Source organism: Pan paniscus, chromosome 3 (assembly GCF_029289425.2).
Source record: "Pan paniscus chromosome 3, NHGRI_mPanPan1-v2.0_pri, whole genome shotgun sequence".
In the NCBI taxonomy this organism is placed as follows: Eukaryota; Metazoa; Chordata; class Mammalia; order Primates; family Hominidae; genus Pan; species Pan paniscus.
The window spans coordinates 31,515,119-31,659,297 of NC_073252.2; positions in this window are offsets into that span (position 1 = coordinate 31,515,119).

A 144,179-nucleotide genomic window follows, 5' to 3' on the forward strand; every position below is an offset into this window, starting at 1 on the left:
TTAATGTACAGAAATTAGTAGTGTACAGAAATTAATGTACATAAATTTCTGCACATCAATAATGACTCAGCTGAGGACCAAATCACAAAGGGAATCCCATTTACAATAGCTACAAAAAAACCTAGAAATATATTTAACCAAGGAATGAAAGATCTTTACAAAAAGAACTACAAAACACTGATGAAAGAAATTGTAGATGACACAAATGGAATATCATCCCATGCTCATGGATTGAAGAAACAATATCACTAAAATGATCACACTGCTCAAAGCAGTCTACAGATTTAACTCAATCTCTATCAAATTACCAACATTATTTCTCACAGAATTAGAAAATACAATCCTAAAATTTATGTGCAACCCAAAATAGACCAAATATCCAAAGCAATCCTAAGCCACAAAACAAAACAAAACAAACCCAAAGCTGGAAGCATCACATTACCTGATCTCAAATTTTACTTCAAAGCTATAGTAAATAAAGCAGCATGGTAGTAGTATAAAAGTAGACACATAGATCAATGAAACTGAATAGAAAACTCCAAAATAAAGCCACATACCTACAACCAACTGATCTTTCACAAACTCAGTGAAAATATATACTGGGGAAAGAACACCCTATTCAATAAATTGTGCTGGGAAAATTGGACAGTCACATGCAGAAGAACAAAACTGTACTTATACCACTCGCATATACAAAAATTAACTCAAGATGGACTAAATGCTTAAATGTACAACCTAAAACTATAAAAATCTGAGAAGAGAACCTAGAAATAACTATTCTGTACATTTGCCTAGGCAAAAAAATTATCAAATTCTCAAAAGCAAACACAACACAAAACAAAAATAGACAAATGGGTGTTTATTAAACTATAAATTTGCTGTGCAACAAAAGAAACAATCAACAGTGTAAACAGACAACCTACAGGATGTGAAAAAATATTTGCAATATATGCATCTGACAAAGGGCTAATATCTAGAATCTACAAGGAACTCAAACAACTCAACAAGAAAAAAAAATAAAAAGATGGAAGCAGATAACCCTATTATGAAGTGGACAAATGACATAAACAAACATTTTTTCAAAAGAAGACATACAAGTGACCCAAAAAAAAATCAATAAATGTTCAACATCACTAATCATCAGAGGAATGTAAATTAAAATCACAGTAGGACATCATCTTCTATCTATCAGAATGGCTATTATTAAAATGTCAAAAAACAACAAATGCCGGTGAGGGTATGGAGAAAAGGGAATGCTTATACACTGTTGGTGGGAATATAAATTAGTACCGTCTTTATAGAAAACAGTATGGAGATTTCTCAAAGAACTAAAAATAGAATTACCATTCTATCCAGCGATTCCACTATTGGGTGTATACACAAAAGGAAATAAATAAATAAGTATATAAAACAATACCTGCACTCATATGCTTATCGCAGCACTACTCACAATAGCAAAGATATGGAATCAACTTACGTGTACACCAATGGAGGATTGGAAAAAGAAAATGAGGTATATGTATACACACATACATGCATAAACACACACATACATGCACACACACACACCATGGAACACTACTCAGCCATATAAAAAGCATAAAATTTTGTCTTTGGCAGTAACATGGATAGAAGTGGAGACCATTTTCCTAAGTGAAATAACTCAGAAACTTAACTGGGAGTGGTGGAGTGTGCCTGTAATCCCAGCTACTCAGTAAAATCTAATAACACATTCTCACTTAGAAGTGAGAGCTAAACAATGTGTACACGTGGACATACAAAGTGGAATAATAGATATTGGAGACTCCAAAAGGTGGGAAGGTAGAAGGAGGTTGATGGTTGAAAAATTACCTGTTGAGTACAATATGTTCACTATTCAGGAGATGGGTGCACTCAAAGCAATAAATACATGTAAGAAATATGCACTTGTACACTCTAAATCTATAACCACAATAAAATGAAAATTTGAAATAAAAAGTTAAAAGCAAAGCCAAAAAGAAAGAAGTAGACAAAATCATTACAATATGAGAAGAATAATGAAGTAAATACAGAAAAGGTCACCTGGCAGAGGGCATCTACTATAGATAGATCATCAGGAAAAAGAAGAAGAAACAGTATTGATGTTGAGTTCTGAGAGATGTAGAGAGATTAGCTAGGCAAAAAGTAGAACAACCCCCCAGGCAGACAGCATAGCATATGCAAAGGTCCTGACACAGGAGGTAATTTAGTATATTTGAGAAAGGGAAAGATTTAACATAGCTGGAACCAGGACAAAACTGAAGTTGGACAGAAAGACAAATCAATGCATACAGCACAATTTGTTGATTCCTCTAGCAGATATCATGAGGTCAGATTGAGCCTGGGACTTTCTTGGCTTCTTCCCATTTTCTACCTTGTTTCTTCTATACCTTTACTAGTTTTTCCTGAGATTATTTCCCCAATAAACCATTTACACCTAAATCTTTGCATCAAAGTCAGTATTTGGGAATGTAACAAATCAAGCTCTAAATCCACTGCATAAAATATAGAGATAAATAGAATGCAATATTGTTTTTGAGATATTATTAAGGGTCAGAGAACATTATATAATTAATAAATCATAGACTTCTTAACACAAAGTCCATGGTGAGCTGGCAAAAGTCGTAGAGTCATAGAATTTTACAGCTGAGAGAAGCGCCTTTGAAATCATCTAATGCAAGCTTCTCATTTTACCAATGAACTGAGGCTTGAGCAATTTGGGAATTCTTATCAAGAGCTTTTCAGAAAGGTCATACTTTATGACCCTGTAATCCTTTCTTTATGGAACATAGCCTAGGTAAGTAGTCATAAACTCAAAGATTTATGTATAGAGATTTTCATCTGACTATTATATAGAATAGTAAAATATTTGGAAGCCATCTAAATGTCCAAAATACGAGAAAGGGTAAACACATTACAGACTGTGTATTGGCATATTTATTCGTATAATAAAAAGGATACTCCAAGAGAATATTTAAGAGATGTGAAAAGGCTCAAAATTTGAAGTGGAAAAAGCATTAAAACAGGACCATTCATTAGAAGAAATGAAAGGAAGGTATATATCAAATTATTAATACTGGTTATCTCTGGGTACTTGATTTATATTTCCTTTTTATACCATCATATATTTCCAAAACTTTCCAGAGTAAGCACATGCATTACTTTTATTAGCTTTATATTTTAAAACATTATAAAAAAATGCAAATTGACTATTACAGAAAAAATATGACATATTCCAAGGTCAAACTGACACATCACTCAGGGTTGGAACTTCATTTGGGAATCCTAATGTTTAATCTTGGTCTCTATTTTCCCATAATAAAATGAGTTTTTATTAGTGGAGCAGAGAATTTCAAAAGTGAATTGTTTGGTTAAAAATTATTTAGTAACTTCCTGGCATAGGTGGAGGTAGAATTAAGGGTCTAATATTTCAGGTCTTCCATTTTTGTCTTTCTCCATCTCTTCTTTTCCTTTTGTTTCTTATTTCTTGCCTCAGTTTCTTTCACTGATCTTCTATTTCAATCTGCTTTGAGCAGCAGAATTCTCCTCAGTTTTTTTTAATGGAATATTATCATCAGTACTTTTTCTACCTATGAGGCTGCTTGTAGTTATTTTGAAAAATAAATAGAACCTTTTTCACTAAACAGTAGCTTAAAGAGCTTGACTTACTCAAGTAAATATCCATTGCTTGGTAGGAATGTACAAGGAGGAACAATGCGTTTGTTTCTTCCAAAGTATTTTTTCAACATAGTCCTTTGGAAAAAGGTAATATATTTACACAGGAGTCAAGAAGCTAATGAAAATAAATTAAAAATTTTCCAATAAATTATGATTATTTCAACCAAATTTTCATTTAATATTTGTGAATGTCAGAGTAAAAAGTACAAATGGAGGCCAAATAGCATATGTCTTAATGCTTACAGGTTATAAAGCATGACAACAAATCTGAAACCTTGACAAATACATCTTTAGAGTGACTTGGAAAGACAGGTTTGAACTTAGAATTTTTGTGACCATGTGGAGTGAGCTAACCCACAGAGCCATCTCTTCCCCCTTCTAACTGCAGCTCCAGTGCTCACTGGTTAGGATCTCGTGCACACACAGTAGACAACAGGACAAGTATTTAAGTTTCATCCATACCTGCTCTAATAGCCTGATGTGGTTTGGCTCTGTGTCCCCACCCAAATCTTATCTCGAATTGTAATCTCCATAGTCCCCATGTGTTGAGGGAAGGACCTGGTAGGAGGAGACTGGATTCATGGGGTCATTTCCACCATGCTTTTCTTGTGATACTGAGTGAGTTCCCATGAGATCTGATGGTTTTATAAGGGGCTCTTCCCCCTGTGCTCTTGCTCTTCTCTGTCCTGCCACCTTCTAAAGAAGGTGCTGGCTTCCCCTTCACCTTCCACCATGATTGTAAGTTTCCTGAGGTCTCCCCAGCCATGTGAAACTGTGAGCCAATTAAACCTCTTTCCTTTATAAATTACCCAGTCTCTGGTATTTCTTTATGACAGTATGAAAAAGGACTAATACATAGTATTTCCTTGGTCCTTTCATAGTTCTAGGTTTTTGAACAGGACTAGCATAATCTGCTGTTTTGAGGATGGACTCAAAGAGGAGGTCCCTGAAGGCCTTGGAAGTTCGGGCTGTTTGGGAAGTGATTTCTGGGGTCTCAAGTATCCATACAATGTCCATGTCTTCTTGGCCCTATGAATTCCTTGATTCATGGGTGGCATGTGGCCAGAAGAGTACCAACGTGAGTTCCTCTAATGTGTGGAGCTCAGGGCTGAGCAGTTTTGCATGAGCTTAAAATTTTGTATTTCAGGAAAATTCTCAGTATCATTTACCATCTGGGTCCAATGGACACCCACCCTCTTTTTTGAGTTTTTTTTTTTCCTCCAACGATAACATTATTCAAATCCATATTACAATATAATGAGTAGGATATGGATATTGACGTGATGCACTGATCTCATAGAAATTTTCTTAATTTTACTTACATTTGTGCATGTGAATTTAGTTCAATCACTTTTATACTACATGCATCAATCTTCTATGACTGCCATAGCAAAATGTCACAGACTGGGTAGTTTAAACAATAGAAATTTATTTTCTCACAGTTCTGGAGGCCATTAGTTCAAGGTCAGGGTGCCAGGCTTCAGATGGCTGCCTTTTTGCTGTGTTCTCACATGGCCTTTTCTCTGTGTGTGCACAGGGAGAGAGAGAGAGCGCTGATTTTGGTGTCTCCTCTTCTTTGTATAAGGACACCAATCCTATTGGATTAGGGCCCCATACTTATAACCTCATTTAACCTGATTACCTGCTTAAAGCCTCTATCTCTAAGCACCGTCATGTTGGGGGATAGGGCTTCAACATATGAATTTTAGGGGGACCCAATTCCATCTATAACAAATGTAGTTTCCACAACATACACCACCATCCTTGTCAAAATATTGAACAGTCTGCCTCTCAATGTAACTACCCATTTTCTACTGTCATTCATGACCCTGGATCATATCTTATAAATACTGATTCCTTATTTCAAGTACATCTCAAATGAGTACCAGCTTATCATTACTTCTGCTGCTTCCTATACTTGCATCATTAAAACAAAATAGCTGACATATATTTTGAAACCTTTGACAGCTGCTAATTTTGTGGCAAAGAACACACTATCTTCCTTACGCCATAATTGAAAAACATTTTAATTTATAGATTTATAAACATAATTTAGAATGACTTAACCGATTAATAAATTCATTTGGACTATTTCCTGCTACTCTGTATATTCATCTGTCTTTAGCGTTTGTCTGCTTATAAACTCTATCAGGAGCATTTTGGCACTTGAACATTTTTTAAAATGAAATACTGCCCCAGTTTCTTTCAGCAAAATGGGATGATCCAGGTGTTTGTCACAAAACACTAACGACGAAGTCCTTCCTGTTGACTGGGTATTTGGATGAGAATGACATAATTTATTTTTGTCCTTATAAACATGTAATTCACACATTAAATGCTGGGTTTGAGCAAATTCATTCATGATATTATTGTTTAAAGACACATCATCTGGAATTTTACTTATATAAGATCAGTTTCACCATTTTTAGAGTTTGGACTCAGCGCTGCTATTTTTTTACATTTATGTTTTGTTGATTATAGTGAGATGTCTTCTGATAATTTTCTTCTCTTTACCTTTAAGAGCAGAAAAGAATAAATTGTGAACTTGATCTCTGTTCAATGAAAGCTGGAAAGCCAAATGCAAAAATGGTGCTTCTGGTCTTATTTTACAGTTTCTTGAAAGCTGATGCAATACTTTAGCCTATGTAATAAGAATACTTCAAAAGTTTGCATTAGTGACGATGTATTGCACTGTTGATTCAATTAGAGTGGTTAGTGTATTTATCACCACAGGTATCCATTTCACTCTTTGAAGAGAGTACATCATTCTTCTGTTTTCTTATTATTTTAGTCTATTCTAATGCAGTGTGAATAATTCATGAGTAATGGTTAAATAGCAACAGTATGGATTAATACTGATGATTAGCAGCTTAGGTAGCAAATAAGGTGGAAATTTTTTTAAAAAAGTTTCAAGATATAGAAAGATATCATTCAAATCTGATAATGTATCTTAGATTTACATAAGGTACAATGAAACGTTAGGGTAATTGTAAGTAGAATTAAATTTCATTCCATTAAAAATAAGTATTTTTTCTTTCAAAAAATCTCTAAGAAAGAATAAAATTCATGAAATATCTATTACTACATAAAGAACTGCTCAGAAAAGGAACAGAAAATTTTAAATTGGGCCTAACGGAGCTTGTTGTTATCTGGAGGGTTTATGGAGATAGGATTTCAATCGATCTGCAGTTGCAGAATAAGATACAGAGGACGCCAGGCTGGGCGGGGTGGCTCACGCCTGTAATCCCAGCACTTTGGGAGGCCGAGGTGGGCAGATCACCTGAGGACAGGAGTTCAAGACCATCCTGGCTAGCACGGTGAAACCCCGTCTCTACTAAAAATAAAAAAAATTAGCCAGGCGAGGTGGTGCGTGCCTTTAATCCCAGCTACTTGGGAGGCTGAGACAGGAGAATTGCTTGAACACAGGAGTCATAGGTTGCAGTGGGCCAGGATTGTGCCATTTTACTCCAGCCTGGGCAACAAGAGCGAGACTCCGTCTCAAAAAAAAAAAAAAAAAAAAAAAAAAAAAAGATACAGAGGACTCCAAAAGGAAAATTTAACATGACAGATGGGGGTCTATAAATGATTATCTGAATTTAAGTCTAAATTCTAAATTTAGACTAATAGTCTTCAAACTTTTTTGTAAAGTTTGAGAAACTATGTAATCTCCACGAGCGTTTTAAAATTGACATACATATTTTAAATCATGCAGTGACGTAATGTTTATAATATAGTAAATATTGATATTTTCAAATAAAACTGTGTCATCATTTTTCAATTCTAGCCAATGGAATATAAATGATTTAGGGTTTCAGTTTCTACTCTATCCTTTTAGAAACATAAGGAAAATTTCTTCCTTGGAGCTGGGAAGTGTTACTTCTTCCTCTTTTCTCCTTTAATTGGTATTTCCCATCAATTTCCTCACAAAACTTTGTCTTAATGTTTTCTTTAAAGATCATTTGTTAATCATCCTTTTATGCTTCTTTACAACTGTGAGTATATGTAATTAAATTTATTTTCATAGTAGTTACCATTGTCTCTATTATTTTATTCTTTCTAGAGTACATCTAAAAGAATTATTACTAATAGTTGATTAAAACATGATAAATATATTGCAGAATTTCTCTCATTTTTAAAATATTATTTATTTATTTTCTAATTGACACACTGTAATTCGATGATTTGATAAATATCTATGTTGTACAATGATTTAATTAGAATAGTTAGTGTATCAATCACCATATGCATTTATCATTTCTTTGTTGTGAGAACATTCAAAAGCCTCATTTCTACACGATATTAATAGACATTGTTTTACTGTTAACCATTGTCACCCTATTGTGCAAAAGAACACTAAAATTTATTCCTGTCACCTAATTGTAATTTCATACCCATTTACCAACATTTCCCTACCCCCCCAAATCTACCCTCCCCTCCCATATCTTTGATAACCTCTGTTCTACTCTCTGCTTCTATTATATCAATTTTTTTTTAAAGATTCCACATCTGAGTGAGATCATGCAGGATTTGTCTTTCTGTGTTTGGCTTGTTTCATTTAATATAATGACCCCTAGGTACATCCATGTTGTCACATGTGACAGGGTTCTATTACTTTTTATGGCCGAATAGTATTTAATTATACATATATATCACATTTTCTTTATTTATTCATTTATTGTTGAACACATAGTTTGATTCTGTATCTTGGGTTTTGTAAATAGTGCTATGATAAACGTGAGAGTTCAAGTATCTCTTTGACACGTTGATTTTTATTTTCTTTGAATATATCCCCAAAGCTGGATTGTTGGATCATATGGTACTTCTATTTTTAATTTTTTGAGGAACCTCCTTACTGTATTTTTATAATAGCTGCACTAGTTTACAATCTCACCAGCAGTGATAAGCATCTGTTTTCTTTGCATCCTTGTCAATATTCGTTTTCATTTTTTGGGTAATACCCATTCTAAATTGAGTGAAGTTATATCTCATTCTGGTTTTGATTCACATTTCTCTGATGATTAGTGATATTCAGCATTTTTTATACAACTATTGGCCATTAGTATATCTTCTTTTCTGAAATGTCTGTTAAGGTATTCTACCCATTTTTACATACCAGGCTTTATTTTTGCTGTTTAGTTGTTTAAATTTCTCACATGTTTGGGACATCGACCCTTTGTCAGATATATAGTTTGCAAATATTTTCTCCCGTTCTGTATGCTATCTCTTCACAACCTTTCACAAATTTTCTTTGCCATATGAAAGCTTTTGAGGTTGATGTAATCTCATTTATCCATTTTTGCTTTTGCTGCCTGTGCTTCTGAGGTCTTATTTTAAAAATCCTTGCCCAGCCTAATGTCATGAAGCATTTTTCTTAAATTTTCTTCTAGTAGTTTCATAGATTTGTGTTTTACATTTAAACCTTTGATCCATTTTAATTTTTTTTTCTGTATATGGTAATAGGTAGAGTTCTAGTGTTGTTCTTCCTTATGTAGATATTCCATTTTTCCAGCACCATTTATTGAAGACACTCTCTTTTCTCCAAAGTGTGTTCTTGACACCTTTGTTCAAAATCAGTATGCTGTAAATATGTGGATATTTTTCTGGGGTCTTTGCTGTTCCATAGGTCTATGTGCCTGTTTTTATGCCAGTACCATGATGTTTTGGTTACTATAGCTTTGCAATATATTTTGAAGTCAGATAGTAATGCCTCCAGGCATCAGGATTGCTTTGAATATTTGGTGTCCTTTGTGGTTTCATATGTATTTTATGATTCCTTTTTCTATCTTTGTGAAGAATGTCATTGATATTTTGATAGATATAGCATTAAATCTATACATTGCTTTGTGTAGTGTGGCCATTTTAGCAGTTTTAATTTTTCATTCCATGAACATGTGGTATGTTTTCATATATTTGTGTCCTCTTCAATTTCTTTCATTAAAGTTTTACAGTTTTTAGTGTAGAGATCTTTCACCTCCTTGGTTAGGTTTATTACTGGGTAACTGTTTTTGGTAACTATTGTAAATCGTTAGGGACAAGCTACCCCAGGAACCTCCCACCCCACACACTTCAATGCAGCTGATCCTTACCCTGAATACTCTGCAGCTGCATTCCTGAACCCTTATCTAGGCACTACAGCAAGGTCACCAGACTTGCTTACAGCCCTCCAGGTGGCTTGGGGGAGGTCACGAGAAACTTAGATAAACTTAAGTTACACTCTCTTGTAAATTCCTATATTGTAAGCCGGTCACGAGATGATATGTGGTAAAGTTAACTGACAAGCAACCCCAGGGTCTCTCTCCCCCATATAAAGCCCTCATTTTGTAAGCTCAGGGCTGCCTCCTCTGACTGGTGGAGCAGCCCAGCAGGTTAATAAACTCACTTGCCTGACCTTGAGTCTCTGTCTCTCGTCCTTTCTCTCCGCTAACTTTATATAAATGACATTGTTTTAGTTCATGTTTAGCATGTAGAAACACTACTGATTTTTGTATGTTGACTTTGTATCCTGTAACTTTACTACATTTGTTTGTTCATTCTAATTGTTTTGTTTGTTTGTTTTGATGGGGTCTTTAGGGTTTCTCTATATAAGATCATGTCATGTGCAAACAGAGACAATTTCACTTCCTCTTTTACAGTTTGAATGCCATTTATTTCTCTCATTTGTCTAATTGCTCTGGCTACAACTTCCATTATTATGTTAAGAGAGGTGGTGAAAGGCATGTGCCTTATCCTTAAGCAAAAGCTTTCAGCATATCTTCATGAAGTATTATGTTATCTGTCAGTTTTGTTATATATGGCCTTTATTGTTCTGAGAAAGATACATGGTATGTTTAGTTTGCTGAGAATTTTTGTCATGAAGTGATGTTGAATTTTATCCAATTTTTTCCCCACATCTATTGAGATAATCATATGGTTTTTGTCTTTCTGTTAACGTGGTGTGTCACATTTATTGAGTGGAATATGTTAAAACATCATTACATCCCTGGGATGAATACCACTTGATGATAGTGAATGATCTCTTTAATGTGCTCTTGGATTCAGTTTGCTACTATTTCATTGAGAAATTTTTAATTTTTGTTCATCAGTAATATTGGTTTGTGGTTTTATATTTTTTGTTTTGTTTTGTCTTTGTTTGGTTTTGGACTCAGAATAATGCTGGCTTTGTAAAATAGGTTTAGAAATATTCCCTCCTTTTTGGTTTTCTGGAATATTCTGAGGAAAATTTAAAGTTTATCTTTAAATGATTGGTAGAATTCGACAGTGAAGCCATCAAGTCCTGGGCTTTTCTTTGATGAAAGACTTTTTATTAACAACTCAATGTTTTCACTTCCTATTGGTCTGTTCAGATTTTCTATTTCTTCATAATTTAATCTTAGCAGGTTGTATGTGTCCAGAAATGTATCTGTTTCTTCTATATTATCAAGTGTGTTGGTGTGTAGTTGTTTATAATAGTCTCTTGTGATCCTTTGTATTTCTGTGGTATCAGATGTAATGTCTCTCCTTTCATCTCTGATCTGATTTCTTTGGCTCTTCTCTCTTTTTTTACTTAGTCTAGCTAAAGGCTTGTTATTGTCTTTTCAAAAACAACTCTTTGTTTTGCTCTTTTAAATGTTTTTGTCTCTATTTCATTTATTTCTTCTCTGTGCTTTATTATTTCCTTTCTTCTACTAATTTTGGATTTATTCTTATTTTTCTAGTTCCCTGATACAAATCATTAGGTTGTTTATTAAAATTCTTTCTTCTTTTTTGACATGGGAATTTATTACCATTATATAAACTTTTTTCTTAAAACTGCTTTTCCTATGGCTTATGGATTTTGGTACGACGTGTTTTCATTCTCATTTATTTCTAGCATAGTTTTAATTTTTCTTTTAATTTCTCTTTTGACCCATTGTTGAAGAATATGTTGTTTAATGTCCATGTATTTGTAATGTTTCCTGAGTTTTTCTTATTGTTGATTTCTAATTTTATAGTATTATGGTAAAAGATACTTGATGTGATCTCTGTCTTCTTAAATTTGTTAAGGCTTGTTTTGTATCCTAATGTGATTTAGTCTAAAAAATGTTTCAGATGCAGTTGAGAAGAAGAATGTGTGTTCTGCAGCAATTGGAAGGATTATTCTGTAAATATATACTAGGTCTATTTGGTCTACAGTCCAGTGTTTCTTTGTCAATGTTTTTCTCCAGATGGTCTGTCCAATGTGGAAAGTGGGGTGTTAATGCACCCTACTATTATTGTATTGCAGTCTATCTCTCCTTTTAAGTCTGAATAGTATAAATACTTGTAAAATATTACCAAAACTTAATTGATTAAAACATATATTGCACATTTTAAAACCATAAAAGTAGCATTAGTTTTTTCTCATGTTGACTCTGTTAATGATATAAATGGATTTGGAATTTATTTTTACCTTGATTTAAATTGTAGTGATTATTTTTTGTTGGGCAAAGAGAGTTTGAATTTATGCACTTTCCAAATATGCCCTGGAAATAGCAGTTCCATTATTTGGGACATGAAAGAAAGAGTGATCATTTGTATGCCGAGTCCTGAAATAGTCAGAGCTGTGCCTTCTAAAGTTGATTTAATAAATATAATAAAGTGTCTTATGTTACCTCCTTAATACCAATCACCTTCTGTAGAGAAAATAATATTTATTTGTAGTTCAATTTATATTTGTTATGTGGAGAACTACAATAAACCAAAGTTTATAACATGAATATTACATAGTATATATATAAAGACATTGGCAGATCTACCTTAAATGTATACAATTATAATATTAATGGACTAAAATACGTTTCCAAAAATATGGACAGTAGGCTATTAACTTTATTGAAATATTCACAATTATTCATATTTTTGCTTCCATATCCACATTACAATTTTAATGGTATAATTATTTAATATGTTACTAATTTCCTTTGTAAATGTAGATAAAGGAAATAAATTATTTTTATTAGAATTCAGGTTTTTAAAAGTTGATCAATTTGACAATCCTTATAATTTCCAGTGAGAAAGGAAATGGAAAAATCAGCTGCCAGCTATGTCTAAATGATTTTTAATAAGAATGTTTATTATTTTTTAAGGTACTAAGTATGCAAGGTATTCGGTTTGTTTTATTTGGACTCAATTTCTCTAAGGTATTCAATTTTCATTTAAAATAAAGCCTGTTTGTTGTAATATTAAATTTTAATTTAATTTTCTAAGTGACAATCTAAGGTAAATGTATGCATGCCTAATTTTTTTTTTTTTTTTTTTTTTTTTTAGATGGAGTTTCGCTCCTGTTGCCCAGGCTGGAGTACAATGGCACTCACCACAACCTCCACTTCCTGGGTTCAAGCAATTCTCCTGCCTCAGTCTCCCAAGTAGCTGGGATTACAGGCATGCGCCACTGCCCCCAGTTAATTTTGTATTTTTAGTACAGACAGGGTTTCTCCATGTTGGTCAGGCTGGTCTCCAACTCCCGACCTCAGGTCATCTGCCCACCTCAGATTCCCAAAGTGCTGGGATTACAGGCATAAGCCATTGAGCCTGGCTGCATGCCTAAATTTCTACATCTTTCTTTACTTTCTTGAGTATCTACATTGATGCTGAAAATTTAGAATAAAACTTTATTTTATCATTTTAAATGTAATAGTCATTAAGCAAATGCCATAACTAATTATAGTAAGCAGAATAAAGACTCTAATCCCTGGGACATTTAAGTATGATACCATGTGTGGCCAAAGGGACTTTGCAGGTGTAATTATAGTTACAGACTTTGAGATTGAGAAATTACCCTAGATTATCCAGGTGAGCCTACAATGAATTAAACATAGCCTGTGCATTAGTTTTCTGAAGCTGCAGCAACAAAGTATCACAAACTTTGTGACATAAACAATGGAAATTTATTGTCTAGTAGAGTTGGCTCCTTCTAAGAGCTGTGAGGGAAAAATCTGTGCCATATCTCTCTCCTGGCTTCTGGTAGCCTCAGGCATTTCTTTATTTGTAGATTATGTTCCCTCTGTGTTTTCACATTATCTTCCCTCACGTGTCTGTCTCTGTGTCCAAATTTTCTCTTTTCCTAAGGACACCAGTTATATTAGATTAGGGTCTACCCTAATGACTCCATTTTAACTAGATTACCTTTATAAAGACCTTATCTCCAAATTAGTTCACATTCTCAGGTATGGGGGTTAGAAATCCAACATACCTGTTTTTCGGTGACCCAGGTCAATCCGTAAGAGCCTGGGTTACATAATTTTATTACTACAATTCCTAAAATAGGAGATAAATCTGTTTTCAGCAAGTGCATCGTGTCTCATACTGTTCTATGTGTAGACCCCAGATGGTCAAAATCTGTGCTCTGTGAATGCTGTGGAGAGACGAGAGCAGAAAAAAATGGCAAAAGATGAAAATTTCTTCCAGAAATGCCAGAAAACCAAACTCATTGTTCAAGAATTGGCACATGAGCCTGCTCATTACCTCTGATTCAAGAAACAGTCTGTGGTCATAGCACCGTTGCCAATGTCCTGTGGGCTGAGCTATAAATGTGGTAAAGAGTGAGGATGACTGACTTTTAATCACAAGAGTGAAAAAGTTGTGGTGGCAGGTTTAAAAAAATACATAATGGCACCAAAACTGACTCTTCTAATAGAGGAATATCCAAGTTGTTATTTTTAAAAACCTTTCTTTGCTTGAATATAACATGCAGTCTTTTAATCAGGGAAATAACTATTTACATTTTCATTGTGAAATTTAAGTAAAAAATGCTCTACAGCAATAACCTGGTAGAGAACAGTTATTTTTATTGCATGTTCAGGTAAAATCTAGATATCTCTTTTTGATATTACATATTATAGGACTGATTCAGTATATTTCTTTTGTTATTATTGTTGTTATTTTAAAATTAAATGGAGATAATTTTGTTTCTATGGTAAAACTGAACTGCTTCAAGTTTACACTCAGAAATCTCAAGCACTCATGTCAACTCTAATTTAACTATGGCAATTTAAAAAATCTTTTGAATCATCAACAGAATAACAATGACACCAGTGAAAGTGAAATAAATACATGCTATTATATGTAGTCATATTAAGTAATTCATTTCATTAAACAATGAATTCCAAAATTGATATTTTAAAATTTTTTAAATTCAATTTATTGATGTATATATTTGTTTTTATGACAAAAATTCATTCTTAAATTTGAACTTTTTAAAAGAAATATGTCAGATATAACTATAATTGCATTTAAATTTGGTCAATTGTGTGATGTGTTAGTTGATTTCTATAGAAAGAATATGGCAAGATAGCCATGCAAACAGTTTATTGGGGAAATACAAGTGGGAGCTAAATTCAATGGCAACATTCCTCAGAATGTGATAGAAAACAGAGAACTGTAAAAGAAAATGAGGAAAGAAGCAGGACTGCACAAGGAGAATCTCCATCCATTATGCACATTGGATAGTGCTGGCCAACCCAACTGGGAGGTCAAAAGCCAAGACTTCCCATGAAAGAAGACCTATATTGGCCAGCAATGGACAAACTCTTGTACCTACACTATAATCAGTCATTGGGTGGGTGTCAAAGTTGAGATGAATCCTGAAGCTCTTTGCATAGAGATTGTCAGCTGATAGCCCTCCTTGCAGCTAAATGAGTCCTTTTTTGAAGGAAGATTGCATAGTCCATGCATCATGCCACCTAGGCCCACTTATCTACATGTTTGACATGTTGCTTTTGCATGATTCAGATATACGCCAAATAAATATATTTCCTTTTATTCAATCTTATGCTTTAGGCCTTTAGTCAAACACGTTCACAACACAATCTTACAAGTATAACCAACTCCTATTAATACCAGCTGGTTAATACATTTTATTGTTATTGTTGTGTACAACTTTATTGAGTTATGTTTAATTCACCATACAAGCACCTTTTTGAAACGTATAGTTAAGTGGTTTTTGGTATATTCACAGGTTTGTGCAATCATCACCAAAATCTATTCATTTTCAATTTCCTTAAGAGTTCCTACCCATTAGCTGCCATTCCCCACTCTCTTGACACCCACCCCTACAGAACCACCAATATGCTTTCTCTTTCTGTGAACTTGCCAATTCTAAACATTTCACGTAAATTTAATCATATAATACACAACCTTTGCATAATCATCACCAAAATCTATTCATTTTCAATTTCCTTAAGAGTTCCTACCCATTAGCTGCCATTCCCCACTCTCTTGACACCCACCCCTACAGAACCACCAATATGCTTTCTCTTTCTGTGAACTTGCCAATTCTAAACATTTCACGTAAATTTAATCATATAATACACAACCTTTGCGTCAGACTTCTCTCTCTGGCATAATGTTTACAAGGCTTATCTGTGTTACAACATGTATCTCTATTTCATTTTTTTTTTGTATTGTAGGATAATACTTTATTGTATTGGTGTACCTAATTTTATTATCCATTCATTGGTTGATGAATATTTACGTTGTTCCACTTTGGAACTATTATGAATAAAACTGTTATAAACAGTCATGTACATTTTTTTGTGTGTGTGGACATACGTTATCATTTCTTTTGGGTATAAATAGCTGCATGTTTATTATTTTGAGGAACTGCCATGCTGTTTTGCAAAGTGGCCACACCATTTTATGTTCCTACTAGCAATGTATAAGGGTGTCGAAATTTTCCACTAACTCATCTCACATTTTTAAAATTTTATTTTAGCTATCCTAGTGAATTTAACAGGATATCACATTATGATTTGGATTAGCGTTCCAGTATTGAAAATGACGTTTAGCATCGTTTCATGCATTTGTTGGCTATTAGTATAACTGTTTTTTGGGAAATATTTGTCATGATAATTTGCCCACTGTTTAACTGCGTCATTTATCTTTTTCTTGTTGAGTTGTAAAGTTTCTTGTATATTCTAGATACTAGAGACTTAGATCTATGAGCTGCAAAATATGTTAACCTTATTATGTTTCCACTTTGTCTTGATTTTTGTAGCTCTATAAGTTTGAAATTAGGAAGTGAGTCCCCCAACTTTTTTTTTCAAAATTATTTTGGTTATTTTTATGTGAAATTTTCTGTCAACTTACTGATTTCTGAACAAAAAACAGTTGGCATTTTGACAAATATTAAGTCTTCAAATTCATAAATATTACCATAGAGAGTCATTTCATGGATTTGGATAGTCTGTAATTTTTTCAACAATGTTTTTGGTTTTCTGTGCACAAGTTTTGCACATCTTTTTAAATAAGTTTTACTATAAATAGAATTGTTTCTTTAAATGTTTCATTTCCATTGTTAATTGCTAGTAAATATTCATAAAACTGATTTTTGTATGTTGCTTTTTCCACTCATGTGGATGAACTGTATCATTAGTTCTAATAGTTTTTTTTTTTCTTTTTCTATTAGGAATCCTAATAGTGGATTCCTTAGATTTTTCTGTATACAAGGTCATGCCATGTTCAAATAGATATCGTTTTCCTTTTTTCTTTCATTTTGAATGTTTTTTATTTCTTACTTCCAGTATAATGCTAAATAGAAATGTCTTCCCCTCAACTTGGAGGAAAATATATCTTTCATCCTTAAGTATCATGTTAGCTGAGGCTCTTAAACAAATAGATGGCTTTTATCAGGTTGAAGATGTCTCTTTTCATGTCTAGGTTGTTGAATATTTTTATAATTAAAGGGTGCTGGATATCATCAAATGCTTTTCCTGCATCTACTGAGATGGTTATGTCATATTTGTCCTTTATATTTTTAATATAGTATATTACATTGACATGTTTTTAATAGTAAACCAACCTTGCACTTCTGATACAAGGTGGAAGATTATACATTGACCTGAAATTTTCTTCTTTCTTAATGTACTAGAGATACTTACAGTTATAAATTGCCCTCTGAGTACTGTTTTTGCATCCCATAAGTTTTGGTTTGTTGTGTTTTTATTTTATATTCTAATTTTCCTTTTCATTTCTTCTATAATACATTTGTTATTTAAAGGTATGTGATTTAATTTATATATATTTATACATTTCCAAAATTTTATTCTGTTTTTGATACCCAAATTAGATTCATTGTAGTCAGAGACCAGATACATTTTTTTGTATGATTGTAATTCATTTAAATTTATGATAGCTGGTTGTGTAGCCTCACACGTTGTTTATTTTTGGTAATGTGTCTGGTGGGTAGTGTTCTATAGATGTCTATTAATTCCAGTTTGTTTATAGTGTTGTTCAAATTTTCTATATTCTTGTTTATCTTCTGCCCATTTGTGCTACCTATTATTAAAAGTCTCCTACTATTATTGCTGACTTGTCTATTTCTACCTTCAAGTCTGTCAGTTTTTAAAACAAATTATATTGGTACTCTTTTGTTTGGTGCATATGTATGTATAGTGTTATATGCCTGATATGGTTTGGCTGTGTCCCTATCCAAATCTCATCTTGAATTGTAGCTCCTACAATTCCCATATGTAGTGGGAGGGACCTGGTGAGGGATAATTGAATCATGGGGGTGGGTCTTTCCTGTGCTGTTCTCATGATAGTGAATAAGTCTCACAAGATCCAGTGGTTTTATAAGAGGGAGTTTCCCTGCACGAGCTTTCTCTTTGCCTGCTGCCATCCATGTAAGATGTGACTTGGTCATCCTTGCCTTCTGCCATGAATGTGAGGCCTACCCAGTCAGGATGAACTATCAGTCCATTAAACCTCTTTCTTCAGTAAATTTTCCAGTCTCAGGTATATCTTTCTCAGCAGCTTAAAAACTAAGTAATACAATCACTTTGAAAGATTGGCACCCTTTTTCTTATGCAATGTACTTTGTCTCTAGTGACCAATTTTTTTCTGAAAGTCTATTTCTTATGAATTAGTATAGTCACTTCAGCTCTTTTGGGTAGCTTCTTGTGTAATATATCTTTTTCTATTACTTTACTCGTTAACTGTTTTTCCACTTTGGGACTTTTGCTGTTTACTGTGTAAATGTATATAGTTGTATATGTTTTTTATACATTCTGACAATTTTTGCCTTTTGAGTTAGACATTTAATCCGTTTACAGTTAGTCTTATTGCTGCTAAATTAGTATTTATGTCTGCTGTTTTGTTCTTTGTATTCTGTGCCTTGTATGTATTTTAACCTGTATTCAAAGATCTCTGCCTTCTTTTGTGTTAAATTGATATTTTCTAGTATATTTTAAAATTCCCTTGTGTTTGAAAATATTACTATATTTTACTGATTAATGCTTGCAACTCCCCTAATATATAGTCCCTTGCTTCTTTTTTCAGGCCCATTGCATTATCAGCTCAGTTACTGATTTGGGCCTGCCCTTGATGAACATGTATTTTACTTGAGAGCTAAAGTAAATCCTGAAAGTACTACAGGTCTATGTGTTAGCTACTGCAGGATTTTTTGTTTTTTACAGCTAATTAGCAATTTCTTGATAGAAGATTTGGGTATCTGAGTATTTCACCTTTATGATTCCATAGACATCATGTGAGCTTTTCTGTTTTAATTTTAACTATCTTATTATGCATTAATTTGTTTTCATTGCCCAGGTTTTCATGATTATGCCAAGGCACAGGGACATAAATTTGCTATACTTTTATCCAATAGCTCAAGTTGGTTTAGACACACCTAAAAAAATATTAAATGCTTAAACTTAGTGTAAAACTCAATGATTCATGTTTCATGATCAACTAGAGGTAAAGTACTATATTGTTCTTATCCTATATTATATTACAGGTTTATATATTATCCTATATTGCATTTAAGTTTTCTGATTGAAGTTGGAATTAAAACTTGTATATCTCTGTAGTTTGGACATGAAACCCAATAATTGATCTATAGTAGTATTAATATAGGTATGTTTAATATAGGTGTGCTACTCCCTTTGTTACTTAAAGCCCTTTTTATCCTTGAACTTTGACACCCTCCTCTGTGTTCTAACAGTCTGTATCAGGCAAACTCATTTTAAAGAAATTCTCTTCACCCTACTTGGACTCTGAAATCCATACTGGCTTCCTTCCCACCTAGACTCAACTCAAGCTCTGTCACTGTTGGGGGGGTCATCCCTACTCTCTATAAAAACCCTATTTACCCTCCCCTCAGGTTGTGGTATTTTGTGCCCAGCTGCTCTTCTGCTCAACTCTGACATCTGAGTCACCACACATTCTTCCTAAATGGCGGCATTTCTCACCCTGCTTGGGCTCCAACACCTGGCTCTGGGCTATCCTGCCTTTTTTTTCCCCCATCATCCCAGGTGTGGACATCTAACTTTCTTGGCACCATTTAATAACTAATTAAATGTCAATTCTTAGAAAATGTCCTCTTCTTCCCTGCCTGTGTCTTCTTTGTCTCTCTTTGCAGTGGATATTTTTAAAAAGAGTAAAATCATTGAATTTTACAAGTGGAGTTGGTGAACCCAGACTTAAAATATCACTTACTTCTAAAGTCAAAGTGTTGGCATCTATATTAATGGTGAATAAAAGCATTATATGACACCCTAGGATTACTGAATGCCTTACATTATATAATAGGCTCAAATTATCTCATCCAGGCTTGAAAGAAATATATGTTTTATCAATTATTATTAGGCAGATAAACCCCTTGAGAATATTCCCAGAAAAGGGTTGTACAGTGTTAAAAAAAAATGCTAGTGGTATAAAATTTACTACTATAGAATTTACTTATAGGGTCTAATTTTATGTTCTATAACCAAAACTAAAGGAAAAACACTTATGACATAAATTATTCCTTCCTTCCATCCTTCCTTGTCTCTTCAATAAATATTTTTGGGGAATTAAGTGACAAAAATTTTATCCATAATAGCTTAAAAATAAACAAAAAATTCTGATTTCCTAAAGTTTGCAGCTAATGGAGTGAAAAAAAAAACAAGATTAATAAGTAACATATAGTACAGTTATTGTCTTTGGTAATTGCAATTTATTTGGAGGAGAATAAAGCAAAAATGGGGGATGTGGAGTATCGGCAAGCATACGTGGTATTCTGGGGAATTTAAAACAAAAAAAGGTGTACAGATATAGTAATGGTACCATAGATGTTAGGTCCTAATCCTTGAAGTTTTAAATGTTATTTTATATGGAAATTGCTTTGCAAGTGTGATTAAGCTAAGGATGTTGAGATGGGAAGGTTATCTGGGTTAGCAGAGTGAGTCCTAAATGCATTCATTAAGTATCCTTAAAAAAGCAAAGCAGTAGAAAATTTGACACGTACAGAAAAGGCAAAGTGAAGATAGAGAATAGAGACTTTTGAAGATGTTGGCTTTGAAGATTAGAGTGAGCCTACTGCAAGTTAAGGAATGCCAGTAGCTGCCTGAAGGTGAAAGAAGCAAGGAACAGATTTTCCTCTAGAGCTTCTGGCAGGAGTATGACCCTGCCAAAAACCTTGATTTGGCCTAGTGAAACTTATTTGGACTTCTGGCCTCTAGGACTGTAAGAGAATACGATTCTGTTGTTTTAAACTGCCTCATGTGTGGTGATTTGTTAGAGCAGCCACAGGAAACTAAAACTCATGGTGTCCAGGCGATGACTCTGAGAAGGTGATATTTGTACAAAGTTCTGATGATATATGGGGTTAAAGCCTAGAGGGGTCAAAGGTTGAACTTGGAAAAAGATTGTACAAGGTTTTTAAAAATATTTTTATTTTTACTCTTTAATTTGAAATTGAGTTACAGGGAAGTGACATGTAAGATGAGTCTTGAAGAAAAGAGTTAAAAATATTTTAAGAAGAGGGAATAATATATGTAAAGGCTTGAAAGCATGAAAAATTTAAGAATACTCTAGGATATTAAAAGATTTAATACCTTTCTGCATGCACCTATCAATTACAAAGAGTTAAGAGCAAAATACGTCCTTTGGTGTATGATAATGTTAAGCCATAAAACATGTATACTGCAGTTCCTTTTTCAACTTGGAAGTCTACTGCTTACATGGAAGAAAAGTGATCTATAACCTGTACTCAAATGATTAAGTGGTGTTCTTAAAAAGGTAAAGGCTCTTCTTGGCAGGAAAACTAGAAGTTATTTCATCTGATTAGGAGTCACACTGAAGCTGACATCTTACCACATGTTCAAGTGCACTATGATTCATTTCCATAGGGTAAGTGAAAAAAATTCAGCAAGTTAAGAAGTTCTACATTTAAGGTACATAACAGTTCAATAGAAAGCTATGCATCTATCTATCTATCTATCTATCTATCTATCTATCTATCTATCTAATGGTTACTCTTTTTCAGTCATTTCAGTGGATGAATTGAAGTTGAAGTTTATTGTTAATTTACTTATTCTAGTATATGTATATCAAATTCCATATGTACAATATTCATACAAACAATAATAAAAATATTTACAGTGTCTTAATATATGCCAAGCACTCTTCTAAGATTATCATATATATAATCTGAATTTATCCCCATGGCAATACAGTCAATACGACCTCCATTTAAAAGATGAGAAAACAGGCTGGGCACGGTGGCTCACGCCTGTAATCCCAGGACTTTGGGAGGCTGAGGCAGGCAGATCACCTGAGGTTGGGAGTTCAAGACCAGCCTGACCAGCATGGAGAAACCCCGTCTCTACTAAAAATACAAAATTAGCAGGGCGATTATACAAAACAGCACATACCTGTAATCCCAGCTACTTGGGAGGCTGAGGCAGGAGAATCACTTGAACCCAGTAGGCGGAGGTTGTGGTGAGCCAAGATAGCGCCATTGCACTCCAGCCTGGGCAACAAGAGTGAAATTCTGTCCCCCCCCCACCCAAAAAAAAAGAAGATAAGGAAACTAAATTATATTTTCAAATGGAAGCAGAATACTTAACATATTTATAAAAATATGTGAAAAGTCTTAATTATCAGTTTATGGCAATATAAGTATAGTACAAGAGTGCAGAGCTAGAATAAACCCCAGGCCAGTTCTTATGAAGCAATATTAGAATGTCAGACATGTCAGGAAGCACAGATACAGGCCAAGGAGATGGAATCATACTGGATATAAAAGTCATAGACACCAAGAGCTAAATGGAGTGGCTGTTAACTTCAGAGCTATAAGTACAAGGTCATATCAGATACTGACAGAGGCAAATAAGCTACCAAGACAATAATACTCAGTAATAATGTATAGGTGATATATTTGAATTATATTTCACTACATCTTGTTGGTACAAAGTCTCCTTCTTTATTTTTTGAGATGGAGTCTCGCTCTGTCATCCAGGCTGGAGCACAGTGGCGCAATCTTGGCTCACTGCAACCTCTGCCTCCTGGGTTCAAGCAGTTCTCCTGCCTCAGCCTCTCCAGTACCTGGGACTACAGACATGCACCACCATACCCGGCTAATTTTTGTGTTTTTAGTAGAGACAGGGTTTAGCCTTGTTGGCCAGGCTGGTCTCGAACTCCTGGACCTCAAGTGATCTGCACACCTCGGCCTCCCAAAGTGTTGGGATTGCAGGCATGAGCCACCACTCTCGGCCCAAGGTCTTCTTTTAATTGATGGCAAAGACATCTGAGTCTCTAGATATTTTTCCTAGAGTGAGCACTGTGGGTAAGGAAGTTCAAGACATAGATGGAATAAATGGTGATCCAATAAGGACAAATCTCTCTCTCCTCCAGTGCATAAAGTGTTTGATATAATCTAGCTGTCACTGAGTGGACGGTTGTTTCTCTCCAAGAAATGGTCATAATTAGATGGCTTCTTTTGATCTCTGTTGCTGGAAAAATGAAATGATCAGGAGCGAAAAAAAAATGAGCCCTTGCTTTTGGATTTATTTCATAAATATCAATGCATAAACTCGTTTTATGAATCTGTTGGGCTAGCGGTGAGGTGATTCTACCTCAGGTTATTTCTACCCCTGTACACATAAGATAGTCAAGTACACAGCTGGATATATTGCCCATTGCATTTCATATTAGCACTGCTCTGTAAGGTCACCGATAAATGGGGCTGCGCTACAGCCTCTGCCCATTTTTGGCTAACAACAACTTTTAGCCAAATGTAGCTTACCTGTGAATCAGACTCGAGTTCTTTCTTCCACTTTTTGGCTGAAAGGAATCCGTACCTCATACCTTTATTAATTGCAAGCATAAGTACTAGTTGTAAATATAAGCTGAAGAAGATTAATCTGTGTAATAAAGACAGTCAACAAGATGTCTTTTTTACCTTGTCAGGTACTTTTGCCTTCTAGACCTATCTGAACCAATCTCAAACAAGTAATTTTATTGCACTATAGATTGCCACTTTGCCCACTTAACCATATGGTTTTGTGGATTTCAAAATCCCCAGCTCATGACGGCACTTTCACTCTCACAGTCACTTGATGTTCCAAGGCCATCCTCTTTTACGGTTCTGACACTATTAAAGAAAGACCCTGGTCTGGGTTTTTATTACCATCAGCAGCTGCAGGTGATGCGCGTCTCCTTAAAATCTGCTCAATCTGCAAAGGGGCCCTTTCACAGTTTGCCTAAATTGGCTGTGAGATGTCCTTCACTTATCATTTTCCTCTTACAAGGTTTCTTTTGCAGCTAAAGTAAGCCAGCCCACTTCAAATTCCATATAATTATCCCTGCCCCATGTCTTCCTAGAGCTAGAGCTGCCACACAGCCTAACACCTCACTATTTACTTGAATTTCATCCAAATTAAGCACAGGTGAAAACTTTAGTCATTGTGATGCCACCATATGCCAGGTGTTATCATCTCCCCACTAATAACGGCACCCTAGTATCCATTAAAACAGGGATAATCCACCCCAATATCACCTTCTGAGGGTCTATTTTTAATTCATTTCCCAGAAAATAAAGCTAGAGGCAGGAGGCTTATAAGCTGTTTCTTTATTAGGAAGTGTAATTTTGCAGAGCAAAAGTGAACAAGTGGAGTAAAGCCTAAAAACAGGGAAAGCCAATACAGTAATGAACTTGTAAGTTGGTGACTGTTATGTGAGAAAGATTGCTCTTCTCAAGGGGAGTGTTTCCCCATAAGTCTTATAACCAATATCTTAAAACTGCTCATTGGATGTGGGTCATGGAAAAAAAGGGGGCACATTTATCCACCAGCTCAGAGTTGTGCCCAAAGGGGATTAACGTTCTGGTATTTTGGATTAACACGTTTGGGTGCTGAGTATTCCATAGCAGTGTCAACAGAGCAGCCTCAGGGTGGGAACCCTGTGCACGGTATAGGCATCAGTCAAGGTTTTACCAGGCTGTGCTTGGAAGCATTTGGTCATAACCTACACAGAACTGGTTACTGCAGAGTCAGGTGAAACAAGAGTATCTGAGATTGTAATATGTTTTATACAAGCACGTAAAGTAGTGTTATAAAATCCATGGGAGTTTTTTGTGTTCTGCTTCAAATCTACTTCTCCTCTGGTGTTCTCTGAGTGAATGGTACACTTCTTTTTTTTTTTCTTTTTTTTTAAATCTATTTGCGTTAGGAAAAAAAAAGCTAGATACATTCAATGAAAAAGCCATCTCTCGAGAATTCAATCTGTTCCCAGTGCTAGATATTCTGACTGCTATTTATGGCTCAAAGCTGTCCACTTAACCCCTCTTCATCATCCTCTTCATAACGCCCATCATCGTGATCACCTGTGAGCTAGATTACTGTGATCATCTTCAGTCTTGTTCTATTTCATTTTACATTATCCAAGGGACAAGTGAATCTGATTTTAGCACTCTTTCTTTCAAATCTCCAATTATTCCCATTTCTAAAGAAAAGAAGAGTCTCCTGAACTTGATATGTTTCCTGTTGACTACAGTCTTACCTCATTTTCCTATCTCTTTCTTGCAAGTCAAACCAAATACCTTTTTGTTCCTTAGGAAAGGGCATTTTCTGTTTCTCCACATATGCTCATTCCACATTGTTTTCTAATTTATTTGCCTGTTTATTCCATCTTGTCTTTCTAGTTTTAATTTCATTGTCATTTCCTTGAGAAAAACTTCAGTCTTCACTCAGGTGGGTTAATCTCAGATATACTCAATAACGTATAATAACCTTTTCATCCTCTCTTATTACCCTTTTCAATAATCTTGTAACCACTTGTTTTACGCTTCCCTTCTAGACTGGACTGCGAGCCCCTTGAAGACAGGAACCCTGTCTTGTTTATGATTTTATCTCAATCATCAAGCACAATGCCCAGATTTCAGTGTTTCATGAATATTTGTTAAGTGAAAAAATACTTAGAGTATGTTAAGGGTTTCAAATAGGGGTGTTGTAACACAAAGTATGAGAGCCTCCTTGTGTGAAGGGGAGCTATGGTGAGGATGAAGGAGGACAGAGTCAGCCATGATAGGAAGAGCTGTAATGAAGCCAAATTCCTGTGACTAAGGAATCATGTAAAAATTGAGCCCTGGTGCTTATTTAATGCAAAAGAGTAAAAATAAAATAGATTCCTCATGTTGTATTTTCTCCCCTCCACCAAAATAGAGTGGTGCATGAGCTATGGGTAGCAACTTGAACTCGTGAGTGTTCCCAGAGAAGGATGAAAAAGCAAGTGAAAGGACTTGTAAATTACTCTGGGAAGATGAGTTGGAGCTGCTGGAGTTTTTGTTGCTAATAAAAATGTGCCAGTGAAAGCTCCTGAGACCTGTGTGTTGCCCCACTGACAATCAAACCACTCTGCTTAACTTGCCTTGCCAGAGAAGTGAATGCTGTTTGTGGTAGGTTTATTGGAGAAACAAACCGTTTGAACTCTGTCCAATGTTTCCATGGCTAAGAACTTTAGTCACCAAACCTCTCTGCAAAGAGTGCAGGCCAGCCGGGCACAGTGGCTCACGCCTGTAATCCCAGCAATTTGGGAGGCCGAGGTGGGTGGATCACCTGAGGTCAGGAGTTCGAGACCAGCCTGACCAACATGGAGAAACCCCGTCTCTACTAAAAATACAAAATTAGCTAGGCGTGGTAGCACATGCCTGTAATCCCATCTACTCGGGAGGTTGAGGCAGGAGAATCACTTGAACCCAAAAGGTGGAGGTTGCGGTGAGCCAAGATCACACCATTGCACTCTTGCCTGGGTAACAAGAGCAAAACTCTGTCTAAACAAACAAACAAACAAACAAACAAAAACACAACAACAGAAAAAAGAGTGCAGGCAACAGGACCTTGCAGCTAGACCTGTGCCGTTCTTACTGTGTTAGCTAGTGCTCTTCAGGCACTTCAGCATAACTGTCCTTTTCAAATGGGGTATTTCCTTATTTCGTGAACGTATCTTATGGCTCACATGGCAGATCCCTGATGACACAGGGATTTTAAAACACAAATTTCCCAGTGTTTATTAAAGAGATATGTTACCTTGAATGTCTAAATAGAAAGATGATAGTGATTGGCTGAGCTTTGACATGAAATATTGCAGGGTAAAATGGGACAGTTTTTCTTGTGTGCTTTAAGTTGACTATGACAAATAGCCTAGTTTCTCCTTTTTAAAGTGTTCTAGAACCCACCCCTTTATTCTTTTATTCCACCCAAATCCCTACAAGTTTGATTAGTTATAAGTTCTCTTTCCTATTGTTTGGCAGCTTCCACCTCTCACACTATTACACCATATTCTTCCTTCCTAGATTCTAAGTTCCTTCAGGCTTAGACCTATATCATATTCACCATTACATTTCCCATACCCAATGTGGAGTCCATTAGGGACATATATGTACTTAGCAAATATTGATTGATTGATTGATTTAATTAATTTATTAGATTATATTATTATGGCTACATAATAGTTACACATATATATACATATGATGGATTTCTATTAGCATACCATCCCAATGGGAAACGATCAAATCAGGGTAACTTGAATATTCATCACCTTAAGCATTTTATCGGTTTTTTGTGTTAGTAACATTCCAAATGTACTATTTTAGTTCTTTTGAGATACACAACAAATTACTGTTAACTATAGTCACCCTACTGTGTTACTGAACACCAGATGTTAGTCCTTTTAACTGTCTTGTCTTGTCTTTTCTTTTCTTTTTTTCTTTTCTCTTTTCTCTTTTTTTTTTTTTTTTTTTTTGAGTTGGAGTCTTGCTCTGTCACCCAGGTTGGAGGGCAGTGGCGTGATCTCAGCTCACTGCAACCTCTGCCTCCCAGGTTCAAGCAATTCTCCTGCTTCAGCCTTCCGAATAGCTGGGACTATAGGCACATGCCACCATGCCTTGTTAATTTTTGTATTTTTAGTAGAGATGGAGTTTCACCATATTGGTCAGGCTGGTCTCGAACTCCTGACCTCAGGTGATCCACCCGCCTTGGCCTCCCAAAGTGCTGGGATTACAGGTGTGAGCCACCGTGCCCAGCCTTAACTGTATTTTCATATGCATTAATCATTATGGAGAAAATCAATGAATAAGTCTCACATGTACAGAACCCTGATCACTTTTGCAAATGCATTCAATGTCAATTATGGAATTGTGTTTTCCTGCACCTGTAAAAGAAGTTGTTTTCTGCAGGTCTCCTCCCAGTATCTCCTGTTTACCTAGTACAAAGTTTCGTTCCTCTGCCTTTATGCCTTTGATCCTTGGGAACTCTGTCCAAATGTACATTTCATTGTGAGATACAATACTTCAAACTGCTGCTTTTCAAAAATTTTAGTGGCAGAATCTTTTTGCTGTTCTGGCTGAAGTTAAGAGTGCCCCTTGCTCAAAGACTTAAGCTTACCATGTCCTGCTTGCTCGCACTATATTTTTAACAAATCATTCCTCCTTCCAATATATATACACTAGTGACCATGAATTACACTTTAAAAAGAGTATCACACTAAGGAAGAGAGAGGGGATTCCAAGTCAAAAAGTGGGGCAAACAGAAAGAACATCTGAAACCGGGGTTTATGCTGCTCCTGCTCCTCTTTCCAAGACTCTCCTCTGTCAGGTACAGCTTTCTCAAAGATGAGCAAACTTTTAAGTTTCAGAGGAACTCAGTAAACTTGTTTCTGTCTTCCTTTGGAAGTATCAAAAACATCCCTGGATTTATAGCCATAGAGTGTTCCAAAAGTGTAACAGGTAACTTAGGTGTTTCAAATTCAAAATGCATTTTGCCTGAAAAAGTAGTTTGTCTGTCTTGGTTATGTTTTTAAACCAGCGCACAGAAACCTATTTAGCCTCCAAAATGCCGGAAGTGTAGCACTGTTCACAGAGCGCGGTAGAACTTCAGCACAAGGAAAACAACTTATGCACTTCAAAGGAATTGAGATATCTTCCCATTTCTCCTTCCACTCACCTCACTCACAGGCAGGGAAAATAATACTGGGTGTCAAGAATCTTGTTCCATGGGGCAAGGAGCATAAGGAGGGTAGGACTAGGGCAATGAAAGACTTGAGTGAAAATGCTGAACAATGAGGAATCTACTCCAGTATAATTCGGAGCTTTGGGTGGTAGACAAGGAGTGGGGAGGACTGCAAACACTTATCCTAAATCTTTCCAACTCTGGCAAGGTCAGGTGAGAGCTATTGTTATTATCTTCTTACTGAAGACTTCAAGAATGGCTTACTTCACTTCTCTGTCATCTTTTGAAGTGGCTTAAGACTAGATTTGCCTCAACAGTGAATATATATATAGTGCTCTCTCTCTCTCTCTCCATCTCTTTCTCTTTTATTTTAGGTTATCCTAGATATATTTTTCATATGATGTAGAGTAGAATTCTGGAGTAAAGAGTTGGGGCTTAATAATGATTTGTTGAATACCTATAAAGATAAATATTCGACATAAATTTTATGTGCTGAGGAGTTAGGATAGAGTCTTTGGAACGCATGAGACCTCTGGTGTTGCTGAGGTACACAGTGAAAAATTAATGGAGATGCCATCTACCTCCTTGTCTTACATTTTCTTGCTCTGACAGTCAGCTCAGACCCATCATCATGAGCTCCTTTTATAAGTCCCTTGGAAAGGTAAGACAGACACTCCAGGAGAGAATGGGCATTGGAAGAGAAGAGACAGATCACTCCAGGCATTGTCTTGCAGAAAGAGTAAGAAGAAATAAGGGAAAGAAAGCTGCTGGGAAAGGAAAACAGGTTTTCCAGGAGCCACTGGTCATTCTTGTTTGATGATTTGTGTGTAATGGAGAGTTAAGCCACCTAAGTGAAGGACTGCCTGAATACATCCTACAGGCAGCAATGGCCTACTTCATTAAACGCAGCACAATATTCTTGGACTAGTGTGTCAAAATAGAAAAGTAATTGCTAGTCTTATTATCTTAAGCTGCATATGGTATGATGTGAAAGTCAGTATGTAAAAGAAATGTTTCCTTAAAGGGGTGAACATAATTTCCTGGAAAATTAACATAAGTCAAATGAATAAATTAGCAGTCAGAGTAGAAACAAATATTCTTCATTTTTTTAAACAAAACATTTGCTAAGAAGAACAAAATAATTCATATTTATTTTCATGAACTGGGTTTATATGTATTAAGATAAGCTTCTTATTTCACTCTGAATCTTTCCCCTAAACAAAAACTGTACAATGAATGTATAAAAACTTGAGAGGTCAATCTGTCTAAAAATAATTCAGAATTATCTCTAATTTTCTCAATTAAAAGAATATTTGTTGCACATAAAATACATTTGTTATGGTTAGACTTTGTTGAAAGTCATGTACTTAAAAAAAAAAGAAAAAATCAGAATAGACTCTATGTTTAGAGCCCAGTTTAAATGGTAAATGTTCCTGTAACCTTGATGCTTTCAGTAACAAGCCCTACTTGTTTTATAAACAGTTATTTGGCATTATGAAAAAATACATCTCTTCCCTCAACTACGATATTACACAAGAAAGTAACTATTATGTAGAAAAAATCCTTTTCACAAATATTCAGTTCTGATTCTCATGACTTTTATGCTTTGGAATTGTAATGGCTTTGTTATATTATTAACAAGATAAAACAATCTCCTTAGACTTTCGACATTCTGATAGAACTGGTAGGTGTACCGCTAGTTATTGGTTGCTAAATATACAGAGTGTTTTTACGACATACACGAGAAGAAGCTTGGCAATTTATACATCAAAAAATTTCCCCTCCTTCAATAAGGTTACAGTAAAAGATGCAAGAAGAAACATATGATATAGCTGACTATTCCTTCAATAAGGCTAAAATAAAACATGCAAGGAGAAACATATGATATAGTTTACTATTATAGGCTTTAAGCAGTGCCTTGAAAATAACTCTAATTAAAGTTGCCGTTGCTTTGACCTGATTAGACAGAGAACAATAGTACTGTTACTCTTTGTCTACCTTAGGATAGTAAGTAGTTGATGATTTATAATATCTTTTGACAGCCACGTTAATTATAACTTAGCTGAATGTTTTCCTTTAGAGTAGAATTTTTTAAAACAAAAGAAGAGGAAATTGTAGTGAAAGCTGTCAGAATATTTCTGAATATTGCTAATGACTGTATCCAATAGCTAAGAAATTATAACTTTTCTTGAGATTTTTCTCTTATTTTTTACATTGCACTCAACATATTTTCCAAAGCTCTACAGGAATATTTGCATAAGAACTTCTGAATTACCTAAGTAGGTCAAAGCAATGGTCAGTCTTTCCAAAAGTGACATTTCAAGTTTATTCATTGCTTCTTGATTTGGCAAAGTGAAAACAAATGCCATCCCTCTATAAGTTAATGAGTTTACAACTCTTCCATTCTGACATTTTCATGAAATCACTGCACAGGACTTAGTGTAATTTGTAGGCTGAACCTTCAGCAGCTTAATGAGTGGGGAGTGCACAGAATGATTTCCATTATATTATCAAACTATATCATGACTTTGTAATGCTGTTTGAAAAATTTTGAGAATTACCTCCCTTGCCCCCAATGCTAACACTCATATTAAGCATCATAAGTCAGGTCTAAAGTTAGTATTTTTCAGAATATATGAATTTTTAAAGCTACTGAGTATACTCCTGGCAAATTACATATATCACTACCTTGATCATAATTTTTCCTTCTGATCCATATTTTCTAACTGGAGACAATTTAGATAAAACTGTTAAAGCATCGACGTATTTGAGCTTTGAGTCAAGTCTAAGCCTTCCAGCCAAAATGATAGTTGGTACTCTGTTCAATTATGAAAGTTTTGTCTATTGCCATAGAGGGTTTAAATACGCTTCTATAGTTTTTCTTCTTTAATTATGTTTTTTCATTAATTATGACAACAAAGAGCAGGTTGGAATGTATATTATTTTGTCTGATTCTCCATGGATCTGGCTTGACCAGGTACCAGTTGATTGAATCAAGATGCATATCAATGAATATTTACTCACTAACTGTGTATATGTTTTGTGTATGTTCCAAGCTTGTAATTTGGAGAATAAAGAAATTTTCCCCTGCTCCTATGAATTACATTAAAGAGAAAAATTTATATGAATTTACTTAGAAAATTCTAAATTCCTACACTAATGTGATATTTTAACACTGACATTGTATAATCAAATAATATTTAAGAGAATGACAATAGACTTAAAACCAAATGTAGTTTATGAAGTGTTGTAAAGATAATATTAGACTTGAAATCAAAATATTGTATGGAGAAGTTGCTTAAATATTTTGAAACTCTTATCACTTACCTATGAGATTATACTTTTGCTATATCTAACCTACATTTCAGTGAGACTAAAGTTCAATAACATTACTTGAATAATTGCTGTTTTAATTGTAACACTCATGTAATAGGTAGAATTTTAATACGTTCCCCCAAATTTTCCACTCCTGATGTACCGTTCTGAATAATCCTTACGACTGTGAATATGATGGATTTTCTTCCTGGGATTAGACTATGTTGCATGGCACAGCTACCTTTAAGAAAGGGATATTATCCAGGTAGGCCCAACCTAATCATATAAGCCCTTTGAAAGCAAGTTTTTCACCAGCTAATAATATAACAGAATTGAGAGAGCTGAAGTACATGAATGATACAGTGCTCTGTTGATGGCTTGAGGACGGAGGAGTCCACACAACCAGAAAACAGGAACCTCAACAAGCTCATTTTTCTTGTTGCTAGAATTCAGTTCTAATGAGTTTGGGAAAAAAAAAAAATTTCCAAAGCCTCAAGATGAGAACCCAGTCTGGTCAGCATTTTCATTTAAATCTTCTGAAAACATGAGGAGAGAACCCAGTCATGTTATACCAGACTCTGCCTTATAGAACTGGCATAAAAATGGGTATTGTTTTAAGAGTTTATGGTAGCTTGTCATATATCAATAGAAAACTTATAAGCCCTATAAAAATAAAAGCAGAGGATATCACTGCTATCAATATTGTAATATTGTGCATTTATAGTACAAGTAAGTGTTAATTATAAATAGGAAAAGTATGAGAAGTTTTCATGGGGAAATGAAAGAGTCATTTACCTTTAGGGATGATTTACATCTCTTTATCCAACTAGCTAGCTCAGTTTAATATATGCAAAAATAAATTCCCAGTGGAGCGAATATTGTGACCATCTTGAAGGGTCAACAAGATGGAGGAAAATTTGAGTAACAGAAAAGGAAATCAAGGTTGGGCTATAGCAGTGAATAATGCTGATAAAAAGAATTTCTGGCTAAATTTTGGGGAAAATATATTGATAAGTCTAAATGCTCATTTTAAAACATTCGTACATTAGTAGGTAGAAAACTAGAGAGATGGGAACAAAGGAGGAAAATATTGTAGTAGTAGGATCAACATCAGCTTAGCAATTAATTAGATTGAGCAATTGGGAAGGAAGTGCAGACTGAAAATGCATTTGGCATTTGCTCCCACTCTGGGTCCTTGTATATCTGGGATATTATTATGGTCATCACAGAAATAGGAATGTCAGGTGGAATAGACCAATATAGTCAGAGAAGGCTAACTGCTATTAAAAAAATCACAAAAATCTCAGTGGTTAATGCTAATGCAATTTATTTCTCACTCATATAACAAAGCAATGCTGGCATTTTGTAGGTGGCCCTGTGTGCTAGGAGACAAGGATCCAGATTCTTTCCATTTTACAGGTACTTCATCTTCCAGGGTCTTAGAGACATCTGCTGAATTCCCTGCATCTCGCTCACAGAGCAAGACAGAGAGGGAGTTCAGGAGTGGGTGGAAGTTTTTTAATGGGCTAAACCTGGAAGTGATTCTTTTAATCTATGTCTCATTGGGCAGGATTCAGGAACACCTGACTGCAAATGAGGTTAGAAAATGCAATTCTACAATTTTCCAGGAAGAAAAAGAAACAAGTTTTGAAAATTAATAGCAGATTCCATTAAAAGAAGAGTTAAAGAAATAAGAGTTTTATTCTGAACATGCTGATAGTGAGTGGCCTGTCGTAGTATAACTAAAAGCAGCGAAAAATTGAAAATATGGTCCTGGAAGTATGAAGGTATAAATCATAAAAAATAGTAGAACAGTAGATTCTTCTTTGTCATTGTTCATTTCACAAAGTAATAATGAGCGTTTTAAATTTTGTCTGATTTTAAATAGTATAAAAATATGAAATAATTAGTTGAAAATCTAACAATTTCTGAAAAGGTCAGAAATATGCATTTTCCTTCAGATGCTCTTACATTTAAGAAGAGTTTCAGCTTCACCAAATATTAAATTTAAAGGTAAAGATATTAAAACCGATTTTTCACATGGTTATTTCATGTTTCATTTTCTCACAGGATAAATAATACAGTGAATTTTGGGTTTGATCTATCTTGTGTAATAATATTTTGTTGCAGTTGACTTTTGTGTGCCGCTGATTATAGTTACAACTTATCCAGATATATATCATCAATTCAAGTAATTTTGGTAAGGTAGTAGACTTGAAGAAAAATTCCCAATATCCTGAACTTCCTTGCTGAATATTCTTTTTTCCTTTTAAGTGAAACATGGATTCTCCCTGTAGCTTCTCTCAAGGTGTAACATGTTTCTCCTCTACCACCTTCTTTTTTTTTTTTTTTTTTTTTGAGACGGAGTCTTGCTTTGTTGCCAGGCTGGAGTGCAGTGGCGCAATCTCAGCTCACTGCAATCTCTGCCTCCTGAGTTCAAGTGATTCTCCTGCCTCAGCCTCCTGAGTAGCTGGGCCTACAGGTGCACACCACCACACTCAGCTAATTTTTGTATTTTTCGTAGAGATGGGATTTCACCATATTGGCCAGGATGGTCTCAATCTCTTGATCTCATGATCTGCCTGCCTCTACCACCTTCTATAGTTCCTTTAAGGCCATTACCCCACCTTCCTCTGTATTCATGCCATCAGGCTATACTCACAATGATATTGTTTGTAATCATCCACATGTCACAATTTCCATGTAACCTTTCATCATCTTCTCAATCCCTTGAAAATGTTGTTGCCTGGTCAACTGATGCTTCCTCTAACGCTATTTCTGTGAAAATCTTTGGTGATGTTTACTGTTTCTGAAGGTACTTCTTTCATTATTATGGCATCTCAGTTCTTTGGCTGCCTCTACTCTACTGATCCACAGGCTACCTTAGCCACACACTCCCATGATCTTATCCCAGACCTTGCCATTAACAGTAATTTCCTCAGCCAAAACTTTAATTTCAAGAGTCATTCTTTAACCCCTGTTATTATACTTTGGGCTTCACAGGAAAAGACTCTAAAATAGAGGTTAGCATGCAGGAGATTTAATGAGTGCTCTTGAGATCAACATCTGTTTAAAAAGGAAATTAAGAAAACAAGACTACAGAGGAAATAGTTGAGCTGCAACACAGTCTCAAGGAAAAACTCTAGATACTGCTGCAGGGAGTTCTGAAGATGAGATAACTCTCCAGAGTTGTTCTAATTTTGGGGTAGAGACATTGCATGTGGTCTTCACTAGGCAAAGGCATAACTTTTGGTGAGGTAATGCTCTACAGCTAAACATAGTCCTAAAATGCCTGATAGCTGAAGGCTGCCTGCTGGCAGCACTATTGGAAATTGAAGTCTTATTATTGAAAGAAAATATAGATAGTACATTATAACATCCACAACAGTCCATACTTGTATCACTCAAATCAACTTCTTTGTATAAATTCTGGGAGTTCTCCCTCCAGGATTCTTGTGGGCCTCTTTTCTGGGGATGATGTCCGAGAGGAAGGATAATGGAACAATTATTTATAGCTGTCTCCACTGCATCTGATCTCAGAATCAAAACTGATATGCATTGCATTCATTCTTTACTAATCATTATGGATTCTCTCACCCTCAGCTACCAACTCTGCTGGATTTAATGCTTTATTTGGGGACTTGATTCTACCCTCATCCTTCAGGATTCTGGTCCCCTGGTAATTATGTTATTCTTAGACAGTGCTGCTTCCATTGCCCATTTTCCATCAAAATTCAGGAAATTATTACAAGGAAATATCAAATGGATCACATGGATGGCAAATATGCTCCTTACTCCCCACATTGTGCAAAAGCAGACCACTAACTCTGTTTTATCAGGATCATCTCCTCTGAAAAGACACAACCCGTCTTCTTCCCTTCTGCTTCCTTGACTCAAGGAATCCAAAGGGCCAAGGTAGTGCCTGCTGCTTATATTTCATAAGAACTTGATTTAATCACTAATGGAAATATTCTACCTCTGGGAACCACAACCTCTAAACCTATTAAGCCTAGAGTGACAGTACTAGGGAATAGATTATCCAAATGAGTCACTAGGAATAAGTTAAGCATGGTCACTTCTGTTTTCTTTACTTGGTTTCCAGAGCTGTATACCCTACTCATTGGGGGTCAAAGCATTATTTAAAAATCTATGAATTAAATTTTATAAAGTGTCTTAGGAGGACATCCTGCCTTTGTAATCACCTTCAAGCTGCTGCATCAGCTGTGCTTTCAATAGTCCACTCAGTGCTCTGTCAGGCCAAAAGCATCTGAACTCTGCAGTATGTCATTGGTTTATGACCACAAAACTCTTTTGCTGTCTGGTTGGTCCTTGGTCTTGCATGATAGTATATGGGATGTCATGATCATGTGTGTATCACACACTCAATATGTTATCCAGTAGTGGTACTGGCTCAGGTCCTGCATGCAAGAAGGGCAAACCCACATATAGAATATGTTTCTATTCCTTTCAAAAGAAATTGCTGGCCTTCTAGCATAGAGGAGACCCAATGTAGGCAATTTGCCACAAAGTGAATTGTTGAATGGTTGATCTCATTGACGAATGGGGACATAGGGGAGACTCAGTGTTTCCACTGATGGTGGGTGGTGGCAGTAGCAAGATAAAACTTGATATAAGTTTATAGCCTCTGTCCTTGCCACCATGGCTACTAATATATGTGTTGTACTTGTACTGGAATGGCTAACGACAGATGCTGGCGATGGAAGCACTGAAAGTTGCTTTATATATTAGGCTGTCGTTCTCTGAGGGTTATTATCAGGAGACACAAGAACTTCAAACTTTTTGCCCTCTCCCATAAGTCCATCCACATCTCTACTCAGATTTCCGTGTCCATATTCTTCCATTTTTTTTGTCATGGCACACCTCTGATAGCCTGCTAAACCTTTTGTTACTTCTCTTGAGTCTGCATATATTTCTAAACTCAAGCCACTTGTCTATTCACACACATTGATGACCATGTGCAATAGCCAAAACTCTGTACCATTGCAAGGATTTTTTCCCACTATACTTTCTAAGGTCCTATTAGCTGAGAAGTGCTACCAAATTAATATGCTCTCCTTTATCTAACCCTCTGTCTTTGATCTAGCATTCTCAGAATACAGTCTCATACATACAACCCTGGCTCCGGCTAATATATGCCGGCTGAGTCCTGCAGTTCTTTGGTGGTATAATCTCTTTCCTCCCTTAACAGCTCTAGCATGCCTTTGGGAAGATTATGTTAAAACATAACCCTAAATTATTGGCCTATGGCCAAGAGGGCACACTGGTGCAATCTTGAGGAGAGGTGATGTTGTCTTGAGGAGGAAGGGATTACTTTGTCTTCAAGGCAAGGAGAGTGCTGGTCATAAAAGGGAGGAATGGGCCATTTCTTCAAGCTTAGAGTTTAAGAGATCTGAAAATTCAAAAATTTTTAGAGAAGGATGAGAGCAATCAAGATATTTTCACTCTGTATATTCTAGTCTTTCCTCTTCTGGGTTCTGGCCCAGCTTTTTGGGAGTGTAACCTTCTTGGGTCCTTGGATTTTCTTCAAATTAAGTTCTGGGATTGATACTCAGCTTTATTTGACCTCCCAGAGCAAGAAAAAGACATTTTGTATGCTGTTAAAAAAGATGTCTGGATTTCAGTCCTAGTTTTAGTTGTGGTGCTTGCAACTTTTTCTTATCTTTTCTTCAAAGCATCACGCAAACTCAGCCATAGCCATCCAATGCCATTGTCTTTAGAGTTACTCTTTCTTCCATTTTACTCCAACACCTGGCACCTGCTAATGCACTCCCTTCCAACAATACACCATCCGCATTTACTGCTGGTTGAAAACATTAACAACTGAATGATCAACTTGTAACAGGGTCCCTCTGTGTTCCACCTACCACCAGCATTAGGGCCTTATTAATTGCTGGGTGGCCGAAAATCTAGTTCATAAATCATAAGCCAGCATCTGATTTCCTGGGCCAATTTCAGTACCAATTATTGTAGGTTGTGTTCCTCGGGAGTCAGACACTGAGATGATGGTTAGCATGCAGGAGGTATATTAGTGAGTGATCTTGAGAAAGACAAAACAGAGCAGAATAGAACAGAAGTAACTACAGAGAGAAGGAAATAAGCAGAATTGAGCAGGAGGAGAAATACAGTTGTCATGTGTCTCAAGAAAAGTCCTAAATTGCCCTGCAGGGAGATATGAAATTGGATAACTCATCAGAGCTGTCCCAAGTTGGGGCAAAAGACTCAGGCTTTTACACCCCGCTATTAATCAGTCTTTGAATGCTGGTCAATATGCCCACTATCTGGGCTAATTACTGTGTTAGGAAATCAGTGTGGTACATCACCATGTCCACCAAAATTATTTATTTTCTTTCTGGCTGTATTAGATAAGGAGTGCTAACTGTTATAACAAAGAATATAAAATCCTACCCCCTTGGCAGATGAAAATTTCATTTTTTTTGATCCTGGCACGGTGCAATGTTAATCAGCAGTGGGGATGGGGTTCTTCTACACATAGTCATTGAGGGAAACAAGCTCCTTCCTTCTTGTGGCTCTGCCTTTCTTTGGTCCAGAACTCTACAATAGAACTTTCAGCAATGATTCAATTGTTCTACATTTACACTGACCAATATAATGGCTAATAGTTACATATGACCATTAAGCACTTTAATTTGGCTAATATGACTGAGAAACTAAATTTTTAATTTTAATTTTAACTGTTAATAGTATATACATATATATGTACTTTTTATGTGTGTTTATATATGTACACTATTTTTTAGTCATCAGAGGAAAAAGAGGAGGAGCATGCATGAGATTGCTTTGTGGGTCAGGAATGAAACTGATGTAAATCAATTCCGCTCACATCCCATTGGCTAGAGCTCGGTCATATGGCCATATCTAACTACAAAGGAAGCTTGAAAGTACAATGTATCTACCTGTGTGCCCAGGAAAAATAACAGAAAACAGATACTAGAGAACAATTACAGCCTAGAGTGTACCAGATCATTCCCTTTAAATAAAAAAGAGCTTAATTGAGGCATAACTGATATGTAAAGAATTGCACATATTTAATGTGCACAATTTTATGAGTTTTGACATATGAAAGCACTGTGACACCATCACCAGAATCAAGGTAATAGACACATCCAGCACCTCCCAAAGTTACTTTGTGTTATTTTATGTGTATGGCAAGAATATATACATGTATATATATGTAATATATATATAATTAAATATGTATATTATATATAATACCACTACTGTATTCTCTGCTGCTGAGTTTGACTATTATGAATAACTCACGTCTAAGTGGAATTTACAATATTTGTCCTTCTGTGGCTGCCTTATGGTTGTACTATAACAGTCTTCAAAGTTATTGGGACCTAAAATCCAGTCTTCCTATTATCTTTTAAATTATTTTTTTCATCATGTGATAGAAAAAATTATACCCATGTCCTAATCCCCAGAACCTGTGAATATGTTATATATGGCAAAAGGGACTTTGCAGATATAAATATCTTGATACAGAGAGATTATTCTGGATCATCTGGTGGGCCTAATGTTAGCATAAGCATTCATAAAAGTGGAAGAGGGAGGCAGAAGAAATGGTCAGAGTTTTGACATGTGAGAAAAACTGTACTATTGTCAATGACTTTAAAAATAGAGGAAGGAGACCAAGAGCCAAGGCATGTGGGCAGCCTCTAGAAGCTGAAAATTGTAAGAAAACGCTTTCTGCCTAGAGCATCCTAGAAAGGAATGCAGCTCTTCCGACACTGATTTCAGCCCAGTTTCATCTGAGTTAGACTTCTATCCTCCAGAACCTTAAGATAATAAATCTGTAGTTTTTTTTTAAACTGTTAAGTTTGTAGTAATTTGTTATAGCAGCAATAGGAAACATCATTCTAACTCCCTTTCTTAACTGAACTTGAATCCTTTGGTACATCATTGTAATGAATTGCATTTATTTTCTCTTACTTCATCATACTCACTCACAAACCTGCTTATTCTAATTCTCCACTTTATTAATTGGGGTTCTCTAGAGGGACAGAACTGATAGGATATATATATATCATATATATATATCATATATATATTTGATCTCATATATATCTCATATATATCATATATATTTGATCTCATACATATCTCATATATATGATATATATATATCATATATATTTGATCTCATACATATCTCATATATATGATATATATATATATATATATGAGTTTACTAAGTATTATTAACTCGTATGATCACAAGGTCCCATAACAGGCCGTCTGCAAGCTGAAGAGCAAGGAAGTCAGCCCAAGTTCCAAAGCTGAAGAACGTGGAGTCTGATGTTCGGAGGCAGCAAGCATCCATCATCTAGCCTTTGTATTATAGTTGCTTAATCACCACAGTCCCCCACTATGCTGACTGATCACTTCACACCCCCAATCTTTTCTCAAATGTGAAGGAATTTCCACCCTACTTAGCAAGCTACACTGTTTTCTATTTTGCTAAAAAAAAAAAAAAACAAACAGAAGATAATTTCTACATGCTCTCAAAAGTACATTTACATACCTACAAGCTGCTGAACTCTTTGGTTCTATTACTATGGGTAAAATCTCTGTATGCCTATGAAGAGGCAACCCTTTCACTTGAGCTCTAGATCCAAGCCAATATAGCTACTTACAGACATTGATCCAGCTTTGTTACCTTATTCTCCCTCTATTTGATCGTTTCCATCAGGCCAAAATCTTGCTGAATTGTTTCCATTTTAAGTAAAACCTTCTCGTGGCCTCACATGTATCTCCCACCCAGTTTCTACAAGATATATATTCCAATTCCTTTTCTCCTCTTCTGTCTCCAACTATATCAATCAGATTTTTGTCCACACGTCTCAAAATCTCCAACAAGAGAACTTTTTTTTTTAAGAGCACTACCTGCCTGATGCCAAATATTTTGGTTAATAAGATTATTTATCTTATCTTAAATAATCAGCAGTATTTTGCATAGTGGATCACTCTCCCATTCTTGAAACACTTTTTTTTTTCATTTACCTCTGAGAGATTACTATCTCTTTATTCTTTTTCCACTTCACTGGCAGTGTGGTACTTGCTTTTCAGTTTCTTTTCTGATTTCCTTTCATTTTCCTGAACAATAAATTTTGGAGTATCTCAGGGATCAGATTTTTTAATATTTATTTATTTCTAATATATCCTAACTTCTAGACAATTACACTGAAAAGCATTATTGAAAAACTGGTCTTGTAGCTCCAAATATATATCTTTTCCTGAACTTCAGACTTATAAACCCAAATGATGTCTAGTATAGATTACAATCTAATGTGCCCAAAAGACAATTGCTTATCCTCTCCAAAATCATCGATCTGTTTACTTCTCATCCTATACAGCAACTCTATTCTTTCATTTGCTTAGGTTGAAAACATTGGATCCATGATCCTTGACACCTCTTTTTTTCCTCACATCCATGTCAGATACATTAATAAACCTTGCTACTCAACTTTCAGATTGCTTTTAGAATAGCAAACTATCTCCTTACAGCCATTTCTGTTCAGGACACCACTATTGTTCTTATCTATTTCAAATCCTAACTGGTCTTATGGCTTTCCTGTTACATCACTCTAATATATTTCCAGATAAAGTAAAAGTCATTATTTAAAAATATGTCAGATTATATCATTTTATTTCAAAACTTTTTGAGGGCTTTGCATTTCATTCAGAATAAAAGCCAAGGTCCATTCAATAGCCTTGAAAAATGAATAGAAATAAAAATAATAAATAAAAGCTAGTACCTCTTCTATTCAACACTATGTTGGAAGTTCCAGCAAGAGCAATTAGGTAAAAAAGAAACAGAAGTTATCTAAATCAGAAAGATAAAAGTAAAATTACCTGTGTTTGCCGATGACATAATCATATGTGGAAAACCCTAAATATTTTACAAAAAACTGTTAGAACTAATAAATTCAATCATGTTGCAGAATACAAAGTTAATACACAAAATTCAGTTGTGTTTCTATACGTCAATATGAACAATCCAAGAAGCAAATTAATAAAATCATTTCACTTATAATAAAAATAAATAATAGCCTTATAGACAAACTCAATTAAGGACAGGAAAGAAATACTTTTACACTAAAGACTACAAAACATTGCTGAAAAAAATGAACAGACACCAACAAATAGAAAGACTTCCCATGTTTATGGAATGGAAGACAATATTGCTAAGACATCTGTATTAGTCAGTGTACTCCAGAGAAAAAGACACAATGAGTAGGTAGGTACATAGATGACAGATAGATAGACACAGAGAGAGAGGTATATAGATATATTTTAAGGAATTGACTCACATGATTATAGAAGTGAATGAGTCCCAACATTTGTAGTCAGCAATCTGGAGACACAAGAAGAGCCTAAGTTTCCATGTGAGTCTGAAGACAGAATAAAACCAATGTCCCAGGTTGAAGGCAGTGAGTTAGAAATTCCTTGTTACTCAGCCTTTTTGTTCACTTCAGGCCTTCAACTGATTGGATAGGAACAACCCACCTTAGTGGGTGCAATCTGCTTTATTCAGTCTACTAACTCAAATGTTAATCTAATCCAGAAACACTCTCACAGACACAGCTAGAATAATGTTTCAACAAATATTTGGGCACTCCATAGCACAGTCACATTGACATATAAAATTAACCACTTCAATGTCAACAGTACCCAAGTGATCGACATATTCAGTGCAATTCCTATCAAAATCCCAACACATTTTTTTTTTTTTTTTTTTGCCGAAATAGAAAAAGCCATCAGTTTGGGATGATGAAAAAGTTCTGAATATGGACAGTGGTGATGGTTGCACAACAATGGAAACGTATTAAATGCACTGAGCTATACACTTAAAATGGCTTAAATGGTAACTTGTGTATATTTTCTCATGATAAAAAAATTCTAAACAATATGCACTTCTCTGATTTTATAGAAAAAACTCTAAACCTTTACCATTATATTCAGTGCTCTTTCTTCTACATACCAGATATCTTTCCATCTCAGAATATTTGTACTTGATGTGCCCTCTAACTAGAATCTTACCCTATTATTCTGTCTTCTACTTACCACTTTTTAATTCTCTATAGTTTTAATATCATTGGAAAAAGAACTTATGTATTTGTTAATTTATCTACTTCTACTTTGTTTGTAAATATGTAAGCTCAGCAAGAGTAAGCAATTTATCTGTTTTATTCACTCATTTATCTTTTGGTTCCTAGAAGAGTATTTGGTACAAAGTAGGTACTTAATAATATTAGTTGAATGGATAATTGAAAAGTTAAGAAATGAATGTTTTTACTACATATGATTTGCTGTCTTGTCATGCCCTTTAACATACATCATTATGAATATTTTTTTTGCCTCGCTTTCTGAAGACTAACTTTACTTCTTTCATAAAGTAAGAGCTGTCATTACTTAAATCCTAGAAAATGGCAAAATACTTTGCCTTTCTTATTCTTTTATGTTCCTTTATTTTTCTTTGCATTGCTGCATTAACTTCTTTTGCTAATTTAACAGTTATGTTTGCTCTCAACATGTTTATTTAATTGAGCTGCCTAATGTCACTGTTTATCTGAAAAAAAAAAAGAAAAGAAGACCAATATTCAGGGCCAGCACTAAGAAGTAACAGACAGAGCACAAATAATGTATAATGACATTTCATACAGTTTTTTTTCTGGGGTAGTGGAAAAATCTTTGCCAAGAAAACAATATTTAGAATCTGTTTAGATCATTATATTTGAGTGACTGCTACCTGCAAATGCACAGAACAATAGGCCTACCAGATATAGTAATGAAAAGAAAGGAGAGTTTTTTTTTTTACTGGCATTATTCCATGATAAATTTCAGTAGCATGACAGATCAGTAGATAGAATGAGTGCTCTGTCAAGCCTTAACCCACTGTCCAAGTAATACACAAACATATCTGTTCCAAGTAAAACAACTGAAGCTGTAGGAATGTTTCTAGTGTGTGTTTGCTTTGTTTTCTAAATTACCTATCAATCAGAAGCCAGTGTGCTTGGATACAGGTGATGTAGGCAGTACCATTTTGTGTCTTTACATCTTTTACTCCTGGCAAAATGAAATAATTTATTGATGAATGTATTAGTTTCTGTCTTTTAATAAATATGCTGTAAGTGTTGGATAAAACAAAAATAAATGCTGAAGTATGAAATGAATAAACCCTAGAAAATTTCCAAAAGAATTGGTCCTTAACAAGCATGGAGACAAATAGAGGGAAGAAACGATTAACTTGAGTAGTTATATTATCTCATGATCTTGTAGTGTGACTTTCAATGACTATTCTTCATGAAGAAGAAATGGGGAAAAATTGTGAGGTTGAAGACAGGGCATTGCACAATAAGAGTGCTCAACAATTTGGATTGAAACATTGAATTGCCAAACTGGCAAAAATAATCACGTTGTAATATCAGGCAGAGACTATTATTCCTATTCATTTGTCGTTGCTTCTTGTGTATGGTTCTGAACTAACAACTGAACTGCAATAGCTCTTTCTGTCTTTAATGATTATACCTCCAGAATCATTTATTTGCCCAAAATGCTTAATGAAAGCCTAACATATAATGGGTTCTGTATTGGGAACCACTCATTCAAAGATAAATAGTATAACCCCATTTTTGATCACTATGATATAATGTAGGACACAATTACATATAAACAAAAAATTATAGCAGAGACTTAAATACCAACCGAATCATGATGTGCTGATGTACTATATTCCTTGCATCACAAATGGTCCCACTAATATGAAACATCAGAGGGCATTTGATTGATATTTATATTGAAAATAATGCATTTATTTCTTATACATCTAAAATAAAAACTTTCTGTATCAGAAAACTTCCTTCTTTGCTATTCTATGTTAACTGATGGGTAGCTGTTTAATTAATTTGGTTCCAGAAGAACTGTGATTGAGTCCGTCTTGCATTTAAAATATAAAAGTTACTGCTGTATACATAGTAAAGAGAATATATTAGTCTGTTTTCATGCTGCTAATAAAGACATACCCAAGACTGGGCAATTTACAAAAGAAAGAAGATTATTGGACTTAAAGTTCCACATGGCTGGGGAGGCCTCACCATCATGGCAGAAGGCAAAGAGGAGCAAGTCACATCTTACGGGAATGGTGTCGGGCAAAGAGAGAGATAGCTTGTGCAGGGAAACACACCCTTATAGAACCATCAGATATCGTGAGACTTATTCACTATTACGAGAACAGCATGGGAAAGACTTGTCCCCGTGATTCAATTACCTTCCACCAGGTTCCTCCCACAACACGTGAAAATTCAAAATGAGATTTGGGTGGGGACACATCCAAACAACATCAGAGAACTTCCTTTCATGTAATTTGACAAAAATATTAAGTAGAAAATATTAGGAAAAATAATTTTCTACTTTAAGAGTAAATACAGTTGACAATAAAACAAGAGTTTAAACTACATGGGTCCCCTTATAAACATATTTTTAAGATAAATATATTTCAAAATTTTTTGAGAATTATAACAATTTGAAAAATACTTGCAGATAAACTGAGTAGGCTAGACATATCAAAAGAATATGAAAAATTCAGACATGTCATGAATTCGTAAAATATATATAGATACTAGTTGATTTTATCATTTACTACAAAAGAATGTGGTACACAAATATACTATAAAAAGTTAAATTTTATCAAAATCTACACACACATTTACAGATTGCACATGGTACCATTTACAGCTGAGAGAAATGTAAACAAATGTAACCATGCAGTATACAATTATAACTGCATAAAATTAACTGTAGTCTATACTGTACTACTATAAAAATTTTGTACCCACCTCTGGTTGCTGGTGTGGTGAGCTCAAGTATTGCGAGTATCTACTTAAAACAGTGTGGTGCGTGTGGTGCTAATCAGCTCCACGTGAGAAGTTCCTTTCCAGTAAATTATTTATTGCAGTAAAAAGTAATCTCTAGGGTTTATTTTTATTTATTTATTTATTTATTTATTTATTTATTTATTTATTTACTTATTTTTTGTGGAGACAGAGTCTCACTCTGTCACCCAGGCTGGAGTGCAGTAGCATGATCTCGGCTCACTGTAACCTCTGCCACCTAGATTCAAGCAATTCTCCTGCCTCAGCTTCCTGAGTAGCTGGGATTACAGGCACCTGCCACCACGCCGGGCTAATTTTTGTATTTTTATTAGAGACGGGGTTTCACCATATTGGTCACACTGTTCTTGAACTCCTGACCTCATGATTCACCTGACTCAGCTTGGCCTTCCAAAGTGCTGGGATTATAGGTGTGAGCCACCGTGCTGGCCTATTGTTTGTTTTTCACCATGTTTAGTGCAGTATCATAAACTTTGAATAACACCATGGGACCAGCACGAAGTGCCACTAGTGATGCTGGGAGTGCTCTCAGGAAGCAGAAAAATGTCATGACATAACAAGAAAAAGTTGAATCATTCGATATATACCATACATTGAGACCTGCAGCTGAGGTTGCCCCATTTCAGACAATTTATCTTGTAAACAAATGATATAAATTTACAGTATCGATAAATGCAGTATAGTATAGTAAATGTATTTTCTCTTCCTTATAATTTTCTTGCTAACATTTTCTTTTCTATGGCTTACTTTATTATAAGAACACAGGATATGACATATAATACATACAAAATATGTGTTAATCGACTGTTTATATTATTGGTAAGGTTTCTGATCGACAGTAGGGCATTAGTAGTTAAGTTTTGGGGGAGTCAAAAGTTATATGTGGATTTTTAGCCACAGGGAATCAGTGCCCCAACCTCTGCGTTGTTCAAGGGTCAATTGTATTTATCATATAGAGAGAATCTTGTATTGTGGGTTTAAGTTTTGTTATCCTACTAAATATATGTTGTAAAGCAATTTCTTTAAATGGTTTGGGCTTCCATTTTTTTATTTGAAAAAAAGAATAATAATACCTCTGCAGGGTTTCTAGATTTCTCAGATGAGACAAATTTGAAACTCTTTGGAAATTCTTTCTCTCTCTCTCTCATTCTTTCTTGAGAGGGTCTTATTCTGTCTTCAAATCTGGACTGCAGAGGCACGATCATAGCTCAATGTAGCCTTGACCTCCTGGGCTCAAGTGATCCTCCCAGCTCAGCCTCCCAAGCAACTGGGACTACAGGTGTGCACCACCACACCTGCTAATTGTTTTATTTCTAGTAGAGATGAGGTCTCACTATGTTGTGCAGGCTGGTCTTGAACTCCTGGGCTCAGGTGATCCTCGAGCCCAGGCCTCCCAAAGTGTTGGGATTAAAGGTGTGAGCCACTATGCCTGGCCTTTAGAAATTGGTAAAAGTGAAATATTGCCTTTGAATTTGGGAGAGTTCCATTTGTGTCATGACTGGCTTATCCTGAGTAAGTCACTTAATCTCTAAGGATTTATAAAATGAAAAAGTTGGTCCATAAATACTAAGGTTACTTTGAAAAATTTTTAACCTATGAATCTAAGATAAAATCACTACAAAATACAAGTTACGATAACAAAGGACTGTATTTTCTGTATTATCAATAACTGTTTTAGTTTTAAAGTAAGCACTTTGAGTGTGGTATGCTCCTGCAAAGGGTAATGGATGGATCTGTTGGTGGTTAAATGACTCTTTCCAGTTTTTATTTGTATGGTGCCTCAGAAACTCCAGTCTTCAGTAACTCAAACCGTCATGTTTCCAGTTTCAAAAAATATATTAGCAATTTCTCCAAAGAACTGCAACTAGCTTTTCCCTCTCACCTAATAGTAATCTGTGAATTTTTAAAATATGTAGGATATGTGAAGAACAGAATGGAATTAAAATTTAGTGGGTGTTTTTTTATTGAATTAAATTTAGTGTTTTTTTCTTGAAAGTCTCATCTCCAGAAGGCAGTGTTTCCAGGAATGGTTGCACACTGTCAGCTCATTTGTGTTGTCAGTGCTGCCACCTCGTTCCCAGAAGAGCATCTGTGGATTTGGGGAGAAAATGCAATACTTCTGGGAACAGTGCCCAGAACATGCAAGCTTCTGCATCATTTTAGAAAGTCAGAGAGGAGAGAATAAAATATTCACTTGCTTCAATATTTTATGTACAGTCATCAGTTCTGGTACTAACAGCTGCAATATCCATATATTCTTATTTGTGGATTTTTTTTTTTTTTTTTTTTTTTTACAGAGTCTTTCTGCAATGTAACTTTGGGCTTTTCTGTAGTTCCTTCTCTTGCAATCCTACCCCCCATCCCCATCATTTTCTTATTCTCAAGGGGATAACGCGAGCATTAACAACAACCAAAGGCACTGGTGACATACCAAGTGATAAGGATAGATGAAGTGAAAATATTATATTCCCTCAGCTCAAAAGAGTACCTCTAATTATTACCATAATTTTATAGGTAATTTGTGAAATTACCTATATGAAATCTTAATTTTATGAAAGCTTAATCTGGTAGGTATGTAGTAATTATTCTAGTATTTGGGTATTTGCTTCCATGCACATTAGAAAAATATAACCAACACACTAAACATAGAATATTGCTTGGTTTTGCTGGTTTAGGATGATGCTCCAGTAAGCAGTGGCATAGTAATCTGCCTTAGGATGATCAGGTGAATTACAGATGTGGTGCTCAGAAAACCAATGAAGGGGTTGAACTGTCAAAACTGAAAGTGTTATCATCGTAGCTTATAAGTATAGATAGTAGGGTCATATAAACTGGAGGCATGGGATTTCATGTACTTAACTGACATGTATTTTATCTTAGTTTTTTCTTCAGAGTATTGGAACTCCACTTCAGGAATTTAATATTAAGCCTGCTAAATATGTATAAACAAAATAAGTATGTGTGCTGTTTTCAAGACACACACACACACACACACACACACACACACCTTAGTTCATCTGGGCTGTTATAAGAAAATACCATAAACTGGGTTGCTTATAAACAACTAAAATTTATTTCAAACAGTTCTGGAGGCTGGGAAGTCCAAGATCAAGGCGCTGACAGATTCAGTGTCTGGTAAGAATTGTTTTCTGTTTCATAATAGGCATCTTCTCTATGCATCCTCACAGGGCAGAAGAGGCTTGAGGACTCTTTTATAAGGGCACAAATTTCATTGATGAGGTCTCAGCCCTCACAAGCCAATCATCTCCTAAAGTCCGCATCTCCTAATACTATTGCATTGGGAACTGGGTTTTGACATATAAATTTTGGAGGGGACACAAACATTCAGACTATAGCAATACACGCACATCATATATATTAATATAATTAAAATATTTTTATATCTAATTAATATATAATTAATATATTATATAATAATTAATATATAATTAATATATTAATATACTATGTGTGTATGTACACATTCATATAAACAGATACATATATATAGATGGTACTGACTTAATGGTGGTTTGACTTACAGTTTTTTAACTTTACAATGGGTTTGTTGGGGTACTAAAAGCATTTTCAACTTACAATATTTTTGACTTATGATTAAGTTTGTCAAGACGTAATCCCATTGTAAGTCAAGGAGTATCTGTATAACAAAACTTATAATAAAATATGTATGTAACAAATACACATAAGTTTTTATCTTTTTGTGTTAATTTGTTCTTTATTGAACATGTTTTGCATAATATTTTTTTTAAAAACAGGACTGTTAATGCATACAAGTGGAAGTTACTTAAATATATCATGAGTGCTAAAAAACTTCAATGGAATTAACATATTCAGAATAATATCAGACATATAGTATACATATTAAATTGTAGCTGCTACTCCTACTACTATTAGCATTGTCAGGTTTGATTGTGATTAAATCTTTATGTCTTCAAAGAGACACGTTAATTGATAATCTTAGTTTTCTGTTAATATGGTAAAAGTATCAGCTGCAAAGCAAATATTCAAAATATTATGAAAAAGCATTTGAAATCAAAATTTTCATGAAGTCATAAACAAAAGCAAACTAATTCCTTTAGGTTTAGACATGCTTCTACATTCTAAAGTGACCCACACTCACACACACACAATTTGATATTATAGTGTCTGACCTCAAAGACTGTTGTAAAACTTCCAAAGAAGAAAAGAAAAAGAAAATGATATCCCAGAATTTTAGAAATTTTTTAGCATTCCAATTCAATAAAAATATAAGAATATTTATTTATTATATTTTCTTAACTTGTGAAGCTTATAGTTTCTGGAGTCATAGTAAATAAACACTAAATATGCTGCGAAGACGTTTTAAATAATAAACTGAAGGTGCTTCTGTCAAAAGCAATAGTGTACTATAAAATTACAAATATAGCCCCAAACTGAAGGCAGTAAATATTTTCATGACTATAGTAAAATGTATTCTATTCACTGTCAGTTAATCCTCTGATGTTCTCTTAGTATTAAGTGTGTGTTATGTACGTGCTAAACACTGAGACCATGGAGACCTTTTGTTCTGCCAGTCTTTGCTAATGAGTACAACTGGAGTAGGGATTTTAAAACTTACTGATGGCGGGGCGTGGTGGCTCACGCGTGTAATCCCAGCACTTTGGGAGGCCAACGTGGATGGATCACCTGAGGTCAGGAGTTCGAGAACAGCCTGGCCAACGTGGTGAAACCCCATCTCTACTAAAAATACAAAAATTAACTGGGCGTGGTGGCTGGTGCCTGTAATCCTAGCTAATCAGCAGGCTGAGGCAGGAGAATCGCTTGAACCTGGGAGGCGGAGATTGCGTCTAGCCGAGATCGCGCCATTGCACTCCAGCCTGGGCAACAAGAGCACGACTCTGTCTCAAAAAAACAAAACAAAACAAAAAAACCTACTGATAAGTTCATGACATAATCTGGAAGTGACTTATTGGGATAAGCATGAAAGGCACTACATTCACAGTTGATGCACAATGAGGGCTTGTTCCACATAGTCAAACCGTATAACACGAAGTAATGTCCTGGTATCCTACACCCACCATCCTCTACCCCACACCACCCAGACATGCAAGAAAAGCGTACTTAAAGTTGTAAAAATATATCAATCATAGTAAAGAGAGGCCATTGAACTCTTGAAATATTTTCTAATATTTATCTAGAAATGGGAAATTACGAGAAACATAGTTTTGTAGTGAAGTCTATTTTTTTTAAATGCTGCAAAATCCATCCTTTTCTATTTGAGGCAAAATAACAACTTTGGTTTTCTGGCTAAAACCTTTAATACGCGATGTTGTATGCATCACTAGGGACTGCCTTTTATATCAGGATATTTTTCAGAGCTGTCAGCACAATTGGACAACCTTACAAAATTCATTTGTATCAGTTTTCCAAGTGAAAGACAGAGTAAATTAATGACAAAATTGGAGCATCAGCCATCAAGCTGTGATCATGGCATGTTAGATTATTTTATGTGTCAGAATGACTTAGTTATTAACTTATTTAAAAATAGTTGTTGAAAAGTATTTTGACCATTATAAAGACATCATTGAAGGATAACAAAAGTAAGTGGCCTTCACACATAATTTCCCAGATGAACACCACTTCTGTATTGCTGAGACATGCTCTTGTTCCCTGGTATTTCACACATTACCAGATTACTTGACACATTCAGAAGAACAAAATTTAGAGAACACCTCAGATTTTTTTTTAAAGGAAATTTTCTTATGCAAAGTCATTTATCTTATTTTCACTAATAATGAATTATCTATACCATAAATTAATACAAAAGAACTAGGTGTTTCCAATTTCCAAATATGTACATTTTCAGTTGAGATTATCATTAATAGGTTAATATTAAAAGCAATGGAATTGTTCTACTATATTAAGCTTCATATTAATGTTAATTAAGTTTCAAAGATTCAAAATCTATTATCTGGTGATAATAAACATGTTATTCTTTTTGAAAAATTAATTATTAGGCATGCAATTATTACATTGATTAAATTAATGGCCAATTTTTTTGGTTGATTTAAAAAATTTTTAATATTAAATAATGTTCTGGCATAATGGTATTAATTATTACAATGATCATAAAAATGTTCTTTTTAATGCATTTATTAAGCACAAAAAGAAAAGCAATATAAAAATAAATAGTAAAGCTGGTAAACAAATAAGGCACAAAAACATAAGCATAATATGTAAATGACTTACTTTTGAGAACTACTACATTAAATTTAAAGATCTTAATGAGAGATAGAAGGATATATCTTTCTTAACCTTCAATCAGTTTAAATATATGATTTAGCATCCATGATAAAAAAAATTCTAGTATAGCATCAAGTAGCTAAAGTAGTTGGATAACTAAGTTTATATACAGTTTCACTAAAATGTTCGTCATTGGACAGACAGAATCTTGTTAAAAAAACGATTTTGGCATAATATTGTAAAGCATATAAATCTTTGATTCTCATTTGTTAATTAGTCTTTATTATAGTTTAAAAATCTGCAAAGAACTCAACAGTACTTCAGTTAATGTTATGTATCTATTGCTATTGGTGATAAAAATGTAACTAATACTTTGTTTCAAAACAAATTACATGTATTATTCTGGTGGCATTTGGGAGATATAGTTTTCTATGCTCTGGAAACAAATGTCTTGATTTAGAAACCTAACAAAATTTCCTTAGAAATGTAGAAATATTTCCAGTTCTTGGGAACAACCGTTCCAAGTATTTGAGACTAAGACAAGTGACTGTTGCCACATTTGGTTATTAGACAGATTTTATTAATAAACCTACACGCCCAACCTACACATCACATTTGGTATCAAATGTCAGGACAGGCTGTGACAATAGTGGGACACTTGGGAGAATAGCCACTTTTTGGAACTACAAGCCCTGATTTGGTACTCCAAGAAAAACGCAACTGCTGAGTAAATCAACTACTTCCCTTAGGAAGAAACTCCTACCCAGAGAGGCACAAGTTAAACTGCATGTGAAGAAATGTACTATCAATGTTTGAAAGAAAGGAAATACCTATAGAACAGCTAGTCAATCTCTACTTGTGATGGAATCTAGATTTATCTGATTGTTGACTATGGGAAAATAAATAGTGACCCCAGGTATTCAGGATTATTTCACCTCTTTTCTCCTAAATAGAATCTCAGGCCATAGCTCATACCTCAAACATTTGTCCCAAGAATGGATTGTTGACTTTGCAGACTTTACTAGAGGGCTCTGATATTTAAGAGGCTTGCTTTATAAGGACAGAGAGAGAGAGAGGTGATTTTGGGTTTTTAGCTTACATTATTCAGACATCCAAGTATTTGTATGCCCCAAAATGTCATGACACATTTATTTCTTTTTATTGATACTATAATCCCAAGACAATTAAAAGTTTCACCAAATTCATTGCTTAGATACCAGTGATTTAACAGTATCTTCTATAATTTCTTTTGGTGATATTTGTTAGTATATGACTCAGAGTATAAATGTCCACAATTTTGAAATATTTGAGCCAAAAGGGGCCTCACGAATCTTTTAATTTAACTTGTTTATTTTATAATGGTGAACTTTAAGAGCTTTTTAAAACATATTGCAGTAATTAGTATTATAGCTAGCTCTAAAACCTACATCTTCCAATTCCCAAACTGGTGTTTACATTCCCAAAAGGTTTTTTATACCGCTGAATTTTGTTTTTATTTATATCAGTAATTTGGCCACATATTTTGTTATGTAACCAGTTAGAAGTAATAGTACTATGTAGAAAACACTTCACCAAGGATTTTGAACATCATCAAAAGAGGTACTTAAAATGCTTGGTGGTTGAAAAGATACAGATTTCTGTGTGTGCATTTATAAAGCTACCTACCAATATTCAGGTGTGTGTGATGTATCAGACACAGGAATAAGTGATTGACATATGATGAGTTTAAAGAGTAGTTGATAGAAGTGACATGAAAGTAAAGAGACAGAGCATGTAGTGAGTATTCCCTATGTGCCAGAAATTGTATATCCACTAGATCATGTTTTATGAGGTCAACACTGCTAATAATAAAAGCTACCATATTTTGGATTGGATATTATACATTAGTCATTTTACGAATAAGATCATTCAATTTCCATAAAAAACATTTTTTTCTTTTTTCCAGATACAAAATTGTGTCAACAAAAAGAATCAAACTCTGTAAAATATTTGAAGAGATTTATTTCGAGCCAAATATGAGTGACCATGGCCCAAGGCACAGTCTCAAGAAGCCCTTAGAATATGTGCCCAAGGTGGTCAGGCTGCAGCGTGGTTTTACACACTTTAGGGAGACATAAGACATCAATCAATACATGCAAGTTATATATCATGTTGGGAGTGGGGTGGCAGTGTGGGGAGGTTTCTAGGTTATAGGTGGATTCAAAGATTTTCTGATTGGCAATTGGTTGAAAGAGATCAATTATCACTTAAAGACCTGGAATCAATGAAAGGGAGTGTCTGGGTTAAGATAAGGAGTTGTGGAGACCAAGGTTCTTATTATACAGATAAAGCATCCAGGTGGCAGGCCTCAGAGAGAATAGATTATAAATGTTTCTTATTAGACTTATAAAGGTGTCAGACTCTTAGTTAATTCTCCTCCTGGATCAGAGAAAAGACCTGGAAGAGGAAAAGGATTCTGTGCAGAATGTACATTTTCCCTATAAAAGACAGTTTTGCAATACCATTTCAAAATATGTCAAATAAATATACTTTGAGATAAAATATTTCCATGTTTTTTAGGGCCTGCTATCTGTCATGCTGATATTTTTTTGATACAAAGACACCATTGTCAGTTTTAAGGTCTCTGTTTTAATGTTAATGCTGGTCAGTTGTGCCTGCATTCCAAAGGGAGGAGGTTATAATGAGGCATGTTGGTGGGGAGGTGCGGGGGGGGGCTTGGGGGGCAAGGGGACACCTATTCCCACAGGGCCTGAACTAGCTTTTCAGGTTATCTTTGAAATGCCCTTGGCCAAAGAGGGGTCCATTCAGTAGGTTTATGGGCTTAGAATTTTATTTTTTGGTTTATCATTGTGTTTTAGGCCATTCTTGCATTGTGATAAAGAAATACCTGAGGCTGGGTAATTTATAAAGAAAAGAGGTTTAATTGGCTCATGGTTCTTCAGGCTGTACAGGAAGCATAATGCCAACATCCGCTCAACTTCTAGGGAGGCTTCAGGAAGTTTATAATGCTGAAAGGTGGAAAGGGAACAGGCATGTCACATGGCAAAAACAGGAGCAAGAGAGCATGGAGGGGGAGCTGCCATACACTTTTAAACAACCAGATCTCATGAGAACTCACTACCATGAGAATAGCACCGAGGGGATGGTGCTAAACCTTGAGAAATCCACCCCCTTAATCCAATCACCTCGCACCAGGCCTCACATCCAACACTGGGGACTACAACTCAACATGTGATTTGGGCAGGGACACATATCCATACTATACTAAATTGTATATATAAAAAATACAGATCAGAAAATTTAACCATGGTGGACTGTCTGATTTCAGTCCCTCAGCAATATCCTCCACATGCGCCATGTATTCTCAATATACATTGGTTACCATGACTGTCGAATTCATTATTTCATTCTCTTTAAGGTGTCCCAGCACATGGTGTCCCATGTCTGAAACATCATTCCAAATATCCTTCCTGTATTTCCACCATCTATGAATATTTCTCCTAATAGACTAACACCACCATAGATTTTGAATTATCTTTTACTTCTGCATCCTCAGAACTACGCATGGCATTGAGCATATATAAAGTACTCTCAACATTTTTGAAAATACAAATAATCAAATCGTTTCTTTCCATTTGGAGCTGATAAATACTCCAATGAATAATTAATAACAAATATCTATCGGGATGTTTCTAATTATATTAAATTTAGCTGAATCCAATTATTTAGAAATAATTCTTTCACAGAGAATTAGTTATCTCAGTTTTTTACTCTTAAGCCTTCAGCTGATTGGATAAGCTCCACCTACATTGTCTAGGGTAATCACTTTTACTTAAAGTCTTCAGATTGTAGATAATATCTTTTCTACTAAACATCTTCACAGTAAAGTAACATCTAGACCATTGTTTGACTAAAAATTGAATACGATAGCCTAGCCACGTTGACATATAAAATTTAACCATTACAAGCTCCATAAATGTTAGCAAAATTTAATATTTGTAAATGAATGGCAGATACAGACATGAAGCTTCTGGAATATCTATCTATGCATTTTGTAAATCCTTATTAAATCAAAGTAAAGATGGTTGAAGACTGTTTGATGTATCATAAAAATCCACCAGTACTGATGATTCTGTGGAAACATGGTACACCCTGAGCTATAAGGAACCTGGAAAATCTTAGCTACTAGTCTCTGTCAATAATCAGCTCCAGACTATACTTAGAAGTTAACACTATCATAAGAGCCTAAATATTTGCTTAAGAGTTATAAGGTATATTAGTGAAATACTGGAAACTTTTCTATATCAAAAATAGCTGACAAAGACCTGTGATTTCTAAAATTGATGTTTGAAATGAGAAAACAGAACACTCTCTGCAACCTTTTGGGAAATCAAAGCGTTTTCAGTTTTCACCTGGAATTGCCCTGTGAAATTAATATGCTTCCAAAGTATTCCTGATCTTTGGAAAAGTAGCTGCCATTATTGAATTATGTCTAAGAGCTTAAGGTCTGGTATGTTTCTTATACTGTTGTCAATTTCAAATACAATGCTTAGGGCAAGAAGCATAGGCACTTAAGCAATAATTTCTTATGAACAAATCCTGCATCTGCCACACAGAAGACATTCATGATGACGCATTATCTGTTTTTAAGAAATGAGATGGGATTGACCAAAAGGTCATTCTTTATGGGCAGAAAACTCAGGTTGAAATGTGTCCTACCACTGACCACCCACTACATAGCTACTTTTAAAACAAGCCAAAGTAGCATCCCACAGATCAATCACTCAGGTTTATAAGCCTGTTTTACAAAATTCTTTCATTATTAGCATTTACATTAGATGTGTTGTAATGGCTAGAATCTGCAGCAGCATGTTACAAATATTTAGGAAAGTATTAATATCCATGAAACAAACATTTCCAGAAGAGTACTGCATATATGCTGATATAAATGAGTTAAGAATTAACATAGGATCACAAAAGAAGTTTATCAAGTAATGGCACAAGGTACAAATATTGTTATAAAGGAAATTGTAGACTTCCTTAACTGAGTTATTCTGACATGAATTTCATTCTTAAATAGAAAACAATTGATATTTTAATCCAAACCAGCATTTGTTTTTACTAAGATAACTGTAAAGCAAATGTAATGGTAGCACACAACAACAGTGTATTTTTACTCTCATGTAGAAGTAATGACTCAAAAGTCAATAGCTGTTTGACATTCTCTGTAGCATCTTCATGCTGGCAGATTTGGACTCATTGAATGTCTGTTTTTAGTAACGTTGTAGGAGGAAATTTCTTTTTATAGAGTGTTCTGTTTTGTTTATTTTCAATATGGAATGAAAACAACATATGGGTTCTAGCAAGGCAGTTGATAAACATTTTTTTTTCACCGAAATGCATTACACGAATTATTTTTTACTCACAAGGTCAGCTCAAATTTCAGAACAGAAATGATCAGACTTTAACCAGGAGCACAGATTTCAGACTTAATGACCTACTCCCTGTACATCCTGTGATTTTACTAGAGGTAGAAAAGAACATAGTTTCATTAGAAGACCTGGCCTGAAGAACTCTCCTTTTTACATTTGCTGCAGTGATTTGAATACAGCATTTAGCCCAGTTATTTGCATGGAAAAAAATAAGCATCTTATTTCAGGGCTGGTTATTACCTGGACTTGAGGACTTTTGTTTTACGACTACTATTTGAAGCTGTTTGTGGTGCCTTTAGTCACTCAGCACTCTCACTCCCGCCCCACCCCATCTCACCCCTCCTCCTTTGTGTACTCCCATTTCCCCTTTATTCTTTCCTTTTTTTTTTTTTTTCTGAGACAGGGTCTCAGTCTGCCACGCAGAATGGAGTGCAATGGTGTGATCTTGGCTCACTGCAGCCTTGACCTCCAAAGCTCAAGCGATTCTTCCACTCGAACCTCCCAAGAAGCTGGGACCACAAGCATGTGCCACCATGCCTTGATAATTTTTGTATTTTTTTTTTTCGTATGGAGATGGGGTCAAACCATATTGCACAGGTTGGCCTTCTTTTACTCTTAAACAGCAAATTAGCAATGAGAGTGGTCCCTTCTTCCAGTTTAGGATGAATTATTTTTCTTAAAAGGCAGAATAATACAGACTTAATGTACATGTTTCCTTTGAATTCCCATTATGCACATTTTTAACCTTGCAGTGGAAATGAACCACCTTTACACAACACTGAGCCTGTCTTTTTTGCAATTTTATATTACCAATTTAAGTTACACATGTTACTAGCATTGGCCATTTGCCTCAGGGAATTACTGTAGAATGACAATTTAAAATTTTGACTCTGAAGAGTTGTAGTCTTTTAGGATTGCAAACATTTTATACATCAAAACCTTATCTTTTTGAATTTTAGAGTAACATAACAATCAGTCTCAGATCAAACTTTCTTAAAACCATGTTGATATTTGACTCATGAAATGCTATTTATGGTGTATGATCAGTATAGAGGAACAGATTGTTTCTTTTTTTATTTTTATTGTGTACTTGTTAATCTATGTCTAAAGGTATTATGCTAATTATAACACTACTCTTCACATTCAGAATCCAAATTGCTCATTTTCAAGTTTTTCTTTTTTTTTCAAATTGTAATCTGTTAATTACTTGTTTAATGGAGTGTGTAATTACCTACTTTAAGTTAGAAAACTGTTTCCATTTCAAAGAGAGAAACCTATTTTAGAAATGAAAGAATATAAATGCAATCCATTCTGATATAGAATATAACTCTTTACTTCCCTTAATGATCTACATGAGAAAATGAGATTGAAAAACAACTCACCATATTTTCTATTTATGTATTTGTGTATATGACGTCAAACATAGGTGAAATTTATGATAAAGATAACACAATCACATTTAACTACACTTTGTGGAGTGATTCAACTCTCTATTCAAGCCATTTAAACAACTAATCTCTAGACCAGGAAGAAAACCAACTGATTAATGACATACACTTTTAAAAGTGTTTTCTTTTTCAAATACTTGGCTAGAAGAGAAAAGTGAGTCATAAAAGAGACTAAGTGAGGGAACAAGATATTAGAGAAGTGGAACAACTTAGGAAAGACATTAATAATAAATAATGTTAATTGAATTCAGGGTTTATTCTATCCAAGCAGCAAAAAAATATGAGGTATAACCAGGATTCCCTTGTGTCACATATGAGTAAACTGAGCTTTCCAGATATTAAGTAAAATTCGCTACTGTAATTCAATCAAGCAGCAGTTTAATCTTCACACTCCAAGCTATTGCCTTCAAACTAAATGCTAGTACTATAATGGAAGTAATTGAATTTGTATGATCTTAGGGAATGAAGAAAAATAGACTTTTTGATAATATTTTGATGATGACTACTCATTCTCTCGATGGTCTATAATGCTGGGATTTGGAAATTGACTGGAAAAGCTCTTGGTAGCAAAATCTTCATATTGGGTGGGAAGTGAAGGACTATATTTATGCTCTTCTTTTTGAGGAAAATGTTTGTAATATGAGGACAAGTGCTTGGGAACTGAAGTAAATGTCTTGAAAAACTACAGGCTGAGTAGGTAATGGCAAGAGAAATAGCAGTTTAAGAAACTCTGGGCAGGGTGCGGTGGCTCACACCTGTAATCCCAGCACTTTGGGGGGCCAAGGTGGGTGGATCACGAGGTCAAGAGATCGAGACCATCCTGGCTAACACGGTGAAACCCCGTCTCTATTAAATATACAAAAAATTAGCTGGGTGTGGTGGCGGATGCCGGTAGTCCCAGCTACTCGGGAGGCTGAGGCAGGAGAATGGCATGAACCTGGGAGGTGGAGCTTGCAGTGAGCCGAGATCGCACCACTGCACTCCAGCCTGGGCGACAGAGAGAGACTCCATCTCAAAAAATAAATAAATAAATAAACTCTGAAATTTCTGTTCCCCTGAAAGCAAGAAGAAAACTAGGAAAAATGGCCAGAATCAACTTTTTCAGATCTCTGGATAGAAACAAAAGGCTTTCAGGCATTGAAATAAGTATATTCAAGAAAAATAGTTGAATTTCAGTATGAACTGTGAGGCTTATGACAATTTAACTTGTTCTATTTCTACCCTCCTCTCTTTAGCTCTGTATTAACCTTGAAAACCAATAAACCATAAACATCGTGAAATCTAACATCTTGGCAGCCATCAGAAGGAGAAGAAAGAGCTGTAGCTCTTTCAAAGCTTCACTCTCAGGGAATCATTATTTATTGGCCTGGCTGGTGGTTCCCTGGGAGTCTCTGCTTGCCAGGTTGTATTTATTTGAACTCAGTCAGATTTACCCAATGTGAAAAGTCTCCCTGGAGCTGTATGTTGAAACATTTTGAGGTAATTGTTTACCTTCAAGAGCTGCCTAAGGTAGTGGATAATAGTTGGAGCCAAACAATAAGTTAACCAGAAAGCTTAAAAGGAAAAGGAAGAGAATGAGATGTCCATAGGGATTTTGGAAACCTATGATATGTTTTTGGGAATCTAGCAGGACATGCATATTGCACATGCATAGGGCTTGGTCCATGCTTAGGAAGAATTCTAGAAGGTCTGAAGCTTTCAACTCTGGCCAGTGTTGAGAGTCTGAGGAGGCAGGAAGTGAAAGCTAAGGCACAGTTGTCAACTGCCAACGGGAGTGTCAAAGGCATACCACAACATTCATGGTCTCTTAGCAAAGACTGGAAGACTTATTAAGGAAATATCTGTCGAATAATAAGCAGAGCAATGAGCTAAGCAAACAGACAGACTTTACTAGCCATAGGAAACAAAGAATACAGACTTTAACAGATTAGTTCTGGAAAGTTAAGGGAAGAAAAAAGAACAAGAACAAAAACAACCACTAACAGCAGCAACAGTCAACCATGGAGAAGAGAAAGAAACTGATTTTCAGAGTTGTCACATTAAGTAATTCAAAATGCTCAGTTTTCAACAACAAAAACAAGGAATATTTTAAAAAAAGAAAATATGGCCCATACACAGGAAAAATGCTATTATATAATAAATATTATCCTTGAGGAAGCCCTCCTGTTGGACTTACTAAAGACTTTAAATTCACTTTTAAAGATATAAGAATGAAAGAAAATCCCATCCAAAAAAGTAAAGTGTAAGAATGCCACATTTTCAATTAGAGAATATCAGTAATAAGATACACACTATACAAAGGAATAAAATAGAAACTCTGGAGTTAAAAAATAAATAAAATAAAACAATAAATAAAGGGGGTCAAGAACAAATTTCAGCAGGCAGAAGAAAGATTTCACAAATTTAAAGGTAGATTCAATTGAGATTATCCAGTTCAAGGAACAGAAAAGAAAAAAAATGAGAACAGCCTTAGAAAAATGTGAGACATCATCAGATATACAAACAGGCTTACTATGTGAGTCCAGGAGGAAAGAAGAAAGTGAGACATAAAAAATGTTTCAAAAATTAATAGTTGAAAACTTTCTAAATTTGATTAAAAAAAAGTTGACACATCCAAGAAGCTCATTGAATTCCGACTAGGTTAAACTCAAAGAGATCCATGCCTAAAGACTTCATAATCAAACTGTTGAAAGCAAATTAAAAAAAAAAGGTATACTGAAAGCAGCAAAAGATAAGTAACTCATCACCTCTATAAAATTCTTAATAAGATTAAGAGCTGATTTCTTATCACAAACCTTGAGGTCTAGGAAGCAGTCAGAAGCCTTATTGAAGCTGAAAGTAAAAAGACTGTCAACCAAGAATTTTGTACCCAGCAAAATAATCCTTCTAAGCTAAAGGAGAAATTAAGACATTTCTAGATTGGAAAAACAACAACAACAAACCACAGAGAATTAGTCCCTAGCCAAACTGTAATACTAGAAATATTAAAGGGAAGCTGTCAGGCTGAAAAGAAAGAACAGTACACAGTAACTTGAGATCAGCTGTAGAAAGGAAAAAATTAGTAAATTTTACTTCATAAGTAAATATGAATGACGTTAACTATTTTTTTGTTTTTTCCCTTCCTATTTGATATAAAGCAATAATTATAAATGTGTTAATGGCATGCAATGCACAAAGCTGTCATTTGTAATAAAAAAAAAATCTCAATACATTTAAAAGGATTGAAATTGTACGAAGTATTTTTCTCCAACCAAAGTGGAATGAAATTAGAAATCAACGAAAGAGGGATATTTGAGTAATAAACAAATATGTGAAGATTGAACAACACACTCTTAACAACAAATAGATCAAAGAGCAAATCACAAAACTTATCATAAAGTATTTTTAGATATATTGAAATGAAGACACAATATATCAAAACTTATGAGATGCAGCAAAAGCAGTTCTTAGAGGGAAAATTATATCTCTAAATGTCTATATTTTAAAACAAGAAGAGAAATATCTCAAATAAATCACCTATTTTTTCACCTGCAGAAACTAGAACCAGCAGACCAAACTAAACATAAAGCAACCAGAAAACAGAAAATAGAAGTGATAAAGATGAAATAAATAATATAAACCAATAGAGAAAATCAACAAGATGAAATTGGTTCTTTGAAAGGATCAACAAAATGTATTTTTTTAGCTAGACTAGCCGTGAAAATAAGAAATAACTAAATGTATTAAATCAAAAATAAAAGGGGAGACATCACTATTGATCTTACAGTGATAATAGGGATTGTAAGGATTATAAGGAGAGATTCTGCTCAATTATATACTAATACATTAGATAACAAAAAGGAAACGGACAAATTTCTAGAAAGGCATATACTACTGTAACTAACTCTATAAGAAATAGATTAATTTAAAAGACCTATAAAAATAAGGAGATTGATTTAGTAACCAGAAAAGTATTCACAAAGAAAGGCTCAGGACCAGATGGCTTCACTGTTGAATTGTCCCAAATATTTAAAGAGGAATCAACCCTCTTCCTTCATAAACTCTTCCAAAAAATAGAAGAGAATATTTCTCAACTCACTTTATGAGGCCATTTTTAAACTAATACAAAAATCAAACACTTCAGAACAAAATATAAATGCAAAATTTCCCAAAATTTCCAACAAAATACTAGAAAACCAAATCCAGCCACATGTAAAAATAATTATACATCATAATCAAGTGAGATTTATTCCATGAATTCGATGTTGAACATACAAAAAAATCATTAAAATGTAATGCACTATATTAATACAATGAAGGACAAAATGCGCAGAATAATCTCAAAATATGCATAGAAGCATTTGAGAAAGTTCAATATCGTTTAATAAGAAAGCCACTTAAACTTGGAAGAAAAGGAAACTTTCTTAGCCAGCTAAAGGGCATCTGCAGAAAATATTGAAGTACTGAGACCTTCTACCTTAAAATCAGGAGCTAAAAGTTAACCCATTTTGGAAAGGAAGAACTAAGAACTTTAATCCTTTCTATTTTAAGATGACTTGATCTTGTATATAAAAAAAGTAAGGGATTCATGAAAATAATAATAATAAATGTTAGAACTAATAAAGGAGTTGAGCAAGGTTGTAGGAACAAAGATCAATATACCTAATGGAATTGTATTTTCACACTAGCAATAAACAATATAAAAATTAAATAAATAAAACTTTTCAATTTAGAATAGCATCAAAAGCAATAGAATACCTAGTTAAAACAGGAGTGCATCACTTGTATATTGAAAATTAGTAACATCACTTAGTTTATAAAAATGATAAATAGCTCAGGTATGGTGGCTCACACCTGTAATCCCAGAAATTTGGGAGGACAAGTCAGGAGGATCACTTGAGCCTAGGAGTTTGAGATGACCCTGGACAAGACTGTCTCTACAAAAAAATTACAACAAAAAACAAACAACAATGACAACAATAAAAATAGCAAAGCAAAACAAAACAAACAAAAATAAAAACAAAGAGACAAATCATTAGAAAAAATCAAATTTTCATGGATTAGAAGATTTAATATTGTTAAAATGACAATATTTCCCTAATTGATCTATAGATTCAATGCAATCTCTACCAAAATCCCAGTTAATTTTTTTAAAGAAATAATTGAGAAGCATATCCTAAAATTAATGAGGAAATGAAAGGAACCCAAAATAGTGAAACAATTTTGGAAAAAGAAAATAAGGTACATACACTGCCCAGGCTCAATATTTTCTATAAAGCTATAGTATTCAAAACAGTTTGTTACTTACATAGGGTAAACATATAGATAAATAAAATTGAGAGTCTAGCAATAAATCCATACGTATCTGAGCAATTAATTGTTTACATTAATTCCAAGATCATTCAATGGGGAAAGAAGGGTCTTTTTAACAAATGGTTCAGGGACAACTGAATATACATACATAAAAGAATGAGTTTGGACCTCTCCCTCACACCATATGCAAAAACCACATGGAAGTGAATAAAATCCTAAATATAAGAGCTAAAAGTATAAAATTCTTGTAAGAAAGCAAGAGTAGATCTTTATGACTTTGAATTTAGCAAGGATTTTTAGATATGACACCAAAGGCAAAAGAAACAAAAGAAAAATGATAAATTGAACTTCATGAAAATTAAAAATGTTTTGAATCAAAACACACTATTAAGAAACACAATCTATATAATGGGATAAAATATTTGGAAATCATACATTTGATCCAAATTTAGATTCCTGAAGGTATAAATAACTCCTGAACCTCAACAACAAAAAGATAAACATTCCAATCTTAAAAATGGGCAAAAGATCTGAATAGACATTTTCCAAGAAAGATATAAAAATAAACAATAAGCATATGAAAATTGCTTTACATCCTAGTTGTTAGGGAAATGCACATGAAAGCCACAATGAAATGTCATTTTATACCCAGTGAGATGGCTATAATCAGGATAAACAATAACAATTGTTGACAAAGATGTAGAAAAATTGGAACCCTCATACATTGGTAGAAAGAATAAAAACCATGCAGCAATTATGAAAAACTTTCTGATAGTTCTTCAGCATGTTAAACACAGAGTTTCCATAATACTCAGCAATATTTCTCCTAGATAAATGTAGAAGAGAATTGAAAACATATTCATGCAAAAAATTATACATGAATCTTCATAGCAGTACTATTTATAATAGCCAAAAATGAAAACAACCAAATGCCCATCAACTGGTGAATTGACAAACAAAATGTAATATTGAATTACAATATTGAATATACAATTGAATATTATTTGGCTATAAAGTGCTACATACTGCAACATAAATACATCTTGAAAACTTTATAATAGTTGATAGAAGTCAAATACAAAAGGCCACACATCTTTTGATTTCATGTAAATGAAATGTACAGAATAGACAAATACATAGAAACAAAAAGTAGATGAATGACCGTTAGGCATTGTGGAATAGAGGGCACGGAAAGTGACTGCTAATGTGTATGGGGTTTCTTTACTAGTGATGAAAATGTTTTGTAATCAGGTAGTAGTTAGGCTTGTATAATTCATGAATATGCTAAGAACCACTGAACTGTACACTTTAAAAGGTGTCAACTTTATGGTAAGTAAATTATATGTCAATGGAGAAACACAAAAAGCCAGTGGCTAGTTGCCTATTGAAAGAGAGGTGTCTTATTCTCCACCTCACCTATGCAAAATCAGACAATAACCACACTAGAATTTATGCTGCTTATCAATTGACTTCATGAAAAAATTACATATTTTTTTCACTTGAATCCCTCATGATAAGACATATATATTTCCTCTAGCTATGCTGATTTACTTCGCTGATTTCTTTAATCAAAATTTATCATTAGAATAATTCATCTCTTGTTCATGAAGATATAAGCTTAATAAAATAAAAGATGGAGATGCTTGCATGCAAAGTTTGTGTAACAGGTCAGGCTATCTTTTCTGATTTTAATACTAAATTAAAATATATAAAGGTTGTAAGAGATTATTTTGATTTATAATTAGTAATCACAAAGACTTTTTTAAAAAGAAAAAAGCTTTTTTGTTTTAATGAATTTATTTTGTTGTGGCTAATCATATTGCATGTTTTTCAAGTCCCATTTTAGTTGAATATTTATAATGAATGTTGTTTGTGTTCATTGAGAATCTCAATAACATTCCACCTTGTGGTTTGATTTATGTCAGATTATGAGGCACAAGACATATACTGTATTAAATAATTAAGTTTTACTTTGATAATTTATTTTGATATAATTCTATTACCTATTCAATTTATAAATCCATTTATTACATACTTTCATAATTTAATCTCATTTTTAAATTTCCTTTACTTTTTTAGCTATTGATTTTTTATTTTTTCACCTTCATTGCTGTATTTCACAGCAATAGAAAGCTGTGGTACTCCCTCAAATTTCATAAACGTATGTAGTTTTAAAACTATGTTATAGTTTTTAAAATCAAGCAATGATAGTTATGTTTCTCTAATAGAAGTTTAAATATCTGTCATAGCTAGATCCTTAAAATCCTTGATCATCTGAATTTACATTTGACAAATGTCAAAACCAATATATTGTTTAATACTCTATTTGGTAGATAGCAAAAATGTTTTATATGGTGCAGTGATAAAGGCACTATTTAAATAAACCATTATGTTTTCACTCTTAAAGCAGATTTATTCCATTTAACACGTTTCTAAACCTCCTGACAATATATTTAATCTTTATTAAGAAACTGTGTCCTAATAGCTCATTTGGACTATTTAAACATTGACGGCCAGGCAACTGGCAGGACAGGCTGTAGACTGATCCAATTTTATCATTAATGAATAGATGGGCTGAAATATCCATTTGTGAATGAGATATTTTAATTACCTCTGTCTGTGAATGAGTAACTAACGGAGCATTTCTCAGAGTTCAGTCATTTTCATTTTTGGAAATAACCAATTTTGCACGAAAATTTTTTTCTTCAATGGCACCATGTATTTTGCCATCTTAAAATAGCTTTCATATGATACTAAATAATAAGAAAAACTGTGATCTGATTTCATGTTTCTGAATTAGGTTTGAAGCACAGTAAGGGTGTAGATGGGCTTAGGCAACTGCTTTTATACTTTCCTACTCTCTTCTGGATATTTTGGCAAAATGCTTGATTTCATTTCTCTTTGGTTTTCTGTGCTACAAAGTATAGAAAATAGAATGCAGACAATTTCTAAAGTCCTTTTAATATCTATAATAAAAATATCCAATTGGGCCAAATTCCATCATTCAGCCACTGAACCACTGCCAGGTACATTTGAAGGCTTAAAGAAAATAGAAACAAATTATAATAAGATTAAAATATCTTAAAACTTATAATTCATCCTTTCAGAAGAATCCATTGTATTTTGGATTGGAAAAAATAAATTAAAATATTATAAACCAACAAATAAAACCAAAGGAATGTGTAGGTTCGCTTATAAAACAAATTACTAATAATTTTGTATTTCAACCTTTCTACTATAGAAAAATCACATAATTTTTGTGGTATTACAGTTCACTCTAAAAATCAATGTCAATTACAACAAAATATACACAATATGTAGCAATAATATTTGCCATTCTGTAGTCTGTGCGTATGTTTTTATGGGTTCATTTTTTGAGGTCATATTTAGAAATGTTTTCTTCAAAATCCTGAAATCAAGTTAAATGCTATTCTTCACTTTTTATTAGCAGTTTACTGGGATAATTATGATATAACAAATTGTTCTAGAAAACATCTTATTTCTGTGATTAAGAGCTTAGGTTATTGTCTTAGATTGAATTATTGGCAATTCATAATTTCAATCAATAATATGCAATGGCAGCTTTGTTTTTCTCAACTGCCATATTAGTCTGTTTGAGTTGCATTAACAGTCTCAGTTTCTTAAGCAAGAGAAATTTATTTTTTCCCAGTCTGGAGGCTGGCTTTTTGACTTTGAATGCAGTGTCCCAGTTTTTGTAATATCAATTATAAGAGCATCTACCTTATAGATTGTTGCATGAGTTAAACTATAATATTGTGGGAGAAACTCTCATCTATCATCAAATATATTTTTGTCCTTCCTAATGTTTTTCTTTTTCTGTCTTTCTTTGTGTGTGGCTACACTAGTAAGTATCAGATGCTATCTTAGTTTCTATAAGAAAATAGAGTAAAGGCTAAGTTGTGTGTTGTGTGGAGACAATTCAACTGATTACTCTCCCAACCAATATTTCTTAATGATTTATTACATAATAAAAACTATACTGGACACCAAATGAAGGAATAATGTTGGTCTTGTCAAATAAGAAACAAATCAGGATGTAGTATGAAAATATTAGTTTGGTGCAAAAGTATTTACAGTTTTGCCATTACTTTCAATGGCAAAAACTGCAATTACTTTTGCACCCACTGAATGCTTTATTTGAAAAGACTGTTACAATAAGGGGAATCATGACTATAACAGTTGAAGCAGGGAGACTATTGAAATAGGGAGAATTCTGTGACCATAAAATTCTGCAAGTGTCTTAAGAGTTAGGAAAAAAGAGTTTCTCTTTTATAAGGAAGAGTAAACAAGACTAAAAAACTGGCTGTGGGAAGCTGATTAGAAGGGTGGGGTGTTCAGATGGTGGATTAGAGAGTGTTTACCCTGAGAGCAGCCTATTGTCAGAAGGGCTGTTAAGGAGGAGTTGTATGCTGGCTCAGCCTGAGAGTTCGTGGAGGTCCCAGGACCTGGAGGAAGGAGATAAACTTAACCAAATTTGAGCTAAAACACATTTTGTTCCAGCTAATTAGGGAGAGACCAGCAGCTCAGCTAATTATGAGGCAAAGAATGGGAATTTGGAAACTGTTGGCCTTTGCCATAGGAAAACAAGGAGAGCATCTGTGAGTCCTAGGTAAGTAATATGGAGAAGGGTATTATTTGCAGTAAGAAGGGTGGGGAGATTTCTTAACCATTATGTTTCCAGAACCACCAGGCTTAGGTAAAATTCAGCATTATCAGTCTACTCCAGAAAAATAATATATAACACATGGAAACATCAATAAAATTCCTCTCCCCATAAACCCCTTGATGTTGTAAGTTTGTTTCAGATACCCATTTACCAAGTTTTAATGATCCTGCCAAAACTATTACCTTGGTCCGAGCAATCCTAGCTCTTGCCTGAGTCTTGCATAACCTAAATACAGACAGGGCTTATAGTGTTCTCTACTAGGATGATATTTTACCAGGGCCTTTTGAACTATATTTTTTCTTTATGTGAACAGGTATTGAGCTTACCTGTTCAATGCCTGTAAATCAAGCTTCTCTTATTCCCAAAGCGACAGCTACATGGTAAATGCAATCACAGAGATGTGATTTACTAATTACATCTTAAGGAAATTGTGTATCAAATACTATGTTTACATGCACATAGTTAGATTTTTGTAGAAAAGGCTCCAAAGCTTTCAAAAATAATAGAAATATTTGGTGATCCTCAAAACATGTCAAGAATATCTCTTTGTCCTCCTATAGTATGCCAATATGACGATTTTAGCTTGGGGGATTATTATATTTTTTATTAAAAATTGATGAATAGAATTCCTGTATTCTATATCCGTCTAATAAACTTGATTAACATAAGTTTGTCCTTGAAAATTGGCTATAGTTTCAGTTTGTCAAAAAATAAAATTAGTTTAAAAGACTTAATGTCAAGCTTTCCTGTTACCAGCAGTGAATTTTTTTTTTTTTTATAGAGTCTAGCTCTGTCACCCAGGCTGGAGTGTACTGGTGTGATCTCGGCTCACTGCAACCTCCTCCTCCTGGGTTCAAGAGATTCTCCTGCTTCAGCCTCCCGAGTAGCTGGGACTACTGGCGCATGCCACCACGACTGGCTAATTTTTGTATTTTTAGTAGAGATGGGGTTTCACCATCTTGGCCAGGCTGGTCTCGAACTCCTGACCTCAGGTGATCCACCCGTCTCGGCCTCCTAAAGTGCTGGGATTACAGGCGTGAGCCACCGTGCCCAGCCACCAGCAGTAAATTTTTGAGGAACTTAAACTACCAGCCTTATCTTGGTAGATACCCCATCGTCTCAACCTTGATGAGCCACAGGCATTTTGTTGTTACTGTTATTTGAATTTTTATAATCCAAGCCATTAAAGAGACAAGTCTGGTCAGCTTATTATATGGTATCAACAATTGGCTCAAATGGGAAGAGCAGTTGTTGTAGACTGAATTGTGTCTCCCCCAAATCCATATGTTGAAACTTTAATACCCAATATGACTGGATTTGGAGATCGTTCCTTTAAAGAGATGATTAAAGTTAAATAGGGTCATAAGGATGGGTTCTTAATCTGATAGGACTAGTGTCCTTATAATAAGAGGAAGAAACATCAGGGATGGACACACACACAGAGAAAAGATCACATGAGGACACAGCAAGAAGGAAACCATCTGCAAGTCAGAAAGAGGCCTCAGGAGGAATCAATCCTGCTGTCATTTTGGACAGCTGATCTTGGACTTTCAGCTTCCAGAACTGTGAGAAAATAAATTTATCTTGCTCCAGAAACACAGACTGTAGTATTTTGTTAATGCAACTCGAACAGACTAATATGGCAGTCGAGGAAAAAAGCTGCGATTGCAAATTATTGATTGCAATTATTAATTGTGAAATTATCACAATTAAATGCATATGAAATTTACCTCTGAATGATTAATCGCAACTAGATAATTAGGAAGAAACCAACATTTACATGTACCATAAGTATAACATTTGCAATTGTTTTACTACATGGAACATTTACATAATATTTTAAAAAGTAAATATTGTTGATTTAAGATGTTTATAGATATATGATTTTTAAAAAAACTGAAACATCTGTGCCTGCGCCATCACCATACTATAATCAGAGAGTAATCAAAACTAGTTTCAGCACTTTGAAGAAAGGATACTTGAATTCCTGGAAATTAAGAATGCCTGCTATGGTATGAGAACTGCTGTTTGGGTTAAATATTTTCCATTTATGTAGAGAGAGAACCACTCACTTGAGTATGTAAAACTGCACCACAATTTGTAGCTTGAATTTTAATTAGTAGGCAAAGATGCAGAGTAGATACAATTCTTACACACACACACACGTGTGTGTGTGTGTGTGTGTGTGTCTGGCTTACATGTTTTATATAATGTCTACCCTACGTCTGTGTGTGTGTGTGTGTCTGGCTTACATATTTTATAGGCAATGGGTTTACTTGGCTGTAGATATATATGTGAACAGTAATAGTATATCAGTAAGAAATTAGTATAATTAAATTAATACTACAACCTTAGAAGCTAAAAATATGCTTACTAATCATTCAAAAAGAAATGAAAGAATAGGCACTGGGGCCTTACTAAACTTACATTTTATGATGTATACAGGTAATCAACTGTGCTATGACAGTATTAAGAAAGGTCCTGTCGGGTGTGGTGGCTCATGCCTGTAATCCCAGCACTTTGGGAAGCTGCCGAGGCAGGCGGATCACCTGAGGTCGGGATTTCAAGACCAGACTGACCAACGTGGAGAAACCCCATCTCTACTAAAAATACAAAATTATCCGAGTGTGGTGGTGCATGCCTGTAATCCCAGCTACTTGGGAGTCTGAGGCAGGAGAATCACTTGAACCTGGGAGGTGGAGGTTGTGGTGAGCCAAGATCACACCATTGCACTCTAGCCTGGGCAACAAGAGTGAAATTCTGTCTCCAAAAAAAAAAAAGGCCCTTTGTCGACCTTGTTACTTTTTGGTGATAAGAGAATATTACTATTAATAAAACTACTGATAAAAATTGTAGAGTTAATAGAAAAGGGGAGGGAAATCAATACATGAAGCAAGTTTAACACAATAAAAACCATGTGAAATTGTTCCTATTCTTTAGAGAAAGGAATGTTCTTACTAAATACAAAAATATATAGATGAAACTGAATTAGGCAATGCCTGGTTAATTTGATGACAGAGCCTTAAGGGCAATTAAAAAGTGTTTTGTAGATTAATATTATGAAAACATGGAGAATTCCATATATTAACTATTTACTCTTAAAATTAAATAATAAATGATGGATTACTTATTTAATTTGCAGAAAAAGTAAACACATATTGAGTAAATATACATAGTTCAACTCACACACTGATGCCTAAATAAGTAATAAAATGAAGTTTCCATACGTGGACCAACTCTTACTTTATTTTGGCTAATTTTTGAGTAGCTTTGTTGAAAACTAATTTGAAGTTTACCTGAGATTTACATATATATGTATGCATTTACTTATTTATTTAAATTTTGCAGATTATTAGACTGAAATAGTCTGTTTCTCTTACAAATCTGTCTCCAGGGAAAGAAATATGAGTTAATAGTGACCTAAAACTGGTTTGCCTCAAATATCAGCTGAAAATGCGCAAAAGAGACTGAGCTCTGTCGTAGGGTGGTCATAATAGAATGATCATGATAGAAATATCATGATAGATGATAGATCATGATAGAAATATCAAAATATCATGATAGATGATCATGATAGAATTCCTGAGGCAGTTGACACATAAACTGATTTTAAAGAGGTACTTAAAATAAAGATATTTGTGTAATTTTGATACTTAATGGATTCACACATATAAAGTCAATTTGAATTAACATGGATAAATACAAAATTCATGCAAATAGCAAACAATTCTGCATTTTTATGCTCTAACTTAAAAAACTAGACTAAGATGAAGAGGTCATTCCCAAATGTTTTATTTAAGGCTAATAAAGCAGACTTGGACTTTTTACAGCCTTCAAGTCCTCTCCCCCAGCCTAACTGTCTACACATACACACACACACACACCCTCCCCCTGTGACCCCACATACACTTCCTGAAAGCAATTATAAGGGAACTGCAAACAGCCATTGATTTTAGTGGCTCTGGATCTAGCTATGGCTTTGAAAGGCGATTAAAACATTCATAAGTATCCTTAAAATATTCTATAAAGAATATCTGGGCACTTAAATACATTTGTGAAATACCTAAAATAACTGAAAAAATGCACATCAAACCTTATGGTAGAAAGTTGAGGGTAGTCTGGAGTTGTAAGAGAATCTCCTGGAGGACTTACATTTAGGTAGTATTTTACTTTAAGGGAAAAGTTATCCACATAATCTTTGTAAAATTATATTATATGTTTAAATAAATCGATATATACAGACATATATAGACAGGGACAGAGATTTATGAATGAAAATAGTCCAGAACATTAGCAGAGTTTAAATCTGTGGTGGGAATGAGAATGTTATTATGGGTGAATTGTGTCCCACCAAAATTCCTGTATTCAAGTTGTAACCCCCAGTACCTAAGAATGTATTTGGAGACAGGGACTGTAAAGAGGTAATTAAGGTTAAATGAGGTCATATGAGTGGGCCCTAATCCATGACTGTATTTGGAGGTGGCCTTTCAAGTAGCGATTAAGTTGAAATGAGGCTGTGAAGGTGAAACCTAATCCAACCTGACTGGTGTCAAGAAGAGAAAAGAAAGAGAAGAAATTTTGGACACAAAACGAAACACCATAGATGTGCATACACAGATGAAATATCTGTGAAGTTCAGTGAGAAGGCAGCCATCCCACCTGTACACCAGAGAGAGAAGACTCAGGAGAAACCAAACCTGCCATCTTAATAGTCTTAATAATTTTATTGTCAAAGTGAATCTTCTAAGTGAATTCCTTGAAACAACAAACCAGGCACTGGGACTTGAAGCCTAGCTCACTTATGCCTGTCTCTCACCCTTCCCAGGAGGGTTTTTCTGCCACAGGCTCCCCAACACCCTAGAGCCACGTGTTCTGTTCCCAGACTGAACCGAGGGTGGGACTTCTTATTCTGGTGACCCAAAAATGAGATGCAGATGAACTGGGAAAGAAAAGAGTTTATTTCTGTAACCCGGTACAGGGAGAAGACCAGGAAAATATCACTAGACCAACTCAAAGTTACAAAGTTTTTCAGAGCTCATATAGCTTTTAAGCTGTATATCTACGTGTAAGTGTGCATTCATCTAAAGATGTAAGTGATTAACTTGTTATCTGTAACTAAGGTCTGAGTCCTGAAGACCTTCCAATGGAGTCTTCGTAAATTGACTTAATCTAGATGGGTCCAGGTGCCAGGGGTGATTACCTTTATCTTGTGTCCTGCTAAATTATGGAGGTTTGGGGAGTTCCTTTAGATCCCCAATAAAAATTGTGGAGATCTGGGGAGTTTCTCCAGACCCCCCAATAAAACTTGTTTAATTCTAAACAGGTCCTGTTAAGAATTCCTTCATTACCTTGTCATGCTTCAAGGCCAAGGAAAGGCCTGGGCAAAACTCTTGGTGGGCTTTTGTTCCATTCCAGCCTTTGCATATGGGCACTGGCTCTATCAGCTTTTAATGTTTAACTTCACCACTCAGTCAGTGCAGAAATAGTCATGCAGGCCTGCCCGTTCAGCTGTTAGTGAGACCTGGCCTGCCACAGTTCCACATAGCCTTCCCTTTCCCAGCTCAGTCCTCAGCCACCTCATGTTCCCATCCACCCTTGACAACGGTTCTGGGTATAGCTGAGGAGGTATTAGCATCAGGTGCACAGCATTGCATGATGTCGCTGGGCTGTGAGTGGGGTAAATCCCCAGCCCCCCTTCCATTTGGAGTTGAATTTTGCAGGGCTGGCTGAGCTTCTTATTCATCCACATGCAGGTACCAAGTGTGTCCCGCCACAGAGTTTGCTATCCTTTGGGGATTTTTCACCTGCAGTGGGTTGGGACAGCATGATCCACAAAGAGGAGGGTCTTGGCTTAATTTTGGCTCCTCCTAGCAGAAGCATGGTATATCAGTCTACTTGTTGAGTCTTAAAGACTAGCAAGACATTTCAGTTAGCACTACCACTCAGTTTGACCAAAACAACTTACATAGCACGCCTAATTTGAAATAAGGACAGAGAAATGTAAGCCTACTATATTCCTGGGCAAAAAAGAACCCCAGGTGTTTGTTGACACTGTTACCAGAAAGGGGTCCCGATCCAGACCCCAAGAGAGGGTTGTTGGACTTCTGCAAGAAAGAATTTGGGGCTGGTCCATAAAATGAAAGAAAGTTATTAAGAAAGCAAAGGAATAAAATAATGGCCACTCCATAGGCAGAGCAATAGCATGGGCTGCTCGACCAAATATACTTACAGTTGTTTCTTGATTATATGCTAAACAAGGGGTGGATTATTCATGAGTTTTCCTGGAAAAGACTGGGCAATTCCTGCAACTCAGGGTTCCTCCCCCTTTTAGAACATATAGGGTAACGTCTGGACATTGCCATGGCATCTGTAAGCTGTTGGCGCTGGAGGAAACATCTGTTAGCATGTTACTGCATTATAATTAGTGTATCATGCTCAGGGAGGATGACCAGAGGTCACTTTCATCACCATCTTGGTTTTGGTAGGTTTTGGCTGGCTTCTTCACCACAACCTGTTTTAGCAGCAAGGTCTTTCTGACCTGTATCTTGCACTGACCTCCTATCTCATCCTGTGACTAAGAATGCCTAAACTCATGGAAATGCAATCCGGTAGGTCTCATCTTTATTTTATCCAGCCTCTACTCAAGATGGAGTCACTTTGGTTCCAACACCTCTGACAACACCAGTAAAAAGACAACCAAATTGTGTGGTGGTTATATTTCTTTCTGTGATTAAAGTATGTCATTCAGGTGCATATCCTGCTCTAGCAACCTGTGTAAGCCTGCTTCATATAAATGAGTTTGATTTTAATGCTACCAAGTGTCAGGATTCTAATCTTAGATGACTGAGAAACCCACCTTTATAAATTACTCAAGGTGTTGGTTCTCCAAGTACTGTTTACAAACCCCTAGGTGTCCCTGAAACTCTTTTAGGAGGTCTGCAGCAGGGGGTCAGAGTGATACTAAAACATTATCTGCTTTTTACCCTTTATGATATTTTCTGTAATGGTAAGAAAACAGCCATGGGTAAAACTACTGGTACCTTAACACGAATCAAGGTACTAGTACCAACTGTGGTAGTACCATTATATTCTTCGGCTCTGTACTCTGACAGAAAAAAGCGAGAGCATGATTGTGCCATAATATAAAACATATTTGTTTTTTTGTTGTTGTTGCTAGTTCCTATCACAGAGAACCCAAAACACTTGGAATTTACTGGGTGGTAGGAATGTCTTTTGTTCTTCATAATTAGCCCCTTTTGATCTAAATTTATACTAATGAAGTGACTTAGGATAAAGGCTCCACAAAGCCTCAGGATGGGGCCAGTCATCAGAAAGACCAAGTGATTAGAGAATTGAATGTTTGGAACTTGCTGCCCCACCCACCAACCTCCAGGAAAGGTGGAGTAGGATGCTGGATAATAAGATCTAAAGAACTCCTGAACAATAAGATTTGATGAGCTTCTGGGTTGCTGAACACATGGAGAAGAGGTGCTGGGTTTGTCACACCCAGAGGGCATGGAAGCTCTGCACCACCCTAGACCTTGCCCCAACCATTTCTGGCTGTTCATCTGTATCCTTTGTAATTTCCCTTATAATAAAATGGTAAACATAAGTGTTTCCCTGAGTTTTGTGAGCCGTTCTAGCAAGCTAATCAAGCCCAAAGAAGGGGGTTACATGAACTCCAGTCTGGTAAGTAGAAAGTCTTGAGGTTAGAAGGTGGTATCTGACACTACCTCCAAGTAGATGGTGTCAGAATTGAATTGAATTGAATTATGGGATAGTCTCAGAGCCAGGTAGAGACCTGCTGCAGGTATGGAGACACTGCAGAGAGTCTTCACTAGGGCAATGCCTAGAGGAACCATAGGAGTCAGGCCACTCCTCGGACCCCAGAACTATCGCACCACCAGCATGCAATGCCAGTTTGGGAAAGCTGCAGGCATACAACTTCAATGTGTGAGAGAAAGTGTGGACCACACATAGCAAAACCATGGGGGCAAGGCTGCTCAGGGTCCCAACTCCCACCCCAGTGTGTCTAAGTGGCAAGACATGCAATTAAATATATATATATATACACACACACACACACGTGTGTGTATATATATGTATATTATATATATTATATATATAATATATATATGTGTGTGTATATATATATTCTCAAGCCTTAGGATTTAATATTGTTTGCCATGTTGGGTTTTGTACTTACTTGGGATCTGATACTTCTTTCTTTTTTTCCTATTTCTCCCTTTTGGAATGGGAATATCTACCCTAGACCTGTCCCGCAAATGTAGTTTGGAAGTACATAGCTCGTTTAATTTACAGACCACACCTGTGGGAAAATTTGAGCATGAAAAACATTAAGATTTTTGGGGCTACTGGGTTAAAATAAAATAGGAGAATGAGAAGAACATGAGTTTTGGGGGCCAAATGGAATGCTATAATCTCAATGTGTCCTCCAAATTTCATTCATCAGAAACTTAATTTCCAATGCCACAGTGTTGGGAGGTGTTTAGGTTGGGAGGGCTTTGCCATCATATGGATTAATGCCTCTATTGAAAGGGCTTTGGGAAGTGGATTCATACTTGCCTGTCCACTTCCTTCCATATGAGGACGCAGAGGGAAAGCCCTCACTAGATGCCAGTGCCATGGATCTTGGACTTCTTAGCCTCCAGAACTGTAAGAAATAAATTTCTGATCTTTGTAAATTACCCAGTCTCAGGTATTCTGTTAGAGCAGCACAAAATGGACTAAGACAGCGTCTGCTAAGGAATTGCTTGGTCTGTGGTGAAAAACCCACACACATCTGGTTACAGAAGAGTTCTGTATTGAGCTTAAGGATAGAGGAAATAATTTTTTTCCTTTCAGAATGATGAAATAGCAACAATTTTTAATTTTATTACTTCTTGACCCTTGAGTACATATCTTTGTAGTATTTATTGTGATACAATAGGAAATATGCAAAACACTTTTATTTCATAATGATTGCTCTCAGGAGAATCACCGCCAATTGTTTGAATTGTAATCTGAAATATTTGCTTTTCTTCACTGAATACAATTTATACTTGAAAAAATGACAGATTGACAGACTGTGTTTATTAAGAATTGCGTATTTGTCAAGCATTTCTTCAAGATTAAATAATGTGAGGCTGTCATTTCATGAAAAACAGGTAACATTGGTTTTTGCTAATAATAAAAGTTGAGCATTCAACTGAAAATTAAAATTTTAGAAAACATGTATCCACTCCCATGAGTTTGAGAGTTTCACTATAAAGACATTTCTGATGAGATTGGATGTGATATTGATAAATATGCTTTTTAAACATTATATAATGAAACGTATAAACATTTGTAATATTTAATAAGTCGATGAACAAATACATTTCAGATGACCAATAAATGATGTTACAAAATTATGTGAAGGTAAAATGTATTTTCACAGAAAATGTTGAATCCATTTGATTTCAATGCAACACAGTGTAAAGAGTTCATTGATAAAGTTTTGGATTCTACATTGCAACTAAGAAGCCATGCAAAGAAGCCATGATTTGACAAGTTTTGGTGTAGAACAAAAGAGGAGTACAAGTTTCTGAAAAGCAATTAACATACTTCTTTCTCTTAACTACATACTTGCATGAGGCTAAATTGTCTTCACATACTTCAACCAATACACCATATTCACAAAGGTTAAATGCAGAAGTGGATATGAGAATTCAGCTGTTATTTTATTTTATTAAGACAGATGTCAAAGAGAATTAAAAAAAATGCAAGACAATGTCACTCTTTTCACTAATTTATTTTTTATTCTGGAAAATAGTTATTTTTTACAAAAGTATTTATGTTTGCATGCAATAGACTTATTATTTTAACATGAATTAATACATGTGTTTTAGAATTCAGTGGTAATTTCCAATACAGTAAATACTGATATTTATAAACTACATACACCATAGCCACTCGTTTTTTTCAATATTTTCCATGAGTGTAAAGAGGCCCTGAGGCTAAACGTTTGAGAACTGCTGAAGGTAATGTATCCATCGGGAGGCATTTTAGAGAAACCTTGATAACCTTTGATAGTTGAGTATCTCAATATTTTTACTAGCCCTTAGTGTGTTTTACACTGAGAATTTTATTCACAGTCTAACTAGTTGTATTCTCTAATTCATTTCCTCATTCAGCCAACAAATACAGTCACTATTCTAGGTAATGAGAATATAGCGGAGAAAAAAAAGCAAACTAACAGCAGAACAAAATATACCTTGCTTTCACTGAGCCTGTGTCCTAACAGGCTAGACATAAGTATAAAATAAACATGTAGAATAATATATTTTCATATAGATGCACTCCCAAGTCAGTCAAAAGATCTTGAGTTTAAAAGTAATTATTTCATCCAACACACAAATTTTAAGCTACAAGTGGGAGAGTAGACTTTATCAGCTCTTTGTGACTAGTTGACTTCTCATTTGAATCAGTCATCTTGGCCCATTTTTACATGAATATCTGGATGCACACCAGAACTTCCATTGGCCAAAATGGTGCAAAAAAATGTCATTTAAGCTAATGAAATGTATTCCATATGGCCCACTTGGCTATTGAGTCAGCTGGTTTGATTTCATCAGCATTCTGGACTTAGCCACGTTATCACATATCCTGCTTTTTGAATAAGTTATTGCACAATATGGAGAACTTCCATCACAGTCTACTTGGATCACAACCAAACTGTTATATCTTTCAGGCTGAAGGAAGGAAATGAAGTCTCTTCAATGTTATGAGCTAAGTAGGGTCAGTTTTGCTCCATTTTATCTTCTCTTTTGTGTTTTTTCCTGCTGATCTCCTGAATTGCACTTATTTATTTATTTATTTATGGTTTTGCACGTCACTAGTCTACCTCTAATTTTCACCTCAGAGATTCAAATCTTATGCCTCTACCTCCAGTCTTTGTGAATTTGGGAATATTTCAGTGTCCTCTCATAAAAATGCCAGTACATACAATTGTCAAGTCAATTATTTTTATAAGTTTGGCAGCAGAATCTGTATATTAAAATCTATTTATGGGAGATTAAGCCATTATTGTTTAGTTGGGAGAAAAAAACAAATATACTCCATAGGTATTAAAAAAAGGACTTATCAAATGAATTAAAAGTGTTAAGACACACACACACATACACATAAAAACCCATACACCCCACACACATTGAAAAGTTTGGGGTACAATGATCTGAGCTACTGTCCCCAATGGTTAGGAAATCAAGTAGTACAATAAATATCAAAAACCACTCTGGATAATCTTAGATTTCTATAGCAATAAGTGGGTAATTCTTTGTACAAAGCTCATGAGCTATAGGAAAACCTGTATCTACTATGTGCTAAAGATCATGAGAGGCTCATAGTTGCTATTAGAACAATATTAGGTTTTGTTCTTCTTCTGCCTTGAAATTCTCATGTAAACTGGTGGAATTTAACCCATAATTGTGTATTAAAGTGATTCTGCGAAAAACAGTTCTCAGTCTTTCCTACCTGAAGAGCACAGAAGAGTTTGAGAATGAGGTTAGTTACTGGAAAAAAAAAAATACTATCCAGCACGTCAAGATAGTAGATATGCCAAAATCTGAAAATAAAAATTTCATTTCTTATATGACTCCTGGTAATCAAAATGACTAGACACATTATAAAAATGTGTGGTGGCTTAATAAGTCAAATGTCTCAGAGAAAATATAAGATTTTAGTAAGAGAGAGAAAATATTGTCCCAAAAGGATAGCACAAAATATAGATTACCAGAAAGGATAGTAACAGATTAGCAGTTCAAGAAATAATGATTGTGTTGGCATTGTAGTAGGTGCTGTGAGCATATCACTGGAAATACAGCACCCTCCCTGCTCTCAAGGAACTTCCTCTTCAGAGATAGACAACAAGCAAGTCAACAAATAAATAAATAAGATAAATGTTATTTATGAGTAAATAATCAGAGTTATAGGAGAGAGAGTGAGAAGAGAGATGATTTAGACAGAGTGGTAAAGAAAAGGCTGTGTGAACATGTGACATTTGAGCTCATATCTGGAGTTTGAGAGAAAACAGACCACATAATGAGAAAAGGAGGAAGATGGTTTCAGGTAGAGAGATTGGTAAGCACAGGCCCTGAGAGCTGAGAAAATTCTTCACGTCTTCAAGGTATGGAATGGAAACCATTGTGGCTGAAAAATACTGAGTAGAGAACAGAATAAAATGATGTTGAAGAGAAACACAAGAAGTAGATTACATAAGGTCTTGGCATGTGCAGTGGAGTAGAAGAAAGGTTGTTGTGGTTTAGTGAAGTTGGTGAGTGAAGAGAAGAGTGATAGATTATGAGGATAACAGTAGGCAATGACGACCTCACGTAAGCACTCATAGTTCTCTTTAGGAGTTGGATACTTTTTAAAGAAGTATGAGAGGCCATTGAACAATTTTAAGTATTGTTACTAAGACCAATACTATCTAATTGGAAGTCCACTTAAGGTTTGCAGAGAGCAATTTCTGAAATGAAAACAAAAATTTGGTAGATTTTATGGATAAAAGAGTTTAGGAAAAAACATAAAACCATTATCAAATATTAAAAACAAGAAAGAAATAGAAAGTTTGTTATTTTATGAGATTTTAACTAAACTTTCAATAAAATAAATGAAAGAAGATGAAGTTTAAATAAAGTCTCACTTGCCCTTTATTAATTTAAAGTGTCACTTCTGATAAATTACTTACCATTGTTTTTGTATTTCCTTTTTGTAATTTTAAACATTGTATTATGTTTTTATGTTTTTTAAATAATTGATTGTACTCCTTCATGTAATCAGTTCTTAAATTCAATTTTCATTGTACCACATAATTTTATTGCTCTGTTTGTTGTCAACCATGTATAATTATTATTATTTTTTGTTCATTGTTTAGGTAATTTTCTCCCATGGAGCATATAAAAGAAAATAAGAAGTAAAGTGTTGAAAATAGCTGTAAACTATAAAGTGTATAAAGAAGAAAGATTTAAGTCAAAAATTTAAAGAGAAAACTCCTAGTATTTACTTAAGGAACATATGGTATGATAGAACCATAAAGTAATTATTTCATGATTTTGTATTCTCACCATAAATGTGATAATTTTCAGTGTTATTATTGTTAATAGTCATCATCACCTTACATTAATTTGGACCTCCTTTGTATAGGTCAGTGTGCCAGGTCCAGGAAGAAAAAGTGATATTTCCTCTGAAATCAGGCTTGGAAGAAAATTCTCCTGTGGTGATGTAAGCTACGTTTATTTTGAAGGATGCAAGAATAAATGTCAAGTTTTTCAATTCAAAATATGAAAGGACCAATCTAAATTAAATCTGGATGGAGGACACATATAAACCCATGTTAAAGGAGGCTCAGGGTAGAGATAAATTTTGAGAATATATTAAAAATTTCACAATTGGTATTTGTTTATAACACAGATAAGGAGATGAGAAATCCCTCTTTAAGAAAGTAGTCTCTTATGTTTGCATAGCAGTTCATAGTTTCAAAGTCTTTATGCTTCTAATATTTTTTATGAGTCTCAGAGTAATCCTCTGAGGTGAACAAGACAGCCACTTTCCCCATAGATAATGTAGGGGCCAAAAAATGCAACTTGCTTATATCGTGTATGTGACAGAAATGAGACCAGGCACTCACCTTTGATTCTCTTCAAATACATTTCTACTATATTATGCAGCCACATTATATTCTGTCTGGAAAAACAAGTGAAAAGTTGAACTATTTTACCTTTTAAGAGAAAGTAAGTGTGAGCCTTACATTTAAATATAAAATAAAACTAACCAGTATGATTTGGTGCTATATCGGTAGAAGAAAAACAAGAAATTCTGTTTTATGAAAACTTTTTAGAAAACATAAAGCATCAGAAGCTATCATTTATTAAGTGCCAACTATGAACCAGTTTCTCAATGTATATTATTTATTCTGTTTTAGAGATGAAGAAATATACTCAATGTTTCTACCGTATCAGTCAGGACTCTTAGTTTTAATCCTTGAAAATTACTCTGGCTAATTTAAAGAGATATTAGCAATTCTCCAACTCTCTGGGAGGGCCAGGGAAACTAGCTTAAAGGCTCAGCAGCCAGGACCTGTACCAGCATGGGAGCACACTTTGGAGACCCCACAGTATGGGATTCAAAGAGAGGCAATTCATATACCCAGGAAGCCACCAATGGGTTCATTGCCATCTGTCTTTCTGCCATATTCTGCCATCTTCACCAGGAAATGAATTATTCATAGTGCCTTCTCTACTCCAAGTCAAAATCTCACAAAGCCACATCTTATTTATTAAGTCTAGGTCACATAACAGACTTCCTTTTCTTTTCTTTTTTTTTTTTTTTTTTTTTTTTGGTAAAAGTGGTACTTACAACATGGTAAATTCCCTAAAAAAAAAAAAACCCCTCTGATTAAAAGTGGTTAAGTGCCATAAAGATAATACATGTTCACTATACAACTGTCGGAGATTTCCAAAACAGCTACAAATTCTTCCTTCCTTTACATATACTCGGGCCTTTACAATGTGAATGTTGCAGCTCTTCCCATCAAAATGTAGAGTCTCTCTTCCTGAACCATGAATTTGGCAGATGTTGTGACCTGTTTGAACAACTCAATGAGGTAGAAATGATACTGTGCTGGTTGCCAGCCTGCGCCTCAGAGGCCGTCTGCTCTTCTGCTGTTCCTCTGAGAGCCCTGCTGCACCAGTGAGAACAATTCCAGGCTAACATACTGAAGAATGCAGTTCAAGTGAAGGAGACAGTGTCGTCCCAGCCAAGGCACAAACACAGGGGAGCAAGCAAGACCCCCTCCAGGCAACCTGCAGTTGACCACAGATGCATGAGTAAGCTCCATCAAACATGCAACTGGGCTATGCCGGAAGAACAACTCCACCAACTTGCAAAACTTATCTGCTTAATGTTGTAAGCTACTAAAATGTGGGGTGGTTTGTATGCAGCAAATATCTGACAAATTTACAAAAAAGTCATTCTCACAAGCATTTCTGTGCATAACCAGCTTCACATACATGAAATTCTTTTGGAAGGTAGGTGTGGGTGAGGTGAACTTTTTAGACCACACTACAAGAAATTTGTGTGACTTCAAGTGCTCCAGTGGCACGAGGGGCTTACGGTTCCACTGTGCACATGATTGCCTTGAGGGATAGCCAAAAAGGGATTTTCTTCATATGGCTTCAAGTTACTCTAATGCCAATATAGCTTTTATCACAGCCTGCCAATGTAAATAGATATATTTATTTCCTATTCTCATTTAACTACACATATTGTGAATTGCAGTGTTCTTTTCTTATCTGAATAGCCCCTCAATAGCTGTTTATTATCATATTTGCCATATAGTCACCTCCCTCTGACAGCAGGGTAATACAGCTTAATGAAATATTTGTAAAGCCCAATGAACTGCACAGAAGAAATATGCTTTTAAATTCTAAATTATGTTTCTCACTAACACCATTAATAACATATTCTCCTCATATCTGTGTAGCTTGTGACTTTACTCAACCAACAACACACGTTGTAGTCACACCAAATGAAATGTTAGGTCTGTGAATGATTCTCATGCAGACAAATTGTTGAGGCATGACACGTTGTTGAAGCTGTGCTCAACCAGTTTGGGAATTAATAGAGAGAAGATTGCAAATTGCTGAAACCTTTTCTAGTAATATTTCTTGTCTCTATGATGATCATCATACTTCAACACCTTTTTTTCCCCTGGAAATGTTTAGACATTATTATTTAATTGCATCTCATTAATTAAAGTATCTCTAAATTTTCCTCAGACTCTGTCGTATCTGAGACCATGCTGTGCCAACGAATCACACATTGTTAAAGTTAAAAGGAACTTTTAAGGTAATACATAGGAAATGTTTAATATAATGCCTCATAAGTAGTAATTAGCTAATAAACATTAGTTGTTATTATTGTTGCTTTCTACTATTCATATTAAACCTCTCGATAGAAAAAGGAGAAAAATGAAGTTTCTACTAAAATGTTGCCAGTAACATGTTTAGTAGCTTACAACTTTAAGCCGATCAAACCTTGCCTTTTGTCATTTGAAAAATATGGTCAAGTGCCTCCTATATTTACATATAGGGAATATGGACAAAATCCGAGATGGAGTTCTTGCGCTTCACCTACTGACAGTTTATTGACACCAGCACCTATCCATGTGTAAATGTGTGCTGTGGCCTTCAACTTGCCTTCTCACGTAGATCAGCCCATATATGTCTAGTCTTGGTTATAATCAGTGTTCTGATTAGGAGGCATGGGATATACTAGAAAAGGCAGAAAATGGAAGAACTGAATTACTCTGTAAGATGAAGGAGGAAGGATTTTGAAGTCCCCTGTGGAAAATCTGGGAATAAGAAAGGGGATGAAAGAGGAAGGAAAGAGATCAGGAGAAAAATGAAGGAGACAGGAGGAAGGAAGAGAGGAGGAAGGGAGAAGTTAGTAGTGCTAAGTGCTTTCTGTGATAGGGTTGCTAGGTAAAATATAGGATGTCCAGGTAAATTGGAGTTTCAGATAAAACAATGAATATTTTTATATGTCTCTAATAGTGCATGGGTATCAAACAATCAGTTAATCAATCAATAAATTCCCTGTTTCTCTAAAATCAAATTTAACTGAGCATTCAGTATTTCTATTTGCTAAATCTTGCAGCCTTATCTTGGGGATACAGACAGAAAGAAAAAGCATGTATACAAATTAAACCTATATATTATGGGATGTAAGAGGTTAATCTCCCCTTCTTCTCCTCTGCAGAGGTTGTAGATCTCTTCTCTGACTTTTTTGTCTCCTTTAGCTGCTCATCCTTGATTATTCCGTTAGTCTCTACTTGGGTTCCTCAAAGGTACCTTAAGCAGAAGACATCTAAAGCAAAACTCTTCACTTTGCCATTCCAGTCTCTGCTACATCATTCTGGAGAAATCACCTGCCAACCCCCTGCTTAAAATAGCTTCCTTGCCTCCACTGTTCCCTTTGTCATCATGGTGTTTTATTTCCTCTACAAAATGGTATAATCTAAACAATTTATTTGTTTGCATATTTATTTCTGGTCTGAGTGCTCTCACTAAAATGTAAGCTCTATGAAAACAGGGAACTTGAAAATTTGCTTTACTCTACTGTCTTAGTACTTAACACAGCTGTGCTTCACAAATCAAAATTTAGTAAATGTGGAGTAAATTGATGAATAAATAATCTACTCCCTAAACTTATTCTCTGGCACCATTTTATGTCTCAGAGAATGGCATTACCAAGTATCTAATTTTGCAATCGCCGTAAATGTAATAGTCCTTCATGAAATCTTTGAGGCCCCAAGGTCCATATCCAAACAGTCACATTCATTTCTAAATTGTATCTATTACCTTTTATGTGTTTTTAAAATCAGCCAGATTCTTTCTATTTCCACAACAATTACCTTGGCTCAGATACTATCAACTCTACCCAGAACTTTTCTACAGTCTCTTGTGAGTACATATTTGGTGAGTAAATACTTACTTTTGTCTCCTTCTGAAGAGTTTCCACACTACAGTGGAATAATTTTATGGAAAAGCCAACTTGGCCATGTCACTCCCACTCCACCCCATTCCCACCCTTCAATAAAGAGAATTCAAGGTGAATATTTTTAAATAAATAAATAAACAAAGAAACAAAGAAGTAAATAAAGACCTACGTTAGCCATTGAAAATTTGGCCTCAAAAATCCCCAACCTCAACAAGCACCATTTTGCTGCTCCATGTTTTAGTTTTTTCCTCTCTCTCTCTCTCTCTCTGCTCTCTTTTGTTGTTGTTGGATGTTGGATCTTAAATGCATGCAACTGAATTTTTTTATTTGAACTCTGGTTTTTAATACATCATCATTTTTGGTTCATGAGTAGTCCTCTGTTTTTATATTTTTTAATCTTTAACATAGTAAGCTTTTTCTAATCCATTATCTAACTCAGGATTTAGAACACAAATGCATCTTACATCTTAATGAGCTCATTCCCCATCCTGCCATTTATCAACTCCAGCAACCAGAGGTAGCCACTATCATAAAACTTAGTGTGTGTGTGTGTGTGTGTGTATGTTGTACTTGCTGGTCAAATCTGGCCTGAGGACTGTCCTTTTATAGCCAGTGAGCTAATCATGATTTTTACACTTTTAATGTGGTGTGAAAAGAAACAAAGAAGAATTTTCTGTATGGGAATAATTGTTTTTAACTAAATAATATATTAATAAAGCCCATTCACATTCCTGCAGATAGCTGTAGATCATTCATTTTGACTGCTGTATAACATTTCATTGAGAATTTATTACACTTTATTCATTTCCATTCACTGTCTTTAAGTCGTCTTTCAGTTTTTCAGTCAAACTATGGATTATTCCAACATATACATCAGCTCTTTCTTAAAATTGTTAAGTTGGACTCATTTCCTTGGATCTTAGCTAAATCTTCACTTCTCAAGGAAGCATTCTTTGCTTCCTCTGACCACATTAATTATCCTTATTGAAAATGTGTGTACTTCTCCATTACAGTAATTTTTTTATGGGTTTAACTTCTTGATTATTCCATTAGTCTTTCTCCTCCATTATAATTTCCATCAGGGCAAAGCTCATGACTTTTTTTGTTTGTTTGTTTTTATCCCCAGCATCTAAAGCAGTGGTTGGCACTTAGTGGATGCCAAGTAAATATTTGTTAACTGAATTAATGCAGTGAATATTGCTCACTAATATATTTTTGCATGTGTGGAGTAAATTATCCAAAGACAATTGAAAGCATTATGGAATGCTGTACCTAAGTAGAAGTGAGAAGAGAAACAGATGGAATAAATGAAAGAGTATGAAAATGAGAAAACAACTGACATCTGAGTTATGTCTAAAGCTAACTACAATACAAGAGACAAGGACCATAAAGCCCAATGGGGTCATAGATGGAACAGCAATTCTCTCTTGTTAGGTTGGCAAATGCTCATACATTTATTTGATCAGTCCAAATGTTGAGACTGAAAAAGTTAAGTAGAATTTACCTCCTCTGAATTTTTTATTTGAAATATGAGAGGACTAGATGAAATTATTTCTAAAGTGGTTTTTGGAGCTTATGTTTTATGCTTTTATGTTTTACACACATGTTAATTTATTTACAATAACACTGATTCTCCATCTTAATCAGTACCTTCTCATGGGTAACACAGTTCTATCAGTGAACTTGTATGTGGTATGAGTGTACGCAACACCACCTAGACGCCAGTACCTGCCGTTCTGACTGTTTGCCAGCAGGAAGACGCTAACATAAGGCAATCTTGTTCTTAACAGTGTTTCCTGGCCAGGCGTGGTGGCTCACCCCTGTAATCTCAGCACTTTGGGAGGCCGAGGCAGGTGGATTGTGAGGTCAGGAGGTCCAGACCAGCCTGGCCAACATGGTGAAACTCCATCTCTACCAAAAATACAAAAAAAAAAAAAAAAAAAAAAAAAATTAGCCGGACATGGTGGCATGCGCCTGTAATCCCAGCCACTCAGGAGGCTGAGGCAGGAGAATTGCTTGAATCCGGGAGGTGGAGGTTGCAGTGAGCCAAGATCACGGCACTGAACTCCAGCCTGGGCTACAGAAGAAGACTCGGTCTCGGAAAAATAAATAAATAAATAAAAATAAAAAGTGTTTCTTGTAGTATTTTATTATCACTGCCATTTCAGATTAATATTGACTTTTTTAATTTTAAGAACACGTATTCTATCTTAATTTTTATTTTTATTTTTAATGAATAGTATCCATAGGCATGTATTATGGAGCATCCTATGACTTCCTACCTGGTTGCATTGGCTAAAGATTCCTCTTAAAAACCACAGAACAATGTTTTCTTGGTTCTTAGTAGCAGAAGTCATTGACTTTGATTAACTGTTTTGCAAGCCAGTTGCGAACCTCTGCTTTGTCTTTGTTTTATTCTGCTTATTTATCACCAATCTATGTTGGGTCCCTTCACGATTTAGCCACAGTTAGAGTGAGATTTCTCTCTTCATCCCCTTCAAGAGAAAGAGACCTCCTGTGTTTAAAAAGAAGCAAACATAAAACAGCTTTATAGACACTCTTATTTCAGAAGATGTTTGAGAATATATATGTATCCTCAAAATACTGATTGTATATATAAAATCAGTATTAAACAAAATCAACTCCATTTATAAAATCCGCTTTGAGCCTCTCACTTATAAGGTTTATCACCATGTCTGCTTTTGTAAGGTACTAAGTTCCTGAAAGGTGTACTGACTGTCAGGCACATTGTCACAAAGGGGATGTGGTGTGAGTGCCTTCATCTGCCACTTACATTATGTTCAGTCAGTTTACATGCAGTTACCTTGTCTTACCACAAGATGGTGGTAAAAACAGTAAGGCATTCAATGTGCACCTGGGTGGGAAACCACAGAAAGAACACAAAGAAGTGAAGTTTAGGGGTTTATTGGACACAACATAATCAATAAATTAGTAAAACAGGGAAACAGAAAATTCTTGAACTCAAAATTATGAGATATTTTCTCATTTTCATTTGAGTTCCTCTACTGAACGCTATAAATATTCTCACTTTCAAACTTAATTGCCAATTGGGCTTTCAAAAATTATATTGAAATGATACTTAATTTTTCTATTTTCTTGATTTGTATAATTGTATCATTACATCTGAAAAAATATTCTAGAATATAGGCTTTCTGCGTGTATTAGTCTGTTCTCACGCTGCTAATACCTGAGACTGGGTAATTTATAAAGAGTTTTAATTGACTCACACACAGTTCCACATGGCTAGGGAAGTCTCACAATCATGGCAGAAGGCGAATGAGGAGAAAATCAAGTCTTATATGGCAACAGGCGAGAGAGCTTGTGAAGAGGAACTTCCGTTTATAAAACCATCAGATCTCATGAGACTTATTCACTATGATGAGAACAGCGTGGGGAAAGACCCACCCCTGTGATTCAATTGCTTCCCACTAGGTCCCTCCCACGACACATGAGGATTGTGGGAACTACAGTTCAACGTGAGATTTGGGTGGGGACACACACAGCCAAACCATATCAGTGGGTTATGTTATTTAATTGCTAATATGTCTGTATCCTATATTCCCAACTTAAAGTTTCCAGAAACTGAATTATTACTTTTTTGTATCCCCCACAAGAACTATTACTCACAGATAAACAGCCAGTGTTGCATAAATGCATAGTGCTCTGAATCTTATTCAAATCTTCAACAAATTATGCAGTCTGCTTTTAACAGGTCATCTGACTCTGAAGCATTTTGACTATTTTTATTCCAGGAAATCTACAGACCAGCACATTTAAGAAAATTAGCAGAACCAAATTTGGGAAGCAAAAACCTTATTGTTTCCTCAAAGACTCTTGAGGCACAGCATACGATAATCTGCTGAGTTTTCCCCTGGAGTATATCAAGGACTCTTCTCTCTTAACTGTTGTTTAACTCTAGGCCTCATTGTTGCTGTGTTTTGCAACTTCCTCACTTTTCAATCGTCAGTTTTGCTTTCTGCGGTGGGTGGTCTTAGCAGAGTATAATAATTATGAATTCCCTCTCACATCGTTTCTTCATGTCTTCTGATATATCTCTACCACAAGTTGTTATGAAAGTAGGAGGTGAGTGGGTGAGTTTATAATGAGTATCATCTGTAGCCCCATACGTTCCTGGATAACATGTAGGACAAAGACAGATCTTCTTTTGAGATTCCAAATAATTAAGAAAATAGCAACTTGCACTGTGATAAGCCACTTTTCACCCAGGATGTTTGAGAAAATACGTCTTGCTTGTACATTTCCTTTCTTTGGTTAAACCTTCCTCCTTCCCGATTTCATAAAATAGCAGTTAAAACAATGAAATGTAAGCATATGTTTCCTTCATGAGGCTCTAAATCTTTAAAGGCAATTACTTTAAAATTCATATCCCTATTGCCTAGACCAGGAGTTGGCAAATTAAAGCCCCACAGGCCTACTTTCTCCTACTGCCAGTTTTTGTAAATAACACTTTATTGGAACACAGCCATGCCCATTTATTAATTATTGTCTATGATTTTTTTTGCACTACAATGGCAGAAGTGAGTAGTTGTGACAGAAATCATATGGGTTGCAGAGCTTAAATATATTTCTTCTTTAGCCCTTCACAGAAAAAGTTTGCCAATACAGATTTGGTGCTTGAAAAATTTTTGTTGAATAAATGGAATAATGGAGACTATCACCTATACTGATGTCTGACGCTAAATAAAAAAATGCTGTTTGTTAAGATTACATTCTTGCTTAAATTATGAGTCAAGAGATAATGAATGACTTATCTAATGAGAATACACAATGAAATACTTTACTTGATTTAGTCAGTTTATTGAAACAACTGATTGTAGTACCTTTTTGTTTTTTTGTAGTTTGTTTTGGAAATTGAAATATCCGAGTCTTAATTATCTTATTAAATTATTGGTTCATTTCTGTATTATATGGACTAAGTGGTCCATCATATAGAAATGTGCTACACAGGCTATTAGTTGCAAGAAGAAATAGTAACAATTTCTTGACATAAAAATACCATAATCAAGTGAGATAGTTTTTTTTTAACAAATTTTAATTTTAGAGCATTTTTAAGTTCACAGCAAAATTGAGGGGCAGGCAGTACAGAGAGATCCTTGGTCCCCTGAACACACACAGAGCCTCCCCAACTGTCGACAACCCCCACCAGAGTGGTACAGTTGTTATAATTAATGAACCCAGATGGACACATCATTATCACCCAAAGTCCATAGTTTACATTAGGGTTTACTCTTACTGTATATTCTATGGATTTTGACAAATGTACAATAACATGTCTTCACCATTGTAGTAGTATACAGAATAGTTTCACTGCCCCCCAAATCCTCTGCGCACTGCCTATTCATTCTTCTTTCCCTTCCGACCTCTGAAGAGCTCGGAACTTTTTACCATTTCCATAGTTTTGTCTTTCCCAGAATGTCATATATTTGGAATCACACAGTATGCAGACTTTTCAAATTGGTTTCTTTCACTGTGCAATATGCTTTGAAGTTTTCCACCATGTGTCTTTGTGCTTGAAAGCTCATTTCTTTTTGTCACTGAATAATATTTCATTGTCCAGATGTAGCACAGTTTGTCCATTCACCTACTGAAAGACATCTTGGTCGCCTTAAAGTTTTGGCAATTATGAACAAGTTGCTATAAACATCCACATGCAGGATTTTTTGTGGACACAAATTTCAACTTATTTTTATAAATACCCAGGAGTGTGATGGCTGGATAGTAGAGTATATTTAATTTCATAAGAAACTGCCAAACCGTCTTCCAAAATGGCTATACTACTTTACATTTCATCCAGCAATGAATGAGCATTCCTGTTGCTCCACGTTATCACCAGCATTTAGTGTTGTCAGTGTTTTGCATTTTCACCATTCTACTAGGTGTGGTTACATTTTTAACCATAAGAATTTGCAATGCTTTCAAAGTTTTAAAAACAGGTTTTAATATTTGGGGATGTGGTAGCATATACAATATTTCTCAAAACAAATTGATCATTGAAACATTTTATTGGGGGAGAGCCTATGAAATAAATATTCCTGCAGAGTTGCTGACGGCATTTTTTTTTTTTTATCTCGGTACCTAGCCTAGCATAATGCCTGACACACAGCAGCTGTCTGTGGAATAAATGAATGCTTGAGTTTGGAGCTCATAGAGAGATCTGGCTTGGCTGGAACCTGAATGAATTCAGACATAATAGGATAATCTTGGGCCTACTTACAGAAAAAGAAGCCAGCACTCACATGCAAGAAAGCCCCCAGGCTTAAGAAGCTATTATATGAATGTTCTATTTTAATGGGATAGGTTAATTAAATGGTTAATTCTAGCATTAAAATAGAAATAGATACATGAGACCAATTAATTGCTTTTTTATGAGCTTTTAAAATTTTATATATTTGGCCGATACCTCACAATAATTCAGTATTCTTTGGCAGCCAGTAGTTGCTGATGGCAATTTTCTTTGTCAGAACTGTTATCAAACTGTGCTATTAAAAGAGATTGATTTGGTGAGATCTGGGTAGATCTGTAACAAAAAAGCAAGCAGTCCAAGCTGTTGTCTAACATACAGGAATTTGGATAGATTTTTCTGTATCCTCTTGGCTTGAGCTGTGGTTTATCATATTTTAAATGTGGTCCGAGCAAGCTTCTCCAAATGTGTCTCATACAATTATACATTTAAGCCAACATTTTATTTTGAAAAGAATGTTTATATAACTTTGTGTTTGGCTTCATATATTTACTTAATATACAATTTCTGTTGACATTTTCTCAGTTCTTATTCTAAATAGCAAATTTATGTTATTCCATTTTACAAATGAAGAATCTAAATTCTGGAGCAGTTTTCAATGCAGTTTTAACAATAATAGTATGAAGTAGAATAGCATTTAAGAACTTGAATACTAACCTTTCATTTAGGTCAAATTTGTTTGATGATTCAATTTATTTAAAAAAGTTTGTATGTAGCTTTTTATACTTTATGATAAACATTATGATAATTTCCCTTTTTCGATGTTTAAACATTCTGAAATGATTTAGGCTTTTTTTCTTGCTCAGGTTAAGAGGGTTATGAAAGCACTTATTTCTACTTAAAAAAGTTCATAAATATGCCAAACATGGTAAAGAGTAAGCAAATTTTTGAAATTTAGCAACTGCTGCTGAAATGTAAATTTCTATGAATTCAATTTTAATTATCATGATTCTTATTATATTAATAAAGAATATTCAGACGTTTTCATGTGAATGGAAAAATTCTTAGAATCTGAAAACATAAAATAGTCACTGGATATAAGTTAAAGTTAAAAAGAGGTGGAAAAATTCTTAGAATCTGAAAACATAAAACATTCACTGGATATAAGTTAAAGTTAAAAAGAGCCTTAAAATTAATTTTTTTTTTTTCTTGAGTTGGAGTCTCGCTCTGTCGCCCAGGCTGGAGTGCAGTGGTGTGATCTTGGCTCACTGCAAGCTCCGCCTCCCAGGTTCACGCCATTCTCCTGCCTCAGCCTCCCGAGTAGCTAGGACTACAGGCGCCCGCCACCATGCTTGGCTAATTTTTTGTATTTTTAGTAGAGACGGGATTTCACCATCTTAGCCAGGATGGTCTTGATCTCCTGACCTCATGATCCACCCATCTTGGCTTCCCGAAGTGGTGGGATTACAGGCGTGAGCCACCGCGCCCGGCCGTGATTTGTTAATCTCTTTTTTTTAGAATACTTGATCTGTTTTTTTCAAGGGAAACGCTATAAATGATTGTTTTGGATTGAACTTGTTCCACTAACCTATAAATAACAAGTCACCCTGAAAAACGTGCCTGGGAATAAAGCAAAAGAGGTAGAGATAAGACTATTGGTAAAGGGCTCTCTGTGTCATGATACAATATGAAAAACATGTTGTAGGAAATGGGGATCACTAAAGGTTGCCAAGAGAACTGGACTAGTTTGGCTTGTGTTTTTAACATACATCTGTGTAAAGAATGTCTCGTGTATGCAAGGCTGAAGTTGTTAGGAATCTATCGCAGTTTAGGAAATTTCACAAGCGCTTGAACCAGATTATAATTCAAGGGATAAACAATGATGAGGGAGTTTCCCAATGGCTAGCAAGAAAGCAGGCAATAGGTGAGGAAGAGTAGTTTCTAAGGAAGAAGGTAGTAGAAGAGTGCAAGAAGAGTGAATAATTAAAGGAACTGGACTGTAAGTAGCCAAGACAGGGAAAATGGATATGGAAAGGAAAAACTGAGGTAGCACTCTGCAGTGAGGAAGAATAAAGGAAGTTGTGGGGAAGAAACACTGAATCAAGAAGTTCTCCCATCATGTTGGAGCAAACAACTATATAATTGAGTCATGATTACACATTGTGATGTATAGTTGCTAGCTCTATGATTGTGAGCTAGACATTTGAGTCAAAGGAGTGTCTGTACAAACGCTATATCATTAAGAAGAATTTAAAGTGATTCAGATATATAAGTATATGACTTTTATTCAGATACATAAGTATAATTATGGAAAAAACATCTAGCTCTATATAGAGAAGTTCTTTTAGTTCTTGCTATATGAACTTGCTTAATAATTTAATTATATGATTCTCATACACTGTATCTAAGAACTTAGTCAGTTTAGAAACACGACTTAACAAGAATCTGAAGAAATATGGCTCCATGCCCAATTTAGGACTCACTGTTAAGCCATGGCATTGTTAATAAGATACCATATGGTGGGGTTTGGCTTTTCTCACATTTAAGTGAACTGATTAATACATTTTTTTGATGGTAAGTTAAGCTGAAGATAACCACTTATTTTCTCGTCTTCTTATTAAAAATAATGAAACAAAGGCAGATTTCAGTTACTTTTTACAGATAGTCTCAGTTTGAGTTCTTGTTCAGTTAACTTTTATTTACCTGGGCTCATGGGTTGGAGGGATTTGGGAAAATAATAAAAGAAGACAAACACAAAGACTTATGTACTGAGTCCCTTATCTGACCCAGCTGTGCATTCCTTTGAAGCTATGTATGCAAAGTACTTTCTGGGACCTGAGCTTAACTGAACAGCAAAAGAGACACAGTCCTTGATAATATACTCAGGGATGAATTGATTTGGTACTCATAGGCAACTGTTCACACACTGGCTCAGCTACAGTTAGTTTACATTCTCAAATGTCAGGCTAACTGGGACCCTAAGACTTCTGGATCTACAGCAGGTCTAACTATGGTTCTCATGCCCAATAACAATCTAAAACCAAACAGTAATGATTATAAGAGCAACATGGAAAATTTATCTCTTGTGGAGGTATATTAAATCTTTTTGTACTATTACACATCTTTCTTCTGGGTTTTTCTAAATTAGTATTTTATTGCTGTGGTATTTCTGCCTCACTTTGGCAGTCATATTAATGATCTTTATGACACTATTTTACTAATATTCACTCAGAAAATTAGTCATTTACTACTATTTAAGAAATTATGACAATAAATTTAACATATATTAAAAGCATTCCTATTAAAAACTGTTTTACAGAAGTTAAACACGAATTTTAGGATAAAATTAAAATAATAAAATTCAGCACAGCAAAAGAGTGTAATTTTATTTTCTATATGAGTATTGTATATTTTAAATGAAGACACTGATTATAAAAATGTATGCCATGCATGGTAAAATGAAATGTATTAGAATTAAAGACAGAAACTTTAAAAATCTTTTTTCTATATAATTTTTTTCTATACAATTTTAATAACATTTTTAAATGCTTACAGTTAATGTTATTGAAAAAGAATTTCATAATCCAAATTTGTTGTTGAGTATACATGTCTATAAACTCACAGAAAAAACAGAAGAGCACTCAGCAAGATGTTGACAGTGCCATTTTTGTGCTATTTGAATTTTCTATGTTTTTTACAGTATGCATTTTATCATCTGATATGGTTTGGCTCTGTGTTCCCACCCATATCTCATCTTCTAGCTCCCATAATTCCCACATGCTGTGGGAGGGACCCAGTGGAAGATAATTAAATCATGGGGTGGGTCTTTCCCATGCTATTCTTGTGGTACTGAAAAAGTTTCACGAGATCTGATGGTTTTAAAAATGGGAATTTCCCTGCACAAGCTCTCTCTCTTTATGTGGAACTGTAAGTCCATTAAACCTCTCTTTTGTAAGTTGCCAAGTAGGTATGTCTTTATCAGCAGTATGAAAACGGACTAGTACATCATCAGAAAAAACAATTCAAATTGTTTAATAAAATTCAAAACTCATCAAGAGCAAATATAACAGAGATTGGGTTCCTATATGAGTCAGAGTTCTTCAGAGAACAGAACTAATATGGAGAGAGAAATCTATATTTATTTTTTAAAATGTGAGGGAATTGCTCATTCCATTCTGGAGGCTGGCAAATCCAAACTCTGCAGAGAAGGCTGGCAAGCTAGAGATCTGGGGAAGAGTTGCCATTAAAGAGAAACTTTTAAGGGAAGATACTTCTGCTTCCCTCTGACAAATTACATAGGGAAGAAATAAATGCAGATATAGGATCTGAAAAAAAATTTAATAAAAGTGCACATGTGTGTCCCTGTGTGTGTCGGGGTGGAGATAGTGGGTTTGTGGGTGTGTAGCCCTGAAACTCTCCATCTTCCAGATAAGATAAATTCTTCCCTTACCTCTATGTTTCCTTTGCAGAACTTCACATGCCCTAAGAGTCAAGAGCTTATCTCTGATTTCCCATGCTTCATGTAAGATCAATCCTCCACCATCCTCCAGGCCCCAGATGCAGAAGCCAAGAGGTGGGGAATGGCAAAGTTGTGTGCTGTGAATTAGAAGCATTATTAATAAGAGGGAACCAGGATCTCAAGGGCTCTTCATATTTCTGCAAAGACTTAGAAACTTTCTCCCTCAGACTGTAGCCTCTGGACTAATCTAATCACATCATTTATCTCCATGTATTATAATCACTCTAGGTGCCCAAGACTCTATGGTTATCTCTCATGACCTGGACATTTATGCCTCAGTAATTTTCTTAATCCAATCCTATTTTACAACATTCCCTGATTCAAAAAGCTTTCCGTGTGCCCTCTGGGTCTTATGATCTGGCATCTGCAGAATCTCCTGTATCTTCAAACTCTTCTCTGAACATTTATTTTATTTGTTCTAATCCTAGCTGAGCACTCCTTTTTGGTCACTATGTTTTCCCTACAGTCCTCTTAAGTAACTTAAGCAACATGCTCACACCTTAGCACTAGCTCTGAAGGAAGAGCTGTTATATCTTCTACATCCCAAACATTGGCTTCTTCTGTTCTCATCGCCAGATTCAGACTAGTTTTTTCCCTCTGGCCTAAACTTCTCAAACTTTGAATAATATGACCTCTGTTTAATTGTACTTACTAGCGTTCCTTTTTGCATTGATCAGTAATTTCTCAGGCTGTTCTACCTTATTTCTTCATTGAAAGATTATAGCTTTTGACTCAATATCATTCTCTACAGCATTGCTTTAGTCACAAGCATTAAGAGTTGAACTTCCATAGACAATTCTTCTAAATGTTTTTTGACCTCCTTTCCTTCAAAGATTTCTTTTTCATGCTTTCACAAACACTCAATTCTGTATTATACTTTGACACTGTCATTTTGAATACCTGTGAACTCTCAATAATCTAAATTTGACATTTAGTACACAACCTTTGGTTCTAAACTTTGTGGTAATTCTTTGACCTGAGTAGAACATAACAATTTATTGATCCATTTTCACTTGCCCTTATCAACCTCAATTTAGACTCTATGCTAATAGAATTTCTTTTTTGCATATATGTTGCCAGTGACATCTATTAATATATTGTTCTCCGATAGTTAGTTGTCAGTATTCATCTTATTTGACCTTTATAAAACTTGTGTTAATTTATTATTCCATCATTCTTAATATTGATCACTCACCTGCCTCATTGGATTAACAATCTCTCTTGGTTTTCCTCTTACCTTGCTGAATGCTCCTTCTTGTATTATTTGCAGGCACATCTTCATCAACTAAACCTATAGGCTTTGAAGTGGACCAAGGCTCAATCATAACCCCTTTCTCCTTTTACTCTGTATCCTCAGTCCATGATGAACTTATCTTGTCTCATGGCTTTAATATTAATATATATTTTGTTCAGTCTCACTTGTGTAGCTCTATACTAAAGCTCTGTCTTGAACACTCATTTCTTAAGCCTACAGAACATTTCCATTGGGAAGATTAATAGGCATTTTCACTGTCACTAGTTCAAACCTGAATTTCATATATATATACATATATATAAATATATATGGAATATCTAAATATCTAAATATTTAAAACACGAAAAGCAATAGCAAGAGAAGTCAAAATTGACAAATGGGATCTAATTAAACTAAAGAGCTTCTGTACAGCAAAAGAAACTATGATCAGAGTGAACAGGCAACCAACAGAATGGGAGGAAATTTTTGCAATCTCTCCATCTGACAAAGGGCTAATATCCAGAATCTACAAAGAACTTTAACAAATTTACAAGAAAAAAGCAAACAACCTCATCAAAAAGTTGGCAAAGGATATGAACAGACACTTCTCAAAAGAAGACATTTATGCAGCCAACAAACATATGAAAGAAAGCTCATCATCACTGGTCATTAGAGAAATGCAAATCAAAACCACAATGAGATACCATCTCACGCCAGTTAGAATGGCAATCATTAAAAAGTCAGGAGGGCATTCTTTAATGATTTAGTGGTAAGTTGATGATTGCTTGAATTAGGGATACTAGGATAATGTGGGGATAAAGAGAAGTGAATGTATTTAAGAGAAGTTGCGAATGTCAGAATGGCAGGACCTAGGCATTAGTTATGCATCAGAAAGGAGTGGAAAGGAAGAATTAACACATAATCTGAAACTTTGACTTGAATTTTTGGGTGATGAGCAACCAATTGCTGAAATAAAAAACATACAAAAATAAATAAGCTTTGAGACGTTGAAAAGGAAACAGGAATGATGATGGGTACAGTTTTATATATCAGATATCTTTAATTTATATAAGTAAAAATTTCTCCTAGACATATGGTTATATAGCTGTAGAAAAGTGAAAATTGAATAGTATATTTACAGTTGTAGAAGTGGATGAGTTCACCACAAAAAAAGAATCTATAAAGATAAAATAATACAGTTCAGAAATGGCCAAGGAAATTTTTAAGCTATGAATAAGTAAGAAGATACTGTAATAAATAAATGAGTAGACAAAATAAAGAATCAGAAACATAGAAATTGAGACAATTTGTTGGGCACTTTTTTTCCTTTATTATTTGTTCCATAAATTCATTGTTTAAATGAAATCGTATGGTGTTGTACTACATATATATGCAAAAGCTTGAAATATTTGGTTGAAACAATGCGGATAATCTTAAATGAACATTTTGGGTACATTTAACCTATTTTGACAACCAACAGTTTAAACAAATTGGACTCATAAAAAAAAGCTAAATGAAGCTTCTAAATAACAAATATTAACCTTTAGGGAATCACTTAGTAAACATATTTAATTCCTTGAAGTTGCATCTGTTTTGAGAGTGCTAAATTATATTTTCTTGTTTTCACTGTGGAGATGACAAAAAGGACCAGATATAAATTGGAGAACAGTAAATTTAGGCCCATTACTAGGAAATCCAAAAACTACCAGATAGAAAAATAGACACTGCTGAATCTTACAAACACAACTAAATCAGTCAGAATAAATAAAACCAATACCAAATAAAATATAAAGCACAAACCTTCCACATGATTTACAAAATTTATTTATTTGTTTATTTATTTATTTATTTATTTATTTATTATTTAGAGAATAGGTGTTGCTCTGTTGCCAGGTTGCAGTGCAGTGGTGCTATCATAGCTCACTGTCCCATCAATCTCCTGGGCTCAAGCAACCTTCCCACCCACCTCAGCATCCCAGCTAGCTAGCACTACAGGCACATGCCACCACACCCAGCTAATTGTTTATTTAAACATTTTTTTTGTAGAGAAAAGGTCTCACTATGTTGCCTAGGCTGGTCTCAATCTCCTGGCTTCAAGTGATCCTCTTGCCTTGGCCTCCCAAAGTGCTGTATTTACACTCATGAGCCCCCTGATTGGTAAAATTTAAACTATTTAATTCTACCACTTGAGTATTTGGATCCAGAGTGTTTGGAACATTAATTTGTAAGCATGGTAAGACATTTGTAAAACTATCATTTTTTTTTTTTGAGCAGGAGTAAAACACAACTTACATTGTGTTGGCTTAGCATTCTCTAAGCCAACAATTATATAGAAATCTGAAATAATATCTACCTGACAGCAGAAAGTCAATATGTGTAATTGGGCCATCCAGTGGAATCAAGAGAATGGTTAACAAAGAATCCCCTGAAGCAATGTGGATTGCACAGTTCACAATATGATGGACTGAACACAGCAAGAGTCCACTTTTGTTCAGCAAAACAGGCTGCCAAGGTGCTCAACACAAGCAAGAGGGCTATTTTATCGGTGACATTATTTTACAAAAATCATCAGTGTGCTCTTACGTGAGCTGAAAGCCCTTGTAAGCCTTCCTAGGGAACGTAAAGTTTAGCCAATTGAGAGATTGACATTCATCCAGCAGCATGAAGTAGATGGTGGATAGATGAGTCAGACCAGTGCCTTCAGCAAATCCCAGCTAACTATTCAGTTATAATTAGTTATAATTATAATTTGGAACCGCTGTCCATGTTTGACTCTGACAAGGAGAGGTTTCAATGTTTTATTTTTTCTTGAAAAAAAAAAAAGAAGATTGTCTTTTTGTCATAGTACTAAAATGTGTGTGCAAGAATCCTGTCACATACAAAATTTCTGGATCTGACTGTCAGAGGAACTTTGGGTATTTTCAGGATGTTAATAAACAGGCATCCACATCTGTATCTTGCACTTGAAGTCAGATCTCACAGTTAATGTGAACTGAGTATCATAGTACACTTCCACAGAATATACAAGATACTCCAATGGCATAACCCCGGTTCCTTCAGAGCCAATGAGTATCATGAATCTGTGATTTCTTATGTGATTCCAACTCAACTGACTGAGAAGTGAATAATTCAGTCGACCTAGTTTTGCATGACTTTTTATTATTATTATTATGCTTTAAGTTTTAGGGTACATGTGCACAAAATGCAGGTTTGTTGCATATGTGTACATGTGCCATGTTGGTGTGCTGCACCCATTAACTCATCATTTAGCATTAGGTATATCTCCTGATACTATCCCTCCGCCCTCCCCCCACCCCACAACAGTCCCCGGTGTGTGATGTTTCCCTTCCTGTGTCCATGTGTTCTCATTGTTCAAAGACATTTGTTTTAGCATTGTATAAACATGATCTTAAAATAAAAATTGAGGTAGATAGTAGAGAAATATCACCCAATTATTTTAATTTCTTAATTTTCTATTATTTATGCTTCTATATGTGCATATATAGATACACACATATACATATATAATTTTGAGTTAATTTTATTATTCTAATGCCAGAATTCGAAATAAATAAGAAAAAAGAATTCTATTTATTTCATTGAGCTAAGAATCTATTGTAAATGAAAATAATTTGAGGGAGGATTTTGGCAATATGGCAGAAGAGGAAGAACCAGGAATCTGTCTCCCGAATGAGAAAACGATTGCATTGGCAGAGTGGGTCTGATGATACTATTTTGGGACTCTGAAATCTATTAAAGGCATGGAACTTAAAATGAAAGGCTTAGATAGTAAATTGTGGCTAGTTTTAGTCAATTTCAGCTCCTAGTACAGTAGCAACTACCTATTTTCAACTCAGTCACATGGCAGCTGTGCATATGTTTCTGGAGCAAATTCCATACAGTTGGCACACTGCAGGATGGGCAAAAGGTATCTTTTCATCCAAATATCTGGAATTTTTTTTCTGTGATTAGTAATTGCTACTTCTGACTCCACAAGTACAGAGAAAAGGATGGGTGGATATTGTTGCTTTACCTCCCCATGCTGTTGCAAGCCCTTTTCCTTTTGGCTGAAGTTACTTCTGGGAAATGTTAAAGGCTGGAACCCTTTTCCCTGTCCCTTTATTTTTTTCTCTTTCTCTTCGTGTTGCCAGACATTAAAAGGCAACTGCATATACATGGAAGATTAGAAAGTAACTACGCTTGCCCAGGAAAAGATACAGGCTCAGAAAAGACTTGAGAGGAACTTAAGTTTACATTCCAGAGTGATTCTTGACACCGAGACAGAAAAACAAAACAAAAAAACAAAACAACCACCCAATAACAAACAACAGCAAATCCTGGGGAACAGAGAGTTTGATTTCCAGAGTCACCACATTATTAGATTCAAATGTTCAATGTTCTTTTTTAAAAAATAATTTTACTTTACTTTAAGTTCCGGATACATGTGCAGAATGTCCAGGTTTGTTACATAGGTATACATGTGCCGTGGTGGTTTGCTGCACCTATCAACCCATCATCCGGGTTTTAAGCCCCGCATGCATTAGATATTTGTCCTAATGCTCTCCCTCCCCTTTCCCCCTACCCCCTAACAGGCCCCGATGTGTGTTGTTCCTCTCCCTGTGTCCATATGTTCTCATTGTTCAACTCCCAATTATGAGTAAGAACATGCCCTGTTTGGTTTTCTGTTCCTGTGTTAGCTTACTGAGAATGATGGCTGCCAGTTTCATCCATGTCCCTGCAAAAGACATGATCTCATTCTTTTTTAGGCTGCATAGCATTCCATGGTGTATATATGCCACATTTTCTTTATCCAGTCTATCATTGATGGACATTTGGGTTGGTTCCAAGTCTTTGCTATGGTAAATAGTTCTGCAATAAACATACGTGTGCATGTGTCTTTATAGTAGAATGATTTATAATCCTTTGGGTATATACCCAGTAATGGGATTCCTGGGTCAAATGGTATTTCTGGTTCTAGATCCTTGAGGAATCACCACACTATCTTCCACAATTGTTGAATTAATTTACAATTAATTCCCACCAACAGTGTAAAAACATTTCTAATTCTCCACAGCCTTGCCAGCATCTATTGTTGGACCCTACCTAACACTATAAATATAATAATTAACACAAAATGAATAAAATTTCTTAAACTATAAAACTCTTAGAAGAAAACATAACGTTAAACTTAAAACTATTAAATTTGGCAATAATTTTTTGGATATTAGACCAAAGGCACAAACAACAAAAGAAAAAAATAAATAAGACTTCATAAAAAATTTTTAAACATTGTGAATCAAAACACAGTGTCAATGGATATAAAGGGCAACCCACAGAATGGGAGAAGATATTTGCAAATTACAAATCTGATAAGAGAATAATATCTAGAATATACAGAGAATTTCTAAAATTCAGCAATAATAAAAACCATCAATTCAAAAATGGGCAAAGGACATTTCTTTAAAGGAAATATAAAAATGGCCAATAAACACACATACCCACCCTGTTGGTTATGTTTCTCTGGAGTATATCAATTAAAAGGTACAGTTCCTGAGTATTTTATATATGCCTATGTTTCTAAGCATTTTATGCAATGCAACCAGTGTTCATACCACTATAGAATTAAGGTAACAATAAATGTCAATGGCTCTAGAGTTGGTATTGAATAAGTGGAGGAGAAACAGAAATTGAAATAATCGTAACATATAAGTTTATAAGGAACACAGATGAAGACCAAGTTGCCTAAGTGTTCAGAGGAAGGGGTAAAAAGCAGCAAGAAGAATGGGGAAGAAAATGATTATTTGAACTCATTTTAGGCCCTGAGGACCAGTTTAGAGCTATGTTTCAAATTGTGTAGATATTTATTCAGAGCACAGTTCTATTTGAATCAAGGACAGTGTTCTGAGACTTAAAATAAAGGTACATGTTGTTCCCTATACTTTAGACTCAATATAGCAACAATTTTTCACAGGATACATAATATGATTCTCACAAAGCTCATTAGAGAATATCTAGAAAGAGAAAACATTAGGAAAATCCAATCATAATCATATTTTTGTTTTATAATGTGTTCTTTATATAAACTTTATGTATTGATAAACCACTACTTATATATAGTTTGGAGTTTGAATAAGTGACTACATAACATAAACTGTTTTCTTCTTTTAATGGTAAGGATAAAAATATCAGCATTAAAAAATAAATTTTTCTTGAACAATAACTGAAAAAAGGGGCATTAAAAGTTGCACAAATTAGCAGGTCTGGATTATCAGTTTGTCTTTAATATTGACTCTTAAGAACAGCAATTCACAGATCATTCTAACATAGGGATGATTAAATTACTTTGTACTTGTTATTTTCACTTGAAAAGTATAAGTAAATAAGACATTCATTGGTTATGGTGTTTCCATTACGCAACTGATTTTCAATTTGATGTGTGATTGTGTGATTAATTTATTTAATCTACTGTTTTGATTGTTGTCTTAAAGTGTATTCATAACCTACAGAGATATTCATGTTCTTATCATTATGGACCATAGGTGATAATGTGTATCTATCGAACTTCTAAAAACATATAGAAAAATCTCTACTTTTGGTCTGATATTTTTGAGAAAAGTTAAACCTCCTCCACAAAGAGAGGAAAAACAAACAAACAAAACACCCAAATACCCAGGCAATATAAGAGATGAATATACAAGTCAATGTGATGAATGGAGAAGCATTTTGTCTTGGCTGAGGTTTTACTAAAGTATAATTCACACATAGATTCAAAAAGAATACCAATACCCAATCTGGAAGCTATGAAGACATGTAATAGTACATAGGTGTTTGCGTTATTGCCAAATACACTTTAGACTCCAAGTTTTCTGACAGTTCTGTGCCTTTTAAGGTTGTCTCTGCTAAATACATATATTAATAATACATGTAATATATATAACATATTAATATTCTCTTAATGCAACCATAAAAAAGAATTTGCCTATAGCTTACAAAAAATAAAAACACTGGACTAAATAAAAACTGAGTAAAGAATCTAAAATAAAACTGTTATAAATCTTCATTTTTTCCAATATTTTTTCTAAGAAAAATATTACCTAGTACAGGACCCTATACATAGAGACACTCAAAAAATGTCTGCTGAATTGAGTTAAATTGGATTGGATTGAATTGAAGAAAACCACTTCTATTTTTTCTAACTTTCATTTGGATTCTATTGAAAGAACTCCTGCTGGGACTAACAGACCCTCTTTCTAACCACATATTTGCTATTTACCAATTCTTTGTCTTCTTTTAAGCTTTGACAGTAAAAAAATTGATAAAGACAGATTGTCAGTGGAATTTACTCATTGAATGAATGTACTCCATTCATTCATTCTTTTATCATTACATTTTCAGTAAAGCACGATGATTCTTTGAAGAGCTTTTGTTTTCGAAAATGTCTCAGGTATTAATATGTCGTGCTTTTTTTGAGATGGAGTCTCGCTCTGTCACCCAGGCTGGAGTGCAGTGGGGCCATCACGGCTCACTGCAACCTCTGCCTCCCGAGTTCAAGCGATTCTTCTGCCTCAGCCTCCCAAGTAGCTGGGACTACAGGCATGCACCACCACACCTGGCTAATTTTTGTATTTTTCGTAGAGACGGGGTTTCACCATCTTGGCCAGTCTGGTCTTGAACTCCTGACCTTGTGATCGGCCTCCCAAAGTGCTGGGATTACAGGCGTGAGCCACCGTGCCCAGCCAATATCATGTATTTTTGAAATGATTTATCCTAAATCTTTTTTTATGATTTCGATTTGTTTCTATAATTATTGTGAAGGCAGGGTAAACGATTCCTATTAAGGCCAAATAATCGGGCCTTAATAGGAACTACAAATTGATAATTCCTGTTTGTATTAAGCATAAGGTGAGGATTCCACTCTGATTATAGGCAGGAGCTTTCCAATCATGAATGTTGTTTTTAAGAATTCTGACACTACCTTGCCACATCCTATGGCTAAAACATGAGCCTTTGACTTATCATGGGAGGGTTTGGTACTCCAAGCAACTATGTACATAACTGAGAAGACATGGCTGTTACTAGGGTACTTCCATGTTATATTTCTATGGTATCCTCAACATATCAGTTGAGCTATCAGAAAAGCTTTTACTTCTCTTACCATAAGTTTAAATAATGCTGCTCCAATGTGTGTTGCTTGCCCCAATTACACGTGTTTAAAAAACATACTTTTAAAGATTTTAGTTTAGTTTGTTACTAATTTCTTAAGTATATTTATCTATATTCATAGGTGATATTTTCATAATTAATCTTTCCAATTTTGTCATGTTTTGTATCAAGATTAAGATAGCCTAAAACAAAACAAAACAAAATCTTGTAGAGTTTTTTCTGTTTCTCTTCTCTTCAATAGTTCTGAAAAATCTTTTTTGTAAAAAACAGTTTTGTACAATTTCTTTCTGATGGTTTTTGTAGATTTTACTAGGGATTTGTCTAAGTTGGAAGTTTTCTACTGCTTATAGTTTTTCAATGTAAATTTCATTACTTAATAATTATAGGGCTATTCAGATTTAACTTTTTTTAGCAATTTCTCCAGTTTATCTAAATTTTTCAACTTATTTACATAAAGCTCATCATGATATACTTTTTTTGTCTTTAATGTGTGTCTGATTTGTAGTGATGGGCCCCCTTGCATTCCTACTTTTTGCCATGCTTCCCTGTCTCTCATTCTAAAATTTCAGTTGCAATTATGCTAGAATTTCTCACTCTTTCTTTTAGTTTTTTATTCTCTCTTATGGTTTTTTTGTGTACGTTTTTTCTCTTCATGCTATATTGAAGATATTTTCTTTTGACCTATGCTCCATTTCAGGAATCCTCACTTCAGATCTGTATAATCTGTTTTGAAATCTAACCAACAAGTATATGATTCTGTAATTTCTACTTATTTTATGTTAAAATCTTCAAACATGTCTTCTATTTTCTTGAAGATATTAAGCATGTTTAGTTAAAAGTCAGTTGCTAATAACTCCAATTTCTAATACTGTTGTTGATCTGCTCCAGTTGTCTTTTTTATCTTATATCTTGAGATTCTCAATAACATAGTCATTCTTTATTGCATGTTTGGTCCTTTTTTTATTGTGGACTGGAAATTATATTTGAAGAAAAAAATGAAAGAACATTGTGGCAAAGATAATGTTATGTTTTTCAAATAGGATTTACAGTCTAGTCCTCCATATGGGGTAGAAGTCTTTGGGAAATCCAATTCAATTTTAACCATTGAAATGATTTGAAGTTGGGTTTCTTTCCCTAGGAAAGCTGAGCTATTGCTTGTTCACTCTTACATTATGGCAATCCCTTTGGATTCCTGTTTCAAACTATGAAGAGTTGATCAGCTCCCTCCCCACCTTGGCAGATCTTAGACTTCAAGTTACTCTCCCACCCTTGCAAGAACAGCAACAATTCTGCCTACCTTATCACTGTCAGCTTCTGAATTGGCAGTGGCCCTTCAGGAGAAAAATTAAACTGCCTCAAATGTGAGCCTCACGTTTTTAGTATTATTCTCAGTTCTTGGTCCCACAATTCTTCAATGGTAAGTTAGTTCTTTGATGTCTTAAGGCACATAAACTCTCTCTCTCCCTCTATGTTTTCCTGATTTTATAGTAGTTGTTAATTAGAAGATTGATTTGAATTTCCTTTTCTGCAATTACTGAAACTCACAGTCCCATATATACTTAAATACGTAGTAACTGTTCACCCTTAGGACATGGATTTATATAACATTTTGGTATTTTCAGTGTTTATATTAATGAAAAGTTGCATAAACTTAACAAGCAAAAAACCTAATTAAACAGAATAGTAGGTAATAATAACTACATTTAATATTTCTTGTGCACTTACTTGTGTCAAGCACTGTTGTAAGTTCTTTACAAAGAAATGAATTCTTTCATATTCTTACCTATCAGTTATACTGTTAATACCCTCATTATACTGATGAAAACCGTAGCCCAGAGAAGTAGAACTAGCATTTGAATTCATCGCTTTGGTTCCTAAGGTGTCACACATTATTGGTATACTCACAATTTCTGAAACCTATTGACATAAATACAGGTCATAGACACATATGATACACACATACGCACATGTACATATACATAGCACACACATTATTGTAGCTAAACTGTGCTACAGAGGAAGACTAGCTAGCATTGTACACGTTTTCCTGGATAAGATCAAAATAAGTTCTTCTAAATTATTCATTGTCAGGAAGAGTTAGCTAAACTAATAGTCAACAAATCCTAACTGTTTTCCCTTAAGTGGCACCTTCTTAAGGTTTATTCACATGGAATACTGCTCTCATCACCCTTTCTTGGCCCCGGGGCTATACTAACCTCCCTTAAAAATATCTGGGCATGGTGGTGTGCACCTATAGTCCTAGCTACTTTGGAGGCTGAAGTGAAAGGATAATTTGAGCCCAGGAGTTTGAGCTTACAGTGAACCGTGATTTTGTCACTGCACTTCATCCTGGGCAACAGAGCAAGACTCTAACTTAAAAAAAATATTGCAATACCAGTCTATTTATGAAAAAATGCTATTTTTCTTTGTCTCCCATCAGAGGCAAGCTGGCAGTTTCAAAAGAATCATGCTAAATATATAAAGGGGACAAGGAGAAATGAATAATGTACAAGAGGCATTAAAAATCACATGGGCTTAGAAAAAACAAGTTTCTGTTCCTGTAACATTTAAGTAACTTACCAGACCAAAAGCCCTTGTTCTATTCCCCAGGAATGTTACAATCCAGCCTCAAATGGCTGGAGCCACTTTGCAGGCAATTTACCTGGCTTCAGGCCCTTCTCCCTCCCAGGTTTTCTCCATAGGGGAGAGCCATCTTATCTGCAGGGAGCTGGTCAATTGCCCAACTTGTTCTCTCCATAATAACTGCAAAAAGAAAACATTCCAAACCTGCTGCTGACCTAGGATGCTCCTACTCAGTTCTAGTTTCACTATGATTGGCAGGCCTACAGCCTTCATAAAGGGAGTCACATACATACAATAATAAGAGGATTATTCTTTACTCTTTTATAAGTGAGAGGTTGGGGGTGAGCTATATGAGGCAGTCGACTCTGAATCTATATCACAGCTTCACAGCTACAGGAGAGTGACATTTTCCAATTCACTAGCAATAACTAGGTCCCGGAGAACTGCTATAACCAAATTAATTTTATGAGAAGCTAATTTATAAGCCTTAATGGCAATTGTATAATTTTAGCAGAGAAAAATAACTATGGGATCAAAATGACCATGCTGCCACACTGTTCTCATCATCAACACATTCAAAAATCATCACAAAAATGCACGTTTTTTTTATCATGTCCTTGCATTTTCAGTATACACAGTTTGAAGCTTGTGACTTTCGTGCGCTGACAAAATCAATGTACTCTTAATATTCTAAGACATTCATTACATAGAATTAACAATTATAATATATGACCAGATTTAAACTATTTATATTTTCTTTCTACGAAATTAAAAACATTATGAGGTCTCCAATTGGTTTTTAGAAAAAAAGAAAAAAAACTTTTTTTTTTTTTCAATTAGCAGTATCATAGAAGTCCACTGATTTCACTATTACAAATCCATTCCAAGCTGCTGGCTGGTATGAAAGAAAGGAAAATTTGTCAATTATCCAACTAATTATCTGAGTATATGACAGCCAAACCAAATAATCCCTGTCCCCAGTGAATATTCTCAACTGAATCGTCTAGATAACTACCATGCAGATTTAATAAAATTTTTGAGAATATAAACATTTGTGTATTTCTTTCATTAATTCATGAATGAATATGCCTTCAATTTGTTCATCTCAGGCTTCTAGAATAATGACCACAATAAAAAAAAATGAGAGCTAGCATTTATTGACTGCTTAATATGAACCAGGCAGTGTGTTAAGTGTTTTCTATGCATTCTCATTTAATTTTACAACAAGCCTATGAAGGCACTGGCATGCATACCTGGCACAAAATGAAGCCTGCAGTTCCCAAGTATCTCTTTAACTTTATTTGTGTAAACAGCTTAGCACATATATTACTCAAATAAAGTTTCTGATGTGTAATATGTGACCTCTTTTTGATTTAATGTTTTCCCTTCTCTCAAAAGCAAATGGATTTCCTTTTAGTCATCTTTTGGGCATTTTTCTGATTCTCATATCCCTTTCTTTCCTTTGATTGCTGTCTTCAGTACAATGCGTGTCCCTATGTTGAGTGATGCTAAGAATTCATGAATTTACCTGTGATAATCAGAATGTTACATAAAATTTCATTCCTTTATGTGTCGTGGAATTGTGATTTCTGTTACCATCTAAAAAAGGAAACAACAAATTATGTACAATAATATCTAGTTTTGATAGATTCTGCACACCAGGATAAAGGTATACAGTTATCGTAGGCAAATGGCTAGATGCTGAAGTAGTATTAAGTGTTGGCTAAAAATAAATCACTGAGGAATACAGTTTTCCTACAAGTTAAAAGACACCTAGGCACAGAATCTCAATTTATTAAAATTAATAAGTAACAGAAGACTCTTAAATGTCCAAGCAAGTTGTTAACAGAACACTTTTAGAAATGATGTAGTGGAAGTTACATGTCTACTTCAGCCTCTTGGACAGTGGTTATCTTTAAAGTGTTCCTTTAGTTTAATGGAAAGTTATGACATATTAAAAAATAAACAGAGCTTGAAATAAGACAACCCTGGATTCAAGTCCTAACTAATGATTATTGGCTTTGTGACCTTGAAAAAAGGGTTTAATCTCTCTCTAAGTACAAAATTAACATAATGTTTATCCTCTCCTTGCCATTCTTAATTAATTTCAGAGAAATCAGTTTGCTTCATGGAAAATATTTATTTCTTCTTCCTTAGGTACTGCATTGCTAGCAATAATCTGTTAGCCACATTCTTTCTCTGCCCTGGGCAGTCACTTGAATACCAAAGACTATGAATGTTGCCATACCACATCCCAATATTTACATCATATTCTCTTGTTAATCTGTGACTGCAGCATATATTAAAGTTGTTTGAGTTGAGAAGGGATGGAGAGGTTTATAGCATTTTTCGTTCTCAAGAAATACATTCTAGAACATTGAGAAATCGAATTTGTTGTGGAATGAAAGAGTGAGTGGAAGCTTTGAAGAAAGGAAAAACATGTAAGGATTAGCAAAAGAAATATGGTTCAAATATGGGGCTATGAAGTGTCTTCATCAATAATATTAATATTCAAATCAATGAGTGCTTTTTAAACAAATAGAACTTGGGAAGGGATTGTTTATATTATCTTCTGTGTTTGGTAAGGACAATTATTATCATTTTTAGAGAAAGACTCAAGTAATTGCTTTCTGTATGAATTCATATAATTTTTTGTTGCCTTTGCATCTATTTTGAATACAGTTTAACTTTTTCATACCAGAAGCAGGGCTGAATCACTCTTGACACAGGTTCCAGTTTTACACCACACCCAAGTGGCTCAAGCCAGTGGACGGAAACGAGAACTTAGAGGCATCTCTCCTGCTTAGCCGACTTGACTCCCTGCTTTCCTGCTGCTTCCTGTAAGGCGAACATTCCTATTTGCTTACAAACTTAAAGTGACCCCCACCTTATTCCCTTATATAGTTCTAACTATTATGTGCTTTTCTCTCTCTCTGCATGACTCTTCGTTTCTGTCTGTGTGGCCGGAGGATGAAGACAAAGGGCTGCCCTCTTGACGTGTGGTTCCCTCCTTGCCCAGGATCTGTAAGTAAAAACTTTGAACTTATTTCCTATGGTGATGTGTATTGAATTTGCGCCTTCCATCTGAAGAACCAGGGACTACCTGAGGCAGGATTTTCTCTGGGATGCCAGGGAGAACCCAAGGTTTTACTCTCAGCCCCACAACGATGTCCAGGCATAAACTGGACACTGGTGAGACAGGAGCCATGAGGCTTTTGGTCAGTATAAGCAGATTTCCTATGTGAGGTTGTGGGTTGGAAAACTTGGTATTAGGCCATTCTCCAGGTGAAAGATGTGTCCTGTGAAAGGCATATTCTAAACACCTATCCAGCTCCCCTTCACAATTTCCATTAGGGCAGGGCTGCTAGCTGTTGTAGTACTTGAATCCTAATTTAGCTGGAGGCTCCCAAAACACTCTTGTACTTTTTTTAAACAAAGATTTTTAAGGATGTATTTCAAGGAAAGTATGTACAAAACAAAGTGAAGAAAGTCAACTAATCTAATGACCAGCAGAATCAACCATGCTCCATAAACATCTAAGGAGATAGATGTACATATGCCCAGTCAGAATTAAAATAGGAGGCCAGTGTTAACATGTCATAGAGAAAGAATGTTTTCGAGATCAAAGTAGAATGAGAGTAAATCATAAAATTAAAGTATAAGTAAGTGAGGAGGAAAACATGCACAATTTCTCCTAAAAATGAAAACAAAGAAGGCAACCGAAATTCTGGGTAAAACAACAATATTGAAAGAAGTACAATTTTTATTTTATTTTATTTTATTTTTTCGAGACAGAGTCTCGCTCTGTCACCCAGGCTGGAGTGCAGTCGTGCAATCTTGGCTCACTGCAACCTCTGCCTCCCAGGTTCAAGCGATTCTCCTGCCTCAGCCTCCTGAGTAGCTGGGATTACAGGCACTCACCACCACGCCCGGCTAATTTTTGTATTTTTAGTAGAGACAGGGTTTCACCATGTTGGGCAGGCTGGTCTTGAACTCCTGACCTTGTGATCTGCCCGCCTAGGCCTCCCAAAGTGCTGAGATTACAGGCGTGAGCCACCGTTCCCAGCCCCGAAGTACAAAAATTTTACAGTCTGAATATGAAGCAAACTAATATCGTGTGATTTAAAAACATTAGATAATGGAGACAGTATTCATCACACACTATGTATTCAATATATATCTAATTAATAGAAGAATTAATTTATAACATAATAAAGAAAAATGTACTCTACCTAAACTTAAAGATCATCCTCTTTGAGTAGCACAGGGATTGCAAAATTAGAACCACAGGAAACCACGTATACCCATATATATAATTGGTTCTGCAATAACAATATTTACATGATAAAAACAATACTAATAATGTTCAATGTAAACATTTGAACAACAATTTACACATAGCATGGAATATAAACTTTACCTTTAGTTATTGATGAGATTGTAAATGTAATTTGTCTTGAAAATATTATACTTTAGGCAAAGACTCAATTATTTTCCCTAGCTACTGTTTGTGTTTGTACAAATGCATATGTAACTGGTGTTTAGAACTGGAAGCAGGGAATGTGAAAAACTGTAGGAAATAAATAGGCATGGGAATATTCAGGTTACAAAATTCTTATTGATTAATGCTCCATATTCATGAACATAAGAAATAGACCAAAGAGTAGACTATTAACATTTTAACAGTAATTTACAGAAGAACTAAAATGTCGAGATTTTTTAGGCTGGGCATGGTGGCTCACACCTGTAATCCCAGCACTTTGGGAGGCCGTGGCAGGATGATCACTTGAGGCCAGGAGTTGGAGACCAGCCTGGCCAACATGGTGAAACCCTGCCTGTACTAATAATACAAAAATTAGCTGGGCATGGTGGCTGCACCTGTAATTCCAGCTACTCGGGAGGCTGAGGTGAAAGAATTGCTTGAACCTGGGAGGCAGAGGTTGCAGTGAGCTGAGATTGTGCCCCTACACTCCAGCCTGGCCAACAGAGTGAGACTCAAAAACAAACAAACAACACAAAAATGATTTTTTTAAAAATTCACTCTACAGTTGATGATTATTTTACCAATGAGATGTATTTATTTAAAAACATTTAAATAAATGTAATAAAATAAAGGCTAATTGTGGAAATTTTAAAACATATAGAAGAATTTACAGAAAAAAAATCAAAAAATCATTTTGTAAATCCATTAGTCAAAGATTACTATTGGTAATCTTTGGGTGTATTTTCTGATAGTTAAACATAAAAATACATTTTGGCTTTACAAGCTTATGATTGCACTACATATAGTTTTTTTAACATCAAAATTACATCAAATTATCTTTCTCCTTTTCACATGTTCTGTTCTGCATTTTAATGGCAACTTAATCACATATTTGTATCAATGATTACTGTCTTTACTTAAAATTATACAAAATGTTCTCTTATATGTACCATAACTTATTGAATTATCGACAAAATAGTATGATAGTTTGGTTTTCTATCCATGTGGAAGGTTTTCTTTTCTGTAATATGTATAATTAAAAAACAAGAACATGGCCGGTCGTGGTGGCTCACGCCTGTAATCTCAGCACTTGGGGAGGCCGAAGTGGGCAGATCACAAGCTCAGGAGATCAACACCATCCTGGCTAACATGGTGAAACCCCACCTCTACTAAAAATACAAAAAATTAGCCGGGCATGGTGGCGGGCGCCTGTAGTCCCAGCTACTCGGCAGGCTGAGGCAGGAGAATGGCGTGAACCCGGGAGGCGGAGCTGGCAGTGAGCCCAGATCTCGCCACTGCACTCCAGCCCGGGTGACAGAGCGAGACTCAGTCGCAAAACACACACACACACACACACACACACACACACACACGCGTACTTTTGAGATACCACCTAGCCACGAAGAATTTCATACGGACTTTAGCTGAAATAAATTAATTTACATACTTTTTGAGTAGCTACCTTGTTCTTTCAATGTATTGGATGATTAGGTGAGTAAAATTTAAATATTGTGGTGACACAGGAAACTTATGCATCACATTGACAGACAATACACTTCCTACATGGAAGGGGAACATATTTTTACACCAAACCATCAATGTCCTTTTTGAACACTATGACACTTATAAACACCACAAATGTTAGATTATACTATGACAACTTATCAGATATTTTTTCCCTCCTGCATAAACCCTAGCCCTTACACACAATATTATGAGTTATATAATTTGTACTTCTTGTACACAATGTCTATCATAGTCTGAGATGCAAACGAAGTAATTAAAAAACACAGGTGGCCTCAACATGAGAGTTTTTCAATAAACAAGGAGCGGTGGTTTCACTACTGAGCTGACAAATGCCTACATCTTTTACCCATTCCATTATTTTCTCAAGTATTTAAGTGGCTTGAGTGTTTGGCTTTTTAAAAATGCAAAAATGGAGTAAAACTCTTCAGATATTAGAAGTATTCTGTTTTACAGTCAATAAAAGGTCAGGGGGGCTTTTGTACTAAACAAGTCTCATCAGGGTAGTTCATTAACACAATTAGACAAAATGCGTTCTCCAGCTTCAGCAATCTATTCATTTTAAGGCACTTTCTGCCTTGCTTAATCAAATTTAACATGGGAGACATTTCCTGGCTACATCATCAACATGTAAATTAAAATGCACAGGGATCTCCAAAGAAAAAAAGAAGTTAATTATTTAATCGTTTTTTTTTTTCTATGTATTGGGTTGGGGGGTTTTAATTAAAAAGAGTAAATGAATCTTTAACATATGTTTATTTCTTTTGTATAAAAATGTGACTATAATTAATAGTAAAATGACAACATGGAATGTTGAATTTATTGCCCAGTTACAATAATGAGGCTTTATATTAATCAAAGGTTGTCATTTTAATTGGAAAACCTCATTGATGGTGATAAATAGAATTTGTAATGTTTTTTTTCATCCTTAAAGATAAACATCTATACTACTTATTTTTGAGAATATGAAATAACATATGTTTTCATAAAATATGATAGTTCTAAGTGATATTTCCTTTTATTTAAAGCAGCCATGCATTTGGCAAGTAGTTTACCTTTGTGAAAACTAAAAATATTGCTGAGGATTAAAGAGACAAATGAAGAATTCATTTGACATTTTATTAAGAAAGTTTAGGAACACTCCATTTGGAGTTTAATGTGCCATCCATTGAAGTTTATGATGGAGTGAGCAAAAGGCATGACTATTGATTCTAGGTCTATGCACTTTCTATCTACACAGGATTATTGTAAATGAATAAGTCCATTTCTAGCCTGATTTTTCCGACTTCCCAATGCCTTTTTTATATTCTGAAAATGTTAAAATGTTGAGTTTAGACAAATGCTAGTAATCTTTGGTTTTCATTTTTAGTTTGCATAATCCTGCATAAAACAGACCTTTTTTTTTTTAATATAGGAAGCTCTCAGGCCACTTATTTTCCTCTTGAGTATGACTGCTTTGATTTAAGCCAGGGAAAATTTATTTCACATTGCAGTCATTTATTTACTTAGTGATGCATTTTTGTTATTTACTCTTAGAAATAATATTGTTAACTTTAGAGATGTCAACTAGTAGGTATTTTACCCAACTTTTAAGAAATAAGCGCTATGCTAATGATTCAGAATGTTTTCAGAGATCCCTAGGTTTTCCTATCATAAAAATACTCTTACATATTACTTCTCAGAAGATCAATATATGTGTTATATACATATAAATTTTATGAGAAGTTAACTTTTCTACACGCTGTATGTATTTTTTTAATGGTCTGAAACAAATACAACATTTATTTTGTTCATGGAACTACAATTTAGGCAGGGTTTAGTGGGGCAGATTGTCTACTATGTCCTACTCAGTATTAGCTAGGATGGCTCCAAGGCTTGCTAACTTCTCTGTTTGGTAGTTGATGCTAGCTCTTGGCTGGAACCTCCATGGCACTATGTCCAGAATACCAAAATGTGGTCTTTCTATGTGGCTCCTTTGGTTGGGAGGGTGGCTAGGTTCCAAGGTTGGGTGCCAGGATGAAGAGCCAGGTGGAAGAAGCTATATCTCTTTTTCTAACCTATCCTCAGAAGTCATACAGTGTCACCTTCATCATATCCTACTGGCTAAAAGCAAGTCACTGAAGACATCCATATTTAAGGGGAATGAAATTAAGACTCTACCTGTTGATGAGAAGAATGTCAAATAATGTATGGACATGCTTTAAAAGCACAGAGTTTCAACAAATTTCAAAGAATTGTTTTCAGATCAAATTCTCTGACAACAATGCAATTCAGTTACAAATCATTATAAAAATGGTGATATTTTCCTACATTTTCTCCTGGAAGCTTTATATTTTTAACTTTCACATCTAAATCCACAGTCTTCTTGAATGGATTTTTATGTATGATGTGAGACTGGGAGTCAAATGTTCTTTCTTTTTTTTTGTAGTCCCAGCTACTCGGGAGGCTGAGGCGGGAGAATGGCGTGAACCGGGGGAGGTGGATCTTGCAGTGAGCTGAGATCACGGCACTGCACTCCAGCTTGGGCGACAGAGCGAGACTCCGTCTCAAAAAAATAAATAAATAATTTTTTCTTTTAAAACTTGTGGATATACTATTTTTTTATTATACTTTAAGTTCTGGGATACATGTGCAGAACGTGCAGTTTTGTTACATAGATATACACGTGCCAATGTGGTTTGCTGCACCCATCAACCTGTCACCTACATTACGTATTTCTCCTAACGCTATCCCTCCTCTAGATCCTCACCTCCTGACAGGTCCCAGTGTGTGATGTTCCCCTCCCCATGTCCATGTGTTCATTGTTCACCTTCCACTTAGGAGTCAGAACATGTGTTGTTTAGTTTTCTATGTTAGTTTGCTGAGAAGGATGGTTTCCAGCTTCATCCATGTGCCTGCAAAGGACATGAACTCATCTTTTTTTATGGCAGCATAGTATTCCATGGTGTATATGTGTCACAGTTTCCTTACCCAGTCTAACATTGATGGGCATTTGGGTTGGTTCCAAGTCTTTGCTATTGTGAATAGTGCTACAGTAAACATACTTGTGCATGTGTTTTTATAGTAGAATGATTTATAATCCTTTGGGTATATATCCAATAATGACATTGCTGAGTTAAGTGGCATTTCTGGTTCTAGATCCTTGAGGAATTGCCACACTGTCTTCCACAGTGGTTGAACTGATTTACACTCTCAACAACAGTGTAAAAGCATTCCTATTTCTCCACATCCTCTCCAGCATCTGTTGTTTCCTGACATTTTAATGATCACCATTCTAACTGGTGGTATCAATAAGATGGTATCTTATTGTGGCTTTGATTTGAATTTCTCTAATGAGCAGTGATTATGAGCTTTTTTTCATATGTTTGTTGGCTGCATAAATGTCTTCTTTTGAGAAGTGTCTGTTCATATCCTTTGCCCACTTTTGAGGGGGTTGTTTGTTTTTTTCTTTTAAATTTGTTTAAGTTCTTTGTAGATTCTGGATATTAGCCCTTTGTCATTTGGATAGATGGCAAAAATTTTCTCTCATTCTCTAGGTTGCCTGCTCACTCTGATGTTAGTTTCTTTTTCTGTGCAGAAGCTCTTTAGTTTAATTAGATCCCATTTGTCAATTTTGGCTTTTGTTGCCACTGCTTTTGGCGTTTCAGTGATGAAGTCTTTGCCCATGCCTATGTCCTGAATGGCATTGCCTAGGTTTTCTTCTAGGGTTTTTACAGTTTTAAGTTTTATGTTTAACTCTTTAATCTATCTTTTGAGTTAATTTTTGTATAAGGTGTAAGGAAGGGGTCCAGTTTCAGTTTTCTGCATATGGCTAGCCAGTTTTCCCAACACCATTTATTAAATAGGGAGTCCTTTCCCCGTTTCTTGTTTGTGTCAGGTTTGCCAAAGATCAGATGGTTGTAGATGTGTGGTGTTATTTCCGAGGCCTCTGTTCTGTTCCATTTGTCTATGTATCTGTTTTGGTACCAGTACCATGCTGTTTTGGTTACTGTATCCTCGTAGTATAGTTTGAAGTCAGGTAGCGTGATGCCTCCAGCTTTGTTCTTTTTGCTTAGGATTGTCTTCACTACATGGGCTCTTTTTTGGTTCCATATGAAATTTAATGTAGTTTTTTTTCTAATTTTGTGAAGAAAGTCAACGGTAGCTTGATGGGGATAGCATTGAATCTATAAATTACTTTGGACAGTATGGCCATTTTTACAATATTGATTTTTCCTATCCATGAGCATGGAATGTTTTTCCATTTGTTTACATCCTCTCTTATATTTCCTTGAGCAATGGTTTGTAGTTCTCCTTGAAGTGGTCCTCCACATCCCTTGTAAGTTGTATTCCTAGCTATTTTATTCTCTTTGTAGCAATTGTGCACGGGAGTTCACTCATGATTTGGCTCTCTATTATTGGTGTATAGGAATGCTCATGATTTTTGCACATTGATTTTGTATCCTGAGACTTCGCTGAAGTTGCTTATCAGCTTAAGAAGATTTTGGGCTGAGATGATGGGGTTTTGTTAATATACAATTATGTTGACTGCAAACAGAGACATTCTAACTACCTGTCTTCCTATTTGAATACCCTGTATTTCTTTCTCTTGCCTGACTGCCCTGGCCAGAACTACCAATACTATGTTTAATAGGAGTGGTGAGAGAGGGCATCCTTATGTTGTGCCTTGTTTTCAAACAGAATGCTTCCAGCTTTTGCCCACTCAGTATGATATTGGCTGTAGATTAAAACCTGATCTTGCTCTTAAATAACTTGAGATTAAGAGAGAGAAACAAAATCAAATTACTACAAGGAAACCGCCTTCTGGTATGATAAGGATTGAAAAAGCTTCAGCATGTTTTGAAATTAATAACATTGGTTACCTAAGAAAAATATTAACATAAATTTTATGGCCATGGCATACAAATTTTAGGTATTCCTAAAAGATAAAAAGATGCAATTGCACAGTTAAAATGCATGTATGTGTTTATATTTACGTGTGTATACATATATATACTTGTTTGTTTATATTTAATACATGTAATAGGAACAAATCCTAGGCTGTGATGTTCCTAGAAGGTAACATAGCACACCTATGTAACTGAAATAAATATATATATATAAGATAAACATATATATAAACACAAATTATATATATACACACTTATATATATACATGTATACATATATGTATATATACACGTTATATGTGTATATATGTGTAGATATATAAGTGTATATCTACATATATGTAGACATATAAATGTGTATATCTACATATCTACATATATGTAGATATCTACATATATGTATATAAGTGCATAATATATAAGTGTACATATACATATATACATGTATATAAGTCTATATATATAAGTGTATATATACATGTATATAGATACACATATAATATATATTTTATATATATATAAAATATGGAACTTACTATGTGATATATCAGATTATTTACCCATAATAACAGTCCTACATAAAATGTGATTTTCATTTTTACTGTACAGGTAATAAAGCAGAAGTACAGAGAGGTTAAGTACCTTAAGTTACTTGTGTGTGGTCATACAGTTAATAAACAGAAGAGCTGGTTTGAAACTCAGCAGTCTGGCTCCAGATTTTGTGTTTTAACCTCCTAGGCTAAACTGGCTAATCATTAGTGTAGTTGTCATCCAAGTTGGGATAAATTTGGGGGCATGAATAAAAGAATAAGTGCATAGGAAATACCTGGAAATAGACTTTACTAGGGAAGAAAGTGATGGTCATGCATTCAGAGGAAATAATATTCACTGATTAGTTATTTTGTGTCCTGTACTCTATATGGTAATTAATATTTCTCTAATTATCTAATTTAGAATTTAAGTATACATGTATACTTTTCTTGTGATATTTTGGTATTTTTCTCTTATTTATTTATTTTTAAATAATATAGCTGATGATATCTAAGTTTTCATTTGCATACCAAGAAAACGATATGTTTAACTTCTTCCCTGAACCAAAGAAATTAACTGTTTATGTCACTTCCAATAAACTTACTCAAGAAGTCTGGAACTATGAGGACCTACAACATTATAACCTTAACTTGCCCAGATTACATTTGGAAATGTCAAAGCACAGTTATTGTTTAGAGAGTAGACTCGGAAGACCAGGCAGCATGGTTTGAGGCCTTATTCTGCTTGCCTGGCAACCATGAATACATTATTAACATCTCTGTCCTTCAATTTACTCATCTGTAAAATGGGAATGCAAATAATATTTGACACTTTAGATCCATGGTTTGTAAATGGGGGTGATTTTTCTCCCCAGAAGACATGTGGGAATATCTGGGGACATTTTTCATTGTCACAGCTTGGAGGAGGGTGTTATTGGCATTTATCAGGTAGATGCTGCTAATTACCTACAGTGCACAGGGCAGCTCATTACAACATAAAACTAACTTACTCAAAGTGTCAATAGTACCAAGGTTGGGAAACCCTTGCATAGTGTATCATAAGAATAGATGAGGTAATATGCACAAATTAATGAAAAATGTCTGGCATGGAGTAAGTTCTCAATAATTATTAGCCACTATTTTTACTATTATGGAAAGAAATATCAAGAAATAAGACTAAAATGTAGACTAGGGACAAATGAATAAAAGGTCTATATGACAGACTGGGGGATAAAATTCTATCTTGCAGAAGAGGGGAGTCATTTACTGCTTCTAAGCAAAACAGTGATAAATACCAGTGGATATTTTAAAACTTAAGGACAACTGTTATGAAAAGGTGATTTTTTTTCAGTCCCATAAACATATCGTCATAATGACCTTATTTTAAAACATTCAATTATTTTTACTGGGGAGTGGTGTATGGAGTGGGAAATCAATTTTTATTATAAAACATCAAAAAACTAAAGAAAAAATAGACATATAATGACATTTTTGGTTTTAGCAGACCATTTGTGAATACTCCCAGAGGAAGGAAAGTAAGCAGACGAGCAAATGCCATAGAAAGTATTATGGAATTTCAGATTAACATTGAAGTATTGTAGCTTTTTGTGTTGTTATTCATCATTTGTATTTATAAATATTCATGAGTTTCTCCAGTTACATACAGAGCAAGCGCCATGAAAAAATACTTCTTACTTGGTGATTGACCACTTTAAAAAGTGCGAGAATAGACTGAGGCTATCTTAATGAGGTATTTGTGTAGTCCATGCTAACAAACGTATCTATACAAAATATTAACTAACAGCAACTTTCCTTTGTTTTTTCATTTTTAACAATTATTAATTGTTTTTTATTAATTTTAACAATTAATTAATTTTGGGAGAAGGAAGGATGCTTATGTGGGCCTTTATATTTTCAGATCCCGTGTCTAAGGAGTTAATTACTAAAACTTTCCAATTGTACAGTAATCATATGAAAGCCATGGCTTTGTATTATTTATCCAAATAAACAACATTCTTTAGAAGAAAACAGGCAGTTTAACTAATGAGAAATGTAAATTCCAGCTTCATGTGTTATTCATGAATGCTTTGATACCACAATTGTTATTTTCAAGCGTTTAGCTACCGTGAAAAACATCTTCGGCAATGAAGTTGGATGTTGACTGCTGAATGTCAAAAATAATGATCTAGCTGCACTGTAATCTTTGCTGAATGAGGTCTATTATGTATCATATTTAGAAGAATATTTGTGTTGTTGAATGTCTTAAACTAATTATCTATTACAGCTTGTATTTCATAAAATATAGTAATAAGCATATACAAAGTTTACTATTAATACTGCTAAATCCAATTTTGTACATCACATTTGAGAAGTAAACTTAAATTGGCATATTTATCAGAACCCATAAAAATTTTTATTGGGATATGGGTACAACATATAAATGTTTTCCTTGCTTTCAAGAGTACTCAATTCAGATTTCCTAGTAAACCGTATTTTCTTTTATGCTGTTACAATGATTACACTATTTTCATATGAAAACTTAAGTGTAACTAATATACAGTAGCAGAGTTTCTTTAGAACAAGTTACTACTACATTGCCTCTCTCTTCCAGACAAATGACCTATTTAAATTGTGGTCCATTCAGAGACACATAGACACATACCCATCAGCAAATAATCTTAATAGCTCAATTAAGCCTTCATAAAAGCTTCTTATATTTGCTTAAAATTTTTATCATGGCAGCAAATAAGTATTCAAAAAATTATTTTCTTCTACGTTTCTGTTAAAATAAACCAGTTATATGCCCTAATATATTTGATATTTCAAAAATTATTAATAGACATTTACTATTTTCTTGGTTATTTGACATTTGAGATGGCAAAATAATGAAGGAAAAAAATTAAGTTTTGAGATATGCTTTTCTAGAAAAAGGGAATGTGTTTGGGAATGAGTGCTTTCTCTTTTCTTGAAAAGGGAATGTGTTTGGGAATGAGTACATTCTTTCTTTTACCTTCCTATGAAGCTAGTATGTGGTATTAGTAGAGGACAAAACAGTGTTAGTTAACGGGGAACAGATGTTATTGTTGTACCTTGGAGAATTGGGGATATGAAAATGTGAAAGATGTAAATGCTTTGGTTTGGACTTGGCTAACATGAAATTGTAAGTTGATGATTATAAAAATAAGAGGTCTAGGTACATTGTGCATGTTCTGTGTAACAGGAAATGTTCTTTGATGCAATGCAAGTGTCACTCAGTGGTCTTTTCACACTGGAGCCTCTGCTGCCTCTTTTGAAAATGCCTTTCATTTACCTCTAAGAATCCAACAGTGATATTTTATAAGTAATCACACATTAATCCATTGCAAAGTCATCCCATTTCTTCTTTCCATTTAGAGTTCCACTGCCCCAGCTCATTTTCCATAACACTTGAAGAAACCTTAGTGTTGATACTGACAGTCAGGAGAAGGGCAATGCCATGTCAAGGGTTCCATCTCTGGACATGTGCAAATACACTCAGTAGTATCAGAGTAGTGGGGATGAGCAGGGAGAGACATATGACATGTGCACAGGACTGGGAAAGGGCCATACACTCTTCATTATCACCTCAGCTTCTGGGGCAGCTCTACTTGTTTTGAGACTCACAAATTCTCTTTTGTGCGGTATTATCAGTTTTGGTCCTATAAGACATAGAGAAAGATAAATAGCTAAAAGTGTGTGTATGTCTGTGCGTTTGTGAGTGAAAGAGCAAGAATGGCAATGATAGAGAGTGTGTGTGTTTGTGTATATTCTGGGTAATGAGACGGAGGGTAGAGTTCAAAACAAGAAAGAAGACATGTTGTTTACTTCATTAGTAACTAACACAATTATTAGATGAGCCAACATTTTCACTTATCAACAGATCATCTTGTTATCTGAGAGGGGGTATCACAAGGAGTCCATTTGTAAAAGCAAATAGAAACAAAAGATGATCTATATTAAGGTTCAGGCAATAATGAAATTATACTTTTATAACCCATTGCCCGATGCCTACATACTATGCAAACAAATACAACATTGCTGTTCTGAGGCCAAGTTATCCACTTTGCATGATTCCATGGATTATGATTATATGCACTGTATTTTTGACTTTTGGAAGAAGCGTGAATGTAATCACCTCAGTAAACCATAGATTCCCCCAACACGCGCGCGAACGCACACACACACACACACACACACACGACTTTTCTTGTTTACTTGCTACATTCAACACTACTCAACAATTCCCCTTAATTATTGTCTGACAACTTTTGGTTTCTAATCTGCATTTAGGGTGAAACAAAACAGTCTATGTAAAATGCAAATTATGTATAATGTACTTATTGTCGTATTCATTCAATAATTCTTGAACCTGCATAAACTCCCAACACAGATGTCATAAATGTAAACTAGCTATTCATAGTTAGTTACAACCCTCACTGAATATTAGAAAAGAGACACATCTGAAAGACACAATTTTAGGGAATGCCTACTAACATAGGGTCAACCATGAAAATACAGATATTTTTACAGATTGTTCTTTAAAAGACCATGCCAATAAACAATTATCATTGAACCCTAAGATGTCAGCTTTTTAGTCATACAATGACCAACTCATTGATCCAAACAGTAAAATCATGTATTTACCTCATTGTTAGGCCCTTGGAGAACCAACCACTTAATTGGCCAAATTATTTACTGTTAAACAGATGTTTGTTGTTCTAGAAATACAAAATAGCCTGAAATTATTCTTTAGTTTATGCAGCAATGTACCCAAGAAGACTTTTTAGACTTCTAATTAGTTATTAGTTATATAACTATTTTATCTCTGAAGCTGGTAATTAAAAAAAATACTTCCCACTAAGCTTCTTATGCTGTATGAAATCTAACTCATGAAAATAACAGAACAAAATTTTCAAATATTTTCCAGCTTTGTATACTTTAGAAATAGCAGAGATTGGCCAATTAAGGCTGAAATGTGGAAAATTTAAATTTTATTCTATTTTGCCCTCTATTTTACCGTGTTAGAATATTTCCCACAGATGTAATGGACTGTAATTTATTTAAAGTAAAACTTGCCACATTCACAGTAGCTCTTGTGATGATTAAATTACAATAAATAATAAGCTCAGACTGGAAATATTTTAAGAGTACTATCAATAATGGATTATGTTAAAATCACAGGATAAGACATACTTTTGTCTCAATGAAAGCATGAGAGCTAAGAAGAATGTCAGTTTTTTTTTCCTCAGTGAAAAATCTCAAGAGCTCAGAGGATGATATATAAAATTTATAGTTAGAAAAAAATTCCCAAATGGAAAATACAAGAGAACAATAAAGGAAGAAAAGCTATTATACAATGATTATTTATGTAAAGAAAAATGCCATAATGAGAAAAACTGGATTCATATTTAAAAACCTTCACCCAAACTGGAAGGGAGCCAAGAGACCAATGAATGACTCCGACAAGTCCAGCTTGGTCAGTAGATGAGTTTATGGTACTTACTTATGAGGCAGCAGGACAGCTTTAGAGATCCGTGCTGCCTCCCATCCCTAAGCTGCTTTTCAGCTAATTTTCTGGCTCTTGGCCTGCTGTGTGTATGCAATGGGACTGTTTTCCTTGGTAGGTTCTCAGATACTCTCAGAGATGTTTGTGTTCTTAGGGACACCTGCTCCTCAGCTGGGTACCATGGCCTTGGCTCATTGCCTGGTCTTCAGGGCTCAGGCAGTAGACATTATGCCGTTAAGTAGCCTAGTGGGGGACCAGTCACACCACAAATGCATATAAGATTGTCACAAATTTCCATTAAAAGTCCAGCGGTTTAAATTTCTTTTCATCTAACTTTAGAAAATGCATGATAGCTACAACAAAGAGTAAATATACTCGTTAATATATATTAATAGAAAATTAATTTAGCTATATTCAGTGGCACCCATTATTGAAACATTCACACATACGTGCATGGCATGCACACACGCACACAGACACAATGGTACCCATTATTGAAACATGCACACATATGTACATTGTGTACACACGCAGACACACACACACAGAGAGACACCCCTACACACACCATATCACTAAACTTAAGAGTTGGTAGTTCATTAACTCAACAAGCAACTCAAGGACATATTGGTCATCCATTCTATACCAGAAATCCTTTCAAGTCCTAGAAATAGATAGGATTAAATTATATTCCCTACTCTGCAGTGACTGCCATTGGCGTCAAGAAGAAAGGCACACAAAATCAACTAGGTAGTGTAACAAGTGCTAGAGAAGAATTAAGTACAAACCATTATGAGGACACAGGAGCATGAGCAATTAATTCCACCTGGTCCTTGTCATCACCCTTGAGTGTATCACATCTGAGTTTATACATATTGCAGGCCACAATATGACCATAGCCTCAAATAATTTTCACTTTCTTACTCAAATCCTCTCAAAATGCCTGGTCTGTGAAGTTATTGATATCTCTACAGTAAATCCTCACATAAGGTCATTGATAGATTCTTAGAAACTGTGACTTTAAGCAAAATGATCTACAACAAGACCAATGGTTACTGTAGGCTAATTGACATAAACAAGACGTATGTCCCTATGGCATACTTCTCGTCATTAAAACCTATCCAAACTTCCAAATAAATACCAAAATACCAGGGCAACACACACACACACACACACACACACACACCCTAACTCAGACTGGGAGTATATAGACATGCCAATGAACCAAATGTGCATATCTTTGAGACGTGGGAGGAAACCAGAGTGCCTGGAGAAACCCACACATATGTGGGGAGAACTTGTACCCTCCACACAGATGCTGGCCCTGGCCAGGAATTGCTTTTTTTATTTTCATCCTCAACCATTATAACAAAATAACATTTAACAAAATGATGTTGAAGGAGAGGACATTATTCAAGGTCCTGCTGCACTTTCCTGTTCTAACAAGTCCATTTTCACCTTGTTCTTTAAAAAGCTAAATAGCTCAGCCGGGCGCAGTTGCTCACATCTGTAATCCCAGCACTTTGGGAGGCTGAGGTGGACGGATTACGAGGTCAGGAGGTAGAGACCATCCTAGCCAACATGGTGAAACCCCAGCTCTACTAAAAATACAAAAACTAACTGGACTTGGTGGTGCCTGTCTGTAATCCCAGCTACTCGGGAGGCTGAGGCAGGAGAGTCGCTTGAACTAGGGAGGTGGAGGTAGCAGTGAGCTGAGATCCCACCACTGCACTGCAGACTGGGTGACAGAACAAGACTCGGTCTCAAAAAAAAAAAAAAAAGTGAAATACCTCAATATCACTATCACTCCTCTGTATTGATTCTTTGCATCATTTTCACAGGAACTACCTGGGAAAAATCTAACTCTAGCTTAAACTCTAGCTTAATCCATCTGTTTAATTTGTTGACTGTAGGCTACGAAGTATTACTAAAGAAATGGATGAGTGAAACATAAATCCATGGTCTTTATGCTCAACTTAGTCCCCAATATAAGCCTGGACATTTTGTCCATTCTAAGAACTTCAATTGTCATGGACATGTTTATGATTCTGAGAACTGTATTTCTAAATGAGATTATTTTATTTGGCCCTTTAGTTATTTACTGGACATCTCCACTTATATCTTCCATAGCCACCTCATAGTATTGTATTCAAAATAGATGTCACCCTTTACTTAAATGTCTAATCAATTGTTAGTGGTCAGGTCAGTTAGGGGAGTGGTACCAGCATGTTTATTGAATATGTTAGCCTTTCTTTACAATAAAGCTTCTATAAGAAAGCACATTTGGAAATATCGCCTCTAGAGACCCAAGTTTCAAACTGTTAGTGGAAAAAAAATCCCATGGAAAATGAATAAAATTTTGATTTATAATCCAGTGAACATATATCTTTAACATTTCCAAGATTGTCTCACTTAAGTCTTAAGAAATTTGAAATTCAAATGTCAGAAGCATTCTCTAGATTGGGTATATTCTCTTAATCAAAGGATTATTAATCAAATTGATTAGCAGTTTGGACAGGAGGAAATTTCAGTTTACTAGACAGAGATTGACCCATCTTGCTTTTTGTGTCATAATGATTTGGAAACTATTACCAATAGTTAATTTTTGATTTGACATTTATTTAAAACTCTTAATCATTCAAACCATGTGTAGGAGTGTATTTTGTGTGTGTGCAGTGATTAACAAGAATTATAAGCATCTGTTCAAATCAGAGTTTGACAAGAAACTGGAAGCAAAATGATGGTGGAGTGTGGTTAGTATTCTCATACTGATTGATCTTATTCATCAGAATGTCAGAATATGAGGTCATAAAAATGCATGATCTATTCATAGTAACAAAAATCATAATTATGTGTATTTTTATAAGATTGTTGTTTTTTCTTATTATCTCCAAAACTACATTGGGTAGGACAATGCTTAATTTTCTGTACTGTTGGAGTGAAGTCACTTTATCTAATTTGTTAAGTAATGGATATCTTTTGAAGGTAACAAAAGAAAGATAATATTTTAAAAAATCTAAAAATTCCAGTGATATCACTATACAGGAACAAATTCCTTAGGCTTTCAACTCAATACTTAGTTCTTATTGAGTTGCTTGAATTTAGTAATAATGTCTGAAGATGAAAGGAGAGACATTCTCTTAACTTTGCCTTTGGAAGAGGAAAACAGATTTTGTCATTATGGAAAGGCCCCATTGTAATGTAGTGTTGTCTTAGCATGGCCTAAATTAAGTAGTAGCTTTGCTACAGGTAGTAGAGTTTATTGCTAGTTTATTATGTGTATTGCCACTTAAGAAAAGAAGATGTGCTTTAGAAAAATCTAATTACATGTACTTTAGGTTAAGAATTGTATAAGGTCAGAAGCACAATTGTTCAATATTTAATATGTGATCAGAATAAATATAGTTTAAACATAGCAGGGTCAGCAGGGATTGTGCACACATTAAAAGGACCAGTCATTGGGAGAGTATCAAGTGCTTTATGTAAGCAATAGGAAAACCTTATAATTCAGCCACAATCAAAGCCACAAGTGAGTTATAAAGGTCTTTGCTTTCAAGTGAAATAAATTACAACATAGCTACACATGCTTGCTATGTACTGGCTTTATTCCAGTAAGAAGGCAAAAAGGTTTTATTTTCTTTCATAGTGGACAGTGTAAATAGTTTATTTGTTCTGGGTTCATTGTGTATCAGCTATTTTGTAATCTTTCAACTAATCTAAAAATTGCTACGAAAAACTCTCTCCATACTACTCCCTTTATCCTTTAAGTAAATATTAAATTTGAAAACAGCATAAAATTTTATATATTGCTATTTTGCCCAACCTGAGTTTACTTAGAGGTTTAAAGAGTCCAAAGTTCAGAGGTTTTTTTGAAGTGGGTGAAATACTCTGGTAAACAATCCACATGTTTTTCATGATACTTGACTCAAAATGTGAAAACAAAAACAAAATGAAGAATACCACAAAAGAACTTTTGAAAAATAATGGTCCAGAAATGAAATATTTACTTTAGAATGTCATGAAGACAACAAAGATATAAACTCTTTAAAGACAGAGAATTTTAATGTTTTGTTCACTATTTTTTTTTGAAATGGAGTCTCGCTCTGTTGCCCAGGCTGGAGTGCAGTGGCACAATCTCAGCTCACTGCAACCTCCGCCTCCTGAGTTCAAGGGATTCTCCCTGCCTCAGCCTCCTGAGTAGCTGGGACTACAGGCGCCTGCCATAATGCCCAGCTACTTTTCGTATTTTTTAGTAGAGATGGAGTTTTGCTATGTTGGCCAGGTTGGTTTTGAACTCCTGACCCCAGATGATTCGCCCGCCTCGGCTTCCCAGAGTGCTGGGATTACAGGCGTGAACCACCACACTCAGCCCAGTAACGTATTCTGAGGGCCTAGAGTTGTGCTGGCCACAGTTTAGATAATTTTTAAAAGACTGATGAAGAGATGAAACCATGTTCTGAATTAAATGGAATTGTGAATTATTTCAATTTTTCTATTTCCTGTGAAATGCATTTGATTTCATCAAATTACCAGCCTGATATCACTCTTAAAGAAAAATAAATCTGGGTAGAATAAAAACACATATAGTACCTATAGTAGTTTGAAATTCTCTTGATTAGTAGACTAGGGAAGGGAATCAGAATTAATATGTTCTTCTGGTGATTATTGCATCCTCAAGGACTCATTAGAGTTTAAAGAAAATCCTCAGACTCACTGTTATATGAATACAAAATATTAGAATAATGTTTCAAGTCTTTGATTAGCTCACGTATTTAATATAGGAGAGAAAAATCCAAGTATTAAATATGACTATAGGAAGGTAATCATCAAAAAGTGGTGAGAAACTCTTAACTGTATTTGTGTGGATCACAGAACCCTTAGAATTGGAATTAGAAAGTTAGAGGTCATTTACTCTAATCTTATATCAGAGGAAATGGTTTTTACTTCATTGCAATACACACAATTACAGTACCTTTTCATTTATCTGGAGTCTGAGTTACTGGAAAGCTCAACTCACTAATTTATTTTCCCCCTTGACTTTTATGAGAAAGAAAGAAATGACAAATCATAAGAAAGGTAATTAATACATTTCAAGATGACTCTGTGGTGCTTCGAGACCATGAAGTATCTTTTCAGTCATCAGAAAAAGACACAATTATCATCGGTATCCTTTCTGTGCTCACTCTGGCTTTGTGAACAGGCATGAAACCTTTACCTCATATGGGTACTCTCCACTCTGGGATTTGCGAGTGTTAGATAAATAGGGAAAGACACAGAACTAAAATATTGCTGACGTCAAGAGAGGAGAGGCACCACAGAGAAGGCAGTAAGCAGAAGCATGGAGGTTGTGAGGAATACAGGAGAGCAGCAAAAGTAAAACAACAACAGCTACAAAAAGCAAATCTGAGGGCCGGGTGCGGTGGCTCACACTTGTAATCCCAGCATTTTGGGAGGCCAAGGCGGGAGGATCACGAGGTCAGGAGATCAAGACCATCCTGGCCAACATGGTGAAACCTCATCTCTACTAAAAATACAAAAATTAGCCAGGCATGGTGGCGGGTGCCTGTAGTCCCAGCTACTCGGGAGGCTGAGGCAGGAGAATTGCTTGAACCCAGGAGGCAGAGGTTGCAGTAAACCGAGATCGTGCCACTGCACTCCAGCCTGGCGACAGAGTGAGACTCCGCCTCAAACAAACAAACAAAAAATACAGAAACAAACAAACAAACAAACAAAAAATTTGAAGAAGCAGATAAGGTAAGAGACAAAAGAAGGGACTCACAAATTCCTGTTTCTGTCAAATTGTCTTCCCGTCTCTGAGACACTGCATTGTACAAGTACTAAGACCCTTCCTTCTAACAATACAACCTAGTCCCCAACATAATCTTAAAAGCATCCCTGTGACTCAAAATCTAAGTTATTTAATGAAAAGCATGCTGAGTAAATAGCTGGCTATCAGAGAATTGTTAGAGAACATCTCTTGATCTGAGAATCACATCACTGCTGACCTGTGAAATTATTAGCTTCTGCTTTAATTCATTCCAGTGATAAAAGTGCCATCATGATCCAGAACTTTTTTAAAAAGTGCTCATAAATGTTTTGTTCTTTAAAGGATTAAGAGGTTTAGAACATTTCCTATCTCTCTTTCTCTCCTGCTTTCCCTTTCTTTTTCACCAGTGCCTGGCCCATCCACCTTCTCAACCCTTCCTGCCTGTTCTTGCTGTCCATCTTTTTCTTCTTACTGCTTCTTCCTGCCAACCCTCTACCTCCTTCCTCTCTCACTTTCTCAATTTATAATTTGTTTAAATACAACGCAAAAGTATATACTAGAATAGACTGTGCCGATGTGTTAAATGTTAGTTGTAGAGGTTCCCTACGTGTCACAATAATTATTCAGTACATGTAGTTAATGCATTCTTAAACAGTAATTATTACTACTTGCTAAGAACAGGTAAAGCTATTAAAAGAGTCTCAAAACACAATAACCTTTAACACATCTGAGCAATGAAAGTGTTTGTAGTAGACTTTATGAGGTTTCCAACCCCAAACGCTCATTTTGGAAAAGAGCCATTTGGGTAGTATTTTCTACCCTCAAAGGACTGACTATTGCTACTGCCATATTTCACTGTTACTTGAATTGCTGCTATAAAATGGTTAGTTCAAATGAACTGCAGTAGCATAGCGAATATGTTTTCTAAATTTTCTTGACTGAAGTCATGCGTATGAGCCAAAGTGCTTTTTATAAGTCATTTCTAAATGTGACATAGTAGAAAACTGTGTGGGCTTTGATCGCAGCTCAAACTCTGATTTGACACCCTATGTTGTCCCTATGTTGTCACTTATAATCAGCTGACTTCATCACCTTGACTATAATTTTCTCATCTGTAAAATTGAATAGTGAAACTTATCTTGCATGGTTATGGGTATGTAAAGAGGGATATATTTTAAATGCAGTATATATGTTCAATAATATGAGATTTAATTAAAAATACCTCATTTTATTCCACCCATAACCATGTAGACAACCAGGTGTCATCATTATTTATCCTCTGATAAAACTGTGCTGCTTTTTTTCTTCTTATTGCCTGAACTTGTCTTATTTGCATTCAATTTTATTTTCAAATTTCTCAGTTTGAAAATATTGAAGGCCTCCAAGAAATATAAAAATGTTTACAGATAAACTAAATCATACAGAATGCTTATTAATTAATAATTAGTCCAGGATGCACCTCTCCGATCCTCTCCTTCCTCAGATTCCACAAATTCTATTGGTTCAGTAGGAAGAATTTTTCTTGATATCACAAATGGGCCCTTACTCTCACCACACACTGATTCAACTTGGCCTCGAATGCCCTTATATTTTCATTTGTGTGGTATATTTTGCAAGATAGGTATGCTGGGACCAAGGAGGCATATAAATATACACATAAAAAAACTGGATAGCAAGATTTCTTCGTCCTTTAAGACTTGCAGTCATTCATTCAAACACCATTTATTGACCATTTATGGTCAAAATACATCGGGCGTTACAGAGAAGAGAGCTTTTCTACTCCCAAAGAGCTCAAGATTAAAGTACCTAAGCCTGCTTCACAATGGACTGAGTTTAACAAGTATTTGTTGAAGGGCCAGTGTGTACAAAGAAACATATTGAGTATTGTAGTAAAGATATAAAGATTAAAACAATAGAATGCTTCCTTCTAAGAGCCTTGTATAATTGCTGGGTACATTACCTATAAGTAAACAATACATCCAAGACAGTACATTCCAATAACAGTGACAGTGCTAACCTTGTAGAGCACTTAGATTGCACCAAACATGCTTCTAGGTATGTATGTGTATTATCAACTTAATTATCTTATGTATTGTCTGTATGAGATATTGTTATCCTGATTTACACATGAGGAAATGAAGTACAGATGTTAGATATCTTTTCAAAATCATATAGCTACTAAGTTTAGCATCCTTGATTTGAATGCCTATGGTTGAATTAAGTTGGTTAAGACCCCAACTTAACCATAGTGATATATTGCCTCTTTTAACTGATATGTATGTGAAAAAAAGACATCTAATATATATGATATATCTAAAACAATTAGAATTAGTTGTAGGCTCCTCATAGTTTTTTCTTTTTTTTTTTTAAGGTGGCTTATGGATTACATTTTGAATAAGATTTCAGTGGGCTGAGATGGAGGGTGGATTTGGAATGCAATGGAACTGTTCCAATCTGAGGAGACAATGTGAACAGGGGTGCTGCAGTAATATGCTGTGGAAGTGATCTACAAACAGTCACAAACTCTGGATGAGAAAAAGGCATAAGATGAGAGGAGTGGGAATTAAAGCTAGAAGTTGTGAGGGGAGCAGTGCTACAGCAATGAGAACACTTTAAATCTTTGAAAAGGATAAAACCCTAAAAGCTTAGACCACCTGACAAGGTGTGACAGCCTAATCTTTGTGAGGTATTTGAAGAGGTCACCATAGCTGTCTGAACTCGAAGAACTGTGACTCTCTCCCGTCCCTGAAACAATCCCTGCTGAGTTCCAGGCAGCCAAGGGAGGTTCTGCTTAAATGACTGCATAAAATCATCCTTAGCATATGGGGCTTGAAAGTAATGCTGCGTGTTGTCAGATACCACCAGTTATAACTGTCTCCAAGAGCAAAGGTAAGAGCGTGAGCTACGCCATATATCGTGGCTTCTTTCTGGTCCTGTCGCCATCAAGATCCATTCAGAAGCTCCTGGACAAAATGGCTGACTTGAGTACCTTCATCCTTGAGAATGTGAAGCAGACGAAAATCATTTCTTAATTTGTGGTGGAGAAAGGGAGAGGCAAGGTCGGAGTGTCCATTTAAACAAGACAGTCACTTATGCCCTTCTGAGAGATCAGCAATCAAATGGCTGTATTAAAACTGACACACACTGTATCCAAAAAGTAAAATGATACTTTTTAAGAAGAAAAACCATCCCAAAAGTTAGGCAGAATTATGTCCTTGGCCTTCAGAAAAACACCGCAGCCAGGACAGAATCGCTTCATGTTCCTCTGCTCTTTTCTTCCCTGTGTTCTGCATTATTACTTGCTAAATCAATTGCAGCTGCTTACCTCGGTCCAGTGCATTTAAGCCCTTTCTTGGGGCCTCCTTAGTGCCCTTTGAGAATTTCACCCATAACTCCTTCTCAGTTCCCTAAGCTGTCTTGACTTCTCTACCAGAAAATTGTGATTATATTTATAACAGCATTTTGAGAATATTTCACCAAGCTGCTAACAAACCCTGTTTTATACAACCAATACATTATGCCTTCAATGCCTTTTTCTCTGCATGATGTCCTAGATTAATGAACTATATAATGTGTGTAAATATAGCCATGTTTCTTCTTTAAAAGTCATTAAGAGGGTTTTAATAAACATTGAAATGATCAATGTGTTAATTGGCTCCTGATAATGTTTATCAAATATTTAGGAAAAGAAAATAAAGTACTGTATGGCAAATAATCCAATTCAAGAAAGTAGTTTTAGTGGAAGAGATTTGTTTAATAGGGATAGAATTTCAACAAGAAAAGCTTTTTTAAATACAAATGGGAAAAAGAGGTAAGAATTAGCTTAAGTAGAATTTAATGCAACATTAGGTTTGCAAATTTAATTGAACAAAGTTAGAAAATTTGAAGTTTACATTACAAGAACAAGTCCAAATTCCGTTTGTTGGTTATGTGTCATGGAACACATAGATTTTACACTTATTTGTATTATTTGTCAATAATAATGTTCTACATTGCAAAACTAATGACCTACAAAAATACTTTATCCATTTCCATATCTGAGGGCCCGTCTAGTCAAAGGGAGGAAACAGCTATGCAATACAGGTAAAATTCAATGTAATTATCCTTTATACTTCTATCACTTCTTTAAATTGTGGAATACAAATAAAGATATAAATATAGAGATAATTTCTCTATACCTCTATCATCTCTCTATCTATATGTAGGTATTTTTGTCCTTTTACATTGTCTAGCTAAGGTATTTCAAATTGTTATTATAAATTTAAATTTCATGCAATAAAAATTAATGAGTAAAAGAAAGACACATTTAATTTTTCCCTTGAAGCTTACCCTAAAAACAGCACAAAGGATAAGCTTGTTGAAGGATGACAGGGGCACAGATGCTGACTGTGCTAAAAATCTAAAAGAGAAGAAAAGCAAAATCCAAGGGCTAGGGAATAATAAAAGGTCCAGGATCTCCTTTTACTTACCTACAAGTGCCACAAGACTTTTCATGCTAAGAAAAATGCTTATGCTGCCAAGAAAACGGTGACATCTCCTAGTCTCTACTTGCTTCATGGCAAACAAATAGCTATTCCAGTTTATTAGAAAAACTGGGCTTAATCTCTGCTGAACATTTATTTCCAACTTTCTGGCATTGTTTTTCATTATGGGTTAATGGAGGCAGAGAATCTTACTACTTTCTGCCCTGGGACTTAAAGCTTTTCTATTGTATGCACACTTTTTCTTTCACATTTTTATAAAGTAATTAAACTGATACCCCAACATTGATCTTAAAATTTAGAATGGGGAATTTTTTTTCAGGAAGTCTATTATTGTTACTGAAGAATTTCAAATTAAAGAGACATAGGCAGCAGGATACGCAACAAAAAATAAGATTTATATAAGGTAAGTCATAATTTTTTAAAATGTGAAATTAACAGAATAACATGAAGAGGAATTCTACATTTAAGACTTGAAGATTTATGGAATTTTAAGGAAAGACATGTTCTGAGGGATGCAAGAAAATAAAAATGAGAAAAACTAAATGAGTCAGAAATAGATATCACAGAAATTCTATGTCTTGTTATATAAATTCTTACTGAATTTTCTGGGATAAGATATTATATTCAGAAAAATACGTAATATTCGGTTCATATAAATTTGTGATGATTCTTTTAAGTGAAAAATTATTGTTTAAGGTTATACTTATTTTCAACATTATGATACATTTAAAAATAATTTGAGTTTATGATGCAAATGAAAGTTGTTGGTATAACTTATTCACTGAGTAATAGACAGTCTATTTATTTGGGTTATTAGATATGTTTTTTATTTATATTTTACTAAAAACACCTGCAATGCTAAGCAATACCCTGCTTCTCTAATCTATTATAATAATTCATTCAGCATAACATTGAACAGCTTCAACAAAATGAGTAAAGAATTTAAGAAAATCTCACTTTTGTTAGAGAGCTAGCTACATAATTGTACTGTTACGTTATTATTATTATTATTTTATTTCTTTATTTTTATTTTTATTTTTTGAGATGGAGTCTTGCTCTGTCGCCCAGGCTGGAGTGCCGTTCCACGATCTGGGCTCACTGCAAGCTCCGCCTCCTGGATTCACGCCATTCTCCTGCCTCAGCCTCCGGAGTCGCTGGGATTATAGGCGCCCGCCACCACGCCTGGCTAATTTTTTTTTGTATTTTTAGTAGAGACGGGGTTTCACCGTGTTAGTCAGGATGGTATCCATCTCCTGACCTCGTGATCCGCCCACCTCGGCCTCCCAAAGTGCTGAGATTACAGGTGTAATCTCAGCCTAATTTACTCTCAGCCTAATTTAAACTTATAGTATTCAATTATCAGCTATATTCACCATACTATGTAATTGACCTCAAAAGATGTTTTTTAAACCATCCTTATTCCTTCTACCTGAGGTTTTTACCCTTTGACTATCATCTCCCCTATTTCCCCCACACTCCTAGCCTCTGGTAACTACCTTTGTACTCCTTGGTTCCATCAGTTCAAGAATTTTAGATGCCAAATTTAAATGAGAACATGTGGTATTTGTCTGTCTTTGGTTTATTTTACTGAGCATAAAGTTCTTCAATTCCATTCATGTTTTCAATAATGATAGATTTTTTTTCTGTTTAAAAGGTAAATAGTATTCCATTGTGTATATATACCACTTTTCTTTATTCATTTCTCCCTTGATGGACAGACACCTAGGCTGATTCCATAACTTGGCTATTGTGAATAGTACTACAATGAACATGAGAGTACAGATATCTCTTCAACATAAAGATTTTTAATCTTTTGGGCAAATACCCAAAGGTGGAACTGCTGGGACATATGGTACTTCTATTTGTAGTTTTGTGAGGAACCTTCATACTGTTTTCATAATGGTTGTGGTAATTTACATTCTTAACAACAGTGTATAAGGGCCCCCTTTTCTCCACATCCTCGCCAGCACTCGCTATCCTTTGCCTTTTTGATGCCATTCTAACAGGTGTGAGATGTTACCTCATTGTGGTTTTCTTTTACATCTCTCTAATGACTAGTGATAATAAGTGGTTTTTCATGTATCTGTTAGTCATTAATGTCTTCTTTTGACAGATGTCTATCCAGATACCTTGCCCATTTCTTAAACAGATTATTTATTTTCCTTCTATAGAGTTTGACTTAATTATATAATATTGTGGATATTAATCCTTTATTATATATATGGCTTGCAAATATTTTCTCCAAATTGGTAGGTTGGCCTTTTCACTCTTTTAGTTGTTTCCTGTGTAGTGTAGAAACTTTTAATTTCATTGTAATTCTATTTGTCTATTTTTGCTTTTATTGACATGCTTTTGGGGTCAAAGCTAAAACATCATTGTCCATGTAGATTTTCCCCTATATTTTCTTCCAGTAGTTTTACAGTTTCAAGTCTTTAAGTCCTTCTTTAATCCATTTTCAGTTGATTTTTGTACATAATAAAAGAGTCCAATTTCATTCTTTTCCATCTGGATATATAGATTTCCCAACCATTGAAGAGAATATTATTTTTCTATTGTATATTCTTTGTAGCTTTGTCAAAGATCAATTGACCATAGATGTGTGGGTTCTTTTTAAGGGTCTCTATTCGGCTCTATTGGTTAATGTATCTATATTTATGCCAGTACCATGCTATTTTAATTACTATAATTTTGTCAAATAGTTTAAAAATAGGTTGGGATATCTCCATCTTTGTTCCCCTTGCTCATGATTGCATAAACTTTAGGCTTTTTTTGTGGGTCCATAAGAATTTTGGAATTTTTTCTATATCTACGAGAAATGACATTAAAATTTTTATAGGTATGTCATCAAATCTGTAGATTGCTTTGTATAGAATGGACATTTTAACAATATTAATTCATCCAGTCCATGAACATGGGATGTCGTTCCATTTATTTGTGTCTTCTTCAATGTCTTTCATTAACTTTGTATAGTTTTCAGTGTACAATCTTTCACAGCCTTGAATAAATTTATTCCTAAATATTTTTATAGCTATTGTATATAAAATTGTTCTTCATATTGAGAGAGAAAGTGTGTGTATATACATATAATATATATATATATACACACACACATATATATATATAAGTTTTATATTTAGGCCTATTTAAGAGAGCACAAACAGACTATAGTGTTGTTATTATTATATTGTTACAGTTATGGTTTTTATTTGTATGTAGGCCAATAGCAGAGACAAATTGCCTAATAGGTCCCTGCATGTAAAAGAGTTTGTTAAAATTTAACTCAAATGTAACCAAAAGGGTTATTTTTTCTTATATAGCCTGCTAAGCTTCCTTAGTTACCCAATGATGACTGCAAGCCTACTGTAAAGTCCACAAAGAGATGGACTTTCATAATTACTATAACTGCCACTCACAGAGCACATCACTTAATCCTCACAATAGCTAATAAATACATTGTCAACATCAAACCAGAATTGGCAGAGTGAGGACCAGAACTCAGGTCCTAGGTTTCTGTTTTTTTCACTCAAAAACACTCCTCATTGCTTTATATTGCTGGGACTCACTAATGTCTTATGTATGAATGGATATCTTTTGTAAAGACAGTGAAAGTGATATGCTAGTCTCTGAATTGTAACTATATTATAAGTAGAGACAACAGATGCCTCTATATGAGCAGATTATCACTGGCAACACTGGTCTTAAAGCTAAGACTAGCTGACTCAGATCAGAATACAAGATGAATTGTGGTACAATTCATACAAAATGAATTGTGGTGTGTGATGAATTCAATGCACACTGTTCAAGACTCCGGAAGGAACAGTCAAATTGGAATCCACAGGATATAACCTTGACCCATGTCCTAGAGATGTGCATTGATTTGGAATTTCATGGAGGCTATTGGTGCCACAAATCTGCTTATTTCGAAAAACACTGTGAGTGAGAATTAATTATTATAAGGCAGTGTTTGCAATCCTAAAAGTAAAGGTAAAACTCTGTTTATAATAAAGTCAATTTCCCTTCAGTATCTGCAACAGAAAATAGCAACATTATGTGTTATTGTTGAAAGTTTAGGCAGCAGTTGTTAATTGTTTTAACTGAAAAGCTTTTTAATATTAGTGACATTTCACAAATATAATGGCATTCAAGTTTATAAGCCTTTGAAATATTTTCAATAGTTAAACTTCATACTGTAAATGCTTATTAATTACATATGTGTACATTAGTGGATTGATACATATATACAATGTTTACCAAATTTATTATAAAAATAAATGTGGAATTACTTTGGAACTTTAATAAATTATCCATCTAAACTTTATTTGAAATGAAAACACAAAACAACAAAATTCCATCTACCACAAAATGATGAAATAATGTATGTGTGTGTGTATATATAATGTATAAATATTTAATATTATAGGACATCAAAACAAGTATATATATATATTTGACTCCCTTCAAACCATATGGAAAAGTTTCTAACAGGGAGAGCAAAATCAATTGTTTTTAACTATTGTGAGAAAATGTCTCAAGAAATCACTTTTTTGCTGGAAATGTCTGTTGCTATTGTTATCTCACTACTTTTAATACTATTTCATCCAACAAACCGACAGCTGTTCACTTTATTCCACAGTAGCAAATTGCAGTTGCCACCAATTAGGGAATGTACAGCATACTTTCTTTCAGTTTTTTAGTTTTTCTTTATTTTTATGGTAGTTTTAGTACAAACTTCAGCCTGTTCTGCAACAGTAGAATGTTTTTGTTTAGAATTGTAAAGTTTCTTCATAACCTTTTTATATCTGAAAAATAATTTAATTATAACTAAAATAATCAAGATTTCAATTTAATCATGAATTGCAATGTATGTAGGTATCACTGTAATCATGATGTTTCCAAAAATATTTTTAAAACACATTACAGTGTTATATCTGTGCATTAAAAAATAGAGCTGAATTAATTTGTTGACATTTACCGAATTGGTAGCATATTTATGTGTAATAATAGAAACAATGCTTGTGCTCAGCTTGAGGCCTACAGTAGAATAATGCTATCCTATACGATAATGATTAAAGTGAAATGTAATCCTATCAAAACAGCAAAGTTTATGGAATGCAAACATATTTACAGTGCTTCAGTTTTTAACCTTAGATGAAAAGAAAATTAATTAAATTCAAAATTTCAGTTCCTTAGTTGCACTTGCCACACTAACAGTGCTCAATAGCTGCATAAATCAACCTAGTTCTAAGTGGTCCTATTCTATTCTTTAAGGTTGGTAATTTCAGTGTAATACAAAAGTTGCTAAAATGACAAAAATACCCACATGTATTTGCTGCATATATAGGTTCAATTCAACCGTTGTTGCTAACCTCAAATCAAAAGAAACTATAAAATAAATTGCTTGTTCAAGGACTTCAAGTAAATGGAAAATTTTAAATTACTTTCTTCCACACCTTGGTTCTTCTTTCTTTGTCATTTTATTTCACTTTTATATTAATTGTTAGTGCTTATTTTATGCATTCTGAAATCCATCTTACCCTTGACTTCTGTTTCCCTTTTTTTTTTCTGTAAGTATAAATTTATTTTTTTCCACTTTTTATATGTCATATTCCCCTGCTTTGGTTTTTTCCTTTCTTAGTTCCTTTGGAAACTGCAAACATTTGAGTATTAGAATCACATCTACTTCAGTGTAGCATCTTGCATAAAATGTCTTACCCAGAGTGATCAAAAAGTATTATGACGCGCATCTACAGGAAGCTCTCAACATCCATCAACAGACTTCTCTTCTGGCTGCCTTTGTCATTGAAATGTGAATTTTGCATAAGGACATCATAGAAGGCTATAAGGTCAAAAGTGAAATATATTATTTTTCAGATGAAACACTGTAATGTGTGTACTGATTATTAATTAGCCTTCCAAATAAGGATACTTCAGAATGCCACAGAAATATGTTCTTTATCCTGTTCTCTTTAAAAATCTTTCCTCTAGTTTCTGTGGTGAAAACACTAAAAGCAATTAAGACCTTTGCCTTCTTTTCTATAGAAGTAATGTAAACAATTCTATGTTGGTTAAAATATCTCAGAGTAAAGCAGTCTTTTAATTGCAAGCTAGTGTAGGCATTTTTGCTATATTCAATTTAAGCCATGCCAAATAAGCCTCTACGGAAAATAACAAATAAAAATCACATCCTAACTACCAATTTTTATCTTAATCTGTTTTGGTAAATAGGATAGAAGGAAATATAGTTATCTCTGTCAAAAAATAAACCATTTTTATCTATAGAAGAGAAATGAGGAAGAATGCAAAAGATAGAACAAAAGCCTGAAATCAAATGTTTCAGCTAGTATGTGGAAATGAATGTACAGTATGGATTGCATTTACATATGATAGTCCAATCAGGCAAGTTTCTCATTTACAGGTGTTTCATTTCTCCTTAAAACATATGGACCAGGCGTGGTGGCTCACACCTGTAATCCCAGCACTTTGGGAGGCCAAGGTGGGCGGATCACCTGAGGTCAGGAGTTCAAGACCAGCCTGGCCAACACGGTAAAACCCTGTCTCTACAAAAATACAAAAATTAGCTGGGCATGGTGGCAGGTTCCTGTAATTCCAGCTACTCAGGAGACTGAGGTGGGAGAATTGCTTGAGCCTGGGAGGCAGAGGTTGTAGTGAGCCTCCATTGCGCCACTGCACTCCAGCCTGGGTGACAGAGCAAGGCTCCATCTCATTAAAAAAAAAAAAAAAAAAAAGTAATATTCTAGAATCTGGTGATTGGGTTTTCTGTTCTTTTGGACTCATTTGGACTAACTATCTTATCAAGAGACTTCATTTGTCCTGTCTTACATCTTACCGGCTGCATCATCCTGTGTAGGGTATAGACATATTTATTTCAAGAATACAAATTAGGAGTAGGCAAACTACAATTTTTTGGACAAGTAAGACCCTTGGTCTATTTTTGTATGCTGTACACCCAGCTAGGAAACATTTTTAAACTGAAAAATTCTTTTAAAAAAAAAAAGAAAAGAAAAGAAAAGAAATAGTGTGGAGTGGAGACCAAATGTGGCCTGTAACCCTAAATTATTTGCTCTCTGACCATCTACAGAAAAGTTTGCCAACCCCTGTGTTATGGGAAAAAAGTGCTTCTATGTTATTGACATTATTTTGGGGTATAGTGCTCATGTTAGCCCTCTTAGCAAATGCACTTATTGTTTTATTATGAATTTCCAAATTTTTTAAATAAAAACACTAATTTATTTTTTTAATCATTATTTCTGCTTATTTTCTTAAATTTCTCAATTTCTTGTGTGTGCATATGTAGGAAGGTCATGTTATTCACCAATTTTTCAGAAATTGGCTCCTTATTCCCCTTTATTCCATCAGGATTGATTTCCCTCAATATTCAAAATAATTTATTTATTAAATCTGTTAAAATAACATGCATTTGCTCATATAGCATCACTGCTTGT